The sequence below is a fragment of the Monodelphis domestica genome, chromosome 1, assembly GCF_027887165.1.
Source record: "Monodelphis domestica isolate mMonDom1 chromosome 1, mMonDom1.pri, whole genome shotgun sequence".
Lineage (NCBI taxonomy): Eukaryota > Metazoa > Chordata > Mammalia > Didelphimorphia > Didelphidae > Monodelphis > Monodelphis domestica.
In genome coordinates, this window is record NC_077227.1 from 554,286,395 (window position 1) to 554,430,573 (window position 144,179).

At 34.3% G+C, this 144,179-nt stretch overlaps 3 protein-coding genes across 8 annotated transcripts; 2 read left to right on the top strand and 1 right to left on the bottom strand.

Annotated features, from left to right (window-relative positions):
* Positions 1-16,836: 16,836 nt before the first annotated feature.
* On the top strand, positions 16,837-33,832 carry ALKAL2 (ALK and LTK ligand 2). 2 transcript variants are annotated; one of them, XM_007476206.3, is made up of 6 exons: positions 16,837-17,309; positions 19,279-19,623; positions 21,682-21,735; positions 21,827-21,907; positions 28,047-28,112; positions 33,187-33,832. In XM_007476206.3, the coding sequence occupies exons 2-5, from the start codon at positions 19,365-19,367 to the stop codon at positions 28,109-28,111; spliced, it is 459 nt and encodes a 152-aa protein (XP_007476268.1). In that variant the 5' UTR covers positions 16,837-17,309; positions 19,279-19,364; the 3' UTR covers position 28,112; positions 33,187-33,832. The 2 variants fall into 2 exon arrangements, with proteins under 2 accessions (XP_007476268.1, XP_056669363.1); XM_056813385.1 differs by lacking the exon at positions 16,837-17,309 and having other exon boundaries at positions 18,921-19,623.
* A 10,201-nt stretch (positions 33,833-44,033) lies between these two features.
* Positions 44,034-69,270, bottom strand: ACP1 (acid phosphatase 1). 2 transcript variants are annotated; one of them, XM_007476207.3, is made up of 6 exons: positions 69,068-69,270; positions 57,037-57,110; positions 56,645-56,758; positions 51,377-51,438; positions 45,460-45,565; positions 44,034-45,294 (listed from the first exon to the last, which is right to left on the bottom strand). In XM_007476207.3, exons 1-6 carry the CDS (start codon positions 69,108-69,110, stop codon positions 45,217-45,219), a joined length of 477 nt encoding a protein of 158 aa, XP_007476269.1. In that variant the 5' UTR covers positions 69,111-69,270; the 3' UTR covers positions 44,034-45,216. The 2 variants fall into 2 exon arrangements, with proteins under 2 accessions (XP_007476269.1, XP_003339753.2); XM_003339705.4 differs by lacking the exon at positions 56,645-56,758 and adding an exon at positions 56,812-56,925 and having other exon boundaries at positions 69,068-69,207.
* Positions 69,271-71,103: 1,833 nt separating this feature from the next.
* SH3YL1 (SH3 and SYLF domain containing 1) lies at positions 71,104-118,768 on the top strand. 4 transcript variants are annotated; one of them, XM_007476209.3, is made up of 10 exons: positions 71,104-71,195; positions 88,356-88,466; positions 90,126-90,239; positions 94,006-94,070; positions 107,917-108,029; positions 108,750-108,878; positions 112,619-112,781; positions 113,342-113,420; positions 113,584-113,640; positions 118,521-118,768. In XM_007476209.3, exons 1-10 carry the CDS (start codon positions 71,177-71,179, stop codon positions 118,709-118,711), a joined length of 1,041 nt encoding a protein of 346 aa, XP_007476271.1. In that variant the 5' UTR covers positions 71,104-71,176; the 3' UTR covers positions 118,712-118,768. The 4 variants fall into 4 exon arrangements, with proteins under 4 accessions (XP_007476271.1, XP_007476272.1, XP_007476270.2 ...); XM_007476210.2 differs by lacking the exon at positions 71,104-71,195 and adding an exon at positions 71,561-71,688; XM_007476208.3 differs by lacking the exon at positions 71,104-71,195 and adding an exon at positions 83,501-83,696.
* Positions 118,769-144,179: the final 25,411 nt, after the last annotated feature.

Below are 144,179 nucleotides of genomic sequence, written 5' to 3' on the forward strand. Positions count from 1 at the left end.
CCCATGTTATAGAGTTCCAAGAAATAGACCTCATTCCTTGGCCTTGTTTTGCTCTTCTCTGTTTTATATGAAAAGAGTGATCTCCAGCCATTGGAGTTTTAAAAACCCAGGAGTCAGACACAGAAATATGGGTGTCAAGAGTTCAAGTCAGATGTTACAATGAGTATTAAATATATTCATACCCCTATAGCTAAACATCAATAACCTAAAGAGCAAGAAAAAAGTCTTAAGGAAGCCCACAGGTAACCAAGTACAGGGGAAGTTGAGACAAGGCTTCTTTTAGTTGTCATGTCCACATTTTGACATGAAATAAGGGGAACAGGTATTATTATGTTATATAGAAATTGTGATGAGTTTTAAGCCTATCACCTCAGGGATGATGTAAAGAAGAGTTGTGTTGGAGGGGACAGAATTTTTATATATCAGTTCTGGCTATACTTTAGAAGTATACTTTGTACAAACTACACAATGTTAATGGTTAAAGTTGAAACTGGGCTGCTAATACTGACTCCCTAATAATATGAAGAAATGCAAACAGTGGAAGCTCAAGTAAATGTCAAAAAGAGATACCTCCAACCCTACAGAGGAAACACATCCAGTGGAGGCTGAAAATAATGGCAAAAAAAAAGACATCAACCCCTCAGTATACCCTAAAATCCTGAGGGAGTTAGATAAAACAGTCTAATTTTGAGAGTGGACCTGAACATATCTTCTACTCTTCTATGTTTTTAATTCCATGTTTATCTGGTATTATTTGAGCATTTTTTACATTTTAAATAGTCAAATGTATATTTTATGTTTTATAATTTCCTTGATCTCTTCCTTTAAAATACTTTCTTCTACAGTAAGTCTTTCCTGATCATCCAACTACTAGTGTTCTGACTCTTTAAAATGCTATTTAACTGTCATATACTTAATTATAAAATTCCTATTTATGCTATAAATAATTATACTTATACATGTATTTGTTGTCCCCTCCCCCCTTAGAATGTAAGCTCATTATAAGTTGTAAAAATTAAATTATATATCTAATAAAATATTATATTTTATGAGGTTTATTAAGTATTATTAGAAATTAAGGAATAAAGAAGATACAAAATAAAAACCATGTGCCTATGACTGATTAGTCCATTTAAAATCCCCACACTTAGCTTACCACTATACTTGCTACATCATTTGCAAAGGAAGAGAGCATGGGAGGCATTACTGCCAGTTAAATATCAATAACATGATCTAGCCAACATGGAAACTCAGGAGAGATTATAGGGAATTTTGGGAAATACCAAGGACTTCTGGGGAATGAAGTCTACAGTTCAAAATCTCCATTTATACACAGTAGATGTTGTTCCTGTTGACTGACTTCATAAAGTCAAAATTTTATTTTTGACTCCTTTATATTTTTGTCATAGCTGTGAAAAATATCTCCTCCATTTTGCTACTATTTTTAATGGTCTGACAATATATATATATATATATATATATATATTCAGATTAAATATGCATTTGAAGTTTATTGTAATTTATAAAGTATAATATATTAGTTTAAACCTAAGGACTGCCAGATTACTTTCTATTTTTCACAATATTATTGACTAAAAAGAATACTGCTCTTTCCTTTTGGGGAATATCAGAGCATTTGTCTTCCCATATTCTAACCTATCATCATAACAGCTTTCAGAATGATTTTAAATACATTTTATATAATATATAATATAAAATGATATTTATAAGTAGAGGACAGGAATCATTCCAAATTTAGAGATTAGCAAACTAAATACACATAGATTGTTCTAGTGGATAATAACAGCAAAAGCTATAGAATATATATATATATAGAATATATATATATCTTCTAAAATTATTCTCAATAGCACTTTCTCCAAATATGAATACATAAAAACAAATAATTAATGTTATTTATGCTCATGTCACTATTTTAACCTAAATAGAAAAAAGAAAGATTTGCTGGATAATGGTTATGATTTCTAATTAATTTTAGTTATTTAAGTAGTCTGACTACTGCTTCCTCAAATGAGTATTCAATTCTTGTTGATAGAATTTTAAAAGGAGGTGGAAATTATCCCAGGAAGTATGAGTAGATTAGTGAAAAATCAAAAAACTATATCATAGGGAATTTATCAAAAGAACTAGGGATGTTTATTCTGGAGAAGACTTATGAGAGTATAATACTTGGTAAAGAATTATAATACTTATAATAGATTGTGAGCATTTTAAGAGCTGTCAAAGGGAACATGGATTGGACTTGTTCTGTTTGGCTTCAGAGGGCAAAAGAAGAAAGAGTGGGTGGAAGCTGCAAAGAAGATAGTGCTAATTGAAGGCTGACATAAGGGAAATTCCCAATAATTAGAGATATCCAAAATTGGAATGGGCTACCTTAGATGGTAGTACAGTCCTCATCACTATAATTCTTTAAGCAATGGCTAAAAGATCATATTTCCTAAACATTGTAGAAAACATTAGATTCATTGACTTTTGTGGTGACATCAGAAGTACATCCTTGTTTTAAGCAAGTTATATCTAAAAATGGGGGGAAACTAAAAATGATCATAAATTTTCTAAAATAATAGCTTTTTAAAAGGATTTTAGATATCATTTCTTTATTAGGTAAGTTTCTATCCCAGCCAGTGCATTATAAAATAGAATATCCTTTTTTCAAAGCACATTTATATTACAAAGTGAATTAAACATGTCATCTTTATTCTCTCTCTCTCTAAATATATATATATATATATATATACATATATATTCACAGTGCTAACTGTATAGGGGAAATTAAGTTGATCATCCATATGGTTTGAAATGCTTGTCTTCTCTAGAAGATCTAACTTAAAGACTGACTCAGTTTCTCTTTAAAATATTTATCTGAAAACTTCTAGGAGTAGAGCCAAGATAGTGACATAGAGGAGCACTCAGCTAAGTTCTCCCAACATTCCTTTCCCATAAAATTAAATAATATCTCAGAAAAAAAATCTGGATTTGCAGAGACAAAAAAAGGTAATCATAAGATATCCTTCCAGCCTAATACAGGAGGTCCAAAAGAGGGATATGTGATATAGTGAGGAAGCTGACCTGAATTCAGTCTATGAATAAAACTCCAGTGGTAAAATTAGATGGGGGTAACAGACCTAGGAGCTCACAAGCCAGATATGGTAAGGAGCCCTGGCAAATAGTAAGAAAGAGATTATGGGATACCCCCTGTGCTAGCACTGGACATAGGCCTAAGTGATATTTGGCAACCCCATTGCCTATATCAGTGATGGCAAATCCATGGTACAGGTGCCAAAATGGCACAAAAAACACAATGGGCACATGACCATCCTTTCCGCCTCCATCCCCCAGAGTTCATTACCAGAAAGGCAGAGGGGTTTGGATGGAGCTGCTCCCTTCACCCTTTTCAGTGTGGCTGATGACATCTTTTCACATCACCTACCCCTATCCCCAGCAACCCAATGGAAACACACAGGGGATAAGGTGGGGAGTTCACAGGTGGCAGAGCTGGAGGGGAGTAGAATGCTTAGGCCACTCCCCTACTCCTTCCTACACTCACTGAGAACATTCCTCATTTTAGCCACCCCTCTACCTAGCAGTCCAACGGGAATTCTCTCTCTCTCTTTCTCCCCTGTGTGGGATAATAGGGGGCAGGGCATAGCATATAGGTGGGGGGGTGGGGGAGTGGGCAAGCAATTGGTCTGGGGGTTGGGCCCAGCACCTCATCTCTAAAAAGTTCACCATCATGGACCTATATTCACATCTAGATCATGATTCAAGGGCAGAGAGGATCATTTTCAGTTAAGATGGAGTGGAAATCATGAAGTACAGTGATGCTTCTGGCATCAATAGATCAGGGACCCTAAAGAACACTATAATTTTCAATTCCAAGGAAAGAGAAACCCTGAGAAATAGTATCAATTGTAATCCCAAGAGATCAAGGGCCATTCCTGGGTAAGGACACCAAGAGATTAATGATCACATCTCTGCCAAAGCACATTACCTTGCAAGCATCAAAAACTTCCAAATCCCCAGAACTAGTTCTAAAAATAGCACTTGAAAAAATGTCTGAAGCCTGAGACAGAGGCCCTGCCTTCCTATTTGAGGAAGAGAGTCCAACATTAACATAAAGTTCCAAATCAAGAAAAAAGACAGGAAAAATGAGTAAATAATAACAAAATAACCAAATTATAAAAATCTACTTTGGTGACAGGAAAGATCAAGTCACACACTCAGAAGACAATGAAGTTAATGCACTACAAAGACAGCCTCCAAGAAAAAAAATTAGACAAAATCCCAAAAGAATTTCCAGTGGAGCTAAAAATAATATTCAAAATCAAATAAGAGTAGAAGAAGGAAAATTAGGTAAAGAAATGGAAGCAAAGAAACAAAATCATGAAAACACAATTAATAATTTTGTAAAAGAGGCACAAAAATACAGAATAACAAAATACCTTAAAAAACAAAATTGGAGTAATAGAAAAAGAGATGCAAGCATTCATTGATGAAAATAATTGCTTAAAAGGCAGGACTGGATAAATGGGAATAAAAGATATAGAAGTTTACTGAAAAAAAAATGATTCTTTAAAAATCAGAATTGGGCAAAACTAACAAATTCATGAGATGCCAAGAAACCAAAAAAAAAAAAGCTAAAAGAACAAAAAGTTTAGAAGAAAATGTAAAATAATTAGTTGCTTTACCCAAAGGTCACAATCAAAGAAAGAACCTAGACATATACTTCAAGAAATAATCAAGAAAAACTGTCCTTTTATATCTTAGACACAGAGGGCAAAATAGAAATTAAAAGAATCCTTTGATCACTAAGTGAAAGATATACTAAAATAAACACTCCTAAGAATATTATAATCAAATTCTAGAGCTCCCAAACCAAGGAAAAAGTACTTCAATCAGCAAAATAAGAAACCATTCAAATACCATAGAACTACTGTTAGCATTACACAAGATTTAGCAACTACCACATAAATGGAGTGGAGGGATTGGAATATGATACTCAGGAAGGCAAAAGAGAAAGGATTGTCATATCAATAACAAAACAAACAGAAACCATATGATTATCTCAATAGATGCAGAAAAAGATTTTTTAAAAACCCTTATCTTCCATCTTAAAATCAATACTGGATATTAGTTCCCATGTAGAAGAGTAGTAAGGGCTGGGGGATTGGAGTTATGTGGCTTTCCCAGGGACATTCAGCTAGGAAGTATTTGAGACTAGATTTGAATCCAGAACCTCCCATATCCAGAAAAAGCTTTTAACAAAATGAAACACATTCCTATTAAAAAACAGTGGATAACAATGGAATCAATGAAACATTCCAAAAAATGATGAATAGCATCTATTTAAAACTATCAGCAAATATCTGTAATGGTGATGATAGAAGCCTTCCCACTAAGATGAGAAGTGAAGCAAGAATGCCCATTATGACTACTACAGTTCAATATTGTACTAGAAATGTTAGCTATCGCAATAAAGGAAAAAGAAATGGAAGAATTTGAATAGGCAATGAGGGAATAAAGCTATCACTCTCTACAGATGATATGATACTAGACATAAAGACTCCTAGATAATGAACCAAAAAGCTAAAGTAAACAATTAACAACTTTAGGAAATTTGCCGGATATAAAATAAATTCAAATAAGTCATCAACATTTCATTATACTACCACCAATAAAGTCCATAGCAAGAAATAAAAAGAGAAATACCATTCAAATAATTGTAGACAAAATAAAATACCTGGGAATCCACCGGCCAAGACAAAGTCAGGAAATATATGAACACAACTACAAAACACTTTTCACACAAATAAAGTTGGGTCTAAACAACTAGAACAAAAGAGTAATTGTTCATGAGTATACAGAGTCAATATAATGAAAATGACAACTCTAACAGAATTAATGTACCTGTTTGTGCCAACCAATGAAACTACCCAAAAATTGTTTCATAGACCTAGAAAAAACAATAACAAAATTTATCTGGAGGAATAAAAGGTTAAGAATATCAAGGAAACTGAAGAAAAAATATGAGGAAATTTGTGTTAACTCTATCAGATCTCAAATTATATTATAAAACAGGAACCATTAAAACAATCTGCTACTGGCTGAGAAATAGAGTAGTATACCAATGGAATAGATTAGGTACTCAATATGCAGTAGTATATCACTATAGTAAGCTAGTGTTTACAAATGATAAGAACTCATTATTCAACAAAAACTGCTAAGAACATTAGAAATTATATGGCAAAAATTAGGCATAGACCAATATCTCACAACATATACTAAGATAAAGTCAAAATGAATTTATGATTTAGAAGTAAAGGGTAATATTATAAACATATTAGAGAAACACAGAATGGTGTACCTGTCAAACCTACAGATAAGGAAAGAATTTATGACCAAGTAAGTCACAGAGAATAGTATGAGGTTTAAAATAGATAACTTTGAGTAAATTAAATCAAACGTTTTGCACGAAACCAGTCAAACCAAGATTAGAAAGGAAAGAATTAATTGGGAAATTTTTTTTATCACTTTTTAAATTTTATTTCCTTCATGAATTTTTTTCTTATCTGATCAATAGGTGTCTTCTTTCACAACATGACAAATATATGTCAAAAGTTAATATTAAGCTAAATCCTATTTTGGCCCTCAAAATGACCTTTTGATTTGAAAGCGGAAAAAAAAATCTTAGGGCTGTAACTCTGGACTATATAGAACTAAAGTCATAGAGTCTTCCCTCTTTTTGTCTATCATGCTAGGAGACATGATATGTGTACTTTGTGGCCATTCTAAGTGCCACATGGTTTCTCTTGGCATCCAGAAGATCCACTTGTTGCCTAGATTGAGGTCTCGGTTCGCCAATCAGAGAAGCTTAGGAAAGGGACATCAGGAAGAGCATATATTGGTGGAAGGGACTGGAAGTTGCACTCTTCACCTTGAAACCATAGACTTAGGAAGATTATGATCTGGTTTGGGGCTGGTTCTGCCCTATCTTGGCTCATGTCTCTTTTTTTGTTTCTCTGATCTGTTGTTTAATAAATAATTATAAAAGTTAGACATGTTCTCTAAGCAAATTTCATTTTAACACATGGAAATATATATTACATGATAGCACATATATAACCTTTATCATATTACTTAGCATCCAAGGGGAGAGGGAGAAAAGGGAGAGGAGAGAGCATGGACCCCCAAATGTCAAAAAACAATTATTAAAAATTATATCAGGGGCAGCTGGGTGGCTCAGTGAATTGAGAGCCAGGCCCAGAGACAGGAGTTCCTGGTTTCAATTCTGGCCTCAGACACTTCCTACCTGTGTGACCCTGGGCAAGTCAGTTAACACCCTTACCACTCTTCTGTCTTGGAACCAATATTGATTGCAAGACAGAAGGTAAGGTTTTTTTTTTTAATTGTATAAACATAATCTGGAAAACAATATGTAATGAAAAAAAATTAATAAGATGGCATTTCAACCGTGAATATCCTACCAAAAAATGTGTATAATTCCTTTAAATGAAAAAATAGATGAATGAAACAGAGGATTATTGAGCATTTTTAATGAAAAGATTAGAATCGAATGGAAAATGGGACTTTCAAATATACTCAAGAGAGTATATAAAAGTAATTATGAAATCTAAATTATATGGGATTCAATAAAGTTAAACTGATTACCTTTCTATATTGGAAGTTGATTAATGTATCTTCCAAGAACTTTATAATTATTTGGTCACTTGGAAGAATTCTACATAGAGGGTATGAGAGAGGGTATGAGGTTGTGGTGTTGTAAAATAATTGATAGGTGAGAAAGAAGAAAAAGGTAGAAAGGAAAGGCAGAATAAAGAAAATTATCTCACATAAAAGGGGCACTCAAGAAAGAATTTTTACAGTGGAAGGGAAATTAGTGGGGGTGAAAGTGGAACAAATTCTAGGATGCTTAAATTGAGAAAATAAAGATCAGGAGAGCAATCATGATCTTAGACAAAGCAAAAGCAAAAACAGACTTATCTAAATAAAATGTATAACCCTATATTAGAAAAAGAAATTGAGCAAGCCATTAATGTGATCCCTAAGAAAAAATGTCCAAGATCAGATGAATTCACAAGAGAATTCTATCAAACATTTGAGGGACAATTAATCACAGTATTATATAAATTATTTGAAAAAAATAAATAAACTGGCTTAGCTTTCCCATAAGCAACATTTCTCTATTTAGATCTCTCTTTGTGTGAAAAGTGTTTTGCAACTGTTTTTTAATATAATCCCTGGGTTTGTGTTGGGTGGTAGAGTCCCAAGTATTTTATACTGTCTGCACATAATCAGGAGACTTTGGGAATATTTCATGAGGCCAATCAATCTGTCATTATTCACGTAGGGTGTACATCTGCCCCTACAAATCACCTTTTAAAAAGTTTCCAAGAATACTCTTGTGCTATAAGAAATTATAAGAAGGATGGCTTAAGAAAAACCTGGGAAGACCTATATGAATTGATTCAATAAAATGTGAGCAAAACCAGTAGACCACTGCAAAAAGTTACACTAATGTAAAGATGATCAAAACTGAAGTATGATTTTTTCACTTTATTTTTCTTGATATTTTATTTTGCAACATAGTAATATGAAAATATGTTTTCCATGATATCATATGTATAATTGATATCATATTGCCTTCCTTTTCAGTGTGAAGAGAAGGGACAAAAGCAAAGGAGAGAATTTGGAACTCAAAACGTTTTAAATGTTAAAAATAAATAAGTAATGATTAAAAAATAAATTTCCAGTGTCTTTTCTCCAGGAAACTATGAAGTATATTCCAGGAACAAAAGAAAGATTATAGAAAAGAACAAAGTATAAAACTTCAAGTTCAGGTGATAGCTAATAGTTCAGTTTCACTGAAAGAGAACATCAAATAAAACTAAAAAGAGAGTGGAGTTAAAGCAAAAAACAGATCATGGAAGACCTTAAATGACAGATTGAGGAGTTTGTATTTTATGTGAGAGGAAACAGGTAGACAATTAAGAATTCTAAAATGGAAAGTGATAAGAGTTAGACCTACTCCTTAAGAAAATTGTTAAATTGTTCTCAAGTCAAAAAAGAAACAATGGTAGAACTCAGAAAGGATTTTCAAAATCAAATAAGAGAGGTAGAAGAAAAATTGGAAAAGAAAAGAAATGAAAATGAGACAGGAAATTATGAAAAAAAGAGTCAACAGCTTGGCAAAAAATATTGAAGAAATTAAAATCTAAAAATAGAATAGCCAGATTAGTAAAATATGTACAAAAATGCAAAGAAGAAAATAACTTCCTAAAAAATACAGAGTTGGTCTAATGGGAAAAGATTGACAAAAATGCACTGAAGAAAAAAAAATTGGAAAAACAGAATTGACCCTTTGAAAAAAAGAGATAAAAATGTATTAAGGAAAAGAACATTTCGCAAAGTAGAACTGGCCAAGTGGAAAAGGAATTACAAAAGCTTTCTCAAGAAAATCATGCTTTTAAAAATTAGAATTGGGCAAGTAGGAGATAATGACTCCATGAGACATCAAGAAAGAAAGTTTAAAAAATGAAAAAATATATATAAGAAAATGTGAAATATATCATGGGAAACCAACTGACCTGGAAAATAAATTCAGAAGATATAATAGAAGAATTTTTGGACTACCTGAAAGCCATGATAATAAAAAAGAGCTTAGACATCATCTTTCAAGAAATCTTCAAAGAAAACTGCCCTGATATTCTAGAATCAGAGGACTAAAAAAATTGAAAGAATTCACTGATTACCTTATGAAAGAGATCCTGAAAGGATAACTCCTGGGGATATTATAGGCAAATTCCAGAACTAAGAAATTAAGGGGGAAATATTGCAAGTGTTACATTTAAAATAGTTGGAGACATAAACTGTAGTGATTAAAATGGTTGATGTTGTAAACTGTAGTGAGTAAAATAGTGGAAGATATAAATTATGATAGATATAAGAGTGGGTGAGTAAATTTGACCACAGAAAATATGTTTCACTACAGTGTCTTGGTTTTTAAATCAAATATAAGGTGGTCGCCAGGGAATATATTCCCAATCATGAATATGCCCAAGTCAACTGGGTGTTATAGAGAATTTAATTAATAATACAATGAGTAATCAAAGAAAGAGAGAGAGAAAAAAAGTATAAGTATGAAGGGCCTTAAGCCAACATGGCCTAGACCTGAGTCTTAAGAGAGAGAAATCAGTCAGTCAGTCTTTTATCACTCACCACAAGGTCTGCCTAAACAAGGATTCTAGTGACACCAGGCCAGCTCCATCTCAGCTGACTTCACCAGAGAGAGTTCCAGCCAGAGTCCTCCTCAAAGAGAGATCCAGCCAGACTGTTTGAAAGGGCCTCTCTCCAGAGCCTCTAGAGGGATAGAGTCCCCTCAGAGGAGCTCCAGCGAGACCTCCTTAGAGATTGTCCTCCAAGAGCTTCCCTTCTCCAGAGCCTCTCTCAAGAGATTCTTCCCAAGTGATCCTCATCAGAGATTTTCCTTAAAAGGATTCTCCAAAAGGATTTTCCTCAAGTGATCTTCCTCAAAAGGACTGTCATAAGAGATTTCTGCTTTTTCTTATATAGGGGGTTTTCTCCTATGTCACCTCCCCTAAGTCCTTACATCTACCAATCATAGTAGACGTTTTCCAAAGGACAACCCATTCTAGAAACACTGCTGGGTCAACTAATCCCTTTAGGAGAAAACCTCTGAGTAAGTCTGAACCAGAGAAAACACAGCTGAGTCGACTAATCCCCTCAAGAGTCTCCTCTGAATAAGTTTTCACCTCTTTGCTCCTGGCAAGTTTACAAGTTGCCCGACCTTTATAGGTACCTAGCATCCCATTGTATCAATTCTAAAAACAGGCATGGCTCAAAGAACTCCTTGCCTCATTATAAGTATGGGTCCAAGTACTTTCATTGTTTAGCAAGGAGTTTTCTCCCCTAAAGCAGTCTTAAGTACGGGTGGAGTAGAGGTCCTCCCATTTCTGATCCTGGCGAGTTCTCACAGTCAAAATGGGGAATGTTCCCAGTAGGGAATTGTTCCAATTGAGAATTCCCCGATGGGGAAATTTTTAACATTCACAAGTCTGAGAAATTTCAAGATTTATACAAGCAGTCAAAAAGAAACAATTCAAATATTGTAGAGCCACAGTAAAGATAACATAAGACTTAACAGCATCTATATTAAAGGAATGGAGGTCCTGGAATATGATATTCCAGAGAGTAAAGGAGCTAGGACTTCAACCAACTCAGCAAAACTGAGCATTTTTTCAGGGGGAAAATGGGTATTCTATGAAATTTATTAAATGAATACTATTTTCCCATTATCTTCCATTATGAACTTGGGCACAGGTTGCCCTATTTCTGGTTGTTTATTGCAGGATTCTGACACAGGAAATGGATTCATTGAGGCCATTTGCCACAGGGCATCTAAATGCTTTGATCTTCATTCTGATTCCAACAGTTCTTTCTCTGGAAGTGGATAGCATTCCTTGAAATAAATCCTTCAGAATTGTCCTGTATCATTTGTATTGCTGAAAGTAGCTGTCTTTCACATCATTCCAAAATGTTGCTGTTATTGGGAACAATGTTCTCCTGGTTCTGCTCATTTCACTCTGCATCAGTTCACATAGGTCTTCCCATCTCTTTCTGAAATCATTCTGTTCGTCATTCCTTACATCACAATAGTATTCCATTACCATCATATATCACAATTTGTTCAGCCAATTGATGGACATTCTCTAATTGATGGACATTCCCTTAATTTCCAATTCTTTTCCACCACAAAAAAAAGCTGATATATTTTTGTACACGTAGGTCTTCCCCCTGCCTTTTTCTTTTTTTATCTCTTTGGGTTATAGACCTAGTAGAGGTATTACTGGATGAAAGGGTATGTTTATAATCCTTGGAACATAGTTCCAAATTGCCCTCCAGAATCATTGGACCAGTTCACAACCCCACCAACAATGCATTACTGTTCCAATTTTGCCTCATCCTATCCAGTATTTATCACTTTCCTTTACTGTCATATTGGCCAATCTAATAGGTGTGAGGGGGTACCTCATAGTTGTTTTAAATTGCATTTCTCTAATCAAGACTGATTTAGAATCTTTTTTTCCTCTTATTATTGATATTTTGATTCCTTCTTCTAAAAACCAACTGTCCATATTCTTTGATCATTTGTCAACTGGGGAATGGCTCATATCCTTACCAATATGACTAAGTACATATTTGAGAAGAGACCTTTATTAGAGAAATGTGTTATAAACAATTTCCCCTAATTTGTTGTTTCCCTTCTAATCTTGGTTGTGTTGATTTTGTTTGTACAAAGATTTTAATCTAATATAGTCAAAAATATTTATTTTATATCTTGTAATGTTCTCTGTCTTTGGTCATAAGTTCTTTCCTTCTTCATAGATCTTCCAGATAAACTATTCTATAGTCCCCAAATTTACTTATGGTATCACCTTTTATGTCAAAATCATATACCCATTTTGACCTTATCTTGGTATAAGTTGTAAGATATTGGTCTATACCTAGTTTCTACCAGTTTTCCATTTTTTCCCCAGAAGTTTTTGTCAAATGGTGAGATCTAATCCCAAAAGCCAGAATCAACAAGTAAACTAAAAAAAAAAAATCCTCCATCCTCATTCCTCCGTCCCCCAGAAGGCAGGCTTATACATAGGATGTCCATATATTAGCACATAATATATATTTCCCTGTTCATCATGTTGTGAAATAGCATTGTTTACAATAGAGAAAAATTCATGGAGAAAAAAAAGTAAAGAATGCCCTGCTTCAATCAGCATTCAGGCTCTAGTTGCTCCTTCTAAAGTGATGAATATTCCTTTTTGTCAAGAGTCCCTTAAAGTTGTCCTGGATCCTTGTCTTGTTGAGAGTAGTCAAGTCATTGACAGTTGAACATCATATATTACTGTATACGACATTCTCCTGGTTCTGCTCACTTCATTTTACATCACTTCATAGAAGTCTTTCCAAGTTTTTTTGGTGATCATATTATTTGTCACTTCTTATGGCACAATAGTAATCCATTATAGTCGTGTACTACAACTTGTTCATCCATTCTCTGCTTGATGGTTGGGTATGCCTTCACTTTCCAGTTCATTGCCAAAAGAAAAAGAGCTGGTATTAATATTTTAGAATGCATAGTTTCTTTTCATTTTTCCTTAGTCATCTTAGGAAATGAACCTAATAGAAGTATTGCTGGGTCAAAAGATATACACAGTTTTATTACTCTTTGACTGTAATTCTAGATTGTTCTTCAGAATGGTTCGATCAGTTCCCAACTCCACAAACCATGAATTAGTGTCCCCATTTTTCCACATTCCCTCCAACATTTGTCATTTTGCCCTTTTTTTTTTCATTTTAGCTGTTAGGTATGAGCTAATAACTCAAGAGATCTTTTGATTTGCATTTCTTTAGCCAATAATGCATTAGTGCATTTTTACATGGTTTTATCTTTGATTTTTTTATCTAAAAACTCTCTTCATATCTTTTGACCATTTATCAGTTGGGGAATGGCTAAAATTCTTATATATTTGATTTCTCAATAAGTGCTTTAAAATACTGTCATTGATATATTTATTTTCTTTCATTTGTTCTCTTCCATGTAGGGTCTCCCTCCTCACTTGTTTATCCTGTACTGTCCATGTTTTCCCAAAAATCATCCTTAGAGAATCTACTCAATGAGCTGGAGAGCTTTCTCTAATTCAGAGAATTTTATAGATACCATGAAACTAATTTATTGACAAAATTAAAATACTCATATTTCGGTTGCATTTTAAAGATTACAGGGCACTTTCCTCACAACAGTCCTATAAGGTAGGTGGTAGATAGGAGGTAGAGATAAGGGGGTAGTAGATAGTATTATTCAAAGTTAGGGGAAAATAACTAGGAAGAAGTTCTGAGAATGGCCAACCAAAGAATCATAGAAACATCGATTTAAAACTGGATGGGATAATTAACTTCTTCATCTAATCCACTTTACAGATGAAGAAACTGAGAACCAGGAAGTTAAAAAAATTGTTGAAAGCCAAACAGTCTTTGAGTGTTTCAAAACCAGGATTTGAACCTACTCAATCTGCCTTGCCATGCTCTGTAGAAGATAAAGTGGTTAAGATGACTGACAAGAGCTCCTTGGCTAATGTTAGTTTTGGGGGTAGAAGTGTGTATGTTGTAGAGAGAAGGCTGGCTACTGATATGTTGTTTTTAAGAGACTGACTATTTGGTTTGGTAAAGCACTCTGGCTTGAAAATCAAAGGGCTACTGTAAATTAATATGCTGTTTGAGTCAGCTCTATAAGTAGCTTGCTTCTCAAAAGCAAGATCCTATCTAGATTCCCATTTGTAGCTCAAATGTTTACTTCTCAAAAGAAGCCGCACACATTTACTGTAGACATGAAAGTTCAGGTACACATTGACTGAGGACAAGACTGAAGGCATGAGTTTAAAGAGAAGAAATGAAATTCAGCTTCTGAACACTGACTATCACTATAAATCCGAAGCACAGGGCAGTTAAAGACTGAATGAAGCAAGATGGTTGTTGCCACTAGGGGTCGCTGTCATCCCTACCTGATGGATGGGAAGGGCTTAGTGCTTTCCACTTTTGACTGATTTTTAACATTTTTATGTATTACAGAGGAAGGAAGGAAGGAAGGAAGGAAGGAAGGAAGGAAGGAAGGAAGGAAGGAAGGAAGGAAGGAAGGAAGGAAGGAAGGAAGGAAGGAAGGAAGGAAGGAAGGAAGGAAGGAAGGAAGGAAGGAAGGAAGGAAGGAAGGAAGGAAGGAAGGAAGGAAGGAAGGAAGGAAGGAATCAAGGGGGAGTTGGGTGTGTGTGTGTGTGTGTGTTTAGTCTAAATCTTATTTACTGATGTGCATTTTTGCTTTTGTCTAACTTTTTTTCAAGGTTTAATGTTTCATTCATATGGGCTAGAAATTATTTTCAGTGTTGAATCTCGCTATTTGCTTTTAATGGGAGTGGATTGTACACACATACAAACCAAATACTGGAAAGCCAAAGAGAAGATACAGTTTCAATATTTTATTCCCTACACAAGCATGCACACACACACGTACATCTTCAACGTTGTTGACTTTTGTGACAGCCTTAGTTCCTGGTGAAGGCTTTTAATTCTTGCCAGTTCCCTCCCATTCTGGTACTGTACTTACAACACCTATCCCAATTAGATTCTCTGACTTGGAAGATGTCCAGCCCTTTCCCAGAAAGCTCCAATAAAATGGGAAACTGCTCAATTGATTGAGATTTCACTTTAGAAGGGGAAAAAAAGAGGCAAATGCCAGATTCCCAAAAAATGTATCTAACCTAAATAATCACTAGATTTATTTCCATTTCAATACATTCAGAAAGCACTTCACCAGTGTCCCCCAAGGAGTTTCTTTTGGAAGTATTTTTAAGGCTTTATCAAGAGCCCAGAGATAGGGAAGAGAATTGGAACTGGGAGTCAATTCAAAAAATACAGCAAAGGAACTGAAACTAAAAAGGACAGGGCAGAGTAGGACAATGAAGAAATTATAAGGACTAGGAAGACCCTAGAGAGTATCGAATATAAGCAGGGTGCTTTTGATTCTATTAATAAATTTTCATTTGGAAGAGCCCTTAGAGATGATTAAACCCAGGCTTCTTGTTTTATAAGCAGGGCAGCTGAGGCTTAAGGAGGAAAAATGACTAGCTCAGGGTCACACAATTGAGATTCAGGTCTCCTATCACATAGTCCAGTGCCTGGAACCCAATAGGAATTTAATAAATGCTTGTTGAATAATCTTTCAATTATTCCACATTCATAGTTATATTATTCTATGAACTGGACTCTGCTGAAGAATCTCCTATATTACCCCCTTCCATAAAATGGGTGGATTCAGTCCATGATGTTAAAAAAAAAAGTGAATGGGGATTGACTGGGGAATAATAATTCACTTTTATATAATGATTTAATATTTACACAGTGCTTTCAAAGTGCTTTCGTGATACCAATCTTGTGTAATAGATAGTACAATCATTTCTATTTTACAGACCCAGAAATTGAGGCAAAGAAAGAGATAAGGGACTGCACCTTCTGACTCAAAACCACTGCACTCTACTGGAAGAACTATTTTGCAGTCACTCTGTAGATAAACCTTTCCAGCAATGGGTAGGGAATATATATTTGAATGAATGTTCCTAACGTTCCATTGTTATATTTATCCTCACCTCTTATATCTTCACTCAGGATGTTCTATACCCCACCACCCCTTTCCCTGCAAGATTCAATTTCAACCCTAACCTAGTTGCTTAATCTACTCACATCCTCTGTTGGCTCCTGTCAGGTAAAGTTAAAACCTGAAAAGCTGAAAAGCTGAAATGACTCCTGAAAAACTGAACACTTCAAACTAGGAGTTTGGTCACTAACTAAGGCTGCTTTTGGTCTTCAATAGAGCAAGTCCCCTGAGTCCCACCTCACTCTCCCAAATAGAGAGATTTAAATCGACTTATTAAACGTGAAAGCAATCGATGAGCTCTTTATTTAATAGCCTCAAGATCTACATTTAGACATAAACAGATCCAGGTTCCTGGTAAACACTCCTCTCATCCTTTTACGAAGTGACAGGAAAGCAGTATTATAGTCATAGGAATGGAGAGGGGGAGAGAGGGAGAGAGGGAGAAAAGGGGAGAGACGGGGGGGGGGGGGGGAGAGAGAGAGAGAGAGAGAGAGAGAGAGAGAGAGAGAGAGAGAGAGAGAGAGAGAGAGAGAGAGAGAGAGAGAGAGAGAGAGAGAGAGAGAGAGAGAGAGATGGAAGGGGGGAGTTGTAGATCTGACGGAAGATACACACAAAGGGGGATGAATATTTCAGAGGCTTCTTAACGCGTTTCTAATTAAAGACTTAGGCTTTTTAACCCACTTGGGACTTGCGCCTTACGTCTGCAGGAGGAAGAATAAGAAGTGGCTGAGACCCTGCCAAAAGGATCTAAGGGGAAAAACTTCAGGCAACAACACTCCCAAGGTTGCCAAGTGGACTTTTATTGTTTTCCACCCACTTCCAAGTCGATAATATCAGCCTGAACGCAGCCACCTCATGCACATCCTATAGCCTATATAAGCAGAAGCAGCACCAAAGCTGGAATGGAGTAGTTTGAGAATCCGGCGCGTTCACTGGGGGGCACTGGGAAAGTTTGACTGCCGGTACTTGGGCTGCTTCTGTCCTGCCTCGCTAGGAAAGAATACAGTGGCCCGGCTTTCTCCAGCGACTCTCCAGAAAGAAGACGCAGGTAACAACACCAGGTTCCAGCTAGAACTCCCCTCTGCTTTGAGGAGGGTTCTAATACCCAAGAAACCAAATGCTTTGCAGGGGCGCCGGCTATCATTGGCAAAGCGTCTTTTTCAGGCTCTCCCTTCCCCTCCCCCTCTCCACACCCCCTCTGCCACCCTGGGGTGTGGATTATAGCATAGGAAATAGGAAAGAATCTAGGGGATCCAAAGGGGTGCACGATCGCAACTCTTGGGGCTAGGAATATGGATGCTTGAAGGGATTGCCCAAAGCAAGACGTTTTTTTGGGGGGTGGCTAGAGTATAAGACTCTCTTTACCACCCCACCCCCCCTTCTCCGCCGCTTCTCCCACCCTCAGGTTCTACAATCCGCCTTCCCTTTTATCTGTGCCTGGCTTTTTTTTCCCCCTTCAGCATCAGCTGGTAGCTCCTGAACTGCACACAAGAATATCTAGGCAGTGTGGAGGCATCAGCCGAGTGAGGCGGAGTTATGCTGTCACAGCCCGGAATGGGTGCTTGGGTCGGGCACAGATTCATTTTTGTTTCACCCGGCGTCCCGGTTTTTCAAGCGAGGTCCGTGTCTTTGCCCCTCAATCCCAACTCATATTTAACTGACCAAGTACTGGGTATCCTGGAGCCCTGAAGACGGTTTAGTCAGTTGCGCCTAGGGCGCAGTTTCAACCTCAGGAGCGCGACCTAACTCCATGAGAAGGGTGTTGCTTTGGGGGCTGTTCCCCACCCTACCCCCGACTTCAGGTACTGAGCAGAAGGCTATTTTGTTCAAACCTCCCTGGATTGGTCTGTTTGGGTTTAAGGAGTAGAGAGGGATGTCGATATTAATTAGTGCTCAGAATGGAAAGTTGTACAAGATTATTTATAGAACTCCATATAAACCATCCATATACACCTGGAGAGAAGGGGATTGATATGAGACAGAGGAGCACTGGTGTTCGAATTCTGATTGTGGCTCTTAGTTGTGTGACCATTAGCAAATCATGTCACCTGGCCAAGCCTTAGTTGTTTCATCTGTAAGATGGGCGCAATAATAGTCATTCCCAGTTCACAATGTTGTCTAACAAGGAGCTTTGTGAATCTTAGTGAGAGAGTCTTGACAGGAATGTGGAATCAAGTTGCTACTAGTCTCATTCCCTCGCTTTACAGGGGAAGAAGAGGAAACAGATCGGGGATCTAAAGTAATAAAGCGTTCCTGAGTTTAAAAGTGGCTACCCAGTTCTAGTTGGCTATAAGGAGGAAAAAGTGATTTCCAACAAACTTTACAGAGGTGGAAAGAGGGAGAGACAAATAGAGACAGGATTTCCAGGAGAAACTAAAAATTGATTGTATTTTTAACACTGATTTCTTGGGGTCTGGTCTATACTAATGCCAAGCCTGAGCCCACGGTAACCGCAACGTCTGATCACTCCCTCAGCTCTGCCTCCCAGAAAAGGCTTACCAGGCTGGGAGTCCCGTACAGAAGGCACAGGAGGCCGCCCACGAACCAGCACTGCGTGTGCGTGTGTGTTTATGTGCGTTCGTTCGCCTGCTAGACTTTTAAGGATGCCCTTCTCTTCCCCTTCCGACGCCTAAAGAGAATGTGACTCCTTCCAAGCTGAGCGCTCTTGATGCCGGAAACCTCTTATCATATCAGAGCATGGCTCCCTTCCTGGAAAAATGGGTTTGGGTTCTGGAAATGTGCAGCTCTGGGTCAGTCGAGCCCCAAATCCACGCTGAAACTCCTCCGAAAGGAGTGATAGTTTACCATCCCACTCCCTCCCGCAAGGTGAACAGATTTTATCTGCGCCCTAAGAGAGGAGTGGAAAGGGGAGTGAATAAACAAACTGGGTCAGTCGGGCCATCCCCCCAAGCTCCTTACACACAGATCTCTTCGTAGTTTTCCTTTGCCTTCACCCTTTTTTATCCCCTCACCCCTGCCTCATGACTTTCTCCCCTCCGTTTCCCCCTTTCTTTCAGTGAATTGGAAGTCTTGAGAAAGTGGAAGATTTCTCTCCCGATTCACTGCTCACTTAAGGAACCTCCCCATCTTGGCGCGGATTGAAATGAGTGGACTGAGGTGTCCTGTTGTTCTGGGGCTGTCGCTCTTACTATTGACAGTGGGACCTTGCCAAGGGAGGACTGAGCCCCGAGAACTCAAGGACAGGCAGACTCTCTTAAACTTAATCATGGAAATTATCCAGGAACTTAAAAAGTACCATTCGGGAGAGGACAACAGATTGCAATTTTTCAGCAAACATGACTATACTTTGGGCAGGAGAGAAGTCACTGACTACGGAGTTTATCCTGATGAACAAAGAGTTGGTAAGTCAGTGTCTCCATTTATAGTTTCTATGTATGTATGTATATATATATATATATATATATATATATATATATATCCAACAAGTTTTCTTCTTGAAAGAAAAAATAGAACTTTGCAGAGAATATAGCAGGATGATAAGCTCTATTAAATTTCCCGTTTAATAAACTTGTCAACTTTTTAAAAATTTCTAAGTAGTAAATAGAGATTACACCCACACACACTCCATTGTACCCCAACCCCATGCCCTGCCAATAATCTCTATTTAGTTAGAAGCCTTGCTGTTGAATTGGAAAGTTCAGCCTTTGAGTTTTTTTTTTTTTAAGAAATCTTTTTCTGTTTATTTGATCAGACAGAAACAGCATTCCTTGGAGATAGCAACTTTAAAAATGAGATTAGTAGGAAATAGTTACAGGTAGTGATAATTTATTCACTTCCAAGACATGCAAGTTATCAGTACTATTAATTTCTGGATTGAATTGTTGCTTATCCTTTACTTATAATGGAAATCTTTCTAGAAAAGCAGCTGCCACTGAGAAGAAAATATAGTTCTGTTTGTGGCATTCTCCAGAGGGCCCATCCCATGGGGGAACCTCTGAGGAAAGCATGTAAGCTTTTAATGTTCTTCATGACACAATTAGGTCAAATATGATAAGGTCAATTTTAGATTGACTAAAGTTAGGAGTAAATGAAGACTGACACCAGAGAGATTTCTAAACCTCAAAAGCCAATAGGATTCTGATGGAAATGTTGTCTCCTTGAATGAGATGAGGCAGGAAGTGAACAGCATTTGTGGCAGAAGAAATAAAGTGTAACAAATCACATGCCATCATCACTAAGTCACCAGTCTAGAGTCAGTAAATGAAAATGATTCAAGGTGACTAAATAAATAGGGCACAAACAAAGCCTGGGAATAAGGCTGGATATCAATGAAATAGTTTCTCTTTTACCATCTGCTGAAGACCAAGTATAGGCAAATTCGATGGATACAGGAGCAGGAAGGAGAAATGCAATTGGCAGTTTTATTTCCTGGGAAGTTTATCTTCTGAACAAAATTACACTTTCCATTTGTTCATTTCAGCCATCCACATTTGAGTCTTTTTATACTAAGCAGTGTGTTCACAGATTATAAGAATGGCAACTAAGTGATTTAAGCATATAAAATACTGAATCTAGACTCAGGATGATTTGAGTTCCAATCTAGCCTCAGATACTTCCTATGTGACCCTAGGAAATTATTTAACTTGTCTGCCTCAGTTTCCTCATCTGTAATATGGAGATAATAGTATATAACTCCTAAAATTACATGGATGAAACAAAAATATTAAGTGCTTTGCAAACCTTGAAGCACTTTTATTACTATTATTATTAGCATTTTTCTCAAGTTTTGTGTCCTAATTATCATAAATATTATTATTGTTATTACTGTAGAGTCATAGATTTAGAGTTGAAAGGGCCACTAAGCACCATCTTTTCACTTTGCAGATGAGGAAAGTAAGGCATACAAAGGTTAACTGACTTTTGGTCACCAGCTAACAAGTGTCTGAGGCAGGATTTGAATCTAAGTCATTCTGACTATAAGTTCAGTGGTCCCTCCCTCTGTTTCCTTGTGTAGGACATTTCATGGAAGGCACATATTTTAGTTACTAGGTTTTAGTTAGAGAGACAAGTGCCCACCTCAGGATTTTCAGCAGTATGGATTTAAGTTATAAAAATGTAGAACTGGTCAATTTGATTTAAAAGAGATCAAACAAAGGCAACAAACTTTTTTCCCTATTCTGTGGTTTCATGACATCTATCTTTATAGTAGTGCTTTAGGCCACACAAACACATGGGTGATTATCACTGCTTGAAAAGAAATCTGGGAATCTGATTGGTCTTCCTGTTGTTTAACATCTTGCATACATTAAGGGAGGCTGAAGTATTTCTCATCACTTACATACACATTAGCAAGGCTGATGAAGATGTGTAAGTTTGCCCATGTTTAGGAAATCTTAGCAATCCAAACCTGAAATGCTACTCTGAGATAATATGCTAATGCCTTTCATCTTTCCAAACAGAAATTGTTCCTCGAGATTTGAGAATGAAAGACAAGTTTTTAAAACATCTAACAGGTGAGCTTCAATTCAATTTCTTCTACCCCTTGACTGGTACCCTTATGTCTTGATGAGCTGTTATAGATGATTGTCTTTTTCTCTGTTCCAGGTCCTCTGTATTTTAGTCCCAAATGCAGTAAACATTTTCATAGGCTTTACCACAACACCAGAGACTGCACCATTCCAGCATGTAAGTGCCAATGTCTTATGCTTTTAAATAAAGAATATGCTATAGAATGACTATTTCTAGGAAATGGAGTGGGCCTTGGTAGAATTGGATATCATGTTAGGAACTGATTTGCTTAAAAATGGATCATACTGATAAAGGTAATTAAGTATTAGAGCAAGTAGTGGTTTACAGAGGAATCATTGACATTTGGAAGAACTTATGAGCAGCACTTGGGAATGGGATGAATCTTTGATTCATTCTCCATTTGTTTATGAATCCTGGCCTGTTGCCTATATTTGTATCTGCTTGAATACGAAAACCAAACAAACGTGAAGAATGAATTACTGAAGCAGCTGCTGCCAAGTGCTGGACTCTAGGGTGTAAATACCAGAGTAACTGAACTGAGCCATTCCATTTGAACCGCAGTGACCACCCCCACTGCCTTGTCCAGGGCCTTCTCCTGAGGTTAGTCATACCCCTGCCTCCTAGTACCTTCATGGTTTGGGGAATTCTTGGTTTCTTGCCTGCCGTCAGCCTGAGGTCACTCTCCTCACTGATCCAACTCTGAACTGCATCTCTATCCCTACTGGCTCCTCTTTACCTCACACTCGCTGCTATTCACACGTCCTTTTGGGTTTCCCAGGCAAATCACTTCACTCTTCCTGAACCCAAATGTCTTCTGGTTATTAGTATGCATAGTCAGTGCTAAATGAAACCTGCTGAAAAGTGTAGAACAGTAGAAAAACATTGGTTCTGTAGCCAAGGGACTGAGTTTAAATCCTACCTAGGCCTGCTTTAACTGCCTGTGTAATACTACCCTGGCCAAGTTCCTAAAGCTTTCCCATCACCGCATATATAAAATGGAAGGTCGGAAAAAGGAATAGATTAGAGGATGTCTGAGGACTCTTTCGGGTCTAAATCTAGGCCTGTGATCCTAGGAGGGAGATAGGCTTATTTTAAGGTAGAGAGAAACTAAACACAAAGATACCCCCACAGATACAGACACAAGAGCAGGAACACTTTTCAAACCATTTTCAGAGATGATCCAAAAGTGACTATCTCAGACAGTCTGGTCAGCTGAGCTAATGTCTGCCCTGGAAGTAACCTTAGCAACATTTCTGCCAAAGCAACCAGCTCACAGAAAACGAAAGCATTTATTTTGTATGGCATACATAGTCCTTATTCAGGATGCATATCCAAATGGCCAAAATAAGCTATACTGTAGCAATACTTCCTTTATCCAGTTAATATTTTTTTTCTTCACACTGGCACCTTCTGTCACTACCTCCTGTTATTAGTAGTAAAATAATAATAATAATAATAATAATAATAAAGGCAGCGAGGTGAAACAGTAGATAGAATGTTGGGCCTGGAAATATGAAGATCTGAGTTCAAATCTAGCCTTATAACTTACTAGATGTATCATCCAATGATGTCTCTTAACCCTAAATGCTTCAGTTTCCTCATCTGTAAAATGAGCCGGAAAAATAACAAATCACTAGTGTTCCCCCCCCAAAAAAACAAATACAGTCACAAAGACAAATGAAAATGACTGAACCACACTAATAATAACAATAGCTAACACTTATATAGTGCTTCCTACACGCCAGGGACTACGTCAAGAGTTTTATCTTATTTGACCCTCACAACAACCCTAGGAAGTAGTACTATTATTTCCCCCATTTTATGTATGAACAAATGGGGCAAAGAGATCAAATGATGAGATTTGAACTTGTATTTTCCCGACTCAAGGCCTTGGGTTTTATTTACTGTACCAACTATTTCTAAAGTAGTAATAAAAAGTCATGGATAAATAACTAGTTTTGGAGTAAAGAAAACCTAAGCTCAAGACCTGTCTCTTGACCAACACATACTAGCTATGTGAACTTAGGGAAATCATTTCACCTTCAGTGCTCCCAGGCAACTCTATAAGACTATATATATGTTAAGAGAAAAAGTGCTAACATGCATTATTAGGGAGTCACACAAAGAATTCCCTACCCCAATGAAATCAATTGTAGAACACAAACAAGAAAACACGTTGAAAGTGTCCTGACACCAGTGGTTCAGTGTTCCAGGTACGCTAGAGATTAAGGAAATCATCAACCACTTTATTTCACAAAGAAGGAAACTGGGACCCAGAGAATTAACTGATTTTTGCCCAAGGGGCAAAGCTAGGACCAGAACCTGGTCTACCTATTTCCAATTCAATACTGTTTCCCCAACCATACTGCTTTCCATTTGACTAGCAATCCAATTATCAGGATAGAAAAACCTTTGGCAAAAGTTAGAGTATGGTAGTGATTAGACCAAAATAAGAATTTAGCCTATGTGAAATACAGTGCTAGCTAATCTGTATGAGGTACATTTCTATTAACTTAGGGTCATGTCTCCTCTTCTGTACTTCTAAGAACCATCTTAGTGGTAGACTGATCTTGAGGATTCAAGACTTTTTTTTTTTTAAAGAGCAAAGGAGAATGCAAATTCTACTGCATGTGCTTGCACCAGAATTTATAGCCCAGAATTTTCAGGCAATTATTTAGCTGAGTCATGTCACCACCACCCATCTACAGTGATTATTCATCATATAACAAAATCTCCCATTATATATGCAGCGATTGGGCTCCATTAAACCTTTATTGAGTAATCAAGGTCCTGTTGATGTGAATTTCTTGAAATGACTAGGCTCCTCAAAGAACTGATATGTAGGCATCAGTTCATAGCTGGCTGGCACACAGCCTTATTACCAACCCACCTACCCAATACACAGGAGAAAGTGAAAAGGTAAGGAAAGATTAGCTTCCTCCAATTTCATTGTAAATCTCAGACCCTCTGCTCTTACACACACACACACACACACACACACACACACACACACACGGGCCACAAAAATCTTTGTGATAAGCTTTAGCCTACATACCTTCTTTATATAGCTTTTACCAGTCATTCTCCCACAATGAGTATTTTATTAGGTCTTCATAACAATTAGTAATAATAACACATTTCTAGTGTTCTAAAGATTACAGAATAATTTCTTACAACCCAATGTGGTAGATAATAAACATTTTATTATTCTCACTACAAATGAGGAAACTGAGCTTTAGAGAAAAGTGACTTACCTGGGTTACACAATAAGTGATAAGGCCAGGAATAGAAACTAGGTTTCTTGCTGGGCTGAATGGCTAGAAGAGCAGCTAAGTTCCATTATTAATTAATCAATCAATCAACACACATTTATTAAACACCTACTAGATTATTGGGCATTCTGCTAAGGTGATGGAGAAATAAATCAAAAGTGAGATAGTTCCAGTCTTGAGGGAGCTTATATTCTAAGAGTTGCATGTTCACAGATAAATACAGGATTTATGTGTGTGCACACATATACGTGTGTGTACATATATGTATGAGTATATATATGCACGTATGTGTGTGTGTGTGTGTGTAAGTTCTACAGCAGAAATTGTGCAACCATAAAAGAATTAGTTAAAAGAAAACGTAATTTATTCTTCCCTCAGCCATATCATTTTACAAGTCTAAAACCATGAGAGGCAGGGAGGTAAAGGGTCATTTCCAAAACCTCACAGAAAGCTAGTAGTCAAGCTAAGACAAAAATCTGGGTCTATTGGTTACCAGTTTAGTGTTCTCTCCACTACCATTCTTCCTGATACCTGCTGCTCCCATAAAGAAAAGCTGGCAGCATAGTTCTTCTCAGAAGCAAGCTTGGCAGGACCAAAAGTTCTATCAAAACTCCCAAATATACAAAAGATTAGGCTGCTAGGAGTGTCATTCAAAGAAACGCCAAGTATCTCATCCAACGGGCCAATGTGAAAGGCAGAATAGCGCTGTTCCAACATCACTGTAGCACAGGGCATTTCTGAAGACAGTTCAAAGGAAAAAATGTAAATCCAAAGACAGTCAGCAGGTATTTATGGGGAATATGTGAGGACTGTAAGGTAGTAGGAAGTTTAAATATGAATCCAGGTTTTGACACTTATTAGCTATGTGCTTCTGGACTTACTTAAGCTTTCAACTGGTTTACAATTTGTAACATTTTGTAACTAACTTAAAACATTTAACAAACATTAAGTGTACAAAATGGGAGTAATCATACCTGCACAACCAACAACAACAAAAAAAGACTATTATAAGGAAAGTACCCTGGAAACCTTTAAAGAATCAGAAAAATATGAATTACATATCTAGTATAAAGTTTTTAAATTTCATCTAGTAAGCTAAGAACTTTATATATAAAGTCCAAAGCATGCAAGGATTTAAAAGACATTGAAAACACTGTTCATAATAATTTATCATATACAATACTGAAAAATAGCTAAATTGTTTCAAATAAAATTATTTAACCATAGGTCAACTCAAAGAATGTTGCATAACATCCATATCACCTGGCTTATGAAACTAGATGCTTTCTCAAACATGTGTTAATAGAACCAGAGTATCAGAACTGAAAGAGATTTTGTAATCTGGTCCAACTATCTCATCTTGTGGATGAGGGAAATTGAACCCAGAGATGATAATGAAGGCCACCAGGGAATTAGTGACAGAGTTGGGTTTTAAGCTCAATTGTCCGACTCCATCCATATCCAGTATTCTTTCTGTTGTAACATGTTATCTCTCACAAAGTGATCATCTATACTATGCTCTTTTCATGGTACTGTTTCTACACTACTAAATATTTCCCCATCTTTAATTAAATGTGGTATTATAATTTAGGTATGCTTGCTTACTCATTCAAATTATGAATTAATTTGAAAAAGACTTTGTGGACTTTGTCCCGTTTAGAAACAATATTGCCCTTCTCTTGGAGAATTCTCAAACATATAGATTAGTAATTATCATAATATTTATTAGCATTTAAAGATTTACAAAGTGCTTTACGTGTATCTTCTCATTTAATATTTATGGCAACCCTGAAGTAGGTGCTGTTATTATCCCCAAAGGACACATGAAGAAACAGAGGTCACATATCTAGTAACATAGCTTAGTGTCTGAGGAAGGATTCAAAGTAAGGTCTTCCTGACTCCAAATCTGGGTCATTATCTTCTAAACCACATGGCCTCTCTAAGGCTAATTAATAATCATGTCACTATTTCTTTGAACAGTTTTCAGATTTCAAAAGGAATTTCCAAATTCCAAATTGATTACAGATGTTCCTTGTTTCTTCAGTCAGTTTAATCACCTGTTATATATTGGCCACTTTCATTTAAACTTTTATCCCACAAGATTCTGTATGTTGGTATCCAAAGAGGAACTCATCAGCACCCATGGGCACTATGACTAGAAGTAATAACTCCTCTCCAGGAGTTCCAGTTCCAGGTTCCTTTCTCCTGACAATCCCACATACTACTACTAGAATCTCCCTTCTTATATATCTGGTCCACAGCAATCTTAAAATTTTCAATGGCTCCTTCTTGGTACCCAAGGAAAATTCACATTCTTCCACTGAGCATTCAAGATTTCCTGCCACTTGGTTCTATTCTATCTTTTCAGCCTTCCCGCTCATCAATCCCCTCTATGCACTCTCTACTTTCATTGAATTGAATAAATCTGCTTCCCAACACACAATGTTTCTAGCTGTCTTTCCTCATGCTGGTCTTGTGTCTTGAATCCTTTGTTCAACTTCTATCCATCCCTTAAAACCCAGTTCAGTTTCCTTCCCAAAGTTTAACCTAGTCTTGTTGGTAACATCCCTCTATTATCCACCACATCCTTAAGTTTTATCCCTCTCTAATGCATATATAATTACTCATTCAGTGCTCTATTACATGTTTGCTGCTGAAATAGTGCACTGGTTTTAAAATTTCTTATAGATAGGAATATGGAGTTCTTATTCCTAAGATGCAAAACTAGGACTAAAGGAACCAGTGACCAATGAAAAGCAAAAGGGGGGGGAGCAGTTTGGTGGTAAATTTTTTCCCCTTCAAACTATGTCATTTCTTTACTTCTGTCAGGTAAGGCAGAAGCCCCTCAGGTAATATCAATTATTAAATAGACAACTTAGCATACATGACTGAAGATGATAGTGCATTCTTGCTCCCAGGGAAACTGTATTTTAAAAGATGGATACTGAAGAAAAAAGAAAAAAATTCCTGACTTGGAGTTTTACTATGCTAATAGACACATTTGTGAATTATTTTCACTGCAGACTACAAAAGATGTGCAAGGCTTCTTACTCGGTTGGCTGTGAGTCCAGTCTGCATGGAAGGATAAAGTAAGTGCTCAGATAGGAGACCAACACTGGACAGCATACCAAAGCTGGGAATCCTATCTTTGGGACATGAAAAATTCATGGGAGCGAGAAAACGATTGTTCTCGTAGCTAAGATTGGCTCCCTTTCAATAAGGTTGATGGAAGTATCTCAGGCTTTCTAAATATTGGCCATAAACACAAGGTACCCCCTATTGATCCACATTATAGACCCCCCAGCCAGCTGCTATGAATTATTCATAGGACAATTCATTTGGCACAGAAGATGTTAATATGAAACAAAGCACATTAGCTAGTTAATTTCAGCAGTTGACTCAGTATATAATTGAGGGTATTGCTGATTACACATTTGTGTTTGTATATTCAAAACTGGGTGCCCATTCACTTAAATGAGCTCTTACTCATTTATCTGTATACATGAATGAGCATATGAATAACTGCACCCATGCAAGTTTGATAAAAGGAACTGGCAAGTGAATTCCACCATTATCCTCTTTCAATGCACCTATCATATTTTTAATTTACGAAGAGTCATGACTATGCTTTTCCGTTTCTGATTGGGCAAATAGTTTTCCCTTGGAAATGGAATTGTGATGTTTCTATTTAGTTTTAGCCATATAGCTTGAGAACATGATTTTAAAATTTAAACTGATCCCACTGTCTCTCTTTAAAAACCCTTGCTTTCAATCTTAGAATACTGTGTATTGGTTCCAAAGCAGAAGAGCCATAAAGGCTAGGCAATGGGGGTTAAGGACTTGCCCTGGGTTGCACAACTAGTGTCTGAGGCCATATTTGACCCCAGGACCTCCCATCTCTTAGACTGGCTCCCAATCCACTGAGCCACCTAGCTACTTCCCCACCACTCAGAATCAGCATAGGCGATGACCCATCAATTTTTCCTATTTTTAATCCCTCCCATCTTCACAAAATGCACTGGACATTTATCTTTGAACTAGCTTAGTATATTTTTAAATTTATCTTAAAATCTTTGAAAATTAGTACAAGTAAAGAATATTAAAGATGTAAGAGTCAGTTAGTCAAAGGAACATGGAGGTTAAATTATTTGCCCAAGAGGAAGAAAATAAATCAGTGACACACCCAGGGCCTAAATCCTACTTAAGTGTTACTTTCATAGATTTACATGGTAGAGCTAAGGAAATCCTGATATTGAGGAGACTGTCACATTGAGGCTTCCTGACTCTTACCAGGGTTCTTTCCACTAGACCACTAGATTAGCTTTCCTAAATGAAGACTGAAGCAAATCATTTAAACCTCATTCAAGAGTCTGACATTCAACTTCAAAAACATTAAGATCAATGCATTTGTACTTAGAAGAACTGTCTACAGTACTTTTCAAAATCAGGGGAGGCAAGAAAATAGCAATTACTTGGCAATTTATAGGTATAGATCTTTCTATAGGCTTTCCCTTCCTTTACTCAAGAGCCTATATACATGTGAAGCCTTACACCAGGCAAAGGGGAGATTCAAGATGAAATAAGATAAGGTTTCTTGTCCTTAGGCATCTTACAACTATAATAGCAATAGTAGGCATTTATGCAGAACATTTTAAGATTTGCATGGTCTTTATGATCACTTGATCTGATAGTAAAAATAACAATCATTAAAATTTGTAGATGGAGAAACAATCTCTCAGAATGTGAGAAGACTGATTTGAATGCAAATTATCTTGTGGCCCAGAGCTTTTTAAATACCATTTTAGTTTTCAAATGTCAGGATATGAAAACAAATCAAATATGTTATTATGTAAAAAGCATAGAGAGTATGAAATAGTAGCTATAGAATTAGTCTAAGAGATAGGAATGTCCAGGTTCAAGTATTGCCTCTGACATATACTGGCTGTGACACCCTGGATAAATCATTTAATTTAACCTCTTGATGTCCCAAGCAACTCAATAAGAGCCCAAACACTGCAGGACAGGTGCTGCTCTAAACTGGTAGAGAAAGTTCTTTATCTAGAGTTTCTATTGATAATGAAATCACAGGTCTAATCCAAACTCATGAAAGGAATACAAAAGGCTTTCAAATTAAGCATCCCTTCTAGTTAGTTAGGGGTATTACCGAAATGATTAATTGGTCTAGATCCTGAAGTATAGGCCATCTTAAGACAAATTTCTACATGTTATGATATAGTTAAATAATGTGCTTTTGGAGATGGATAAAGAAACCTCAATGGTAAAAAGTAACCTTCACTTACGATTCACTCCTATAATCACTGAGGTGGATATTTCCCTCCTTTAACTAATACTTAAGAGGTATTGAAGAAGGTATACCTCTATTATCTATACACTTTCCATGTAGGTGGACATTTAAAATTAACCAGAATAAATATCACCTCTGAAGGGCTAGGAAGGTAGTCAAGTTTTGATTCTAATTTTGCTTTTGCCACCACACCTTGCTGTGATCACATATTAGTCCCAATATTTTTGCTACATAATAAAAGGAGTTAATAGTGAATTTCTTACAAAGGAGTGTTGCATGGTATAGAAAAACTGGTTGAAAACTGAGAGAAAAATATTTCATTAGGTGGCTTATAAGGTGGCACAAATAATGGCATTTGTGACTATTATCATCACTTTTTTTTCAGCTTAGTCTTCCATAACAAGTATCTAAATAAACTCAAAGCTTCTATAAGAAGTTGAGGTTGGGTCTAGGGCCAATTTCTGTCTCAGAAAAATCAGACCTTTCACCTGGAAAGGACGTATGAGATCATATATAATCTCTCAGATTCTAGTTCTATTTACATACAAGAAAACTAACACTCTAAGAAATTATATGACTTTTTAAAAAATTATATGACTTGACTCTAAGGTTAGAGAGCTAGGAAGAGGCAAAGGCAGGGTAATGTTCAGTAAATGTGTTGAACCTAATTAATATTTCCATTGATTCTACTTCAGTCTTTCTGATGTTTATGCCTCTTTGCTCCTCTGCAATTTTAACTTCCACATATCCCTTGCTTGCATCAAAAGTTAAAAACTACTGATGCTGGTCAAGACATAAATCTAAAGAGCTCTTGTTTTTTCCACTTCACCAAAGAAACCCTTTGATTTCTGGGTTTTACTATTCACAACAAATCAAGATGTTCAAATTTACATAAAACATGACATAAAAACCCAAAAGATGTTCCCTGTAAAAGGACATGTACACCCATGGTGAATGATTTCAACTGCATGATCCATTCCTGTTTGGGATATTGTTTTTGTAGTAGTCAGAAAAGAACTTATCCATCTATCCATCCAATATGTTCATTCAGTTTAGACTGATCAATGTGGCCCCATGAACTTAGGTTTATTTAATGAATACGGAACAATACTATCTAATGAAGCAACCAACCAAGTGTGATGAATGTTTAAAAAATTGTTGTTAAACTCTAATCCTTAGGACAAACTTCTAGATTAGAATTTAATTGATTACATATACATAAGTATATACACATGTATATATTATATATATTTTTTTAATTTTTAGACTTTTGATGTTAAAAATTTTGCCAAGGAACACTGAATATTATTAAAAAAGAAAACTATAATGATCAAATTATTGTTCAAATTTAAAATTCATAAAACTCAAGTACAGACAGATCTTGCTCATTTTAACTGGAAGAGGTTTAATGCAATGAATGAAGTTTGAATTACAAAGCATTTGGGGAAAGAGTTCCTTTTATTTACATATAACAATTTCAACTTGTTATTCTTGGATAATTCACTATTTCTAAGGTAATTATTTATGCAATTAGAGGGCTCCTTGTAGTTCCAGAAAACCTTTTTTATCTTGAAATATTCCTTCCACTCACCTTACATTATATATAGCTGAAAAAGAATTGGTTTTGAATGAGAAGCGTTAGGTGGAAATTTTGGTTCTGATATTTACTACCTACATAACAAACTTCATTTCAACTACTACGGGTCTCAGTTTGTTCATTTGTAAATTTAGGAGATTGAACCAGATGATTTTTAAGGTCTAACTCAAAAACTTTGTTATCTGGTTTTAATTACTAGGTTATTTGTCAAATTGGTCATTCATAGATAAATACATAGCATAAGTAGAAAGAGTGCTAGATTTGTAGATTTGGAGTCAGAGGACCTATTCTCAAATTCTGGCTGTTACTCAGAACAGTTGTGACCTTAAGAACAGACTTGAGATCTTAAGTTTCTTTCTCATAGTTTCAAAATTATACATTCACACACATCATTAAGGGAACCTTATTAATGAGTTATTATAGTAAAACAAATACACAGATCAGAAATGTCAAACACAAAGCTTTAATACTCCAGAGTGCTCCTAAACCACAAAAAATATAACTAGGAAATATTTAACTAGATAAATAAAAATAGAACATAGAAAATGTTAATACATGGTTTTCTAAGACATTGTGGCCCATAAGGATCATTCTGTAGTTTAGTGGGTCACATTTCTATTTACCTTTGACTCCATTGATCTAGATTCAAGATACAGTACATGGCATAGTGTCTGGGATATAATGGGTACATAAATGTTGATTGATTGATCACAGATTTAGAGTTGGAAGGATCCTTAGTGATCATTTGATCCAACTCTTTCACTTTTTAGATGAGCAAACTACAGTCCAAAGAAGTTAGCTAACTTATTTACCAGATACAGAGTGAGTAGCAGAGTCTGAATGTAAATCTCCATGCTCTCTGACTCCCAAATTCAGTGTTATATTGCAATATTTTGCTTATCCAAAGATGTTGCTATTTCTCTGACTTTAGTTAAGTATTCAATTATTTTTATTTAAAATGATGAAACAGTATTTTCCTAAAATCTATTTTCCACCAACTTAACTGAGAAAGTATAAGAAAAAATGGTGATAGTAGCACCCAAACGTATTTTTCAAAATTTAAGTGATAAAATATAGTTACTGCCACGATATGAATTATGTCAAAAATTGCTAGCAAATCTTAAAAGGAATATATTGAGAGATAATAAAATATACACATCTATAGATGTATAAGTACACATATATGCACAGAGGCAAATATGGTTTTAATAAACAGAGTAGAAATCCAGTAAAATATATGGGTTTGTTTTTTTTCCCACAGGGGACAGAGCCATAAAGAAGCAAAATGCCAAGAAACACGAGAAGTGCCTTGGAACCTAACAGGGAAATCAAACTTCATACCTTTACAAACATATTCCATTGTGAACAAGAGATTTATTTTTGCAGACTGACAGATTCTTCCATAATTCCTTCAAATCGTGTTTTGTATGTTGTCAATACTATTATACCTGCAAGTTCTACTTAAACTTTTCTTTTAAAAGAATAATGTTAACACTCCACTTTATACTTATAGTCCTCCTAAAAACAGAATATAGGGTTCAGCAAGAAAAATATCGTTTTCTTTACTGATTTGGAAATTTCAAGAAGCATACTTTTGAACTATAAGAATATACAAAAGAATCTGTTATAATACAATACAGTGAGATTTCATGATAATTTGCCATCACTTTTCTAATTCTCTTGGAGCCTAATTTAAAACTGCATGAAAAAATACAAAATAAAACAAGAAAAAAACAAACAAAAAACATCTTTTGGAGACAAGTGGAGTGTGAATTTCTGTGTGGGGAGGAAATTTCACCTAAGCTAATTTTTTTTTTTTGTATAATACCTGTATAAACATTCCAGCTAATGTGCAATATGTAAATACTGTAAATAAACATAAGTAATAAATGAAATGTTTGGTATAGTATATTGTTCTCGTTATTAGTTCTTTTCTTTTCACTCCTACCTAACGTTCCATATTGTCAAAATGAGAATTTTAATAGCAAATAATTTTAATGATAATTATAACAAACAATAAGGAAAAATCAGGAAAAAGGGAAAGAAATTATATAGGTTTCTTTGAACTAGTCACAAGGAACAAAATTATCAAATGTTTTCCCTATAAACAAATTATTATATACTGGTAGCACAGTTTCACAATAAGGTAAAATAAATCATTTTACAAAGGATATGGATGAGATTAATACAATAGCAAATATTCCAAGTGCTACAGCATTTACCACTCTTTACGAATGATTTTGTGATTCTGGAAAGAGAATTAGAAACAACTTTCAGGGCCATCTATTTTAATATAGTTCTTTCTAAATCCTTCCCAGAAATGAGCATGCATACTACTCCTAATGATTTTTGCAAATTTCTAGTTATGCTATGTAAACATGAAAAAACCTATCAGGCTTTTTAGTCAGTTAGCCATAAGATTCTAGAAGATCCTACATGAAAGAAAGCTCAGCAACTCAGAATCACAGAATTTTAAAAATGAATGAAAGCTCTCGTTTTTAAGCCCAATCTTCTTACTTACAGTTGAGAAAACTGAGACTCAGAAAGCAGAAGTAACAACTAAGTAGTGGGACCCAAATCCAGTTTTCCTGGCTCTTAGAGCACTACTAGAGTTTGAAGCTGTAAACTCAAAACAAGTAGATTAAGAAAGTAAAAGAATAGCTAGTAAGCACGTATACAGTTCATTAAGGTTTATAAGCAACTGACAAATATTACCTCATTTTATCCTTATAACAAACCTGGAAAGGAAATGCTATTTTTATTCTTATTGAACTGATTAGGAAACTCTAAAGAGACCCATCAAGTGATTCTGTCCATAATCCTACTGTTACTGTTTGAAGTTGGATTTGAACTCAGGTCTTCTGTACTCTTAAGTCCAGTACTCTAATCACTACGCCATCTAACTGAATCTAAACAAAATAGTTACTAGTGAACATAAATGAATCACTGGGATCAAACAAAAAAGGGGGGAGGGGGGTAAGATTGTTTAACCTAAGTTTAATTTTAAGCAACCATCTCTCTGTAATAACATCTGGCAGGGGATGACTATGTACTCTAGATTCATGGCCATAACAAAAATTCACATTTGGCATATTAACCCCAGTGACTTTAACAACTTAACCAAAACAAAAAGATATGAAAAGAACGAGGCCTTAGAGTATTTATATCAATGATGTTGGAGCCACATTTTTGATCTACAACTTAGTACTACCCATGTGGTAACTGCACTAAAGACAACTGTCCAGACGAAAATCTAGATCTCACCAAATACAGAATAAAGCCATGATAATGGAAACAAAGAGATCTCAAGGATAAACTTTCAAAACTGTCCAAAGTGGGGGAAATATCCAAAGAAAAGGTCACTAATAATATTTTTAAAGGAAATAAAGAAAATATAATTATCAAGCTACATGTTTGTTTTATTACCTCTTTAAATAGTCTAATTACACATCAGGGGTCTCCTGGTTGAAAATGAAGAGATAAGAAGTTGACCCAAGATGATGAAGCAGCAACTCAGCTAAACTCTCCCCAAATTTCTTTAAAATAATAATTGAAATCACATCCCCAAGGGGCAAAACCAACAGATCAGAGTAAGACATTTTTCCAATCCAATAAATTATGAGGATTACATGAAAGATCTGCAATGCTGGGATGGGGGGCCAACCCAGAGTGCAGCACATATGGCATGCTATAAAAGCTGCAGCATCAGGTTCTGAAGCTCTCAGCCCAGGAACCCTAAGGGGGATCTTATCATCTAGGCAGAAAAAGATTATAAGAAAACTTCTGTTAATACTAGGTACAGGACCCTGCACTATCAAAACACAGTTCTGGGTAATAAATCCAAGGTGAAGAGGACCACTATCACTTGCAGTTGTAGGAAACCTAGTCATAGTTTCAGGGTCAAGAGGAGCACCAGTACTTCAATTGAAAGAGAAAAGGTACCTAAGTAGAGGCAAGAGCACAGGCCAGAAGACCAATGACCACACATCAACTTGGATCATAACACCTTTAAGGCACTGAAACTTATAGAACCCTAAAATTAGCTCTGAAAATAGTAATACACACACAAACACACACAAAATGAAGCTTGAAACGGTACCCCCTCCAGCCAGTAGTAGATGCAACTTTAACATAAAATTGAGAAATAGGCTGGAAAAATGAGCAAACAACAAAATAGTATGACCATAAGACAATCAGGGAAAATCAAGCTACAAACTCAGAAGAAAATACTGATGATAAATAACTATTAACAAAGTCTCAAAGAAAAAATGTGAATGAGACATAAAACCAAAAAAGAATTCCTGGAAGAACACAAAAAAGGACTTTAAAAATCAAATAAGAGAGGTAGAGAAAACAATGGGAAACATATATGATGCAAGAAAATTATGTAAAGAGAGAAATATCTTGGTAAAAGATGTACTAAGAAAACCTGAAGAAAATAAAACCTTAAAAAAACAGAACTGGTCAAATTGTTTAAAAAAAGGTATGAAAGCCCACAGAAAATAATTCCTTAAAACTCAGAACTGAGCAAGTAGAAATTAATAATTCAGAAGACATCAAGAAAGAATTAAAATAATGAAAAAAATTTAAAAATATGAAATGAATTATAGGAAAAATAAATGACCTAGAAAATAGATGGACAGATAATTTTAAAATTATTAAACTACCTGAAAGTCATGATCAAAAGAAATTAGATATAAAATTTCAAGAAATTATGGTGAAAAACTGCCCTGATATACCAGACTCTGAGGGTAAAATAATAAGAATCAACCAAACACCTGCTAAAGGAGATTCCAAAATGAAAACTCCCCAGAAAATTATAGTCAAATTCCAAAGCTCCTAGGTGGAGAAAATACTGAGAACAGGCAGGAACTATTCAAATATAGTGGAGCCACAATAAAGAACAAACAAGTTTTAGTAGTTTCCATGATTATGTACTAGAAGAAGGCTTGGAATATGATATATTCCAGAAAGCAAAGGAGCTAGGATTATAATCAAGAATAACCTATTAAAGGTTTTGAACAATGAATCATGTAACTAAGAATTAAAATCAGGTTTGTAACTCAATGAGTTATAAAAGTGAGATTATGGTCACTTTATAAAATATTAGCCCTTAAGTCAAAATAGCTGTTAGTAGCTTTTCACAATTTAATAATAGAAATATAGTAAAAGAAATGTAGGAAGGAAGTAGAAAGTATTGCCTAGCTAGATACCATATAATTTCTGTCCAAAGAAGTCAGGCTCACCACCCAAGAAGGGCTCCCTCAAGTCCTGATCTCCATGTGGAGTAGTGGTAGTAGCCAGGAGTCCTGGTGATGTCTTCAGCAAGGATTCCACCAACATAAGCCTCTTCCTTTGGCTCCAATCATTCACCCAGCAAACCTCCAGTGCAAAATCCTGCAGAATTCTCCTTACCCAGGAGAATCTCCTCCTTAAAGAGCCAAGGAATGAATGAATGACTCTTCCTGATCTCACCTTTTTCATGTAACTTCCTATCTCTCTCCTGCTTCACAAGAGCCAATCACTGCTTCCAAGTTGTCTAGCACTGCCCAAAGGGCAGTGTCTGTGGGATCTACCTCCCATCTCCTGAGGGTGTCAACTCTTATCAAAAAGATTCATAAGTTTCTGACTGCGTTTCTGAGGGTGTAAACTCTTATCAAAAGAATTCACAAGTTCCTGACTGATTGAGTTAAAAGGGTCCAGCACTCCAAAGTACTTGATTAAGTTGAGATAAAAAAATTCCCTTTCACATAACCATGGCAAAATATTTGAAATTAATTAATAATCAATAAATGTTAAAATAATAATATAACTCTAAATAATAAATATATAAAATAAAAATAATTTTAAAAAGAATAACATATTAAGCAAAACAGTATAATTCTTCAGGGGAAAAAATAAGGCATTTAATGAAACAGAAGAGAGATCCAAAGACCAGACTCAAAAATTGACTTTGCAAATACAAGACTCAAGAGAAGACATGAAAAGGTAATCATGAAAGAGAAATCATATATACATAGAAAGAAAGTACAAGTTTAAATTGGCTATACTGGGATGGGTTAAAAAAAAAATAAGGAATGAGAAAGAGGGCTTCATTGGGAGAAAGTGGAAGGCAGAGAGAAAATGGGGGAAATTATCTCACATAGAAGAGCTATGCAAGGAAATGATTTTCCAATTGACAGAAAAGTGGAAAGAAGGTGGTAAGCAAGGTTACATCTCACTCTTACCAGAACTGTTTTAATAGTGGAACATATGCTTCAGTTTTGTATAAATCTTACTCAACAGAGGAGAGAGGAGATAAGAGAGCAGAGATCCCTGACAGAAGGGAGGATGGATTAAGAGAAGCAGTAGTCAGAAGCAAAAGACTTGGGGAGGGACAGGGTAAAGAGAATAAATGAGAAAAAATAGGATGGAGGGAAATACATAATAATCATAACTGTAAATATGAATAGAATGAACTCACATATAAAAAGGAAGAGAATAGCAAAAGGGATTAGAAATGAAAATCAAACAGTAATTTATAAGAAACACCTGAAAGAGAAACACACAGAGAGTAAAAAGTATGGGCTAGAACAGAATCTGTTATGCCTCAGCTGAGATAAGGGGGGAAAAAATGGGAGGAAGGGAATAGAGGGAGTAATCATGAGCTCAGACAAATAAAAAGCAAAAATAGACCTAATTAAAAAGAGATTGGCAGAGAACTGAGCTGTGGCAAAGAAGTTAAGAGGAACACCTGATTTCAAATTCAGCCTCAGACACTTCAGGCTTTATGACCCTAGGGTCACTTAAGCTCTGATTGTCTAACAAAAGGATCCATTAGAGAAGGAAGTATCCTTGCAAACCCCGCCCCCCTCCCCCCATGGATAGTTATTTAATAAAGGCACCACAGAAAAATCAAATAATATCAATATTAAACAAATAGCATAGAATCCAAATTCTTAAAGAAAAAATTAAATGAGTTACAAGAAATATAGTAAAAGTATACTAATGGGAGAATCTCAATTTTCCTCTCTCAGAACTAAATAAATCTAACCATAAAATAAATAAGAAAGAAGTTAATGAAGAAGAGTAGAATTTAAGAAAAGTCAGATATGATAGGTCTCTGGGGAATATAAAGAAATATATCTGATTCTCTCTATAGATAGCATCTTCACAAAAAACTGACCTGTATTAAGAGCATAAACCCCTCACAAATAAATTAGGAAAATCAGAAAAATTAAATGCATCTTTTTTTCAGACCATAATACAATAGAAATTACATTTAAATAAAGACCTATTAGAAAAGATTAAAAATCAATTGGAAATTAAATATTTTAGTCCAAAAAAGTGATTGTATCAAAGGACAAATTACAGAATCTATCAATAATTTTATTAAAGAATGACAACATATCAAAATTCATAGGATGTAGTCAAAGTAGAACTTAAGAAAAATTTTATATCACTATACATTTATATTAATGAAATAGAGAAAGAGTAGACCAATGAATGGGACATATAACTAAAAAAATTATAAAGAAATACAGCAAAAAACAAATACCAAATTGGAAATCAAATGAGCTAGTCAAAAAAATGAAAGTTTAACATTCAACAAATAAACAGGAGCCAATTTGGGGGGTGCGGGGAGGGGGGGAGGACCACAGTAGCTAATAAAATAGGCAAAGCATTGGTTAATTTGAATTTTTTTTAAAAAAGAAAATCTTATTACTAAAAGGTAAATATATTACCAATGAAGATGAAATTAAAGCATTATGAAATATTTTATAAAATTATATAACAATAAATCTGACAACCTAAGTGAACTAGACGAATATTTACAAAAACATAAATTGCCCAGATTAACAGATGAGGAAAGAGAATACTTAAGTGATCCTACCTCAGAAAAAGAAATTGAATAAATTATCAATTCATCAATGAGTTCCCTAAGAATACCCCCCCTGAACAAATAAGATTCACAAATGAATTATCCCAAACATTTAAAAAATAATTAATTCCATTACTATATAAGATATTTGGAAAAACATGAAAGATTCCTACCAAATTCCACTTATGACTCAAATATGGTGATAATATCTAAATCAGAAAGAACAAAAATAGAGGAAGAAAATTACAGAACAATTCCTCTTAATGAATATTGATGCAAAAATTTTAGACAAATCACTAGAAAAATTACAACAATGTATCATAAAATCATATATTATGCCTGGATTAGATTTATATCAGGAATGCAGGGCTGATTTGACCTCTTAGCAAACAGACCATATCAATGACAAAAACCAATAAAAATCCTATAATCTTAATAGATGCATAAAAAGCTTTTGACAAAATATAACACTTATTTCTAATAAAAACACTACAAAGCATAGAAATAAACTGTTTTCCTTAAAAAGATAAGTAGGATTTACTTACAGCAAAAGCAAGCATTATCTATAATGCACATAATAAACTTAAAGCTTTTTCCAATAAGTTCAAGAGAGAAGAAAGGATGTACATTATCACCACTATTATTTAATACTGTACTAGAAATGCAAGATGCAGCAAGAAGAAAAAGAAACTGAAGAATAGTCCATGAGGAAACAATATCATCACTCTTTGCAAGAGAAATGATTTACATTGAGAATCAATGAAATAACTAAAAATTTGAACAAAGTTGCAGGATATAAAATAAATCCAAAAAACCATCAGCATTTCTAGATATTAACAAAGCTCAGAAGCAAGGGAAAAAAATAGAAATTAACCGTATAAAATAATAAATACTTGAGTCTACAAAGCCAGATACTGTGAGAATACAATTTACACTTTTCACACAAATGAACTGAACAATTAGAGAAATTACCTTATTCAGAGTCATACCAATCAAACTACCAAATAATTATTTCATACAGATAGGTCAAGAATATTATGGGAAGGGGGCAGCTGGATAGCTCAGTGGATTGAGAGCCAGGCCTAGAGATGGAAGGTCCTAGGTTCAAATGTGGTCTCAAGACACTTCCTAGTTGTGTGCCTCTCTGGGCAAGTCACATCTCCCATTGCCTAGCCCTTACAACTTTTCTGCCTTAGAACCAATACACAGAACCGATTCTAAGGCAGAAGGTAAGGGTTTAAAAAAAGAATATGGGAATCAATTTTTAAAAATGTTAAGAGAGGTCCCAGGAATACCAGATCTCAAATTATTATTACAAAGTAATAATCATCAAAATAATCTGGTATTGGCTAAAAAAGTGTGGAGGACCAATGAAATACATGAGTCAAGTAAATGAATATATTAATTTATGGTTTCATAAACCCAAATATCCAAGCTTTTAAAACAAGAACTCATTTACAAAAATTGGTGGGAAAACTAGAAAGCAGTTTGGTAGATACTAGGTGTAGACCACCATAAGACACTATATATCAACATATGATAAAAATAGATACATGATTTAGACATAAATGTTAAAATAACCAAATTAGAACATGGAAACTTTTACTTGTCACAACTATGGATAAGGGGAGAATGTATGTTAAAAAATGAGAAATGGGTTCATGTTCATAGGAAATAAAATGGATAACTGTTTTCATTAAATTAAAAAGGTTTTGCACAAATAAAACCAATGCTGCCAAGATTAAAAGGAAAGCAGGAAATTGAGAAAAAAAAATTGTGCCATTATTCTCTAATGAAGGCCTCAGTTATGAATTGAATCAAATATATAAGAATGAGTCATTCCTCAATGGTTACATGATCAAAGGATATGAAAAGGCAGTTTTTAGAAGAAAAAAATCAAAGCTATAGTCATATGAAAAAATGCTCTAAAATTACTGATTAGAAAAATGCAAATTAAAAAACTCTGAGGTACCACCTCATACCGATCAGATTGAGAAATATGACAGAAAAGGCAAATGATAAATGTTAGAAAGGAATGTGGGAAAACTGGGATACTAAAATACTGAACTGCAAACTGATCTAATCATTCTGGAAAGCAATTTGGAACTACACCCAAAAAAGCTATAAAATTGCATATATTTTTATCCCTGCGATATCACTTTAAGCTCTGTATCCCAAAGATATTAAAAAAAAAAAGTAAAATCACTTCTGTGTACAAATATTTATAGCAGTTCTTTTTGAAATGGCAAAGAATTGGAAATGAAGAAGAATTTCATCAACTGGGGAAATCACTGTACAAGCTGCGGTGTATGATTGTGTAATACTATCTTCCTATAAAAAATGATGAGCAGGATGATTTTAGAAAAGCCTAGAAAACTTATATGAATTGATGAAAAATGAAGTAAAAAGAACCAGGAGAACATTGTACACAGTAACAGCAATATTATACATGATCATCTTTGAATTAGGTATTTTAATCAATACAATAATTCAAAACAATTCTGAAGGATTTCTGATGAAAAATTAATTCATCTTAAAGTAAATTGGAGTCAGTGCAGATTAAAGCATAATTTTTTCCATTACTCTATTTCCCCTTTGCAACATGGCTAATATTGCATGTTTTACATGATTTCACATTTATAATTGCTATCATATTTCTTACTGTCTAAATGGATGCAGAAGGGGCAGAGGGGAAGATAAATTTGGAACTCAAAAATTTTTTAAATATGTTAAAAATGTTTTTTTTGGAAAAGAAAAGAAAATTTCACACTTTTTTGTCACATTGATTGTCAATTTGTTTCCTTCTTTTTGTCTTTAAAAATACTATTTATTATATTCGAAGATTCTTTGAAAGGGTGTAAGGGTAGGATACTGGGTTTGTAAACTATGGTGATTTAATAAAACAGGGCAGCAGTAAAAATTTACTTAATGGTATTCATAAATAATTCTAGAACACGATTTTGGTCACAAACAGGGAGATGTGGAGAATTTTGTTAGGTACAAAACAGTAAGTTGACTCATTTGAGCAAAAGACAGCTTTAAATGATCTCTTCTAACAGCATGATTCTCATGAATATAAGAATACAGTTGCCATGATATAATGACCAGTGGTAAGTACTCAATTGGTATTTAGTAGAGGGATAAAGGAGGGAGAAATGAGCTTGACAATAATGTCTGCCACTGTTAAGCAGGAGGTCCAGAAGAAGTTCCTATGGTTGATGTTCTCTAGATGCCTCTTTATAAATAACACTATGATAATTATCTGGATCTCTGGAACTCTTAATAGGGACTCATCAAGGAGATTCACAAGAAGACAAAGAACATATATTACTAGGGTATTATATGCAGTTAGATTGACACCTAACTGAATTATTTCTTAAAGTAATTAGTGCTTAGATAGCTACAGAAGGTAGATAATGTCTTAGAATTTAAGAGGCAGGGCAGTTGGGTAGTTACAGTGAATTGAAGAGCCAGGCCTAGAGATGGAAGGTACTAGTTTCGAATCTGGTCTCAGACACTTCAAGCTGTGTGACCCTGGGCAAATCACTTAAGCCCCTTTGCCTATTCCACCACTCTTCTACCTTGGAACCAATACATAGTATGAGTCTAATAATGCAGAAAGTAAGGGTTTAAAAAAAAAAGAATTTAAGAGAATCAGAAGAGCAAGTTAGATTACATGTGGAAATTGTGCATTGCTTCCAACAATCCCAAATCCATTTTTTTTCTTAAGCATCATTCTATAAATGATGATTCATTATCATGAATCCTGGAAGACTATAAACTTAGAATAAAGGCTGCAGATTGATGAAAGAATAATCTAAAGAAAAATATTAGATATTAGATTTACAGGGAAAGGATCAGATGTAATCCTGAAGAAAGCCAAACAACGAAGGAGGCAAACAGTTCCCTCAGCCCCTCTCCTACCTAACTGTGCAAGGCATGAGCAGCACTTGTTTGTTTCATCATTTCTTTCCTTGTCTAGTTCTTTTCCTATCCTCACTAGACAGTTTCAGAAAATTACTTTGCTTTATGTGACCTAAAAATTGCTATAAATTGCTCCTCTAAGGGCAAGAAACTTCTATAAAGCCTTCTTAAATTATGTGAATGTAATTTGCTCATTTATACTTTTTTTTATTTTCTAATTTCAGGTCACTACATACATATCCATCCAAAAGGAGAAATTTCTTAAAATTATAATTGCTTTTTCATTTCTTCCACAACACAAAAAATAGGAACCAGACCATATCTCAAAATATTTTCATGTGTTTATTTTAAAAATAATTAAATTTTGTGAAGTCTCCAAATGAATTAAAAAGAACAATTCCCTTCAAAGTGACTTATACATACACATAAATTTGTTAAAACATTGAAAGAAAATCTACTAGCACACTCCAAATTTCTTTGGGTACGGTATTTTCACCACATGTTATGGCATAATTATTGCTCCTTTGACCCCAAATGTTCAGTGTATTTCATTATCCATGTATGTGTATATTTGAATTTTAGGTGATGTTGAAAACAAAATAATTTATCTCAAATTGACAAATAAAACAGTGCAAATGATATAGATAAGATATGGCAAAGTATTATTCTTCATGTTATAAAATTTAAATTTGAAGGAGACAATGACAGTCAAAGTACAATAAACTGACTTTTCTTTGAAACAAAGTTCTGATGTGTAGCATGTCCAAAAAGCTTTAATGACTTAAAATTGTACTAACACTTTTGGAGCACTATATATAAAGGTCAAGAGATTAATCAGGTCCTAAAGACTAATTACATACTCTCCCATTATTTTTTCACCTTAGAGTATATATTTGTGTATAATTCACATTACAAACTCCTAAGGCAGAGGTTGCATTTATTTTAAAGGACAGTCCAAATTTTAAAAGATAATACAAGATGAACAAAAATATTTGTTTTTCATTAAGTTATACTCATCAAAGACTGTTAAAGTACTAACTTACACTTTTCTTTAAACTTTCACAATGACCTCAGGTATTTTCTACTGTCTAGGACATAAAGGTAAATGTTTTAATTTACCTGTTAAAGATCCCAATTAGACATAAATCAAGCTGATAGTCAAATCTACTAAATATTCTTAATAAATAACTGCATTATAGAAGTTTCTTAGTTTTGATATGCAAGTTTTAGTTTGTTCTACTATCCAATTCATTTTTTTAATTTGAGAAACAAATTGGGAGGTCTGACTAGTTTGAAAATTAAATTGATATAATCAATTTTTGCTTCAAATATAATGAGTAATTTTAATTCTTTCAAAATTAGAATATATGAACATTAAATAAATTGAAGAAACAATGGCTCCAACCGTGGTACATTATTACTCTTTAATAACACATCAACTGATATACATACATCATTTTTAAGTCGATGTCAATCATTGTTGTCCTTCAGCAATAAATATGAGTCTTAATGAGCTTTTTCCAAAAATGCTTTGCAGCACCTCATACATTGTTCATACACAGTCTCAAAGTCAGAGTCATTTCCCTAAAAACATAAAAGAAAAAGGATAACTGTTTAAAGTACAAAGTTGTCGCTTAACAGGGTAAAATAAAAATAAAATAAAATAAAATAAAAAATTTTAAAGCATGATTGTTTCCCTAAAACCCAGAAAAAGAAAAATTAAAGTTAGGAAGTACAAATGGTACTTACATAATAAGGATCTTCAATAATAAGTTGTTTTTGTGGATCATAGCTTCCAAGAAGTTCAATTTTAGCTTTGCTGTTTTTAACTTGATTAACCTTCCTATTCAAATCTCTGTAAAATTAAAACATAAACTTGAATTTTTAAACCTATAGTTTCAAGTTAAATGTGCCTAAATGCTAGAGCTGTGTTCACATCAAAATTCAAAGTAGTTTTTAAAGCAAACACTTAAAACTGTAAAAATCTCTAAAAGAAATATACCAGCTGCTGTATAACCTGTGATGCTTTATTATATTCTTACTATTAGTCTATGTAAAAAAGAGATTCTACATAAAACAAAAAAAAAATCTGACCTTTAAGAACAAAACTTGGCAATGATATTCAATAAAGATGGAAAGGCACAAACTATTCTCCCTTTCCTTTGTATCAAACATGATGAAACAATGAGAAAGCACATTTCAGAGAGAAGCAATTTCAAAAGATGTTAAAAGGTCCACTGATTTGGCTTCTTGCTTCAAAATTCTATTAACTAAAGCATCCAATATAAGTGTTTATCATCCTATTTTTTAAAATATTTTTTAAAAACAATCCCCATTTATAATTCTTCTCCACTTTTTTATCTATCCTGCTTAGGCAATCCTCCCTAATCTGTCTCATATTATGCATCTCTGTGTCTCTGAATCTCTCTACTATGACATTTTTCCATTTGTCTAGGACTTGTCTAATTAGGATACTTTTATCCCAGAGTATAACCTATTAAAAACTGGGCTAATCATTTCAGCCAACTAAATATCCATTCACCCCCCCCCCATATCCTGTTTTTCTATGCAATAATCTACAGTTCTAGTCTCAGCTTTGTTTTACTCTTTTCTTTTCTTTGTTTGGAATACAATATGTGATAAAAGTCATGATAATTCTTTTCCATGACTCTTGAACCTATCTATACCTTCTTTTCCATTACTCAGGAGGTCCCATTTCAATAATGTTCTAGCCTAGCTAAAGAAATTGCAGCAACCATCTCTTGATTTTTGCATCAACTACAAACTCTCCAGCTTAATTATACATTCCCTCAAACTATTCTTTAACACATGTTACAATGTGTATTTAAGGAGGAAATTTGGACCTATTTCAGCATACTCAGGCACCATTACTTCAATTCTTTTACTGTATTTAAAAAATTTTTAATAATGTAAATAAGTTAAAACTTATTATCTGGAAAACTCAGTTTTAACTTGTTCAGTTTCTTTTTGGAAAGCAAATTAGTAACTCCTTGAATGAACTGTATCACAAAAGTTAAGTTTTTTCTAAATAAGTTGAAACTATAGTTGATAATAAAGTCTAGTTTATAATATTTTTCTTTTTAATAATATTGAGTAGTTTAAATATAGCAGGAAAAGGCATCACTATACTGAATATAGCAAATTGCCTTTTAAAAAAATTGTCCACTAAATATTTTCCTTGCTGAAGAATTCTGAGAATTGAATATGGAGTTTGAGGCCCACAGATAAAATGCCAGTTTAATAATCTACTAGCTGTGTAATGTTATCAGTTTCTGAAGGTCTTGGTTTCTTCATTTCTGAAATAAAAGGATTTGACTGCATGACTTCTACTATCTCTTCCATTTCATGACCTTTTAGAAATGTTTCACTTTTCTCTAATTCTCCTTTCTAGCTTAACATACACTTACTCATCTTTTTTTATTATAAGTATGACCATCTACTTTTAGTTATTTTCTTCTAGAATGTTTTTCATTCATCCCAATTAGATACTACTTATTTACTTAAACATATATATGCCCTATGTAGTAGGATGAGAAGCAATTCAGTATATTTAGTTCTCATTTTAATCATTTTCCTTTCCAGTGAAATAATGAAATCTTTCCCCTTTCAAACTGTAAAATATTTGCCATTTATTTAAAATCACTTCACTTTCCTGAAGATCTTAATAACCTCAAAGATATTTTTGAGAACACCGATGTGTTCCACATATTGAAACAAAAAGACAAAATAGTCATGTTCATTTTAAAGCAACTATGAAAAAGAGAAAAAACAATTTCTACCTGTAGTGATTAACTAGAGGCAGAGTAAGTGACACTTTCAGTTTTACAATATGATCTTAAAAGAAAATAAAATTTAAAAGTAAAAGAGATAAACCTTTTGGTTTGCCCTGTTGCTTTTCGATATCTATGACTGAGTGATTACATGTAACAAACTTCCCCCTACAAAAAACACTTGAAATCATATCGGTAAGTTTTTTCTTACCTATCACATAGAAGAGTTTTGGGACCAAGTCTCAATGCAAAAGAAGTATGTACATTTAGAGATTGATAGCTAATAGCTAATATTACATACTACTTATTATGCATTAAGTTACTGTACACGCTTTACAAATATCATCATTTGATCAATATGATCACCACTACCCTAGGAGACAAGTGTTACTATTATTCTCCTTTTATATATGAAGAAACTGAGACAGAGGTCAAGTGATTTGCCCAAGGTCACACAACCAGTGTCTGAAGCCAGATCTGAACTCAGATGTTCTTGACTCATAGTACTTAGTTCTGACACAGACACAAAACTATTTTAAAAAATTAATATATCTAATATAAAATTGTTATCAGAAACATTTAGTTTTACATAGAAAAATTTTACATTGTCATACTGTAACTGATACCTTTAAAGATTTGTATAAAATAGCCAAGAATAAACTTGGTATTTTATAATAATAAGGGCAATATTTACAGTAAATTCACAAATACACTCAACATTTTAGAATGTGTGCACATAATTCTCTGTACTGAATTCATTGGTGTTGGAACTCTTGATGTAGTAGATAATCTCCAAAAGTTGCTATGACTAGGAAATTCATTAACCCACAGTAAATCTGATGATAAGCTTTTCTAAACTTAGTGATACTTAGAATGAGAGATAGTCACCATGGCCATTCCTTTTTTTTTTTTTAATTAAATCCTTACCTTCTGTCTTAGAATTGATATGAAGTATCAGTTCTAAGCCACTTGCTCAGGCTCACAGCTAGGATGTGTCTAAGGCTAAATTTGAACCCAGAAACCCCATTTCTAGGTCTAGCTCACTATCTACTGAGCCACCTAGCTGTACCTACCAAGTCATTCTTAAAGCTTTTCCAACTTAATAGGATCTTAGTAGGATCTTCCATAGCTTTGTGTTTGATTCCATAGTTTATGAGAACAGTTATCTCCACATTAAAGTGAAAAATAATATTATGAATTCTATGGAAGCTCTATTTGCATATACAAATGCATCCATCCTTAAAAAACTTTCCTTTGATCCAACCATCCCTGCTAACATATATAATCCAACATCTGTCCTCTCCTTCTTGGCTAATCTTTCTGAGAAAGTCATTTAGACCAGGTGCCTCCACTTTATGAGTTTTTATTTGCTTCTATATCTGCTATACTCTGGATTCTTACCTCATCATTCAATTGAAGTGGTTTTCTCTTAAGTTATCAAAGGCATGTTCTCATAGTCCTCATCATTCTTGACTTTCCTAAATCATTTGACATTGCTAATCACCCACTCCTCTGGATCCTCTAGATTCTTGTGATAAGTTTTCTCTTGGTCCAAGAGATGCATATTCAGGCCAATTATACTCACACCACATTCAATCTGTTGTCAAATCTTGCCATTTTTACCTTTACAACATCTTACAAACACAGCCCCTTTCTCTCCAATTACTTGGCCCCATCTTACTGTAGGCCCTAGACAGTTCTTGCTTAGTTAATAAAAAGTCTCCTAACGGGTGGCCCTTTCTCAAGTACCTATTTATTCCAAACCATTTTGTACCTGGCTGTTAAAGTGACTATCTCACCACCACCTTCTTATAGTCAATAAACTCCTATGATCACCTACTTCCCACCAGTGACAAAAATACTTTAGTATTTAATCCTTTCACAACCTGATCTCATCTGACCCTTCCACTGTTCTTATACTTCAGTACCCCTCCATGAACTTCATGATCAAGCTACAGAGTCTTATTTGCTACTTCTCACATGTCACTCTCTAAATTCCAACTCCCTATTTACCCTGGCTGACCCCATGACTGAAATCTTCTCTCAACTCATCTAATTCTGAGTGTCCTTGGCTTTCTTCAAAACTCAGTTCAAATCTCATTTCCATGTGGCCTTTCTTATTATTACCCATAGTTAATGCCTTCCCATATCAGATTAACTAACCTATACTTCGTGTATATAACTTGCATGTATCTTTTTCTTTTTGTTTGCTTCCTTGATTAGAATGTGTATGGGAACTGTTTTTGTCTTTCTTGCATATCCAGCTCTTTGCATACTGCCAGGGATATAATAAAGGCTTAATAAATGTCTACTGATTAAATGACATGAAGAAACTTCTGAAATATAATTATTCATGACTCAAATATTCTTTTAAATTTCTTAATTTTACTGTGCTTGTGTCCATACCTTCTCCACAGGTAAATACCAAATACCTTCAACTGGGAAAAGCACAAATGTTTTATACCCAAAGCAGAGCTTGTCTTGCTTGTTAATGAATTATTTACCGGATTCTAAGATAATTCAATTGAACTAAAAGTCAGTTCTATGTGTAGTGGGCTAGAATCATGGGGAAGAATAACACAAATGTATATAAAAATTATTGACAATATCATTGTTCTCAAAGAGTTTATAATGCCTAAAAGGAAAAGATGTGCACAGATAAAAAAAAACTAAAATAAAAAGCTGAGTAAGATTAGTTGCCAAAATGACTAATAACCCACAAGAATTCAGAAAAATATGATATTAGCATGTATTGGAGTAGTTAAGGTTTTATAAAGAAGATAAAACTTAAGACATCAAAAGAAGGCTAAAACATTGGAATGTAAGTGAAAATGTATCAGCATTAGAAAATTACAGAATAGTAGATGTAATTATATATTTAAAAGTTCTTTTATTTCATTAATGTAAATATTCTCCTTATGAGAAAATGCTGAGTTCTGTTAAAATGATTCACTACCTGGTAGCCAATGGTGATGAGCCACATCTAACTTAGCTAGGTTGACCCTAAGACCAGAATCTTGAGTCTTAACTATCCAACCTAGAATAACCAATAAATTGAATAAGATGTAATTTAAGGTTAATAGAAATGAAAAAATTTGGAGATGATAGTTCAAAAATATAATGGTTAAAACTTAAGAAAAAAAGAATATTTTCATTTCTGCTATAAATATTAAACTGTACGGCTACGATGTTTTAACTACAAAATGTTCATAAACAGCATCAATGTTATAAAAATTCAATTTAATATTTCAAGAGAGATTTCAACAGTTCTGCTCCCTCTACCTTAAATGTTAAAAAATAAAAGATCTAATTTTTATAAAAGCAATTGTTGGCGTGGTGATATAATCAGTGTAGTGGTAAAGATTTTAAGATTGTCTCAATGTTCATTCTTTAACACAAAACCCTAAAGTAAACGCAGCTGTCAAATTTCTTTTTATCAATTAAGACAAACTTAAATCATGTTACAAAATGGGTAAGGGGGGAGGGAGGGAAATTACAATGCCCATGACTCATTATATCAACATTATGCAACCTCAATACATAGAGAATAAATCTTATTATATAAAGCAGTGTAACACAACCTGCCTTTCTTCAAATTAAATCAGACTAATTGAACTTTTCCTTATCTTAAGCATGCATCTTCTTGTAAATATGCCTATCTGCCAATTGTGAGTTACTCTGAGGTTGTTAAAATTTGAAAATAATACTCTGTACTCTGAAAATAATACTCTGTACTCTGATTCCCTTGTAACACCCCATCTTACAGAAAACAAAGATCTTAAGTCACTCCTGACAGTGTACCATCTGACCTATTTACTAGTGTTAAACATAGATAGAACAACTTTTTAAATATTATTGTTACAAAACATAATTACCTCAGATTGCTGTCATCCATACAGAGTATATAATCAAAGGTGAGGAAATCATCTTTGGTAATCTAGAATTGAATAAAAAGTCAAAAACACAACATTTAACAACAACATTTATCTGGTGGTCTTGCTCCTCAGTACACAAATTGTCATCTACATGAATTACTCATTAACATAGTCATTTATAACTCTTTCAGAAACCAGAGCACAATCAATGAAAGGGACCCAAAAGAATTTGTGAAATATATCATTTTTTTCCTTGAGCATTATGAAGTCTGCTATTTATTGTGGAGTTCTAAAGTGGTATTACAAGTATTAAAACATTATATTTCCGAAATGAAGGCTATTATTTTTTTTTTAATTTTAGCTTCTTAGTAATTAATTCAATTCAGCCAATCAGTGGACATTCCAGGAATACAAAAAAATGAAATAATTTCTGACTTCAAGATATTTATATTCTGCTGGGGTAGAAAAAATATTTACACAGATAAATAAATGCAAATATATACAAAGGAACACTGCTATGGTAATCAAGAAAGAGTTGGTTTAAAAAGTGGCACCTGAGCTATGTTAATATAAGGCAAAGATCAAGAGGGAGTAGATTCCAGACATGAGTGGCCTACCTGTGCAAAACTCAGAGATGAGAGAAAGATTGTTGTAAATAATGAATAGTAGACAAGTTAAACTGAACAAGTGTTTGATGGGCAGTAATAAGAAATAAGACTCATAATGTATTGGAAGCTATTATTCAAAGATTTTACATTTTATCTTCCACTTAGGAACATGTGAAGAGTAGAGTAGTCAATTACAGATTTTTGAGTAGAGGAGCCTATTATACATTGCATGATGGTAGGACTGTTTTACTTTCATCTTAGAATTCCTGGGTATATATTTGGGGAAACTAGCCCATGAGACTAGTAAGCTTCAAATAAGGCTGAAAAAAGCACTCTACATTTCATTAGAGTTCCACTCTAGCTAAGATCAGAAAAGTTAAGTACTAGCCCAGGATCAAAGTTTACTTGTTTCTATGGAATTTTTAAATAGTACCTATCAAATATGATGACAAATTAAATACTCAAAAACTTTCTTAAAAACATCAGGAAAGAATGGAATGAGAAAATCAACAAAGGACAACCTGAAAGAAAGGATGCAAGGATTTATTAAAAAAAAAGGGGGAATGGGGGGAGAAATAAGTGGAAACACAGAGCTAAAATGGCAGGCAAAGTCTTGTTAATTAGACCAAAACCCAAAAAGAATTCCTGGAATATTTAAAGAAAGAGATAAGTATAGAGGAAAATTTGGAGAAAGAAATGAGATGAAAGAAAATTATAAAAAAGAGAATTAATAAGTTGATAAAAAGAGTTTATCTTTCTCTCTCTCATACACACACTATATTGAAGAAAATTATAACGCTATAAAAATCAGAAATCGCCTAGTGGTAAAAGCAGAGAAATTCACTGAAGAAAACTGGCCTAATAGTAAAAGAGACACAATAATTCACTGAAGAAAACAGAATTGATCAAATGGAAGAGCTAGAAAAGATCACTGAAGAAAATAATTTCTTAAAAATTAGAACAGGGCAAGTAGAAGCTAAGAAAGCCAAGAGACATTAAGAAAAAAAATTACAGCAAAAGCCAAAAGAATGAAAAAATGTTAATTATTTCATAGGAAAAGCAACTGACCTAGAAAATAAATCAAGAAAAGACAATTTAAGAATTATTGGATTACCTGAAAGTTATAAGATTAAAAAAGCACCTAAACATCATATTTCAAGAAATTATCATGCAAAACTGACCTGATAGCCTAGAATCAAAAAATAAAACAGAAATTGAGAGAATCAACTGGTCAACTCCTTAAAGAGATCCCAAATAGAAAACTCACAGGAATATTACAACCAAATTCTAGAGCTCCTAAATCAAGGAAAAAATATTACAAGTAACCAGAAAGAACTAAAATACTATAGATTCATGTTCAAAATCACACAAGATTTAACAACTTTAACATTAAAGGAGTAGAGGGCTTGAAGTATAATTAAAAGAGACAATCAGGGAAACTACATTTTGCTAAAAGTTTCCATAGACGACAAAGCAGTATCAAAAAAATTTACATCAAGCTTCTCTGCTGAAGGTCTATTTCACAAGTTATTCCCCAAATGACAAATGGCCAAAGGATATGAACAAGCAATGTTAAGATGAAGAAGTCAAAGACATCAATAATCACAAAAAAGTTCTAAATCACCACTGATTAGAGAAATGCAAAATGCAAAACAAGTTTGAGGTACCACCTCATATCTGTCAGATTGGCCACTATGGCAGTCAAGAAAAAGTGGTAAATATTGGAGAGGATGTGGCAAAATTGGGACACTAATGCATTATTGGTAGAGTTGTGAACTGATTCAACCATTCTGGAGGGCAATCCAAAAGGCTATAAACTGTGCATACCCTTTGATCCAGTAATGTCACTATTAGGACTATATGCCAGAGATAATAAAAAAAAGGAAAGGACCTACTTGTACAAAAATATTTGTAGCAACTCTTTTTGTTGTGGCAAAGAGGTAGAAATTGAGGGGATGTCCATCAACTGGGGAATGGCTAGACAAATTGTAGTATATATTGGTAATAGAATACTATTGTGCTTTAAGAAATGATAAGCAAGGTGACTTCAGAAAGAGCTGCAAAGATCTGCAGAAATTAATACAGAGTGAAATAAGAACAGGGAGAACACTATACATATTAACAGCAATACTGGATGATGATTATCTGTGAAAACTTAGCTACTCTCAGCAATGCAATGATCTGGGTCAATCCTGAAAGACTTATGATGGGGAACACTATCCACCTCCTGTTGGAGTTGTCTTTCACATCAATGTTTAGTTTGGATTTTTGATTATGTATGACTTTGCTCTACAACAATGACCTATATGTAAGTGTTTTGCATGACAATAAAAATGGGGAAAACATTAAAATGTAAATACAAAAAAGGCCTATCTTTCAAATATACAGCCAACTGGGTCAAATTTAAGATCTATTCTACAATTGAAAAATAGTCAAAGGACATTAACAGGCAGTTTTCTGAAAAACAAATGAAAGGTATCTATAGTTATATGAAAAAATGGTCTAAATCACTATTGGAGTAATACAAACTAGAACATCTATGAGGTACCACCTCAGACACATCAAAAATGACAAACACTGGAGGAATGAGGTAAAATAATTACACTGATAAATTATTGTGGAGTTGTGAACTGGTCCAAACACTCTGGAGAACAATTTGGAAACACTTAAAAGGCTATAAAACCTATGTACCCTTTGACCCAGCAATACTACTACGAGGTCTATATCCCAAAGAGATCAAAAGACTTGTATGTCTTTAACACTTTAAGAGTTGATAAAGAATTGGAAAGACATAATGAGGATGGTTTCTGGAAGAAACATGGCAATACTTAGGTGAACTGATTGATACAAACTAAAGTGAGCAAAATCAGGAGACTATTATGCACAGCAACACTGTAATGATTTCAACTGTGAAAAACTTGGCTTCTTTGATCAATATAATGATCCAAGGCAATTTCAAAGAACTCATGATGGAAAAAATGTCACTTACCTAGAGGAAGAGAACGAATGAATTCTGAGGACAAAATGAAATATCTAATTTGTTTTCTTTAAATATTTGATCTCATGTCTAATGCAACTTTAAGAAAGTCTTTACAGATATTTACTCTATACAATAATTAATATATATACCAGTGATGGCAAACCTTTTAGAGATTACATGCTTCAGACCATGTGCCACACCCTCCCCTGCCCATGCTGGTACGCTGGGCCTCAGGGGGAAGGAGAAAGTGCTCTCATTGAGCTGGTAGACAGAGGAAGGTGAAGTAAAGGTCTTCAGCATGGGTGGAGAGAGGGAGGGGAGGAAGTGCTCCTTCTGAACTGCTGGGCAGAGAGGCAGATAATGTGAAAAAATGTCCTCAGGCTCTCAGGCTTGGTGGAGAGGAGGAAGGGAGCAGCTAGAGTCTTTCTGACTTTTTAGCAATGAACTGTGTGCCCTCTTTGGCATGTGTGAAATAGGTTCACCATCATGGATAGACTAAACTAACAAAGGCAGAAGACCTACTACTATTCAATGCAAAAAAAATTATGAAATTCATGACTCCCATCTGTAAAACTTTATTTTATTTAAAAAGGCAGATAATACTCATTTTAAAGGCATAAGACAAAACAATATGCCAAAATGAGTTAAGAAAATATAATTGTTGGCAATTATTATTTATGAATAATAAGAACTTTCCCATCTTTTGTAAGATTTAATAACCATTTTTTAATGTGAATTGCTTTTATGGATGCTCTCTCTTAAGAAATCAGAAAACATGAAATCAAAAAATATGCTACAGAACATGGAGTGCTGGCAGAAAGATGTCAAGAAGCACTCTTCCATAGGGCAAACTCCCCACAACTAAAGTGGCATTAGCTATACAATGGCAGAGAATTCTGTACTTGTTTTTAGCTATTCAGGCAAATTTGTATCTCTAATCTTTGTAGTTTTTCTTTTTTCTTTGATGAATCAAATGGGCATTACTACCTAAACATTTTGATTCTCTTCTTCCCTTTCAGTAGTGAAGATAATTTCATAATTGTCCACTATAATGTTCATTAGTCTGACACATAATAGGCACCTAATAAATGTAGATGATTGATTTCTCATACTCTATTTTGCTAAGAGGGAATATAAGGATATTCAAAATAAAACTATGTTCAATAAAGTTTTTTTCTACTAAACATGCTGAGTAGGATTTAAAATTTCTACAAAATGTCACCTTCATTACCTGACATCATCATTTTTAAGGTTCAGTTTGTATCAAACAAGCAGCTCGAAGGCTGAAACAAAAGGCTACTTTTAATTGATTCTTTGTATAATGAAACTATATACACAATGAAAATTTAGAGACTCATATATTGGTATGTATAAGTGTGATCCTGGTTTCTATTTAAGAATTTTCCACAATTAGTGCTGAACTTATGAGTAAGTGATAAGAGACTTCTAAAACACAAACAATACATAATTTATGGTTTACCTAATATTTATGCACTTTATATAGTAAATATTATTGAAAACAAATAACCAGATCATATAATTGTCACAAAAGCTATATTTACTCTATGGTTTTATTTAAAGTTAAATGGACTTCAAATAATGTATGACTTTGAATGAACATTATGCAACATCTGCAAATAGATAGCAAGCCACACTGAAAAGTAACAAGATCTTTTCTACCTGTCTTGCTTTATGAGATGTATTAATGTCATGATTTCTTAGGCAGTTTTTAGCTCTTGCATCTGGGGAACGCCCCACATTCCAGTCAGAGACAGCAGCACTGTCAGTAATCCACTGTAACACAAAACATATGCATAGGCATTTTGAATGAAGTTAAGGTACAGTACCTGCCTGGCAATATGATTCATGGTAATGCCATGTTTCTTCATGCAATTCTGCCCTCGATAATCAGGAGGGTTTCCTATTTCATATGTAGATGTTGCTGCACTGTCTATGCTCCACTACAGGAGAGAAAAAAAAATTAAAACAAAAAAAATTTCATATTTTCCTCCCCACAAAGATATATGGGATGACAAATGAAAGATACTCAAAGGTACTATTAGCAAACTTACCTTATCTGAAATATTTTGATCAGCTACAAGTTTTCTAAAAACTGCTTCTGCTATAGGTGAGCGACAAATATTACCTTTAAAAACAAAAAGACAGGATGAAAATGATTTAGAGGTATGTTAAATCTAAGCAGCCCTTAGTAGTATAATTCCTTACAAGGAATTCCTAGAAACCAGGTTATAAAAATGAGCAAGAGTTTTTGTGGGGTTTAAACAAATCAAGCATGTAATGCATTTTGCAAAGCTTAAAATACTCTATATGAATGTCTATTGTTATCTTTCCATTCCAAAAGTTATACCTGGAGATTATCTAACAATTTGTCATCATAAATTATATCACATCAACTAAGTTACAATGATGAATCAATCAGTTTCATAGAATTTTAAAGCTAGCAAAAGCCTTTAGATATCATCTAGTAACAAATATCCAACTTTTTGGTTTCCTGATACTTTTGTGCTTTTAAAAATTCCTGAGGAAAAAGATCATATGGCTACTTAGTGCCTGAGCCAGAATTAGAATCCAGCTCTCAACTCCTAATGATTATTTCGCTCTACCACATAAATCCATTACTACTGTCAAATACCATAATAATCCTGGAAAATCCTACATTTACATGTTATTGGCTTAGTTTTTTGGTTAAAATTCTACCCACACTGGAAAAACTATCACTTAAGTGAATCCATTAGCACTGAAGCCACACGTTAAAGAATAAGAGTTAGGATTTCTAAGTTCTTTGCCCATCCCCTCACCCCAGAAACATGTATAGTTACCCCACTGTGTTCTTTTCAGGTTACAAGTGTCTGTATAATCTACACCTCTCTAGTTTGGTTCTCCCTTCTTTTGATGATTAAATCAAATGGAATTTTATTTTGTTTTGCAAATGCCAGCTCTTCTTCAGGAGTAATTCTCAGACTAATTCCCAGGCTATACTTCAAAATTCTCCACTTATCTTCTATTAGTTTTTCAAATTGTAGAGCATTGATTGCCCCCTAAGAAAAAAAAAAGGGTACACAGCCCATTGTAGGGAGTAGTGCAAATAAATTTTCAAAATTATTTGATGTTTTGCTAAAAATCTCACAAACATAGAGATGTTTTAAAATAAAGTTCAAATAAGCAAGATTAATACACAAGTCCAACTGGGATGAATGCAAAACAGTTTAAGACAGTATCTATGAGATCAATTTTTAAATTATGCATGCCAGTAAAATCAGTAACAAACTGATCATTTTGACTTGCTGCATTTAAACATGAGTAAATTCAAAATTAGACAATCTTTGGAAATTAAAAGTTCCAGGATCACAGACTTTTGTTAGAAGACTACAGAAATCATTTAGTCTAATCTCATTATTTTATAGATGAAGAAACAGAGATTCAGGAGAGGTTAAGTGATTGTCTAGTAATCAGAGGCAGAGAAAAGATTCCAATAAAAGCCTCTCTGATTATAAATCCAGCACTCTTTCCCCCCCAACACCAATCTACCTCTTATATCTATTATATTCCTTAATGTCAATTTATTGTTATGCATAGTAAATAACTTGGTTAAAAAAGAAATAACTGGTACTTTAAAAAAAATTAAGAATTGTCATAATCATCTGAAAATGTCATGGACTAAATTTAAAATGATAATCAATGAAACTACCAATCATTTTAATAACATGAACTGTCAAATGTTTAGTGCTCTAGGTTTTTAAAAAGGAAAAATTATATTCTTTTGCCATGGATAAATACATGAGTTTGAAAGGGAAAAAAACCACTTAAAAGATAAAATGTAATAAAGTGTAAACAAAGACAACCCAGTTTAAGTAGTGAAAATACAGAAACAAATAAAGTACATATACACAAAATGTAATCCATTATATTTATAACTAGTATTCTTAAATGCCATTACTGAGAGGAAATGCTACTGATTTCTTTGCATAAATGCTTTAGGTGTAGACAGAATGAAATCTAATCAACTGAAATCTTAACTGGTTACCTGCAAAATATTTGGCAACACAGGAGAATTTGAAAAAAAAAAAATTGGTTTTTGCAAAAGCAAACTTTTTTCAAAATCAGTTCTGTGATACCAAAAAGTCTGCTCTGTGTCAAACTGTAAATTATAAAATGTAATGATAAAAAATCTATACATTTGTGCCACCTGAAGTCACTGATAATGAAATAAAGGGTGTTTTTTTCAAATCATGCAGCTCTGCATGGTTCCATATGTAGATAATACAGTAGCAATGAGAACTGTCCATGTCTTTACGATTTTTGTTATCTATTAGCTGAGAAAATACAATCTTACAATTTTGCAGAGGAAGGAGACTAAGTTACAGGTATAGTTAAAGAGCATTACTGGATTTTACAGACACACACAGAGTATTAAAATTAATGCTTGGGAAGATTGGGTCCTTTCCAAAACTAATGATGATAGTGTCACATAAAGAGAAAAATTCTTAAAAACTAATGCTTTTTACTTTTAATTAAAAAAAAAAACAACCTTTGTTATTACATATCCTAACATTCCTTTACAACACTTAAGTAATCTGAATCACACCCTGGGATTTAATCTTACAGGTAGGTTTTTTTGTTTTGTTTTGTTTTGCTTTTTAGTCTATTTTCACTTTTTCCTCTGGTGGGATAGAAAGCATTGGTGAGGTTCCAGTGTAGAGGCTCCTTCTGAAGGCTTTCCCCCCAAGCTTTCATCATTTGGCTTATAAAAGCAAACTTACACAGACAACCCCATCCCAATGAAACACAGACATAAAAATACATAAGCCCCAATTAGAACCAAACAAAACACCCTCCCTTCTTTCTCTGAATGTCTGTTTCTGTCTGTCTGTCACACACACACAGACACTCACACTCACACACTCTCACTCACACACACACACACACACACACACACACACACACACACACACACACACACACACACACACACACACACACACACTTCTCTGCTTCTCTCACTAGCCTAAAAGGGACCTGATGGAGGGAGATAGGACCAGTCTGATCTCTCACAATCACCCTTATTCATTCATTCATTCATTCCATCATGTGTCACAGACTACCAAACCTGGAGAATGGATGGAAACTCATGATGCCTCCTTTCCCTCAGGAACCCAGAGCCCCTGACTGCCCCCACCCTCCCAGTATCCAAGGTCCCAGACTGAGGGGCTCACACTGTACAATGGGGATTGGGACCCTACCCTAACCCTCTCCCTTCCCAGGGGCAGTTCTTGAGTCTCCCCGGGGTTGTATCCTTGCTGCCCCCTCTCCCCCCAGGCCTTTCGCTCTACTACTAGGTCCTGGCAGAAATTAGCTCACTATTCTGGTCTAGCAAGATATGGCCATGGCCCAGGATTGGGATGCACTTTACATAAAGTGTTCTATCATCTGGAACTCAAAATTAATGCTTTTTTTATAAAAGTGAAAATATATACATATATATATATATATATATATATGTATGTATGTATGTATGTATGTATATGTGGAAAAACTCATAAGAATAAGAGATATTCTCTAACTGGAAAATTGTCAAAGACTAGTTCCAAGATAAAAATATTAAAATTTTAAAAATTCAAAATCACTAGAGAAATACAAATGAAAGCAATTTTAAGTTTCATCACATATTCAAGAGACTGACAAAGATGACAAGAATATAAGGGGAAGACAAAGGAGGACAGGAAGAAGTGATGAATTTAGGGGGAAAATTATAAATTCACTTTTGGATAAACTGAGTTTAAGATGTGTGCTTGGACAGCCAGTTCAAAATATCTGAAACATAACTAGAGATTGGATACTAGAGGTCAGCAGAGGTGTAAGGACTGATTAAGTATATTTTGTAACATGAGCAGAGAGATGATAATTAAATCCATAGAAACTTAAAAGATCACCAAGTGAAATAGCTGAGAGGAAGAAGAGAAGGTCCAGGACATTCATGTTTAGTGGGAGTGACCTGAATGAGTAAAAAAACCTACAAGGAAAAACATCCTGACAGAAGGAGAACCAGAATGGGGTGGTGTCCTAAAAACCCACAGAGAACATGGTAGAGAATAAGAAGGTAAACAACAGAGGTTGAGAAGAATGAGGGTTAGGAAAAGCCTTTTGGATTTGCAATTAGAAAATCATTGCTAACCTGGGAAAGTAATTTAGGTGGAATAAGAGACCAGAATTCAAATTATAATAGATTAAGAAGTGAGAGGAGATAAAGTAGAGGAAAGGAAAATGACAAATTTAGAAACTAAGAGAAAACAGGCATGTGGATAGTGACATTGTGAATTGGTACAGCCATGTTGGTGGAACTGTGAATTGGCACAGCCTTTTTGGAAAGTAATCTGGAATTTTATCCAAAAAATTATTCAACTGTGAATACCATTTGACTTAATGATACTACTAATAGGCTATTACCCAAAAAGTATTTGAAGAAAAAAAAGCTTTCATTTATATGAACATATTTTACTTGATCTTTCTTTCTCTGTTGGTAAAGACCAGGGAACTAAGGACATACCTTTCATTTGAGAAATGGTTGAATAAATTAAGGCACATGAATGTAATGGAATACTATTGTGCTATAATTGAGCATTTCAGAGATAATCTGAGAAAATGTGAATGAACTGGTTCTGAGTGAATATAGTAGAACGAAAACTTATACTTTAAGGACAAATGTAAAAACTAACAATTTTCAAAGACTTAAGAGCTGTGATCAATGTAATGATCCACCACAATTCAAGAAGCCTAATGAATATTACAAGAGAGAAATGAAGGACCAAATAGGGAGAATATAGCATGACTTTAAGCAAGGTCAATATGAGAATTTGTTTTTCTTAACTGCCTGTTATGGGGACATTATTTTTCCTTTTTCCTACAAGTAGAAGTCAGGGTAGGACAAGAAGATGAAGGAGGAAAATGTTGTTCAGTCATGCCCAACTCTGGTTCTATTTGGGGTTTTCTTGGCAAAGACTCTGGAATGGTTTATCACTTTCTTCTCCAATTAATTTTATAGTTGAGGAAACTGAGGCAAACAGGGTTAAGTGACTTGCCCAGGTTCACCCAGCTAGTCAGTATTTCAGGTCCAATCCAATTTTAATTCTAGAAGATGAGTCTTCCTTATTTCAGGTCTGGCACGCTATCCACTGTACCAGCCAGCAGCTTGATTAAAAAAAAAAAAAGATGTAATTAAAAAGAGGAATAAGTCAATTTTGTACTTTATTAAGTCTCCAGAGAACTGTCTAGAAAATAATGATAAAAATGCCAACCTTATTGACTTGCTTAAAGTGTCAGAAGAGCTGAGAAATGAAGAATTAACAGAAATGCATGATTCTCTCTACAAGCTGAGGTTACAGCTCCTTCGGAAGGCCCCGCCAATATTGAACTTTTTTTTCTAATCAAAAAAATATTAATTAATTTATTTAGAATATCTTTCCATGGTTACATGATTCACATTTTTCCCATCCTTCCCTCTTCCCTCCCAGAGCTAACAAGCAATTCCATTAGGTTTAAAACCTATTTCCATATTATTCATATCTGCAAAAGAGTGGCCTTTTAAAGCTAAAATCCCAGTCACATCCCCTTTGAACCATGTGATTGATCCTATGTTTTTCTTTTGCATCTCTACTCCTACAGTTCTTTCTCTGGATGTGGACAACATTCCTTCTCATAAGTTCCTCTGGATTGTCTTGGGTCATTGCATTGCTGCTAGTAGAAAAGTCTATTACATTGGATTGTGCCACAGTGTATCAGTGTCTGTATACAATGTTCTCCTGGTTCTGCTCCTTTCACTCTTCATCAATTCCTGGAGATCTTTCCAGTTCACAAAGAAATCCTCCAGTTCATCATTCCTTCAGCACAATAGTATTCCATCACCATCAGATACCACAATTTATTGTCATTCCCCAACTGATGGACACTCCTCATTTTCTAATTTTTAACCACCACAAAGAGTGCATAGACACCATGTTTTTATAAAACAGAAATATTTCAAAGTGTCTTATGCTGTTCCTTGTCATCTTTAATAGAAACAATGATTTTGCACAAAACTGGTATTCAATAAGTGACTAATTAATTTAACTAATAATGACTGAGCCATAAGTTATTCCATTATTCTACAATATCTGATGCTCACAAGCACTTGAAGTACACAAGAGGAGAGTTTAGGAACTTCCATCAGATTCCATTAAAAAAACACGTATTAAGTGCCTATGGACTGTGTTGGAGGAAATATAATATTCAGACACAAGACCAAGTTTTTAACCTCATGGAGCTTACATGTCTAATGCAGTTATCTCCAAACTTTTTTTGGTCATGAGGCCCTATACACAATACTAACAATCACATTATTTTAAAAACACATGCCCATTATCAACCAAATTGCCTACTATGAGTCAAGAAATGATTTTTCTGTGTAATAAACCCATTTTTAATGTTAAAACCTACTCATCATCAATCTATCAAACAATCTATCTTACCTACCCCAGGGGAGTATTAGAAAAGTGCTTTGTACTCATAAAAATGATATACCTGGTAAATAAATTTATGGATTGGTGATCTCATTAGTGTGGTCACTTCTTTTTTAACTGAGATAACAGCTTATCTATGCCTTCTATCTGTGCAATTCTTGTCTCTCTTTATCCATAAATTCACAAAATTTTACCCAACAAACTAAATACTTTCTAGATCCTTTTTTATTTCATGATTATTAGGGAAAGTTACATTTTAAATTCCTTGTTCCCTTTGTACATAGTAAAGATTTGGGGCTGCAAAAGACCTTCAAAATCATCTGGTCAACCCCCCTTTCATTTATAGACCAGTAAACTGAAGCCCATAGGTCAAGTGATTTAACCAAGGTCACACAGCTGATAAGTATGGGATTAAATATATAAATAAATAAGGATTAATTACTAGGTCCTTTGATTCCACACTGTAGGTCTTCCCACTATTTTATGTTTCTATTAAGAGTTCTCTGATTCCTCAGTAGTCATAATCTTTGCTGCTCTAATTTTGCATATTATCTGCAAAATTGCATATTATAATAAACTGTATATGTCCCACCCCAATTCCTTTGAGCAAACTATTCATAACGGGATGCTCTCTCAACTTAGTGCTGCTTCTTAGAATGTCGAGCTCCTTTACAAGCTCAAGTCAAGTTGTCACCTCCTTTATAAGACCCTTTCAGATTCCTCCAGGTGTTAGTATTCTCTTCTCTATATTGTTTTATTTTCTACTTATTTTCATGTGAAGAGCAGGGATTCTTCAGTTTTGTCGCAACTTCTCAGGATATTTTTAAATGCATAAAATATAATGCATGCACTAACAAAAAACAATTTTAACTAAAATACAGTTACAATAGAGATTCCAGGTTAAGAACTCCTGCCCTATAACCTAGTACAAAGTCTGACATATGGCATATATTTTAAAATTAGTTGAATTGAAATGCATCATTGCTTTGCTAGTCTGCACAAAGCAGTTACTACAGTAAAGGTCTGTTAATTGGATGATTACAAGTAGAAGAAAGAACCACTTCACTGGATTATTTATTCTTGATGGAAAATCGGGTCATAGAGGAGACTAGCTCTTGCATAATGTGGAAGCAAAACTGGTATATTATAGAAACCATAGAGGTAGAAGACCTATGGGGAGCTATTAAAGTTTTCTCCTGGAAGTTGACTGACTTACTGATTTTTTTCCCTATTAAACATTTCCTTTAAAAAAATTGCAAAGAATCTCCACACTGTCTGAAATTCAATTAAAAAAAAATAAAAGCAAATATTTAGTTTTCTCTAAAGAAAGTATTGGCATCTCTATTTCTGACATAGTATATTCTATTACTATGAACGAGTCAAGGGTTTCATAAACTAACTTATGTGTACTTGATGAAGATGAAAAATTTTTCAGTTAATTAGCTGATAACTCTTCTGTCTTACAAGTTTATTCATAATCTCTTCTCAAAAAAGAGAAATGATTTTATAGGAATGGAATAGGTTTATGTAAATGTTTAAAAGAAAAAAATTTGTAAAGAATTCTTAATTTGGTAGTCCATGAAGAAAATTGTGTGTATATTATATATGTATGTGTATACACATATATGTATATATGTGTACTATGCATCGTCTGAGAAGGAGCTTATTGGCTTCACTGCCTGCAAAAAGGGTCAATAAAGCAAAAAACCTCTGTACTAAAGAACCTTCAACTACAGCAGTGCAGCTTCTATTCAAAATATTAGGAGGCAGCAAGGTGGCTTATTGGATAATCAGGCTTGGAGATGGAAAGTCATAGGTTCTAATCTGTCCTCAAAATGTCCTAGCTGTGTAACCCTGGGCAAGTCACTTAACCCCCATTGCCTAGTCCTTATTGCTCTTCTGCCTGAGGACCAATCCACAGCCCCGATTCTTAAGGATTAAAAAAAAAAAGTAATTATTCTATGTAAAAGATCAAGGCTCTGCTTTTCATCTGAAATTGAGTTTTTTAAAATTCACATTAATTAAAAATACAGTATATAATACTTTAGCTTTCACTAGGCTAACATCACTAAAGACTTCCTAAATAGGAGGACAGTATAGACAGCACATGTCAGTGACTTAGTTCAAGACAGGGTTCTATTACAAAGGGTCTGTGACTTTGACCAAATTAATTAACTTCTCTGAACCTCCAGTCTCCTCAAAACTGCCCTAAACCCTCTTCTCTTTTCCCATTACAATACCTCATGTGATACCATTGGCTCCTATGAGCATAATTACTATCGTTAAGCAAATAATTCTCAAATCTATATATCCAGTCTGAGTCTCTCTACTGAGCTGCTATCCCAAATTATGAACTGCATTTGGTACATCTCAAAACTGTGAATTTTCAGAGGCTTTATAAACTCCACATGTCCAAAGCAGAACTCATTAACTTTTCTCCCAAAATCCTTCTTTCTTCCAAACTTGCCTATTACTATCCAAGGCAACGCTATTCTTACAATCATCCACATTCACACATCTATGACTTCTCTCTATTCAAACCACATAGCCAGATTTTTTCTTTGTTTCCTTTCTTGACTACCATTTCTTGGTATATATTCTTGTTATATATCCTGGACTTTTTACTCTCATTCACTATTACATATCTAGTCCATTTGCTAGTCTCCTTTCTATCTTGTCAACATCTCTTCTTCTCTGCTCTTACAATCATCACTCCCACCCCACCACCCCCAGTTCTCAGCTATCATGGCCTCTTGCAAGGACAATTTTTAATACCTTTCACATTGGTTTCCCTACCTCAAGTATCTTCCTATTTCAAACCATACTCCTATGAGCTGTCAGATTTTCCTTAAAGTAACATAATTAAAATTATTTTGAGACTGATTTAGAGTAATAGCAGTTTACTGATTAGGCTACCATTGTAACCAAAATAGTTCATAGGGCCCCTTAAATGACCAAAGACCCCCCCAAAACTCTTTAATATAGACAGATCAATAATAAACTCTATGGTATCAGTTTATTATTCAGGCCCTCCCTTGAACATCCCTCAACATTTCTAACTGTTAAAATAGTCAATAGAGAGAATCCATCAAATTCTCAGCCTTCCTTACACAAGTCACACAGGTAGGAAGAGAGTCATTGGTTGGATTAGTTGGATTCTGTTAAAATGGAAACATTCCTGAGGATTTCAAAGAAAAAAGGAAATGTAAAATGTGTAGACTGGATAGTGTCTATGATTCAAAACTCAGGCATATCAATTCTATACTGACTGAGGCCTTTCTGATCCAGGGCCTTGATGTAGGAATTAATATAGTAGATGAAAAATAAATTCTCAGTCAGGTCAATTTCTTCATCCTCCTGCACACATACACTCATTAACATCAGTGGCTCCTTATTACCAATAGGATTCAATATATCTTCTTTTGGGCATTTAAGGTGCTTCACAACACCTTATTAGTCTTTTGACACTTTACTCTCTCCCATGTATTCTGACTTGGCCACAAAACTCCCATATCTCCAGCTCTGTACCTTTGCATTGGCTGTCCTCCATTAATGGAATGCTTTCTCCTTACCTCTGCTTCTTAATTTCTCCAAATTCAACTCCTGAGAATACTTTCTGAAGGAGACCTTTACTGATCCTCTCAGCTCCTAGTGCCTTCCTATCTTTGATTACCTTCATCTATCCACTGCCTGTGTCATTCTCTCTCATGTCTATTATGCGTTTAATATTAACTGGTTACCTGGTTATTCACATGCTGTCTCATCCACTAGAATATGAACTTCTTTGAGGGCAGGAACTGTTGTTTTGTTTTGTTTTTATCTTTAGCACTTACTAGCAGTGAAAGTGTTTAATAAATATCTGATGAATGTTTATTAACTGACAATAAGAAGTAGTACAATGTGGTGTAAATAAATTCAAGTCCTGGTTTTGTTATTAATGTGTGAACTTGATCAAATTGATTAACTTCTTTGAAGTTTTAGTCTACCTTAAAAATGGGTTTATTCTTATTTGTACAACTTTTTCCACAAGTATAAAGGGAATATAACACTTTATAAAGCATTATAATTATCTTTAGATACTCTTATGTACTCTAAAATGCTCTGAAATGGCAATACTCTCAACATTTTTCTAAAATGGTTCAATGTGTAAATTCACCTCTGTTCTTCAAGATAAGACACTGGGAAGACCAAAACCAGGGTCAGTTTATATCCCAGATCAAAGATATCTCTGTAGTTTAGAAAGTAAGAGCTGCCTTTTTTTTTTGATTGGCATTTATCTTACACAAACAGAAGAACATGTAATATTCTTTCCAGACTAAAGTACTTGCTGGAACCAAAAAAGTAATACACTCAAGTGAAGTGAATGATTTAATCAGTAGTCTTAATCTTTAAAATAACAACAATTTGATAACATCTTATCTACTACCCTCTGGCTCTATTTTCTTCAGGAGATGCTTTAAAGAATTCTTTGGATTTTTTTTAAAGACCCCACAACACAGTGGCATAAGAAACATGGGTTATTATTTAACAATAACCACAAAATGAGGCAAGGCAAAAAGAGAGAAAATAAAATATCTTGCCACTGTAATAGCAAAGCTGTCTCTTTTCCTATGGAGAAAGAGGAAAAAATAATGGACTTGAAATTACGCTGACCAGGTTGTAATTCTACTTTAGGTATAGACTCTGGCCTTGGACACCTCAACAAAAATTGCAAAGAAAAATTAATAATCTTTATCTTCAAGAAGCTTACATGGGAAAGAAAGATACATTAAGTACTAAAATAAATAAATACAAAGCATAAGAGTGCAATTCAAGAAAGCATACCAACTACTAAAATCAGGCCAGACATGTAAAAGCTTTCCTTTAAAGGAAGGTGCCGATTCTAAAATGGTGATGAAGATCACCTGTGAAAATACTTGTGAAGGTATCTTTTGGAATGTCGCTTACTGGAAAAATGTAGGTTAATTTACTTAAGTGAGAGAGGGGGCATAGAGAGGGAGAAATAGGGGAGAAAAAGGAGGGAGAGGAGGGGGGGGAATGGAAAATAATATGAAAACAGAACGGGTACACTGGGCAATGGAAGGCTTTGGATGCTGTGCTGAGAATTAATTTTCACCCAGGAGCAATAGAGAAATTGAAGATTTCTCAGCCTGGTCAGATCTGCGTTGGGCGAGTCATTGAATTTCTCTGCGCCTGTATCTTCATCTGTAAAGGGAGATGAGACCCTGTACTGCTTGCTTATAGGTCATTTTGAGGATCTACATCGGATAATGGAAATTAAATCGTCAGCCTTCAAAGCACTATATAGCCATACTTAATATGACCAAAATAAGCCTCAACAGCTAGAAAGAGAAAGGAATAAGGATCAAAGAGAAGGACAGTAGTAGGGGTATATAGGTAGGAGATGAGGGACCATGCCGCCACGGGCAGAAGACGGAGTGGGAGGATGGCGAGGATTGCTCATTCTCTAGACCTGTCTCCGACCTCAAGGTTCCAGGATATGGAGACTCTAGAGACACCTTCCTTCTCATCCAGAGGAACCCAAATATGAAACGGGGAAAGGGAGGTTGGATAGTCAGCACTTTCTTACCCAGGCAGACGAACAGCACAGACCTGGTCCCCTCTGCGGCCATTTTTCTTTCTTACTGCAGAACTTCCCGACTTCCGGTTCACTAAACGGAACCGGCTTCAAGAATACGGAGCATGCGCAGTGCCTAGGAAGGAGGGACGATGTTTCAGGCTCCTCCCAGATGGAGATGCCGAGGTTGCCCATTGGTCCGAGTTTTCCCTCCGGACCCGGGGAGGAAGCGTGAGAGATAGGGAGGATCAACCCAGTCCCTTGCTGCACTGGGTATATCTCGTGTCTTCTGTGAACGAATCGCGGCACATCTCGTGACTTCTGTGAACGAATCGCTGCACTTACCGTTCTCTGCCTAATGCAGATCTTATTCAGACGCCGAAGTTGGCTCTTCCTTTGGACCTCCTGGGGAGATGTCTAGGGAAGTTCTTTGCGTAGCGGTTGTTTGCCTAGAGGAGAATGGAGCAGTTCACGCTGGAGGAGAAGCACATGCAGGGCACTGTTCCTTAATTTTAACTGCCGCTCTGGGCAAGCCAGTCAGATATCATCACTCGACTGAATCTGCACTTTCTAAATCACAATGCTTTTATTGCCAAATTAATTGCCTCTCAGCCTTGAGCACCTATCTGTGCCAAGCTAATACAGGCTATACTATGCTGCACAAAGAGGATACAAAAGGGAGCTAAAAACAGTCCTTGTCCAAAAGGAGTTTACAATCCAGCGGGGGAAACAACATGCAAATACTTACAAACAGGGCATATACTGGATGAATTGGAAATAATTAGAAGACTGCACTAGAATTAAAAGAAGTTAGAAAGACTTTCTGAAGAAGATGGGATTTTAATTGGGGGGGGGGGTTGAAGGAATCACAGGGAGGCAGAGATAAGGAGGGAAAGCATCCTCAGAATTAGAGACTGCCAGAAAAAGGGTCTGAAGCCAGAAAGATATAATGTAGAGTTGGAATGAAACTTAGATGATATCCAGTCCAATCCTCATATGTTACAGATGAAGAAACTGAGGCCAAAAGACACTGAAGTGACTGGCCTAAGGACACCTATCATATATGCCTGGAGAGGAAATTAAACCCATGTTCTCTGACTTCTCCCTTCAGCACACTTTCCATTGTATTATTTAATATAAAGCATTTAATGCTTACAATGTGGTGGTGTTTTCAAGACAACATCCTACAAATGCCTTGGTGTCTAATGCAGTGCTTTTCATGCTATAGACAATAAATATTTCTTAAAATTTGTTGAACTGAATTGAACAAGCAGGTGAAGTAAATAGTTCGAATATTTTTGTTTCCATTTAGCATACAAGGATGCAGACCCAGAGAAGGAGTGATCCCCAAGGTTACATAAGTAGCAAGTCAAAATAATTCAAGACTAGATTTGTCTATCAGGCATCTCTATATGTATTCATTCGTTCAATAAATGTATCAAGAATTTGCACTCTAAGTAGAAGGCTTTTTTCACACTCAACCCTCCTTTCTCTGAGAAAAAAAAAATTGCCTTTTCCCAAGTTACTAGTGGCTATTATTTAATAACAGCTTAAAATTATATAGTGCTTCACAGTTTAAGTGTGAATCATTTACATACATTGTCTTTGAGATATGTAATAGATAATTCTCAATTTCTCTCTTCCACAGTTATTAGGCAAAAATGAAGAAAGAAAACATTGCTTAAGTGTGCTAGGTGTTATGGTGGAGACAGATTAGAAAAGTATAACATCAGTAAATTATTAAAAGGTAGATTTTTTAAAAGGTGTTCCCATTTCGGGGAATTAGGGAAGTCTACCTAGAGAAGATAACTTTTTAATTCATACTTAAAAGGATCTACAGGAGAAATGTACATAGAAAATATTCCAAGCATTCCAACTGAGAACTTGATAGAAAAAATATTCTATTGATCAGATCCCAGATGTACCTTAAGATTGCTGTAGGTGGCTCCTGCATATAACTGCTTAATTTTCAATTGATTCTTGGTTTGGGACATTAATGCATTGGCCCTTGTCCTTTCCCTTCCGTTTTCCATTGCTCCTCCCTCTGGTTGCCCGTCCTATCTAGGTCCTTTCCCTTATCTTTTCCCCATTTCTGGAAAGAGGTTCTGAAGCCACAGAGAAATGGAATCTCTAAGTGTAGGTAGGTATACGAGCCGGGACAGGTCATAGTTGGAGGATTTTTTTTTCATTTTGTTTTTAAAGACGGTTTTGAAATTGGCTGTACCCCACTCCTATTTCTCTCTTTACCTTTGCCAAACGGCCGCAGATCCCTGTAGTGAAGAGGTAGATCGACTTTACAAAAGGAATCAGCTGTGTCTATGAGAGAGAGAGGGAGAGAGATCATAGCATCCTAGATTTAAAGCTAGAAAGGAGAATTGTGTGTCAAATCGAGGGGAGTCCGCGACTAGTTTAACAAATGGTTCCTTCATGCATGGATATTTCCTGGCCAGGAAGCTTAGACCCAGGTCAGGTGTGTCCCAGTGCCTTAACCTGCTCCAGGTATGCAAATCTCCGGAGACTTCCCTTATTTGGGGAGGCGGAGCTGAACTGAGTTGCTGCTAGAGTAGAGAGAAGTTCTTCCTCTTCCTTTCTCCAGGTTTTTGGGCTGTGAAAAGGGTTCTAAGGAGCCGCCAGTGAGTACAGGTCATTGGGCAAGGTTTGGTGCGCATATTAGAATTGATTCGGAGTACTGGGGATGGTGATAGGGGGTGAGATTGGAGAACTAGCTCACTTTGAATTATTTTATGTTGATGATTACGATATTGTTTCTCAACCTTTAGAAATCGTTTCCAAATTGTGTAAACTTTGTGCAGGTGAAATGTTTCCCAAATCATGCAGAATTCAAGGATCCCTGGGAGACCAAATACTTTTTTTTTGGGGGGGGGGGGGAGTGGTATAGATGATGTTTTGGACACATGCTTTATTTACAGTGTTTATATGAGTTTACTTGTAATGTCGTCATGAAATGTTAACTAATAACTTCACAAATATTCTTTAGTTACATTTCCTTCTTATATTATCATTTTTGCCTGTGCATACCTTAAAAGCTTCACAGAACTTTGGAATTTTAAAGCTTGAAGAGGTTTAAGAAGTTATTTGTTCCTTCCAATAGATTGTATACTTTTTGAGAGCAGGGTTATATGAAATTTAGTCTTCTATCCACAGGAGTTCAGAGGGATGAAATCATAGAATCAGAATCACAGAATGTTAGCTGGAAATGCTCTAGTCCAGTCTAGTTGCTGGTCTGTCCTTCATTGAAATGCCTAGGAGGGTGACTAACTACTAAAATGTTTTTAAATTACTGATTTTTTAATGTTTACCCAAGTCCTCTGACTTAAATTTAGGGCATTCTTTTGACTTCCTAATATAGCATTTTCCCCCTAACCTGTACCAAACTACCTCTCAATGACTTTCCCAGTTCACTTTGTTTTATTGTAAACTGTAATAACTTGAGCGTTGATTGAGTTGGCATTAACTACAGGGCAAAAATTGAGGAAAATATTAATGAACCTCAGTTTCCTTTTTCTGGAAAATGAGGGGCTCAGACTGAAGTCTTTTCTAGACCTGACATGCTTTAAGTCTGTCTTTGAGTCTTGATGATAGCTATAAAGTACATGATTTTGGCCTTATGTATATCATGATTTAACTAAATATAGTAGCTATCTTTTGATATGCTACAATTAATGGTTCTTATGATAGGGAGATATAACTTCCCTTATCAGGATGAACTGAAAATGCTTATTCTAGTAGGGTTTATTCTATTGGCATAATTGCTCTTTTCTACTTTTGTTGAAGCAACAGGATAAAGATTTTCTTTTGTTTGTTTTATTTTTTTCTTTTATTTGCCTTGTGACATACTCATTCAACATTCTAGCTTTTTGCATTTGAGTTCTTAAATAAAAACTTGCATTAATAATGACTTACTCAAAATTTGTGCTTATGTAGTTCAAGGAAATCACAGGTTACTGGTTTAAAGTGGTATTTAAGTCCCTGGTCTGTCCTTCATTGAAATGCCTGAGAGGGTGACTAACTACTAAAGTGTTTTCAAATTACTGTGCTGGAGGTTAAAACAACCAAAGCGAGTTATTGCTTCTATCCTGTTTGTCATGTTTAAATTTATTAAGTAGGAAGGGCAGCTTGTTGAAAATGAGTTCATGCTATATTTAAGGAACATTTCTGTAACAGCAACATGCACAGTGTCCCTATTGCTGGATGCATTTTTAAACCAAAAACCAAACAAATATTTCCCTACCATGGTCTGGACTATTGATTTTATTTAAGGCAGTTTTCACACAAATGATTCCACTAAATTAAAAAAAAAGGATTTGGTTTCTCAATAGGGGAGCTAAAAAAGGGTTAATAAAAGGAACTCAGAGTCTGATTGGTTGGTATAGTTGGAAGCAAACAACATATTTGCATTTCAAAGACCTGGTTTGTAATTTTTACCTCTTTTACTAAGCTGACTGTGATATTGGACCAGCCCCTTTGGATCTTGGTTTCATAGTCTTCCAAAAGTCTTTTGGCCTAAATTAATTCTAAGGATCCCTTCCAACTCTGAAACTCTGTAGTTCTAATTTTTTTTTTTTTTATTCCATAGACTATACTTTGTCAACAGTTGTTGCTCACTTTGCCCATATCCATGGCTAGGTGTCTGTAGACTACCTAGTCTTTAGTTATATACGTTTTTTAATTAAATTTTGTTTTATTTTCAGATTTGCCCTCTCTACCTCTCAACTACCTTCCCCCTTAAGAAAACAAGGAAAGCAAAATAACTGTTACAAACTTTTAGTATGCATCTTTTAGATGATAAAACATGAACCACTATCATGGAAACCATTCCTGCAACTCAACATCAGAGAATATTGAATTCTCAATTATATAAATATTGAGTGTTTGGCACTATTACTTTCTTAGGGGAATACTCGGGTCTCCCACAGACTCATAACCCCAGAAAGGTATCTATATTCCAATATCTTCTACTCCTAACTAGAACATTCTAGATAGATGAGAACATATTTTTTAAAGTACATTATGTATCGTTTTCCCCAAGAAGGCAATTATATATTTGATTGCTTATCTGAATAGTTTACAGTCCACAACTGTTAGAAAATTCCTCTTTTTAAATGCTACTGGATTTTAAATCCAGTTTTCTTGTTTGATCCTCAATAGAGATGGAGAATAGCTAGTCACAGCATTTTCTGGATAAACCGGGTGGCAGGATGACATACTAGAAAATACTAGACTGGAAGTTAGGTATCCTGGATTTGTTTCCTGCCTCTGCTCCTTAAGCTAATTACTTGTTCTTTCTGATTCAGTTTATTTGGTAAATGGGGATGATGATGATAATAATAATAGCAACTATCATTTATATAATATCTACTATGTGTCAGACACTATGCTAAGTGCTTTATAAATATTATTTTTGATCCTCACAACAATCCTGGAAAGTAGGTGTCATTATCCTCATTTTACAATTGAAGAAAATGAAGCAAAGAGAGACGAAGTTACTTCCGGAAGGACATGTAGTTACTGAGTATCTTAAGCAAGATCTGCCTGGTTCTACTTTTCCTGTCTTAAAGATCAAATGAAAATAATGCCCCCCATACCGTCATCTCCCAGGTTTCTTTTCCTGTTGTTCCAATGAGTAATTGTAGCAGAAAATATTTTTCTAATTCTTGGTTTCTAATTAGTCATCATGTATTTTCCTCTGAGCTCTGTCCAAATTGCCTTGCTCCTTCTGAGTTGTGGAATCCAACCAATTTCTACCTTGAAGGTTCATAAGACATTTCTTTTTTATATCTTTGTGTTTCTTTTTTAAACAATGTTGCTAGATCTGTCAGTGAAGTGAAATAGAAATAATAGGGAATTGGAATCAGGAGATATGGGTTTGAATCTTGACATTGCTACTTACTATCTGTACGACTTTGGATAAATTACTTTCACATCTCAGTTTCAGTTTCCTCATGTGTAAAATGGTAGGAATTGATTTGATATCTAAAACCTCTTCAGATCAGTCAGATGACTGATCATTTGTATCCATTTTGTGTATCACTGTTTATGCTTACATTGTTTTCATTTATATTTACAAGTAACTAATTATTTCCTATAATGAATTTGTGCAGTTTGTTCTTGCTTCCAAGCCTGCTTCTCTGATCTTGTTCCAACATAGCTTTATTTGATTCATTTCTAACCGCTTCTCCAGTGTATCATTTCTATCTTCTGGTAAACCCTCATTTTTAATAATGGTATTTAGAGCTAAAAAGATGCCTCAGAGATAATCTTACTCAACTCTTCTCTTTTTATAAAGGGAAAAACTATAATCCAAAAAGGGGAAATAGGTAACTTGCCTATAGTCTTAGGATATTAGAGTGAGAAAATTGTGATTAAACTCTGACTTTAAATCCAGGTCTCTTTCTACTATGTTGTGATGATTCTTTACTAAGCAGGATTAATCTTGGGGAAATGCTGATTGTTGAATTAATTTCTGCCATAAATGTAGGATTTAAATTAATATCTAACATGATATTAGACCTTCAGTCATTGACCAACTGCGCCATTCCATTTTCTACCTAGTGGACATAGTCATGTGGTTTGGATTGGACTATTTAAAAATAGGATGGAAATGAGCTGGGTGCAAAAAAAGCACTCAGTAAAAAGTAAACCTGGTTTTGCATTCTAGTTCTGCCACTTCGTACTAGTATAACTTTGATCAAGTCACTTAATTTCTTAATTTTTATGAGTCTCAGATCCTCTTCTATAAAATGAAGTGGTTGCATTAGATAACTGAAAATTCTCTTCTTATGAATATCTTTGTGAAAGGTGTTTTATAGTTCTGTGCCTTCCTAAATGGTATACTGAATATAATAGGGTTTTTATGATTCAGAGTCATTATTACTAATATAAAATATTGTACTTTGTCATAAGATCTTAAGGGATTTTAAAATGAGGTAGTAGTCTCTCGGTAACCGAGGATGACGATTGTCTTTGTGCGCTTTCATCTATGATGTAGATGAGTGTGCACAAAGACACTTGTGCGTGAAGGAGATTTAAGTGGAAAAGTCGATGCACAGAGACAGTCCAACTCTCTCAGAGTTGGAAGCCTGGGTCCAATGGCACGAAAAGTCGTTACACCTGGAGACTTCCTCAGCTGCGTTGGGTGGCCGTGTTATCCTTTGTGCTCCAACACACCCTAAGCACTCCACAGTGCTTTGCTGCGTCGCCCTCTCAGCCGTTGAACCTTCTTATTGGTTTCTTCTGTCTGTTCCACCAAAGCAGTCTTTACATGCTGGGTGAGCAAAGCCGTAGTTCACCAGGGGTCGATGACCCAATGGCTACCCTCACAAGGTTTAGCTGGCCTGTTGAAGCCGTTGCCCGGGGTGTGGCCACTGCCACATGCTAGCAGCTACTGGGAGCCACAAGTGAGAGCTGGGTGTCAGGTGGGGGTCAGAGGCTGGAGAGCTGCCCTAGGAGGGCATGACAAACCCTCTATACCAGAGATACTACCCCTCCCTGAGCACTCCATACACCCCAAAATGAGGTACACAGCAACTATTTCCCCCATATACTATAGAATTCTGCTATACATGCTGTTTTCTTTGTGTACAATACTGTTGTTATACCTTAACAAGGTATAGGGTCACAAATCTGTATTAAATTTATTTTGTCTTTTTTATTAAAAAAAACAGCTAGATTTCTTTTTGGTTTAAAAAACAAAGAATAACAATAACCAAAAATAACTCTCCAGAGTGAAAATAATACTGGGTTTGCAGTAAAAAATTATAGGGTCAAATATTGGTTCCAACAATATATGAATTTGTACAATCACATCTCTCTGGGTTTTGTTTTTCTTCTGTGTAAAATGATGAGATTGGATTAGATAGTCTTTACCCTCTCTTCTAGATCTAAGATTCTGTGCTTCTCATCAAAGTCCTGCCTACTCATCTACTTCTATTTCTAATCTCTGCTCTCTTTTCCTGATCTCTACTTACATATTCTCCATTTCCTTATCTTCCTTCATTTCTAGATTTGAACTGTTTTGGGTGTTTCGGGTTGCCAAAAAAATTAATCCCTAGTTAACTAAAATATTGCTGTATTATTCTTTCTAATTGCTTCTTTGAAGTTCCTGCTTTTAAACTAGATGATAATAGGATCAGAGCTGAAAGGGTCCTTAGAGAAGACTGTCTCATCTAACTCCCTCATTTTACAGATGATGGTTAAGACCCAGAGAGATTGTGACCATGTCTATTGCCAAATACCTAGTAGGCATGGAAGGCAGAGTTCCAACCTAAATATTTCTCCATTTGGGATTCAAGTTTATTCCTGCTATAAAACTCTTTCTCTAATGAAGGACTAACTGTGCCTCTTCACCAAAACTAATTGTGCTAAAGCTACTTATGAACGAATATACCTAGTTACTTCTCATGAAGTAGAATGAAAAAGTATAGCTAGATTGAGATACTTTAATATAATGATTAACACAAAATTTAAAATATATATATGAATGTATAGAACTTCATTTGTTCACTTGATATAATTAGGTGGCACATTGCATAGAGTACTGGACCTGGGATCAAGAAGATCTAAGTTCATATTTGACCTCAGATACTTAGTAATTGTGTGACTGTGGGCAAATCACTTGTCTCTGCCTAAATTTCCTCAACTGTAAAATGGAGAAGGAGATGGCAAACTGCTGTACTATCTTTGCCATGAAAAAAAGCAAATGGAGTCATAAAAAGTTAAGAGATGAATGAAACAAATGAACAGAAAAGAACCGCAGTAGCACTCAACTATAATTTCTGCTCATGGGTGGACTGAGGCTGAAAAAGAAATTTAGTTCTTAGGATTCTATCATCAGATAAGTTTTGAAGGACTCTTTAAGTCTTCAACAAGTGTATTTCCCAATGTTGTTCAAACATCTCACATCAATTAATTTTTTACTAAAGAGTATTTACTGAGAAGGCATAATATGCAGAAAATACAAAGCTATTGCCCCAAATCAAGGGGTGCATTCTTCCCTTATGCATATAAAATCATGGGGTTTGAACTTAGATGCGAGATGCGTATCTAAAGAATGCACAAGACATAAGAGTATCTCATGATTCCTAGCCCTAAAAATAATTTTTGTTTTTTTTTTTTTTTCCTTAGTAGAGACTGCCAAGTTCACTCATAAGCCACCAGGGAAGACCAAGTGGGCAAATAAAATTTGTATGCATGCCCAATTCTACCTCAGCTTCTTCTATCTTATAAATTCTTCCAACTCCTCAATCAAAGAGAAGATTTTTTGTCTCATCACAGTACCAGCCCCTCCATCTCTCATGATGAGAAAAAGGTGAACAAAGACACCAATATGTTGATTAAAAACAGAATATTACATATGTTCTGTATAACTGACCAGGAAGGGCAATTCTGAGCATGTCCTAGGTTTGGACCCTTATTAGTCAGTTTCTCCATTGTAAATATAGTACAGAAATGTTCTAGCATCTGTTAATTGTAAATAGGGTCTTCATGAAGTAACTCCTGGTTCATGAGTCTGAAGACTTCTATTCAAATCCTTTTGCTACTTATTATCTGTGAATTTTGAGCATATCATTTAGCCTCTCTGTGCCTTCTTCTCCTCAATTATAAAATCAAGGGCTTGTGTTTGATATCCTCTGAGATCCTCTCAACCCTAAGTCTACGGTCCCTTGCATGATAAATAGAATAAAGGAATATGAAATTTGTCAGAAACATTTTTTGTCAAGTAAAATGTCCCTTTCCTCAAGTCTCTCAGCATATTTTATCACTTGAATTACCTTTGTACTTTCCATAACATTCTGAAATTTCTTTTAATTTTTTCCCAATGACTTTTCAATACATGATATAAATAAATATGAAACTCAGTCATACTATGCAGCTGCTCTTGCTCAAGTACAAACTACGTAAACATGCAATGTGTTTTTTTTATTTCTAAGATTAATTCTTCTCTGAGCTATTTCCATTTAGCATCTCTTGAAATCTATATTTTCGTGCTCCTGTGCTAAACTCAAAAAAGAAAGAAAAACAGCTTTTCCAAGCACTGACTACATCATTTAGTTGTTACTCAGCTCTAGCAGCTCAAAGAATTGCTCAGATGAATGTGAAAGGATGGCTTCTGACAGAATGTGCTCTGGTCGGGGGAAGACTTTGCAAAAACAATTGGATGATTTCAGTTCCTATTGGATCTCAGAGTGAATCCCACATGCTGCATTTACAGCAGTTAGCATGAATAAATTAAGAGCAAAAAAATACATTTCCTCTTCTCCTTAGCACAAGATAATTGTTCTAAATTCAGCTATTTCACCAAAGAATCAAATGGTGTGCTACAAGAATATGTTTCCTAATGCCGAAAGTGATTCTTTTTTTTTTCTCCTTATCCCTACTACCTCATGAAAAAACAAAACTCAAGTGAATGAAAAATCACAGTAGCCTGGGATACCTGTTTTTATGTTTATCATAAGAGCCAACACAAATACTCAAATGTTTAGATATGCATGTTCCTTCCAGTGACGCATCTTGTGGTGCATCCATACTCATTCATCAAGAGACACATGGCTATGACCTTCCATTAGTTGTATCCACCCCACTTTCTCAGGGCCAATTCTGTTTTCTCTTAGTATTATAAGCAAAAAGCATGTGGACTTCAGCTACATCAGTTATCCCTCACCTTTAGCACATGACACTCTAAACATCTTTTTAAATTCTACATGTCTTTTGTAACATTCTTAGCCTGAACCTTTCTTTGTAGTCTCTTATTCATTATAGTGAACATCATTTTCTTCTTAATTGTCCATTGGATTTCACTCATTTTTAATTCTGTAGACACTCTATAGTGAGGTAGTATTCCCTGACTTATGTGGCATAAAACATCTGGCCACTTATCTATGATTACATACTGTATCATTCAGAGTGTTGATGGGGAAAGTATCAACCTCATAGAGTTGCTTTACAAAAGAAAAGACTATATGTGACTTTTGTTTATTAAATGACTAATTTAAATTCCATTGAGTTGTCTTTCTGGGCAGAATGAGTAGAATACCAATGTCTAAACTTTAAAAGGCTAAAATGAAGATTTTATTTAATCATGATATTTTCTATCTTGTATAGTGCTTCTTTTATAGTTTCCCAAGTTCTTGCTCATCCATAGTTTCATTGGAGTTTCATAACAAGTTTGGAAAGCAGATATCACTCCCATTTTTAGATGGAAGAAATGGTGGCTCAGAAGATCTATCAGTCAAGAAGTATTTATTAAATATCTATTATATATGACAGACACTGTGCTGAGGATATAAGTACGAAGGATAAGAAAATTCCTACTCACATTGAGCTTATATTCTAATGAAGGAAATAACAATTACTAATAAAATAATTACAGCATAAATATAAAGTTATTAAATACAAATGTATACACAATAGACAATGTAGTTTTGGAGAGAGCACTACATCGTTCACTCTAGTTCTTACAATTAGCTGGATCTTTGATGAGAAACTTGGCCTCCAGAGTTCCAATCCATTATGGTCTCTCTCTTACACCCTGAGGACCTTTCCTACTATTCTCTATATATGTTCTAATGTTACATTACAAGCTAAAAATTATCCAAAATAAAAAGACCAAGGACCCTTATAAGAGTCTGATAAGCTTTTTCTCAATGTTTTTAATGACAAAAATAGGTAAGATTATAAAGGGAACCATTTATTTTTGAAATAGTTATCAAAATATTAAAAATAAAAATATTAAAAATTCACAGACCTCAAATTAAGAAACTGTTTCTAAAGAGAAAATAGTTTAGTTTATTCTTACCATTCCCATATGAAGTGGTTATGTGGTTATGAACCATGAACTAGGGAAATTCAGATGGAGGTGAAGGTGGGGGGAAGTATTCTGTTGCTCTTTGCTTCTGTCTCAGATAGTTTGCAGAAAGGATAGACACAGTACTCGGTGCTCTCACTACAGAATGAGCTATATATAATGCCCTCAGTTGAACATGCCATTGAAATTTATTTTATTAATTATGTCATAAGTTCTGGAGTTGGGACTCAAATAATTTCATTGCATTCACTGATTTAGCATTGAGGTTTTCCAAGTAAATGTTTCTGTCGTTGATAGTGTCTTTCTTAGGAATACTTTACAAGATCAAGTTTCTCAGCTTGAGGTTTGGCAATTGTCCTCCCCATTAAAAAAAGAAACCAAATATTTACAGAGAATTTGCTTGATCTTTGACATCAAGATTCTTAAAGCATTTCTGTGTTCAGATGCTGTTTGTATCCTCAAATGTGTAGAGTTTCATAAGAATCTTCCATATTTTTATTTATCCCATATTTTATAGCAAAACTGATATTGACTTCTCTATATCCACTAAATATATAACCTTAGGTATAGAGTAAAATAAATATGACAGAAGCTTAATTAGCAAGTGGAGATGAATATTAGGCCCACATTAAAGGTTCTCTGAGTTTAGAAAAATGTACTATATATTACTATAAATAGGCAAGATGATTTAACCAGCAGTGTAACTCAATTGAGTTTTGAGCATTAGATTTTAAAAAACTACTGCAAGATGTGACAAAAGCACTTATGATAGGACTAATCTAATTATGTCAAAGAATTGTCTGATGGACCAAAAACACTGTAATTAGAGGACAGCAATTTAATAGATTATCAGGATTTGATAGATGTAAAGCTGGAAATGACCTCATGTTATCTAAGACAGTCTTTCTAAGTCAAGCACATGAATGCACTTAGCCTTTAGCACTAAGCTTTATGATCTACAAATATCTAATTCTGGATCAGAATTTCCAAATGGAAACTTTTTCCCCCACCCCTGTTTATGAAAGAGGCTATGACCTTTGCTATAGCAGGATGTTTGTAGTGGGGGGCTCTCAACTGTGGAATTTGCTTCCTTTTCTTAGTCCAACACATTCTTACTTAAATAGCTTTGCAAAGCAGATAACCTCCATCTTTTGTCCAACTGACTAATATAGCACCCCATACAATTTTAAATGACATTTGGACATTTTAATAGAAATCCAGACCTACATGTTTTCTGAAAACCTTTGAGCTCTTAGATAGAAGCACATAAAAAATAAAATAAAAAAGAAAGAATTGTACTTTGTATCCAATTTTGTTATTAAGTTTTATTATTATGTCACTGTCATTTCCAGATACACCCCTCCTCCAAAGAACCTTGCTTTTTAACAACAACAACAAATAAAAGCAACAGTGACTAGATCTGGTAAAATATGTTATCCCTAAAGTACTGTCCCCCTCCTTTTTTTTCTCATTTCCACAGGCAGTTTTACAAAATTGGAAATGTAACTATAAAACCCCTTCCAGAACTACTTTTCGAACTACCCTCAGCTCTAGAGACTGACTTTTGTTCCCTTCAAATTTCTTGGGATAATCCTGAAAGACTTGATGTTTTTTCTAGTACTATAACTCCTGATTCTTGACTAGTGTACTGACTATAAGTTGATAACAGTCAGCCAGACGTACTTAATTAGTGTGTGGAAGTGTCTATTTAGTGGGAAAGTATATAGTGTCAACATGGAATCTAGAAATCCCAAACTTATAGTCTAGTAAGATCTGATGAAGCCCAAGTTTTAGGAGTAGCTTGTAAGTTGGAGACCCCAAAGTTTGTTCTTGTTCCCTCTTCCCATGAGAACCAACCCCAAGGGAATCTCAGGCTAGCAGTTTCAGACTGAATAATGGACCCTAAGGTAAATGACAATCCCAGTCAGGTGGGGCCAAACCCAAGTCAAGTGACTCTTTAGCATAGTAGACAGCACATCAGTCTCCTAAGCTGAAGGTCCTGAGTTTCATAGGGGAGAGAAGGGTGTGATACAGTGGGAGAGGCTTCTGGAGACAAGAAGAATCACTTGGCTTGGGCTTTTTTTCATTGAGAGGTGGAATAAGATGAGAGAAAATAAATGTCATTTAATTTTTTTTATTAGTCTTAAAAGAGGAAAGTTTTAGTCTTTACACTAAGAAACAGATGCAAAAAGTGCATTTCTTATACTTTTTTTTTATTTAAAAAGGCCATGATTTGATTACATATAACTTTGTTTAAAAGGAAAAAAACTAAATACCTTGTGAATTCAGTCTAACTATGAAAATATAGGTCATGTCAATTCTTTCAGTCATTATGCAAGTTTTAGATTATTGATATATGTGTACATCAGTAGATTTACTATGAAATTTAAGTCTTGTAGTCTTACAAATTTAGCATTTAGTCCATTTTCCTGTTAAGAATCTCCCTTTGCTGAATGTTATTGGCTCACATAAATTTTGTACTTTCTCATCTCCCCAGCAGTCAGTGGTAGAAAAGAAACTTGATCCCTAATTTCAACATTCAGAATGAATTGATTGTATATCAGAAATTCTCTTCTAATTGCTTTTTGTTAAACCTTTTAGGTGGGCACTAGAAGAATATGAAATAAAGAATTATGTATCATAAAGCAAAATGAAAACAGAATAAGAAACTCAAAACCAAAGGAACAAATCTCTCCTTCCCTCCCCACAAAATGACAAGATCGAAGTGCCCTAAATTTTCAGCTAGAAAAGACTTTAGATATCACCTTATGAAGTCCAGTCTTCTCAATTTTATACATGAAGAAACTGATACTCAGAGTAAGTTCCTCAAAGTCATATAGCTTCTGAGCAGTAAAGATAATATTTGAACCAAGGTCCTCTGACTTCAAACACACCTTTCCTTCCCTATTTCTTTTTTTAATCAGACTAAAAATAAAAGGCTGTAAGTATCATTAGCTTCTATTTTTTTCTTTAGACTGTCAAAGATGAAATTATATGAATTAATGCTTTTTAAAGGAAATAATTGAAGATTCTGTGTATCAATATCCATCATTGGCAATAAATCTTGGATTATTTCAGAAAATTTCTTCCCCAGCTTCTTCATTCTAAAAAAGGCTGTGTTGTCCTCAAAAGATTTTAAGGTATTTTAAAGGTATTCAAGGATTTGACATCATTAAGGCTTCCTAGTCTACTTGACCATTCTCCTTATCCTTGTTCTCCCACTTTACTTGTCTAGCTCATCTTGTTCCAAGGGAGAAATCACTCCATCCTTTGCAAGCTTTATATAATAGATTTGACATTGGAAGGAAGTAAATGTAAATGGTTATGTGCAACCCTTCCTCCTGCTAATAGCAATATTCTTTAGGATACAGAGAACAGTGTAATACTTTGTACAACAAAACAAAAAATTACTTCAGATCTTGAATGTTGTTATGATGACTCAAATATATACCTCATGGATGCATACATAGCATGATAAAGTGGAAAGAACCCTGGTTTCAAAACCTACCTGCTTCTGCCATTTGCTAGATGTACAAACATGGTCAAGGCACTTCCTCTATTCAGCTAAAAATAAGTATGTTTGCATTAAGTATTTCCAAAGAAAATTTTCAAGATCATGGATCTATAAGAGGATAATTTACAGTTGTAATCAGCCTAGTTGTCATGTAGTGTAACCTGATGATTACACAAATGCCTCATCTATGTTACCTGAGGCCTTGTGAAGATAAGTTTTGACCAAAGGCCACATAAGTAGTAATATTGGAGGGAGCATTTGATCCAAGGTCTTATGATGGCAGAATCAGCTTTATTTCCACCATACCACATTGCCTAGATAACAAAAGTAAAATTCATTGCAATAATTAAATATGTTTAGGTTTATATTTATAATAGTCATAATTTTAAAATGCTGCCATTGTCAAAAGCATGTGTGTCTCTATATACATATACTTACATCTAGATAGATATCTATTTTTGAGTTGTTTCAGTCATGAACAACTCTTTGTAACCCTATTTGAGGTTTTCTTGGCCGATATATGAGAGTGTTTTGCCATTTTCATCTCTAGTTCATTTTACAGATAAGGAAAGTGACTCAAACAGGATTAATGACTAGCCCAAGGTCATATCTGAGATGAATCTTCCTGACTTCAGGCTTAGCATTCTGTCCACTGTGCCACCTAGCTGCTAGAAAGATATCTTGTGTATGTGAATGTGTGTATGTGTGTGTGTCTATTCCTGAATTTTAATAATAGGAGATTGCAAATTTCTATCCAACTATGATCATATTCAGATATGATTTTTTTTTCAATTAGCACTCTTTTGTCTTTGAATCAATTACATAATTTGACTTAGATGAAAAGATTTTTTTTTTATTGCCATCAGATGCCTTCAATTTGTAGGGGTATTGCACCCTGGCACATTTCCCACATTAATTTTAAATATGATTTTGTGTGCAGGGTCCATCAGAGTCCTAAGTATCTTTGTTGGGGGTCATTTTTAACTGCTTTGGGTTCAAATGAAATGCTATATTTAAAAGCACTTCAAAATGTATAGATAATTATTCCACTTTGAGATTTAATATTGTTTTATTTCTTTGTATAGTGGGAAATATACTTGACAGAAAGTTGAGAGCTGGGTTTAAGATCCAGCTCTGCTTTTAATTAGCAGTGTGACTTAGAGCCATTTAATATTTCTGAGATTTGGTTGAATGTTTGGAGCATTAAATTTAGTTTTATAGATATCTATAGAATATGTCCATTAGTACATATAAATTGTGTAGATACTGTGAACATACGATAAATTGGACCCAAAATTGAACAAGAAAAGAGCAAGCTAGATTGGCCTTGGAAAATTACTGCAGTGCTCTTAGGGAATCCAAACTTCCCCCAGAAGCAAACACCTATCTTTTCAAAGTCAATATTTCTCTGGTGATATTATATGATATGATATGTATGGCTACAAGTCTTGGAATACCATAGTTTCCTAAGAATTAGTTGAGATTCACCCAAAGGGTATTGGAGTAGAATAATGATGAGCAAAAGTAGTCTGCATTATATTACCAGTTAGAGAGTATCCAGAAGCAGTATAAAGAGTTATGTAACATAATAAACATATAATATAATAAAAAAATAAAATATTAAAAGTAAAGCACAGTACTTTGCTTATAATGAATGTTTAATAAATAATTGTTTAACCAGAAAATAAAATGAATCAGCCATCAAGCAACAAGTAATCCATGCAAAACTCAGATATGTATAATATCAATTTAATAGCAAGACTTCCACTGATGAATTTCTGTAAGTTTGTATTTCTTCATTTGAAAACAAACCATCCATATCCTTTAACTTCTTGTCTATTGGAAATGTAGCATTTCTTTATGTAACTCATTATCAGACATTGATCAGAGAAATTCGCTGTGAAAATATTCTCAGTTTTTTACCTCCTAAATCTTAACTGCATTCATTTTCCCTGGGCAAAACTTTTCCATTTCATTTAAAGTTTTAAAACTTCTCCCTCTCACTATAGTAAAGTGACTCTTTTCTATTTTTTTAAAAGATATGACCATTTATATTTAGGCTATATATTAATTTGGAGTTCGTTATAGTATATGGTATAGCTTGCTGTTCAGATCCTAATTTCTGCCAGATTGATATATAGCTTTCTTACTAATAAGTCATGTCCTCTGGTATGTTAAATGGTACTATGTTTTATCATTTCTTGATTTTGTTTATATAATATGTCCTGTTGAATAAAATTTCTTAAGCCAGTATCAAATGAGGATAATTGCTTTATAGTATAATTTGAGATCTGAGGCTGTAAGATCTCCCTAATTTATCCTTTCCCCAATTATTTCCCTTGAGATTTTTGACTTATTTCTTCTTCCAGATAATTTTTAAAAAATTCTGTGAAGCAAATCTTTGGAAGTTTGCTGTTTCACCAAATCTATAAATTAGTTTAGGAAGTGTAATCATTTGTATTATATGTGCCTGGGCTAACCATAAACAATTACTATTTCTCCAATAACTTAAATATTTTGGTAAACAATCTTCTGTTTAATGATGACTTTCCAAGTTTGGTAATGAAATATCCATTTGACTTCTTGTTAGAGAGATAAAAGACTCTTGGTACAGAATGAAATCTTTTTTGTGGTCAGTATGTTGATTTATTTTGCTTGACTATACATATTTGTTGTGAGGAAGGACTTCCATTTAGATGAGGCTGATATATTAGTTGACAGATAAGAAAAAATAACATTTTAACACAAAAAAAATTTTTTAATGTTCAGAAGGGAACATAATTAGACCAATTTTATTTCTTTGACTTTTTTCAATTAGTAAAAATAATGAATTCCCAAAGTGTTTTCATATATTCAAATTAGCACTGTTTCAGGTTATAATTATGCAAACTACTGCAATTGTTTTCAGCCCTGGAGAAATATATGGTATATGTTTGAAGATTGTGACTACTTCAGACTATTCATTATTCACAATATTAAGGATTTGGCTATATCTTTTTCAATGTTATATACATACATATCTTTTTTTAAAATGGTGCATAAGTTATTTGAAGTTCTATCATTCTTCTGTTTTTTATTGCATATTGAAATGTTTGTTTCTGTTATGACTAACACAAATATAACACAATTAAAAATAACATAGGAGAACAATATAAAAAATTGAACAAGATAAAGAGTTATCAGGTAGGTTTTTTGTTATTTTTTGTTGTTTTTTTAAACCCATACCTTCCATCTTGGAAACAATATTGTGTATTGATTCAAAGGCAGAAGAGTGGTAAGGGCTAGGCAATGGGGGTTAAGTGATTTGCCCAGGGTCACACAGGGAAGTGTCTGAGACCAGATTTGAACATAGGACTTCCCATCTCTAGGCCTGGTTCTCAATCCACTGAACTACCCAGCTGCCCCCTGTCAGGTAGGTTTTGATCTTAACCATCTCAAAAAATACTCATATTGTTGAAATCACAGGCCCAGGGAAATAGAGTAAAATGTGAGGAAGAAAATCTCTTTAGTCCCTTTTAGGTTCACCACACTATTTGATAATCATTCAGTTTCTATGCCTGCTATGTTAGTTATGTAATTTAAGACTATATGTACATGTCAGTCAGTTTTGCCTGAAGTTATTAAATATATCATTAGTTTTAAAACCCTATAAGCAAATCATGAATTGTTTCTGTTTAATAATTAATTTTATAATAATAATTCAATACTTTGATACATCAGTGAATAAGTCTGGAGTTCATACTCAAAGTTTCTTACTATTTTTGTCTTAGTGGCATCAGCTTATCAAAGTTAAAACTGGGAGATTAAATAGTGAATGAATAGAGAAACTTTTATATATTTGCCGACCCTTTTGGATGATACAAAATCTTGTTTTGTATAAGAGGAAACTGTAAGATTTTATTGTCTTATACTGATTTTATTCATTGCCTTTTATGAATTAAATATTTATTTTTAACTTTCAGTGAATAACCCTATACCATCCAACTTGAAATCAGAAGCAAAAAAAGCTGCTAAAATATTGAGAGAATTCACAGAGATAACTTCTAGAAATGGACCTGATAAGATCATTCCTGGTTAGTAAATAAAGGCTTACTAGGAGTTTTTAGCTTTTCTTGTTTACAATAGATTTCCCTCTTCAAGATTCCTTTTAGCTTTGTAAATAAAAATTTATTTGCATCTACTTTTGTTAGGCTAATAAAGTATATAGATGAGACAGACAATTTTATAATTTTTACTGAAGAAGTCTCCATTAGTTTTGGAGTTAATGTACATAGTCTCTGGTGATTTGGAAATACTGGTCACTAACTTTTGAAGTACTCCAGAAGAAATCATGGGTTTCTCTGCTCCTCTCCTCTCCCCACCCATTCTCTTCTTCTTTCCTTCCTTCATTCCTTCCTTCCTCCTTTCCTTCCTTCTTTCTTTCCTTTCTTTCTTCTTGCTCTTCTTCTTTCCCTCCTTTCCCTCCTCCTTCCTTCCCTCCCTCCTTCTTTCTTTCCCTCCCACCTTCCTTTCTTCCCTCCTTCTTCCCCTTCCAACTTCCTTCCTTTCCTCCTTCTTTCACTCCCACCTTCCTTCATTCCTTCCTTCCCTTCTTCCTTTACATGGAGGTCCTTTATAACACTGTTGTTTGGTAGCAAAGGTAACATTTATGTTATAGGATATCCATGTAACTCATATCCCAGATCCCATGTACCCAAACACCTGGGGGATTTGATTTGACCTGAATTATATAGAAAATTCATAGAATAGCAATATATTCTGAGCTTTTTTTTAAAAAAGAAATTAGTGCTTTAACTCACCCTTAAGCTGTAGAACATATATGTTATACTACATGGATCTACCTGACTAATACATTAAGAAAAGACAGATATGAACCAACTGTTAAAATTAAATTTCCATTCATTCAAGAAGCATTTATTAATTACTTACTTCATGAGAACATTATGCTAGGTGTCAAAGCATACAGTGTTTAACTAAGACAGTGCTATTTAAGGGACTGACCACCTATTTGTAAATGCTATGAGAAAGCTTACTTAAAGGAATCAATGTCTAGCATCTTTCATAACCCTTTAAAAAGAAAACAAGATCTGTCTATAAACCTTTTACTAAGTTTTCATAAAGTTGAAAAACTTTTTAAAGTAAAAATCCCCAAATCTATTTATATAATATATCCAAATGTTTGTAGTTTGACTATGCTTAAAGAGTCTCTAAATCTCAAACTGAGCCCAGATTTGCCCTTTGTTCAATCTTTCTGAGCAAGCTTCCCTGTTCCCTGAGTCCCATGGGGAAAATTCCACTAATCCTATGTGAAGCATTTTTTTAAATAGTTAGAATTTTCTGTTTGTAGCTAATTTCTGAATTAATTGAATCCTTGAAATGTTTGTTCTATTGTTGATAGACTGAAGCAATCAAACCCCACTCTGATCTAAAATATCTAACTCTGTATGGTAATTGCAGGATTCTAAACATTTATAATGTTAAATTTAGCTACATAAAAATAACCAGAGAAAAAGAGGTAGGAGTACAGAATCTTCATGGCCATCTGTTTTTATGAATTTGAGCTTTGATTCATGACTTATACATTTCATTAAGATTCTTAATTAGGACCCCCAAAATAGTCATTTAAATGTCTCAATATGTATATGTCAGGGTTGACCAATCTCATTTATAATATTTTATTTTGTGTGCTTGTTTATCAAGGAATATATATTGATAATGATTAATGTTTGCAGCCCATGTAATTGCCAAGGCTAAAGGACTTGCCATCCTATCAGTGATAAAAGCTGGATTTCTGGTCACTGCTCGAGGAGGCAGTGGGATTGTATTGGCTCGCCTTCCAGATGGAAGTAAGTTGATATTTGCCTACTTAGAGAATTACAGCATGCTCTTCCTTTTTTTTTGTTTTTTTGTTTCCATCTTGGGCAGATTTCACAGGGGAATGACAGGTTTCCTTATATAACTTCCAATTGTATTCTTTAATGCAGTTCAGTTTTGTGTGTGAATAAACCAACATGAAAAGACTGATGTTTCCTGTCTCTTAAAGTCCTGAAGCAGAGATCCACTGAATAGATCTTCAAATTTCACATAAATTCTATAATTTTTCCAAATGCGAAAAAAGTAAATACAATTTAATCTTTGAATTTCTTATGCCAAATGTGCATTCTTATTCTTCATTATCACAGTAAAACTAATAATTCTTGCCTGGAAGGAGAGTCCAAAATAAGGAACCATCTGTAGACTTTTCTACCACTTCTATTGAATGCAACAATTTGATATTTTGTTTTCTTTCCTCTAAGGCTGAACAGTGTTGTTGCTTAAGTGAAAATTTACGATTGTATTTTTAAGTGGAAAAGCCTTAAGGTTGTATTTTGAATAAATCTCTAGAAGCAAAAATGCTATGGGTATACTGTACCTAATAAACATTTTCTTCCCTTTGCATTTCCTCTCCCATATGTCTTTTTTTTCCCCTTGAAGTTTATGGTTGATGGAAGAGTAATGCACTTTTACAGATATGATTACAAGATGAAAAGTCAGTTGAACATAATGGTACAGATTGGGAAAGATCGTGGGTTGAGGGCTATAAAAGACTGGCAGGTTTATCATTTTATAAATGATCATAGTGATGACCAGTGACTTGTTTGAGGTCATGTAGATAGTGATAGTCAAAATTTGATATGAACTGAAGTTCTTTTAGCTACCCTCTTCTGCCTTCCATACTTCCCAAAGCCTTCAACATTTGGTAATTGGTCTTGAAACATTCTTTTGGTGAAGAGGAAAGAAGGAAAGAGAGTAAGCTATTAAAATAATCTTTACTATTCTCTAAAAGGAATAATGCTTGGGTTAAGGAATAAGACTTGGGATAGAGATGAGAAAAGGGAACTCTTGTCACACACTTGGAGACTTCTTGTACCTACTTCTTGGCTCTTTCTGTTATCACCCAACTGGGATCTGACTAATCATTAGATATTGAAGTAAGAAATTACAGGGATGTGAAGTTGAATCTTGCCTTTGAACACTGGCTTAAATGCTATTTTTTTTTTGTTACTAATACTCTTTCAATGAAGGGAGGGATTTTTTTTTTAATCTTTTTGGCAGGGGAAAACTTTTTTTTTGAACCCTTACCTTCACTCTTAGAATCAATACTATGCATTGGTTCTAAGGCAAAAGAAGTCTAAGGGCTAGACAATGGGGGTTAAGTGACTCGCCCAGGGTCACACAGCCAGGAAGTGTCTGAAGTTATATTTGAACCCAGGATTTACCATCTCTGGGCTTGGCTCTCAATCCACTGAGCCACCCAACTGCCCATAGGGGAAAATTTTTACTGCACCTCTTTTTAGCATTTGACACAAAGAATTGCCTGACAGGTAAGGAATAGCCTAGTTTGTTTTTGTTTTTGTTTATGATGTTCAAAAATGTATGTCTTTATGTATTTTGTGTATATCACCTCTCTCAGTAGATGGGTAACATACTTCATTACATAGTTTGTTACTGCATTAATCAGAGTTCTTAAGTTTTTCAAAGTTTTTCTATACATTATTGGTGTCCATATATCAATTGTCCTGATGTGGGGTGCAGAGGTGTACCCCTGGGGTTCAGGAAGGATACCTTTTGCAAGAATGCAAGACTCCAAACTTAACTTAAAAGTAAAAAGAGATTTATTAGTAATATTGAATTTTTGGCAAGCAAGACACCAAGAGTTGCTTCTTGGAATGCCTCAGTTCTGGGGGTTTTATATTCAGTGAGGACTTGACTCTGGGGCAAGGGGTTGGGGAGGAGTTTTCCCTGGAGGCATGGGTGTGGTTCTCATGATTTGGATCTATGGGACTATCAAAGGAGGATAATCCTCTCAGGGTCAGATGCTTTGGCATTTCCCTGATAATAGTTTGCCTGAGTTTCTGGGGGTACAATGCCATGACATTACTGGTTCTTCCCACTTTACTTTCTATCAGTTCATAACACCTGGAATTCTCTGAAATTATCTCTTTCATAATATTTTAGTAAAATGATATTTACATTCATATGTGACAATTTCTTCTGACATTCCCTAAGAGTCAACCTGAGATATCCTCTTAGATTCTTTTTCTCTCTCTTTTAATCCCCCTTTTGGTATCAGCAAGTTTGTTTTCCTTGTGGCTGTTTCCTCTGCAATATTATCCTTCTTTAACTGTCCCATCTCTACTTGTTTCTTGTTGAATTTTGTGTATTTTCTTAAACTCTTACCTTCTTTTTTAGAATCAATTCTAAGATAGAAGAGTAGCTAGGGATAGGCAATTAGAGTTAAGTGACTTTTCTAGAGTTACACAGCAAAGAAATACCTGAAGTGAGATGTGAACCCAGGACCTCCCATCTCTGGTCCTGGCTCTCTATCCACTATCTAGTAACCCCACTTTTATGTATTTCTACACAAAACCATTTGTATTCAATCTCCCTTTTCCCCCCTGCTTCAGATAAGAATAAGATTGATCTCTTTCCCATTTCTCCCACCTTCCCCTATGTGTACTCTTCCTCAAATTAAACTTTCTTTTTTCTGCTCTAATCTATTGGAGAGGAAGAAGAAGAGGAGGCACTTACAGCAATCCCCATTCATGCTTTGTAACCAGAGTATATTTACACTGGATAAAAAAAAAAAGCCAACATAAACCCATTAAGGGCAGGGACAACTTGCCTGCCTCTGACTTATACTGCTACAGAAAAACACATGCATTTCTCTCCCAGATTCTCTTCAGCAGATATCTTAACAATGAAACACATTGAAATAGAGATTTCAATGAGATAAAACTCAGAGCATTTGTCTGAAAAATCTGTGAGTTATCCTTTCCCAAGGCCTTCTGCCCCACTCTGGCTGACCCTCAATTGTCAGGCTGGTTGTAGTTGAAAGGTTAAAGAGCAGTAAGAACTCTGGAGTTTCTCTGAGAATCCCAGGAGGGACCTGTCTCCTGGCTTTGAAAACCTAAAACCCATTCCTTCATCCCACTCTAAGCAGCAGCCCAGCTGTCCCTTAGAGTCACAAGGGGGTTGTTTGAAAATAGGCCAAAATGAGTTACAATTGGGTCATGAGGATTATGGCTGGATAGTTTCATTTGTGTTTTGATAGTACCTCTGCAAGACTGGGGCAGGTCCCTGCACAGGACCAATTGCTAATACAAAAGGAAAAAAAAAGAAAGAAAAGAAAAAAGTATGATAACAGCAGACATTTTTTTTTTCTTTATTACAAAATATAACCAAAAAATTGTCAGTTCTGAAAGTTTATGAGCATTGCCTTACTCTCTAGGGCATAACATAGAGTACCAAGGTAAAAAGAGAGTTGAAAGAACTTAAGAATAGTTAACCATTTCAGAAAGTATTTTCTTTACTAATATATATATACATATATATAAACTCTACTATCTGACCTTCTCATGTAAGCTTTCAGGCCAAGTGACTGGTAAATACAGTATTCTCATCCTCACTATTTTCAAATGTTAAATCTGTATTTTCTTCTCATGTTTGTATTTCTTCCTAAGTTCTGCAAATAAATTAATGCAAAATGGATATTGCTAAAAATCATGGTAATTGGGTAGTATTGGGCTAGAAATATAGTGTTTAATTTTTTCCCTCTCTTTCCTTTTTAAGAGTGGTCTGCACCTTCTGCAATTGGAATAGCTGGACTTGGTGGTGGATTTGAAATTGGGATTGAGGTTTGTGTATACATTCTTTATTTTATTTTTGATTCTTTATTTTATTTTTATTTTTATATCTTCAAAAACTACCAGAAATTTAACTGCACAGTATTAGAAACCTCTTATTATTTTATATTTTTAAAAAATGTATTTATTTCTCTGTGTGACAAGGCAACATTTATAAGTCTAAGAAATTTTAAGGTTTACATCTGTTACATTTAAATATGCAGTTAACTCCCTCCCTCCCTTCCCCCCCCCCATTAGAGAAGACATCATTTAACAAAAAGACATATGTAATATATGTCAATGACACACTTATTTCTATTTATCAATTCTTTCTCTGGAGGTGGACATATAAGTCATTCTTCAAAAAATATTTCTGTTGCTGCATGTAATGTTCTCTTTCTTCTGCTCACTTCACTCTTTATAATTTCATGGTAGTCTTTCCCTGTTTTTACAAAATTAGCTTGTTCATTAACATTTCTTATAGTGTTGTAGTATTCCATCACAATCATATGCCTCAACTTGTTTAGTCATTCTCCAATTGATTGGCATCCCTTCACTTTCCAGTTCTTTGCCACAAAAAGAGTTGCTATAAAAATGTTTTAGAACATGTAGTTTCCTTTCTATTTTCCTTGATCATCTTAGGAAATAAACCTAATGGTGGTATTGCTAGGTCAAAAGGTACTTACAATTTTATAACTGAGCTTAATTCCAGATAGTAATCCAAAATGGTTGAATCAATTCATAATTCCACCAATAGTATATTAGTATCCCCATTTGCCCATATATCATTTTAGCCAATTTAGTAGGTGTGAGGTTATATCTCAGAGTTGTTTTGATTTACATTTCTTTAATCAATGATGGTTTAGAGCATTTTTAACATAGTTACATCTAGGTTTTATTTCTTCATTCAAAACTCTCTGTTCATATCTTTTGACCATTTATCAATTGGAGAATGGCTCATATATATTTGACTTAAGTTGTTTCTCTACACATTTTAGATATGAGATCTCTATCTGAGAAACTTTAAATTTTCTTTCCCTAATGCTGCTTTCCTTTTATTCTTGGCTGTATTAGTTTTATATGTACAACCCTTTTTACTTTAATTTTTTTTTTTGCTCCTGATATCTTCAAAGATTTTCTGAAATGCTTAGGTTGTTAGAGTATCACTTCTATTGTCTTTATTATGCCTTTCTCATTTTTTCCCTCCTTAAGCTTCCTTAAATGAGACACTTGTTTTTGTTGCTGTTTGTTTGTTTTTCTTAGGATATACAAAAAATGGCAAAATTTTCTCTACTTTTTCTCATAGCTTTACAACAGATTCTTCAAGTGGGGAATAGTGGGAAGAGCATTAGATCTGGAATGGGAGAATCTGGCACGAGCTTTATAATATTTGTGTAAGAATGGAACTTATCCTCTAACATTCTGTTTCCTTATTTAATAAATGAGGGGGATAGGAGTTGAACTATATGGTCTCTAAGGTCACCTTGCAATCTAAATTCTAATTTGCTTCTAAATGATCATTAGTAATCTATATTTGTTTTAATTTCTTTGTAGTTTGATGGGTTGAGTACTGTCCTTACAGAGTTTTTCCTTTCTTTGTGAAATCACAGGCAACATAGTCTATCTGTTTCTTTATGGCTGAAATAGGGGAAATAGTATTTGTGCTTCATACTTCAAAAGAATATTATGAAGAAAGTACTTTGTAGTCTGTGAAGTGCTCTAAAAATGTAAACTGTTATATTTTAAAATTTTTTCTGTGGCCTTTTGTGCCTCTGCTTCATGGACAGGAGAATGTGGATGGTTTGCTATAAGACATCACTCCTTTTCACTTGTTGTTTCAATTTGGCAGGGTTTATAACCATGGTAAAAAGTACTATTATCTAGAATAGAATCTCAAAATATCAGTAACAGTCCTTTGTATGTGGAATTTATAATTCCTGATGCATAGGTAGATCCAGATTAATGCCCAGTTTTGATAAATGAAGGTTGACCTCAAAGTGTTTCCATTTCTTAGCTATGCCTCTGATGGGATTATTTGACTGAACATCTGGCTTGGGAATTATTTTCTCTAAAATATGCTTGTTCACCAAGATCAATTACATCAGAATCTATACATAGTTTATCTTATGCATGATATTAATCCGTCGGCTGTTCCCTTTTTGCTATCTAACTGATTGGTCAGCCTAGTTTCCTAATACTTACTGTTTTCAAATAACAAATCAGCATTTTCTTCTCAAGTTTCAGCCATTTTTTTCCTAAGCTATCCATCCATTTATGAGACTTCTGTTACCATCTTTTTTTTATTCCCCTCAGCCTTATTAAAGGAAGCAATTCCTTTAACTCTTCCATCTTTCTTAATTGGACTCCTTTTACTCACTGTTGATGTAGACATCAGAAGCCAAAGAAGCACTCTAAAGACATTGCCTTCTCTTGTCTCAAAATAACTTTAAATAAACTAAAGTCGGTTGAAAATATTGCCCTCTTGTGGTCAGTTTTCTTTTCAGCAGTTAATCCCTTAGTTTTTGTTGTTAGATTTTATATTGTTCCTGTTAGGCTGCTGACCAACCTTTCCGTACCATCATGTAGCAGGACACTATATCATAATTTCACTTCCCTAATGAAAAATTTTCATGGCTCCCTATTTCTTATAGGATTAAGGTCTTCCACAATCTGATTCCAACCTCCCTTTCCAGCCTTATTTCACATTATTCCCCTTTACTTACTATATATTACAGACAAATTAGGCTATTTTCCCCAATTTCAGCATGCTGTCTCGCATTTCCTCCTTTCATTCATAATAAGCCATTCCATTCCCATTCCTGAAATGTTCTTCCCCCTCTAACCCAATCAATGTATGGATAAAAATTTGAGCCTTTTAAAAATTTCTAGTGTTTTGATCCTACAATTAGTCGATCAACAAGCATGTATTAAGTGCCTACTCTGGGCCAGGAAGTGTACTAGTGATTAATTATGTAATACATGTGATCAAATGTAGTTTATCTTTGTCATATTTTTAGCACATTTTAATAGTAACTTCATAAAATTTATCTTTACTTAGATTAGGGATTAACCCTAAAAGAATTTTATTCAACCAGATGACTTAAAGAAAACATTGTCATCATTACAAAGCATTTTATGGGCTTTAGGTAGATCCCAGGCTAAGCACCATGAACACTAAATATTTTATTTTTAAACTTATAGTTCATGAGATTAAGATCTTTTAGGTCAGGTATCATTTTTTATGGTTATGTTTACCTTGGCACCTGGCACCAAGACTTGAATAGAATAGGTGCTCAGTAAATATTTTTTAATTGAGCCAATATACAACTTTGCTAGTTTAGTATTATAATTAATTGATAATACCATTCAAAACTTACTGTTCATTGCAGATGCAAGTCTAATTATAATTTTGTGAAATTAAATGATATGGCAACTTTTCAAACTGTGGGGAAGGGAACGTTTAGTATTTTAACAAGAATGTGATATTTCATGAGCTTTAAATTGCAACCCGGATATGGTAAAAGGGTCCCAAAGGGCTTGAAGGACGGGTTATACTGAAAGAATAATCTTCTAACGAACTTCCTCTCTCCTCCGGAGTCCTGGTGCTACTTTAGGTCATGGAAAGAGAACATTCACAAAAGGAATATTAAAAAGGCCACTCATAGAGAGCTAAGTGTGATGTCTCTCATAGATGAGCACGTTGTACTGGACTGGACTCCTGATCAATCTCATTAGCAGTGTCCTTGAATGATGCTATTTTGGGGGTGGGAGAGAAGAGGAGTGTTGGATACCAAAAATAATGTGTCCTATGCCATTCTTGATTAGCGGACTTTAAAATATATAATTAGAGAAAGTCAAAGCTAGAATGCACTTTAGACATCATCAAACCCAACCCACTTGTTTTCTAGATGAAGAAGCAGGCTCAAAGTTGAAGTTACTTGTCCAGGGTTAGATACAACTATTTCCTAACAGAGCAGAGATAAAAAGTTAGATAAAATAAATACCAGGTCAGTCCTTTTTTTCTCAATAACCTAATATCATCTCTCAAAAGTTGTAAGGATTCCTATCAGCATATGAAACTTGTTATGTTTGATATCCAGGTGATTCCAAATTTATGTTCGATTTTAAAATTTAAACCAGGTTGAAGTTGTGTTGGAGTCTTCTGAGGTTTAGGGTCATTATTTGAAATAGAATCATGCCTCCTTAACTTTAGACAAACCTTCAGAATTAACGCTTTTCTCCAAGGATTCTGGGCATGGCCAGAGTAGGCCTCCTTAGTCTGGTTCAGATGCAAATCTTAGAAAAGAAAATAGAACTAAACTAAACTAAACTAAACCAGTTTCCAGGGCTCCTCACAAATACACTTCTCTCATTCTAGTCTGGTGAATGTGACACTATATACAACTGGAACTGCTTAAAGAATCTGAAATGCTAAAATATAGAGTCAGAACATTCAGAGCATTGGAGATAGATTAAGCAAACGGTTGGGATATGACATGCTGAGTTAAAGGGACACTACAAACACCATTTGGCTGATAGAGTATATATAAGAGGATTTAGTATGTGATTTTACTCAGAAGGTAGATTTGAACAAGATTATAGATTAATTAGTCTTTTTTTTCCTTCAAAACCTAACCTGCCATCTTAAAATCAATAATAAATATTGGTACCAAAGTGGAAGCATGGTAAGGGCTAGGCAATTAGGATTAAATGACTTGCTCAGGGCCACACAACTAGGAAGTGTCTGAGGCCATATTTGAACCCAAGACCTCCCTGTTCTAGGCCTAAAGCCACCTAGCTGCCCCAGTCTTATTTTCCAGGTTAAATAATTTATGTATTATCCTAAAGATGATAGAGAGCCACTGAAGGATTTTGAGCAGATTAATAACAGTCAAATATTTGTTTTAGGAATTTTTTTGTCAAGGTGTATAGAAAGATGAATGGAAGCAGGTAGGCAAATCTGAAGGTTATTTATGATAATCCAGATGAATGGTGATACAAACTCAATTGGGTATACCAGTTTGGGAAGAAGATTACCATGTGTATAAAGCAAAGGGGATGGATGCAAGAGATATTAGAGAGATAGAATTAATGGGATTTAGAAACTGATTTATATATGAAAGAAGATGAGGAAAGAGCAGATAATAACTTTCAAATTAGAGTGCTTGAGAGAATGGTAGTGCCCTCAACATATATAGGAAGTTTGTAGGAGGTGTTTTCTAGGTAGACATTCTTTGAAAGATGGTGTGTTCAGTTTTAGAAATAATTGAATTTCAGTTTCTCATGAAATATTCAGGTAAAGGACATGAGGTGGATGATGATCCTGCCAAAAACGGAAAAAGAGACTTGAAAGGATTATTTAGGGCAGAATGAGAACCAGGAAAGAGTGATTTTTTTTAGAAGCCAAGAGAAGAGAGTATTTCTAAGAAGAGAAAATGATCAATAGTGCCAAAGCTTGTAGAAAGGAAGCAAGGTTTATGAGATCTAAAAACATGTTCTTTTTAAAAGTTAGAAGATTATTGGTAACTACTGAAAGTAGTTTCAGAAAAATGGTGGTGTTGGAAGCCAAATTGAATTTGTTGATAAGAAAGCCAAGTCAATGAATATAGATGACTCTTTATAGGACTTTGGTAATGGAGGGAAGTGATAGAAGTTAATAACTGAATATGATGAGATCAAATTAAGGGTTCTGGTTTTGTATTGTGATTTTTTTAAGGTTGGGCTATCTTTGATATGCTTACTGATGCTTACTGAAGGCTATTCTGATTCTCAATTTGTGTGGCTCTAGGTTAAAGAGAAGAGCATTTTTACAGATAAAAAGGAGAGTCAATAAGTTGGGTGAGAAAGAAGAGAAAAAGAGAGGAGAGGAGAGACAGAATCAATGTAGAAGAGACAGAAAAGAAAATCTGAATGATCAAAAGGGATCAACTTCCAGAGAATACAGGAGGTGGTAAGATTAGGGACATAGAGAAGTTATCCTTAGCAAAAAGGCTACTTTTCTTCTATGAGACTGGAGCAAAGGAGCAAAAGATGTAGATTTTTCACCTGTGGAGTGGGGAAGGTAGAACTAACAAAGATAACCAATATTTTTTCAGGAAAATAGTATATGAAATCCTCTGCTAAAAAAAAGACCGTAGTTAAAGGAGTAGCATTGAGGAGCTTCAGGAAAGTAGAGAAAATTTGCAGTAGCTGTTGTGAGGGATATGACAGAGAATAAAGTAGGAAATAATAATAAAATTGTTGTCATGAAGCATTGAGGACTAAGTTGAGTTACATAAAATAAATTTGGAATGGTTCCACTTGGCATAATTATATGACTTTCTCTAGCAATATTCAACATATTGTGAGGAGTAGGGAAGGCAAATAGTGGAGGTGGCCTAGATTTGGAAATATAAAGATTATCTGTAGGGAGAACAAGAAAACAATATAATTGAAAAGTAGTGAACAATTCCTTCTTAAACTAGTTAACCACAGAGTTAAGACTGTAAAAGCAGGAAAATAAGGCCAGAACAGGAATGATAGCCTGGAAGAACAGAAAGAATGCATTATTGTTCATTTGTTTTGAAAAGGACCAAATGATATCACAGAGGTGATGCCTTGACTTGAGAGTAATTTGGATTTAAGTAAGACAAAGTTATATAAAGTTGTCAGCCTTACTTTCTCTTCCAGAATCATCAAAGTCTAGTGGCAAGATAAAAGTCAGAATGACCAGTGATGGCCAGGATACAACGGATGACCTTGGAATTTAGATATCTGACCAATCTCATAGTGCCTGCTTCAGCTGTCTTGATGGCAATGGTAACAAATTGTTCTCATCCATCCATCCATCCATCCATCCATCCATCCATCACATACTTGGGGTTGGCATCTCCCTAATATGTTGACAGATTTGAGGCCTAACAGTTACCATCAACCTGGTTTAGCCTATCTACCAAGACAGTTTTACCAGCCTGTGGCCATTATACATGCTACAGTTTCTCAGAGCTGGTCTAATTTTAGTACTATCCTAAAGAATTCCTTTTTCTGAGTCTTGTCAGTCGACATCTCAACACCTCTGTATATCTTTATCTTGGTAATGAGTCACCTCCATTCTAATTTGTCTACCTCTTGAGGTGGCTTGGTGTTTAAGGTACTAGAGTGCTAAAATGGATATTTGTTTAAAAAATAAACTTAAAAATCCAAGTAAATCTAAAATAAACACAAATATAAGATATTAAAAATTATAGAAGAAATAGATAACTGGAAAGTTAAAAAACTACAAAAAGATAAATAAAACTATAGCCTTTATGTGAAGCCTAAAAATATATAAACAGTCAGTTAAAAATAAAAAGGCAAAAATCAAATAAAGGTGCAATAAAAACAAAGTCAGATGAAATAAAAATAGCCATCAGAATGTACTGGGTGCAATAGTGCACCTGATATATTATCAAAAATGAGAAAATGAAAGAAATAGAGCAACAGTTTTAAAAATATCAAATGCTCAAAGTAACAGAAAACCAAATTGTGATCCAATCTCAGAAAAGGGAAAAAAAAAACTATCCGAAAGGGAACTACCAAAGGAAAGGAGGGATGCTTCTGCTTCTGGCGGATACACAACTTAATTTTATCATATTTTTAGCAAACATTATATACTGATTCACAAATTATCTTCAAAATATTGAGAAGGAAATTGTCCTACCACATTCCATTGATGGATTAATGTAATCCTGATACCTAAAACACAGAAGATAAAACTGAGAACCAGAGGCCACTGTCATTAATGCATATTGATTCAAAAGTCTCAAATAAAATCTTGTTAAAGACTACAGTAAGGAAATTATTTATCATGACCAAGTTGGGGGTGTACTAGAGATGTATGGGTGGCTCAACATTAGGAAAACAATCAGTATAACTATTAAAAATAAAAATCTACAGAACAAGGCAATCCAATGTATGCAGAAAAATCCTTTAATGAAATACACCACTTGTTTACATTAAAAGACCTTACAAAGTACAGGCACAAAGCAACCTTTTTCAATATTATAAAATTTTACTATCTAAAACTAAAAGTGAACATCATGTTGAATGGAGAAGTAATACATTTTTTCTCCCAGTTAATATATAGGAGTCAAGCAAATATGCATATGCTCTTCATTATTTAATCTAATACTAGCAATAGATTAAAGAGTAAAAAATTAAAAGCATACATTTAAATAAATAGATAAAATTGTCCCCATTTACTGATAATATGACTATGTACCTAGAATATCATAAGGAACCAATATATACTAATTGAAACAATACTTGCAACAAATTTGTAGGCTACAAAATAAACCTTCAAAAATAAACAGCATTTTTATGTAATAACAACAAAATCCAAGAGGCAGCAATGTAAAGGGCAATCCTATTCCAAATAACCACAAAATGCACAAAACATCTCTGATTAGTTGATCTGTTGAAGCAGACAAAGAACTTCTGTGATTTGTTACAAATTTTCCTTGTAAAAATAAAAAAAACAATTGAAGAATATTCAATATTTGTGGCTGGGTCACTTACAGTTTTAAAGCTATCTCAATCAAATTATCAAAGGGCTAATTTATAGCAATGCAATAAAATTCAAATAGAAACGAGGACAACTCAAAAACTTTGCCCATGTACTGACTTATAAAACTACATATTGAATTTCTACATATTTTGTAAAATAGTTTCCAATTACTTTTTAATATGTTTCAGCAGCACTGTTTTCAGCAACCCAAAAGTATATTTCACACTTATGCTTTATAGAACTCAATAAAATAACAAAATTCATTTGGAAGAATAAAAAAACTAAAATATCAAGGGAAATAAAAGGACGTAGAAAGAAAGGTTTACCATTGTTTAGTCATATCAGTCATGTCCAATTCTTTATCATCCTATTTGGGGAATTCTTTTATTTTTAATTTTAAAATTTAAAAATATTTTCCATGTTTACATATTTCATTTTCTTTCCTCCTCTTCCCCCTCCTGGATCCAATAAGCATTTCCCCTGGATTATACAAATGTTATTGCTTATACCTATTTCCACTTTATTCATTTTTGCAATAAAGCAATCTTTTAAAACCAAAACCCCAAATCATATATTCATATAAACAGATAAGTCATATGTTTTTCTTCTGTGTTTCTATTCCCTCAGTTTTTCCTCTGAATGTAGATAGCATTCTTTCTCATAAATCCCTTGGGATTGTCTTGTATTAGCAAAGTCCATTATATTGTATTGTTCCACAATGTTTCACTTTCTGTGTATAATGTTCTCTTGGTTCTGCTCATTTCACTCTACATCAGTTCTTGGGGGGTCTTTCCAGTTCTTATGGAAATCAAGCAGTTTATCATTCCTTTCAGCCCAATAGTATTCCATCACCATCAGATACCACAATTTGTTCAGCCATTCCCCAATCGAGGGACACCCCTTCATTTTCCAATTTTTTGACACAACAAAAAGCACAGCTATAAATATTTCTGTACAAATCTCTTTAAGGTATCTATATTATCTATATTAGGGCATCTATATTATAGTATCTATATTAGGGTATCATATATTATCTCTTTAGGGTAAAAACCTAGTAGTGGTATTGCTGGATCAAAGGGTATGCACGCTTTTAAAACCCTTTGGGAATCATTCCAAATTGCCTTCTGGAATGGTTGGATCAGTTCATAACTCCACCAGCAATGCATTAGTATCCCAATTTTGCCATAACCCTTCCAACATTTATTATTTTCCTTTACTGTCATAATGGCCAATGTGCTAGGTGTGTGGTGGTACCTCAGCATTGTTTTGATTTGCATTTCTCTAATTATGAGAGATTTAGAGCACTGTTTCATGTGTTTATTGATAGTTTTGATTTCTTTATCTGAAAACTGTCTACTCATGTCACTTGACCATTTGTCAATTGGGGAACAGCTTGATTTTTCTTTTTGTATAATTGACTTAGTTCCTTATAAATTTGAGAAATTAGACCTTTGTCAGAAGTTTTTGTTATAATTTCCCCCCAATTTGATGTTTTGCTTCTAATTCTGTTTGTACTGGTTTTGTTTGTACAAAACCTTTTCAATGTAATATAATAAAAATTATTCATTTTACATTTTATAATGTTCTCTCTCTCTTGCTTGATCTTACATTCTTTCCTTTCCCATAGATTTGACTGGTGTTCTATTCTATGTTCACCTAATTTGCTTATAATTTCCCTCTATCTTTAAGTCATTTAATTTTGAATTTATCTTGTTTTAGGGTTTGAGATGTTGATCTAAACCTAATTTCTCCCATACTGTTTTCCAATTTTCCTAGCAGTTTTTTTTTCAAATAGTGGATTATTGCCCCCAAAACTGGTATCTTTGCATTTATTGAACACTATCTTGCTGAGGTCATTTACCCCAAGTCTATTCCACTGATCTTCTCTTCATTCAATCTCTTAGCCAGTACTATATTGTTTTGATTATCAGTGCTTTATAGTACTAAAATCTGGTGCTATTAGACCTCCATCCTTCACATTATTTTAATTATTTCCCTTGATAGTCTTGATCTTTTGTTCTTCCAGATGAACTTTGTAAAAAATTTTTTCTAATTCTATAACAAAGTTTTTTTGGTAGTTTGATAGCTATGGTACTGAATAAATAAATTAGTTTAGGTAGGATTGTCATTTTTATTGTATTAACTTGTCCTTTCCCAATTGTCTAGACCTGGTTTTATTTGTATGAAAAGTATTTTATTGTTGTGTTCATACAATTTCTGAATTTGTCTTAGCAAACATTCCCAAATATTTTATAATACCTATAGTGATTTTAAATGGAGTTTCTTTTTCTAATTCTTGTTGCTGATTTTTTTTCAGAAATATATATTGAAATGCTGATTTATGTGGGTTTATTTTGTATCTCCTTAATGAACCTAGATGCAAAAATCTTAAATAAAATACTAATAAAGAGACAACAACAAGTCATCACAAGGATTATCCACTATGACCAGGTGGGATTTATACCACGAATGCAAGGCTAGCCACATAATTGACTGTATCAGTAGCCAAACTAACAGAAATCACATGATTATTGTGACATGGAAATCACTTTAAAAGACTGATATATATTAATTTAAGGTCGCCAAGGAATTCAGCTATGTAATTCTTAAATGAAAACTCAAGTCAGCAGTCAACCTTTTATGGAGTTTTTAATTACAAACAGGAGGAAGAAAGGTATTAGAGAAAGAGAGAGAGAGAGAGAGAGAGAGAGAGAGAGAGAGAGAGAGAGAGAGAGAGAGAGAGAGAGAGAGAGAGAGAGAGAGAGAGAGAGAGAGAGAGAGAGAGAGAGAGAGAGAAAGAGAGAGAGAGGGAGAGAGAGAAGGGGAGAGAAGGGAATAGGGCTTAAATACCCCCTCTGCTTAGGCTGGGCCAAAGGCCCAAGCCCTTAGATAGCTGAGGCAAAGAAAAGAGATCAGTCCCTATCACTCACATGACCAAAATGGAGAAACATTATCTCAATAGGTGAAGAAAAAAGCCTTTGACAAAATGCAACAACCATTCCTATTTAAAACATTAGAAAATATAGGAATAGATGGGCCTTTACTCAAAATAAGCTTTAAAACTTCACTAATATTTTTGGGATGCCTACTATAAAACTAAAATCCATTTCTTAATAGATAATTGGTCATGACATAAGCAAATGTTTTTTAAAAGAAGAATGGCCAATTTTTGACAGTCACATGAAAGAATGGCCCAATCTGTATAAATGTTATGTGTCTTTTTTCATCACATGACAAACACAGAAATATATATATTACATGACAGTGCATATATAGCCTATATTGTATTACCTGCCATCTTAGAGAGGAAGAAGAGGCAACAGATCACAAAATTTCAGAAAAATTTTATTAAAAATAGTAAAAGAAATGGTTTCTCCATTAAATACATGCTCCAATTACTGACAAAGAGTAACAAATCAAAACAACCCTAGAAATTGGCAGAAACAGGATAGTAATGCAACTATTTTAAAGAAAAAATTGGAACTGTGAAAACAGAGAGATAAAAATTTCTCCATCTTTTGATTCTGGATTCAAAAAAGTTCCCAGAAATACCAAAATATTTATATCAGAATTTTGTTGTGATAGCAAAGAACTTGAAATAAAATAGAGGTTCTCTGGCCAGGGAATGCTTGATTATGATATTTGAATGTAATGGAATATGCAAGATTGTAATATATTAATGTAATGGAATATAGCCATGCTTTAAGAAATGAACATGGAAAATTCTAAATGAACTGATTCAGAGCCAATGAAAAAATATATTATTCCAATAATACAAAAGGAAAAAAATAACCACATACATAAATTAGAATTATAAATTGTAACATTATCAAGAATAAACAGTTTGAAAGAACAGATAGACTACATCCCAATCCATTTCCATAGATCCATATGTGTGACATATTGTATATGTTTTTATAATTTTTAAATGTATTGATCAATTATACTAATTTTCCCTCTTTTTTCTTTTTTTGTCTTAAAAATGTCCATTTTTTTTTGTCTAATGGCTTTCTTAGAAAGGGGAGGGAATAAACTAGGGAAAATTATGGTGATTAAAAATATCAATAAACACTTATAGTCCGTCTTTGTAGAAAATACAAATAATTTGTTCTTTGGAAACATCTCATATTAATGAATAGCATTCTAGAAAAAAAAATCCTCAGATTTAGTTTACCACCTCTATCTATTTTTTTCTATTTATCTGCCTATCTATTTCTATCTATTAAATTTCGTTGATGTTTTGTTTTAAATTATAAACATTTACATATTACTTCCATTTAGTGAGAGATTTTTTTAACAAAATAATACAGTTAAGTAAACCTAATAATGCAGCAGACCTATAGCTATTGTACCTAGAGCAAATAATTTACTTAATTTTTCATTTCCTTAGTTTTCCTCTTACATGTGCCTCTTGCATGTCTTTCATAGTTGTGAGAATAAACTGAGATTGAGAAAGTTAAAAGGGCTACACCAATATAAGATATATATTTTTTCAAATTATAATATCCATCTATTTGTCTTACTGTAAATGAGACATCTTTTCTTCTCTTCCTACCCTATTTTATGGTTTATTCCCATTTCTTTACTTTCTTCCTTTTCCCTTCTTCCTCAAGTTTTCTATTAGGGGAGTATGTTTACCTTTATGTTAATTTTATTCTATTTTCATGAGATTTAAGCTTAAATATATGGGATCTATGGATTAGCATATAAAAATGGTTGAACCATTCACAACAATCATTTAGCAAGTATTTTCCATATAGCACTATGTTAGGCAGTGGGAGAGATATGAGAATTGGATTAGACATAGTCCTCTTATGGTACCTGCATTCTAAAATTAGGATAAAATAGACCACATTATTATTTTACTATATTGTACACTACTATAACATTGTACTGTACTATACTATACTGTACCATACCATACTACACTATGTTGTGCTGCACTATGCTACACTACACTATACTGGACTGGACTGGACTGGACTGGACTAGACTATCCATATTAGATGATAAGAGCACTAAAGATTTGTAAATCAAAGGGCTAGGTGAAGTACAAAGGAGGAGAATGTTGCTGATGAGTAAGGGAGAGAAAAGTAGAAAGAAGATCCAGAGAAAGATTTATGGAATTGGTAGCATTTGATTTGATAATTCTTTCCTTACTCTATTCCTCTAACTTTTAAATTTATTAACTATGCACTAATTCCTTTCCTTTAGCCAAGAGATAAAATTCCTGATGCAGTTTATTATGCATTAGAGATATTTATGTGATAATTTTTAAAATGTTGTACTTTCATATGTATTTTTCAAATAAAATTTTTAATTTTTTATTCCTAGGTGTCCGATTTAGTAATAATATTGAATTATGACAGAGCTGTAGAAGCTTTTGCAAAAGGTGGTAACCTTACACTTGGTGGGAATTTTACTGTGGCTGTTGGGCCTTTGGGAAGGTGAGTATGTTTAAAACATTCTCCTATCTTGATGGTATAAGCCTATTTAATACATTATTGTATGTTTCAGAAAGAAAATGCATTTAAATTAAACTGTGGTTAAAGTTTTTTGGTTAGAAATTTTCATGAGACTTAAAGTAGATTTTCTTTTCCTTAATTACAAAGTGTGATCTTTAGAAATTGAACTGTATAGACTGGAGTGGGGAGGAAAATGAAGAGGTTGTATGATATGGAGTGGATAAATTCAGTGATTTTGAAAACATCCTAAATTCAGTTTGTTTGAGGAAGGCATATAATATTAGTGAAGCTACACAAAAGGCTTCAAAGTTTCAAATCTCATGAGATATAAATTAGACTGCATTTGAAATATGGTTTATTGGAGAAATATTAAAAAGGCAGTTTCAAAATAGACCTCATACATATTTTTCTTGATATTATCTAAAATTATGTCTCAGTTGGTTTAATTGGATTGTGTTCCTACCAGTAAAACCCATTAATCCTTTGTGTCTTTAGTCCTTTTTCTTGTAAGGCTCCTAGACATATTATTCTAAAGAAATAACCTTTAGTTGAATTGTCACAAAATAAGATACATAAAACAAACAGAAATTATCTCAGACTACAAAATTAAATTATTCTGACAAAAATGTAGTGATATTCAAATTCTAATGATAATGGGCCAAAGCTGTAGTCAGATCTATCCTACAAAATCTGCTTTTTTAGGAATTTAGAAGGAAATGTTGCAATCCGAAGCTCAGCTGCTGTCTACACATATTGCAAGTCACGGGGTTTGTTTGCTGGAGTATCGTTAGAAGGAAGTTGCTTAATTGAGAGGAAAGAAACAAATCGAAAGTAAGTTCAAGTCAAACTATTTTGAATTAATTTGAAAAACAAATATTGTGAAACTGATGGAAAGAATACAAGAAGTCTAGCAAGCACAGGCAAATATTTTTCTACTGTTTATCTGTAGTATACCATTGTGGATGAAACAAAATACCTCTCATTTTTAGGGATCATAGCAATGAATTTTGAATCAGAGGAGATGAGTAAAAATCTTGTCCTATTTACTCTGACCACAATCAGTCAATCATTTATGAAGACCCTACTCTATCCTAGACTCTGATATGTGCTGGGGATACAAAGACAGTACCAAATATCCCTGCCTTCAGAAGCTTACACAGTAACTGGTAAGACTCCACATAAATATATAGGCATACACACTGGTACATGCAAACGCACATAACACAGTTTCAGGGTAACATTGGAGAGGGAGGCATGAACAGTTTGGGGAACCAGAAAAGGCTATCATTTTGTGGCAGGGCTAGTGTGATAAAGGATGGAAAGGTTTGCAATTCCATCCTTTATCACAATTCCATCCTTTATCACAGTAGAGAATAGGTAAGGTTTGGTAACGGACATTGCACATCCTTTACCAATGCATTGACGCACAGTCATATTTACTAACACTTTCCTTATGGTCTCTCAGTGACCCACATCAGTGCATAATATACTCCTGAAGCTACCAGTCCCGCCCCAGGAGCCTAAGCCTGTAGTTCCCCTCTCCTGGCACCCACCTCCTCTGTCACCTCCAAACACCTGAGACATAGAGCAGATTATAAAGGATGGGCTACTCCCTCAAATGGCACAACAGTACCTGTAGTCAGATGGTTTTCTATGCCATCCCATTTACCTCTCTTCAGCAAAGGAATTTGCCCTGAGCTTTACAATTCCTAGTCTTGACTCAGACCTTCAAATTTCAGTTTCCTCATCTATAAAATGATGGAATCAGAATAGATGGTCTCTAATGCCCTTTTAGGCTCTTAAATTCTATGGTCTTGATGAAAAATGTTCCTTCTCCAAGGAATTTACAGGGAGATTTATGTAGGTGAGATAGGGCTAATACATGGAATAATAATTAGAACAGACAAACTAGAGCATGGTAATTTAAAAGAAGAGTTACAAAATGTTAACAGAAGAAGGAGAAAAGGGGACAGCTGGATGGCTCAATGGAATGAGACCCAGGTCAAGAAATGGGAGGTCCTAGGTTCAAATGTGACCTCAGACATTTCCTAGCTGTGTGACCCTGGGCAAGTCACTTAAGCCCCATTGCCTAGCCCTTACCCCTCTACTGTTCTAGAATCAATATTGATTCTAAGACAGAAGGTAAGGGTTTAAAAACAAGGTAGAAAAGTTTGCTTTTAGTGGATAATATCTTAATAAGAGTTTCCTATATAAGGAAAAATTCCCTTCTGCCAGTACCCTGTATCATCACCTTAAATATATTTTTATTTTTATATATTTTCCCTTCTCATACATATATATACACCATCATATATATGTGTCTGTCTGTGTCTGTCTGTCTCTATATATGTGTGTGTGTGTGTATGTGTGTGTATATATATATATATATATATATATATATATGTTTGTATGTATAGCTTGGTGGCACATCAAATAGAGGGCCAAGGAAGACCTGAGTTCAAATCCACCCTCAGACACTTATTAACTATGTGACCCTAGACAAGTCATTTAACCTCTATTAGCCTCATCTATTTCCTCATCTATAAAATGGGAATAATAATAACATACCTTGCAGAGTTGTCGGAGGTGAAATGAAATAATAATTGTAAAGCTCATAACAGTATGTGGCACATAGTAAGCACTATATGAACTTTGAGGTATATTATTATGTATACCTACAGACACATAAAATATATAGCCACATAACATAAATATATATATGTTTAGAGACAACTTGGTGTAGGGGATAGAAAGCTGGCCTTAGAGCTAGTAAAGTTCAAGTTCAACCCTCTCTCTTGATATTAACTAGTTTGTGACTCAGGAAAAGTCGCTTTAGCATTTCTCTAAGACTATAATTTGCAAAGTGTTTCTGACTTGTATTGTTAGATTGTATTCTCATTGAGGGGATCCTTATACCAATGAAATCATAGATCTAGTCTCTCTGTCTCTGTCTGTCTGTCTGTCTGTCTCTCTCTCTCTCTCTCTCACACACACACACACACACAGAGAACAAAGATAAATTAGGAATGAGGGGCGGAGGAAATTACCAATTTTTCCCTAAAAATAAATATGTTGTCCTCAAACTAAAGAAAGATAATATTAATTCATCATGGTGCAATAGATAGAGAACTGTCCTCAGAATCAGGAAGACCTGGTTGCAAATCTCACTTCTGATACCAGCTGTCTCTATGACTGGGCAAATCGTTTAATCTGTGAGTGCTTTAGGCTACTCTCTTAAGAGTGTAAGTTACAGATATTTTTTTGTAGAGCTTCTGTAGAAAGAGTTTCCTCCTCTGGAAATTCCCTATATCTATGAAATCAAAGACCTAGGCTATACTATGTTCAGTCATTTCAGTCATGCCTGATTCTTCATTACCCCCTTTGAAGTTTTCTTGGCAGAGACTCTGGAGTGTTTTCCAATTTCCTTCTCCTGCTCATTTTGTAGGTGAGGAAATTCAGGCAACCTGGGTTAAGTGACTTGCCCCAGGTCACAGAGGTAGTAAGTATCTGAGGTCAAATTTGAACTCAGAAAGATGAACCTTCCTGACTCCAGGTCTGTTATTCTGTCTCCTGCATCACCATCCTTAAACCAATGAATTTAAAAATAATTTTATGTAAAATATCAGCTAATAAAATATAGTAATATAATAAAACTTATTATCATATGTTGGAACTATTTTTACTGGGAGTAGACTGTTGGTTTTGCTCTAGACAATTACTTATGCTTTGTCATAGTAGGTCCTCAGATTTTAAAAAATATAATTATATTTATAGAAATAGGAAAAATCTTTGATAGAATACATTATATAGTTATAGTCTTTTAAAGCACTAAAAATAGTAATAGAAGGACCTCCTTAACATGAACCAAAGGTCCATGTTTTATATAACGGAGAAATACTGGACATTTTCTGATTGAGAAAAAGGGTAAAGGAAATCTATCCTCACTATTATCTAACATAGCTCTAAAAATATAAAACTATACCAATAAGGCAAGAAGAGAGACAAAGAAGAACAAAATGCCTTTACCTTAATTCAGTGGATAATCTTGAAAATTTTTGATTACTTAAAATGTCATGGTCTTACATAAAAGAATTTAATTCTTCCCATCAATTTATTTTCTTTATATTCTGAGAAAATGTTTTTTTTATACCAAACTTGTAATATATAAGGGAAGTGTTCAACTTCTCAATTAAATCAGCAAATATTCATTGAGCACCTTTTATTTCTCAGACATAATTGAAGGTTGTTGGGATACAAATTTGTATGAAAGAGTCCTTTAACCTTAATTGATTTAAAATTTCTTATGAATATAAGACATAAATAGGAAGGACTTATTTGTTTATTTTATGTATTATTTTATTTTATGCATTTTATTTGTTTAAAATATGTAAAAGTAGAAAATGGAAAAATATCTGATGAAATCATTTGGTTTCTAAAAATTAATAAATTTTCAATTCAGACATTTTCCTAAAAGAAATTGTGGATCCCAGTGCAAAAGAAAGATGTTTTAACCATTGCTATAATCCTAAGAGTTTCCAGGAAATTTTATATTCCCTGATCTTCTTTGTTAGGTTTTACTGTCAGGATGTTCGTGCCAGTGACATTTTATTTGGAGACATGCCACAGCCGGCTCAAGCAGAAGATCTGTATGAAATTCTTGACTCCTTTACTGAAAAATATGAAAAAGAAGAGCAAAGAATTAATGAACGAAAAACAGCAAGGGAACAGAGGAAGGCTTGTATAAAATTTGCTTTTTCCTACTGCTTTAATTCACCTCAGTTGAAAGTTTCTATTTGCTGGAGATTTTCCATCTCTTGGCATAGGATTCTTAACAGCCAAATAAATTTCCCTTAGTTATTCAATTTACATAAATTCATTGTTAAAATGTCATACAATCATGGCATTTCCTCTAAAAAAATAAAAGATATAAGGATAAGCATAGAATGTGCTTTCCTTTAACAAGACAAAATTGGGAAACATCTCAATCTTTGCATTATTTAAAAATTTTCATATTAAAAAAAGAAAGATCTATAAGCAGACATTAATCTAGTTTGCCTGAAATTTTAAATTTCCATGGAAGAATTATGCTGGGTAAAAAGCTTGCTTTTAGAATTAGAATTAGGAAAGCATAGCTTTCTCCTGCCTCTAAACCTCCAGAGCCATTAGCTAACTAGGGACAGTGCTTTAGATTACTTGTCATCTTCCGGGCAGTCTGCATAAGTTTAATGAAAAGGTTTAATATGCTTACATGACAAATTTAAATTTTGTAATAGTGAACTTTTCCCCCCTCTCAGCCTAAAGACTCACCTCTCAGACCATCTTCCAGGCCAAAACAACCACCTGCACCTCTCCAGCCAAACTCAGACACAGAAGGTAAATTAGTTTGTTTTTAACTCAAAGATAATTTTATTAAAGAAAACTTCCAAGAAATCAAGATACTATAATTAGTTCTGAGGATTGTGCTAGAGAATTTCTGAAGAAAAAAAAGTAGTGTGAATATAAGCTAACCTCTTTTGTACATTTGTTTTCTCTACAGGTAGCAGAAACTCAGGCAAGCTTTATCCCAAACTTCCCAGTTATCAGGACTCTGTTGGTAAATGAACAATTTCCCATTTAAAATGATGACAATGTAGCTAGTCAAGGAGTTGGGTAGCACAGTAGATGGGGTTGGACTTGGAGTCAGGAGGACCAGAATTTAAACCAGGTCTCCATCACTTACTAGTTGTGTTGCCCTTGGCAAATCATTTAAGCTCTGTTTACCTCGGTTTCCTCATTTGTAAGATAAGGATAATAATAGGACTGTCCTTCCAGGGTTGTTGTGAGGATTAAATTGTGTAATTATTGTAAAGCATTTAGCACAGTTTCTGGCACATAGTAAGCAATTTATAAATGTTAGCTATCATTGTTATTATTACCAGTTACATATAAGAGTGAATTCAAGGCACTTTCTGCATATTTTCTATAGCTTGAAATATATTTAGCTTGTTTTGCACAATACTTGTAAAACATAAATGCTTGTGTTATTCTGCTAACTTTTAATTATTTGGAGAATTGTTTGGAAACTTAAAGATAGAGAGGATATAAGCATGGGTGTGTATGCATGTGTATGCATATACGCTATTGTATAAGCAGCACCTGAGCCATAATACTAGAGAACAGTGAGATTAGGTTTTATTTATTCCGAAGGAGCTCAGGGGATATTTGCAGGATCAAAAAGCATCTCCTGAATAGTCATCTTTAAAACTTGGTTTCTAGAGACTTCCAAACCAGAAAGCAATGGGACAGATATGCTCACAAAACATTTTGATTCCAAATTAAAATATGTTCTGGCAAACAGAGGGAATTAAATAAACTTGTTCCAGCTACATCGAGAGCCATTGCATCCAATCTGTCCATCAACAAGCATTTCTTAATCCCTTGCTATGTTCCAGGCACTCTGTTAAGTCCTGCCCTGCACAAGGGTGGCCATTATTATCCTGCTTATACTCTGCACTGGTTCAAACCCAGCTTGAGTACTCTATTCAGTTGCAGCCACCATATTTTAGAAGAGACATTTGAGAGGTCGAGGAAGTCAGAGATAATAACCAGATCTGTGAATAACCAAGGAATAATGACATGTGAGAATGAGATAAAGGAACTGCAGAGATAGCACTTAGAGAATAGAAGATTTAGGGAATCATATTTGTTTTTAAGCATTTAAAGGGCTGTCAACATGGCAGAGGGATTAATACTTGTTTTGTTGGGTCCCAAAGGCCAGGATTATGATCAACTGTTGAAAATGGAAAAGAGGCATATTTCAACTTGGTTATCTTAGGAAGAAAAATTTACTAATAATTATAGGTATAATATCCAGATGTAGAGGAGGTTACCTTTCATTCTTTCTCTCCTGGTCAGTTTTGCAAAGGCTAAATTGACAAGTTTTTAGACATTCTGTAGTGGAAATTCTCTTTCAGATACGGGCTGATCTAGATCAGATGTATCAAACACCATGTGGCCCACAATGCAACACTACCCAATGTGCTCTGAACTAGTTTAAAATATTATGAAAAATGTATAAAATAAATTAAAATGCAATAAAACATATATAATGTTAATAGTTTTCTAAGTCAATATTTGGCCCATAGTGACTTCCATTTGAGTTTGAAACCACTACTCTAAATGGCTACTGAACTCTTGCAACTCTGAAACTCTGTGATTCTGTAAAATATTTGCTATAAATTATTTGGTATTTTAAGTTTTGGTTTTTTTAAAGCACCATTGATACTTATTCCATTCTGGAAGTACAAACATGCACACACACAAATACTATTTTGTATCTTTTACATTCAGAAGCAAAGTCCACATTGGGTCCTATTACATAAAGTTGTTTTGTTGTGATTCCTCCATAGCAAGTCAATTCACCCAACCTGTCCTGACTTTAGGAATTTTACTGAGAAAATAATGTATTTTGTTTTGTATTCAGTACAATTATAAATGTACATTCATTTTCTTTCTCTTATCTACTTCTGGTGCATTTATTGTTTCTAGTCTTCTGTGGTCTAAAAATTTGGATATTAAAGGCAGTTAGAATTATATGTTAATTTAGTAAAATTCTGAATAATAAACTAAGTAATTTCTAAAGAGTAATGTTTAGTATTCAATCAACCAGGACTGGCTATTTCAAAGTCTTTTTTGTTTGTTTGTTTGCATCATATTTCATATTAATGACCTATAGGTAGCTCTAGATGAGGAGTTTTTAACCTCTTTTATATCATGAACTCATTTGACAGTCTGGTAAGGCCTATGAACTTTTCAGAATAATATGTCTAAGTACATAAAATACATAGGATTCAAATCTTGGCCCTGACACCGTACTTATGTGATCTTGGGCAAGTCTCCAGGTAGGTCTTACTTTGCTTATTTGTAAAATGAGGAAGTTGAACTAGATTGCCTTAAGTGGGTATCATACTATATGTTTATTTCTAAGTGTTATATTGTGACAATTTTGATTTCAATTAGCATATTTGTGTGGAAAGGTTTCTGCCTAGAGGTTTATTTATTTATTTTTAAAAGTTTAAAGCACAGTGAGTCAGAATATTTAGCGAGGCTAGAAATACTCCACTGTTCTCACTATATTGATTGATGAAGTTTTTGAATATTTCATTTAACATATGACTCCATAGACAAGATATGTGAACATTTACACATGGGCTAAATTAAACAGAATCAAAAAAGAAAATTCCCTTCTAAGAGTCAATAAAAGTGAAACATACCTTGGGACCCAGGCTCACTTATCTACACTGCTGAGAAGCCTTGCTAGTCAGAATATGCTGATTGGAATCTGACTGTGTCTCATTAGGACTAGCCCTAACTTGAGCAAAGAAAAATAAGCTGTATTTTAATTAACCTTGGATATAATGATAAGATTGGCAAATTGTCCAAAAGATCACTCAAATCTATTATAAGTAAAGAAGGAATAAATGAAATGCGACATATTGCTCAGGAGATGGCTAGATTAAAGAAACCAGTGACATCCCCAGAACTTTATCTTCATATATATTCAGTCTGATATCTTAGTAACTTAATGAAACATTAAAAGTAGTAGTTAGTTGGCTGCCACATACTAGACATTGCTCCTGGGCTAATGATATATCTTGATGAGAGAATAGATTTCCTCAGGGATAGGGATATATTTTTTTTGTTTATTTTTAAAAGATTCTTCTTTGAATGATACATTTCTCTTTGGAAATATATCTACCCTTGGCAATAGAGACTAATTCTGAGTGGTTTTTTTTAAGTGAAAAATAGACAAAAAGGCAAATACTGTTTGCAGGAAATCGATAGCTATTGAGAGAGTTGGATTTTTGAGGCATAGGGAAATTTTAAGAAAGATTGATATAGATTCTGAATGCACAGTATCTCTGTTAATGCAAGATAACAATGTCATCTTATAATACTTGGAAGATGGCTATATCTATAACTTAAAGTCATTTATCCTATCTACTTGCTTCCTATCACTCATATAATATTTTTTTCTTAAATGTCAAGACTGTACTTAACAAATGAATAGGCAACTATCTATTTGAATATTAATCTTATCAGAAAGCAGGACATTTTAAACAAAGGGATTTGTCAGTTCTAATTCAGCTCTTTTGAGATTCCCATCATCCTTCCTTTCTCCAAGTTAATATAGACTTCATTCCTTGAGTCATTCCTCAAAGGGTTTCTTACACTTTCCATCACCCTTTCCAAATATTCAAAATAGTGCCTCACATGCCTAGTTGAAAATAAACATAGTACCTGCTACAACTATAGATAAGGGACAAATTTATGACCAAACATTGAATGAATACATTACAAAATATAAAACAGATAATTTTATACTAAATTATTTTTTTTGCACAAACAAAACCAATGCAACCAAAATTAGAAGGTAAACAGCAAACTGGGGAAAAATTATAGCAAATATCTCTAACAAAAGCCTCATACAGAGAATTGACTCAAATTTGTAAGAATACAAGTCAATCCCCAGATGATAAATGGTCAAAGGATATGAACAGTCAGTTTTCAGATAAGGAATTTAAAACTATCTTTAATTATATGGGGAAAATGCTCCAAAACACTATTAATTTGAGAAATGAAAATTAAAACAACTTGATGTACCACCTCACACCTATTAGACTGTCTAGTATGACAAAAAATGAAAACAATAAATGTTGGAGGGGATATGGAAAATTGAGCCTCTAATACACTGTTGGTGGAACTGTGAACTGATAAAATCATTCTGGAGAGCTATTTGAAACCATAACTGAAGGGCCACAAAACTGTGCATATTCTTTGACCCATCTCTACCACTACTAGTTCTATATCCCAAAGAGATAAAAGATAGGAGAAAAGGACCAATTTGTAAAAATAAATGAATGAATGAATGAATGAATGAATGAATATTTATAGCAGCTCTTTTGGGGGTGGCAAAGAGTTGTAAATTGAAGGGATGTCCATCAGTTGGGGAGTGACTGAGCAAATTGTGGTATATATGATCCTAATGGAATACTATTGTTCCATAAAAAATGATAATAATGTGATAAAAGAATCCTGGAAAGACTTGTATGAAGTGATGCAGTGACATGAGCAGAACCAGGAGAACACTATACAATGTAACAGCAATAATGTAGGATGATCAACTGTTAACTATTATTAGTTATGAAAGGATTTAGGACAACTTCAAGGAAATCATGATAAAAAAAGGCTCTCAATCATCATGTCAGGAACTGGTGAAGTCTAAATGCAGATTGAAGCATACTGTTTTTTCACTCCATTTCCTTCATGAGCTTTTTTCTAATATGTTATATGTTTTTAAACATAATACATATTCATAAATTCAAAACAGAAAATCCTAAACTATAATTACAAAATGGTTATTTTATCTATCCCAGCCTTTTCCTCCCTTCACAAAAAATCAAAAATATCAACTATTTTTTCTCCTCATTTTAGGCAGTTCGAGTCATCCAGTAGAAGTGACAGCACTGTATTCTTTTGAAGGGCAGCAACCAGGAGATTTGAAATTCCAAGCTGGAGACCGGATCACAGTTATTTCCAAAACAAATTCACATTTTGATTGGTGGGAGGGAAGACTTCGTGGTCAAACTGGCATTTTTCCAGCCAATTATGTTTCAGTGGATTAAGTTTCATTCATTTCTCTTTTCTTTAGCAAAATAAATAAAAACCTGTCACTATCCTCATAGGAAGGCTAACCATCTGAATTATTTTTTAAATTGGGAAAACTGCAAATATGGGCTTTTGAATTTTAAGTCAAATATATGGAATGATTCAAAATTAACATTAAAGATTTATCTTCCCAAATATTTATACTGATATTAAAAAAACTTTTTATTAATATCTTCTCTTTCTTTTAATATCATAGTTATTGCAAATATCCCTCTGCTTCTCAGAGAGACATTTCATAAAACAAAAACTATAGGAAAGAAAAAAATCAACACAACTGATTATTTTAATGCAATAAGACTTTCTGAAAATATGTGTAATACTTGTGGGCTTCCCATCTCCAAACAGTTTGGCTTTGGGTTGTCTTCTTTTATTTCTTCAATCTAGTCCTGCTTGATCCTTTTAATTTTTTATACATTTACATTTGATATTTTGGTATATAGTTGTTCTTTTCATTTATATTATAGTGACTGTGTATATTCTTTTCTTGGCTCTGCTTACTTAAATTGTACCAGTTCATATTTCCATGCTTCTCTGTATTTATTAGTATATCATTTCTTAGAGAACAATAATATTCCATTACATTTATATGCCATACTATGATTAGTTATTCCTTAATTGATGGGCATCTACTTTGTTTCTAATTCATTTCTATCACGAACAGCAAGGCTAAAATATTTGGATGTATATAGACACTCTTTTCTTATTAATGACTTCCTGCATACCTGGTATAAATTTCAGCTGCTCTTTGTGAATGATTGTTGTGATATATTGTTGTAGTCTCCTTGATCGTATTTTATTTTAAATGTTTACATCTATATCCATTAATGACATTGGTTTATATTTTTCTTTCTCTGTTTTTGCCTTTCCTGGTTTAGGTATCAACACCATATTTGTGACATAAAAATAAATGGTAGGATTCCTTCTTTGCCTATTTTCCCAAATAGTTTATATGGTATGGGGATTAATTGTTCTTTTAACATCTAATAGAATTTACTTGTGAATCCATCTAGGCCTGGTGACTTTTTCTTGTGGAGTTCATTGATAACTTGTTTGAATTCTTTTTCTAAGATGGGATTATTTAAATATTCTATTTCCTCTTTTGTTAATCAAAGCAAATTTATTTTTTATAAATATTCTTCCATTTTACTTAGGTTGTCAGATTTATTGGCATATAATTAAGTAAAATAGCTCCTAATGATTCCTTTAATTTCTTTTTATTGGTAGTGAATTCGATCTTTTCATTTTTGAACCTGGTAATTTGATTTTCTCCTTTCCTTTTCTTAAAACAAAATAACCAATGTTCTATCAATTTTATTTATTTATTCGCAAAACCAATTCCTAGTCTTATTTATCAGTAAAATGGTTCTTTTAATTTCAATTTTAATAATTTCTCCTTTGATTTTTAGGATTTTTAATTTAGTTTTTAATTAATGGATTTTTCACCTGGCCTTTTTCTAATTTTTCTTAGTTGCATGTCCAATTCATTGATTTACTTTTTCTCTTATTTTTTTGATGTTATCTCCTCATTGTTATTCTCATTGATGATATTATTGATTGTTTCTACAAATTGTTTTTTGACCTAACCCTTTTTTAGAATTAGATTTCTTAGTTCCCAATTAATTTTTTATTTTTTTTCCATGGGCCCCCCTTTTTTTTATTACAATTGTTATTGCATTTGGATTTGAAAGAGATTAATCTAATATTTCTACTTTTTCCCATATGGTTGTGAAGTTTTTATGCCCTAATACATGGTAGTTTTTGTGTAGGAGTCATGTACTGCTAAAAAAGTGTATTCCTTTCTATTCCCATTCAGTTTTCTCCAGAGATCTATTAGTTTTAACTTTTCTAAAATTTCACTCACTTTCTTCACTTCTTTCTTATTTTTTAGTTCAATTTATCTAGATCTGAGAGTGGAAAGATAAGGTCTTCCACTAGTATAGTTTTACTGCCTAGTTCCTCTTGAAGCTCATTTAATTTCTCCTTTAAAAATTTGGAGGCTATGCCATTTGACACGTATGTTTAGTATTGATATTACTTCATTGTCTGGCACCTTTTATTACAATGTAATTTCCTTCCTTATCACCTTTAATTAGATCTATTTTTTGCTTTTGCTTTGTCTGAGATCATGATTGCTACTCTTGCTTTTTTTACTTCAAATAATACACAATACATTCTACTTCAGCCCCTTGCCTTTACTTTATATGTGTTTTCCTGCCTCAAATGTGTTTTTTTTTTTACCAACATATTGTAGGATTCTGGTTTTTAATCCACTCTACTATCCACTTCCATTTCATGAGTGAGTTTATCCTATTCCTATTCATAGTTATCATTACCAACTGTGTATTCCCCTCTTATCTTTTTTCCACTTTTGATCTTCTCCTCTATCTTTTCATTCTGTCCCTCCTCCACCAGTGTTTTACTTTTAATCACTACCCCATATTTTCTCATTTCTTCTATTCCCCCTCCCTTTTTTTATTCCCCTCCTACTTCTCTTTAGGGTAAAGTAGAAATCTGCATCCAAATGAGTATGGTTGTTATTTCCTCTCTGAGTTAATTATGATGAGAGTAAGATTTAAGTATTTCCTGTCAGTATAATAGTTTTTTCTGCATTTCTTTAGATTAGATAATTTACCCCTTTCCAACTCTGTGTTCCTTTTTCTCTCAGTGCAATCCTCTTTTTCACCCCTTAATTTTTTTTGCATACCATGTTATCTTATTCCCACACCCTCTATACATGTATACTTCTAATTGCTCTGATAATTTAACAGTTGGAAATATCATCTAAGAATATCAACAACTTGACCTTATTGACTCTCATAAATTGTCTTTCTTATTTATCTTTTAATATTTTCTTGAGTCTTATATTTGAAAATCAAACTTTCTATTTAAATCTAGTTTTTTTTTTTCATTTGGAATGCTTGAAAGTATTCCATTTTATTAACTAACCATTTATTCCCTTAGAAGAATATAGTCAGTTTTACTGAGTAGTTAATTCTGGTTTATAAACCTAGTTCTTTTTGCCTTCCACAATATTATATTCCAACCCTTTAATGTGGAAACTGCTAATTCCTGTAATCCTCATTATAGCTCCATGGTATTTGTATCGTTTCTTTCTGGCTGCTTATAGTATTTTCTCCTTTGCCCAGGAGCTTTTGAATTTAGCTATAATAATCCTGGGAGTTGTCATTTGGGGATTTATTTCAGGAAATGATCTCTGAATTCTTTCAATTTCTATTTTACCCTCTTATTTAAGAACATTAGGGCAATAATTTTTGCAAAAAAAAATTTTTTTTTGTTAATGTGATGTCTAGGCTTTTTTTTTTAAATCATGACTTTCAGTTAGTCCATTAATTCTTCACTTGTCTCTCCTGGAGACAAGGTTTTTTCCCCCAAGGAGAAATTCCATGTTTTCTTCTATTTTTTATTCTTTTGATTTTGTATTATTTTAAAGTCCTTTTTGAGCTCTTCCAAGACCCAGAGATAAATTCATATTTTTCTTTAAGTTTTGCAGGTAGCTCCTTTGCTCTCACTGTCCCCTTCTAAATCTGTGCCTTGCTTTTCTTTCTCCATAATAATGTTCTTTGGTTAGGTGGTGGCCTTTTTATTTGTTTTTTTTTTTTTTAGTGTTTGTCTACTTTCCCAGCCTTTTGTTTGAGTTTTATTTTTTATCTTAAAGGTGGGCTCTGTTCTCAGAATAAGAGGTGGTGGGGTGGTGGGAAATGACACTCCTTTAAACTTTAGTTTTTCCTTGCTGATACCCTTAGCTTTATTTCTGGTTTTCTGCAAGTTTCAGTTCTTCCAAGGTGGTATGATGGCTTGGGGGCTACGAGCTCTGAAAGTCACCTCCTGTTGAAGATTCATTTTGCTTTATTATTTCTTGCTCTCTCATGAGATCATTAGCTTCTACTTGTCCAACCCTAGTCATTGAAGACTGATTTTTCAGCTAGGATCTTTTTATTTTCCTTTTCAGTTTGGTCCATCCTACTTTTTATAGCTTCTAGTAGGTCAATTCTGGTCTCCAAATTGCTTATTTGTCCATTTGACTTCTGTGCTTCTTTTTCCATTTGGGCAATTTTGTCTTTAAGCTGTTATTTTCTTTTTGTATTACTTTCATTTCTTTTTCCCAATTTTCTTTCCATTTTTCTTCTATCTTTCTTAGTTGGTTCTTGAACTCCTTTTTGAGATTCTCAAGAGCTTGTGACCAATTCCCATTTTGAGGGTGTAGTTTTCATGTGTTTGTTTCTCACTCTCTTCTCTTGCTTCTGTATTTTGCTCTTTTTCTCCATAGAAATTTTTACAGGGTCAAGAGCTTTTTTTTTTGGTAGGATTTGGATTCCTGCATGTTGATGGTCATTGCTATCTTGATTTCTGTCTTATAGGGCTATGCCTTGGGATTATCTTCCCTTCGCTGTCAGAGGCCTGAGTGAGGGCACATAGATCTGTGGTATTTTTTGTGTAGCATGCTTCAGAGCATTTTGCCCTGAGGCTATCTTCCTCAGCTGCTGTTATTGATGTGCTGGAGTTTATGCTGCTCCCACTGCCTGTTGCTACTGCTGCTGTCTCACCTCTTGCTGCAGCTGCCTCTGCTACCGCTCTGAACCTCACCTCCTATGCCTAGTATTTTCAAAGGTAGGTCTGTAGTATGGCAGGCTACACTGCATTTTTTCCTAAGGTTATCTTCCTTATCTGTTGCTGCTTCTGCTTCTGCTGTATAGGAGCAAACTCCCTGCAATTTCCCGAGTCTCACTGCCCAGGTCTGGCACAGCACTCAGGAGTAAGATTGTGGTGCATTAAGGAAGGCCCCAAGAATCTGGAGATTTCCCTAGCCCTAGTTGTTGCTGTGCTGTGAGTAGGGGGAGGGGTAGTCCTTTGTGCAGATTTACCCCCTCATAATGTGAGAATCCTCTCTCACTATCTGTCTTTTAGGTTGCATCCAGTAGAAGAGCCCCCTTATTTGTCCTGTTTTGACCTCTGTCCTTTTGAGATGCTTTGTAATGATCCATTTGGAAGAAATTTCTGAGCAATTCCAAGTTTCCTCCTGCTAAAGATTCAATCTCCCCCAGGTGCAAGCCAAAGGTTTGCAGAACTCAGTGCACTCTTGAGTTACCTTGTGCTGGGTCTTGAGACCTAGCTTCAGGCTTGGGCATGGGCCTTGGGTCTTACTCTCATCTTGGACAATCCAGGCACACAGTGGACTGCCTTACCCTGGTGCTTGAGACCTCACTCTGGGACTTGGGCAAGGCCTCTGTGTTTCATTTTGGCCTTACACACAATCAGGAGCATCATGGACTGCTTGCACTGGGGTTTAGGTTCTCACTGCAGGTTTGGGCAAAGGTTCTGGGTCTCCCTTTTGGCTGGCACCAGTTAGGTGCCCTGGCAGCTGCCTTGCAATGTGGCTGGGGGCCTCAGTTTGGGCTTGGGCAGGGGCTCAGAGCCTCACTCTAAGCTTGTACCAGCCAGGCACACTGCCCTGTGCTAGGGATTAGGGCCTCACTGCAGGCTTGTGTTGGGACTTAGAACTTTAAGGAGTATATGTGGGACTGTAATTCTGTTAGCTTTTGCAGGCTCTCAGGGTCTCAAAGTTGTCTTGTGCCCAGGTTCAGAACCTAGAACAATCAATATGGGAAGGGGGGGCTTGTGCTGGTCCTCCAATTAAACAAATGCAGAAAGGCAGAAATATTAAAAGAATCATTATAAATATATTAGAAAGTGAAATTGGAAAAAAGATTTAAATAGAAACTAAACAATACCAAACTAAGAAATAAATGAAACAAAAAAAATTGAAAAATTAATTGTATAAACCAAAAAAAAAAATGAAAAAGCATACCAAGTTTTGTTGGATTAATCTAAAGGAGTCCTTAGAGGATACTTTGCATCTCCAAATACTTATATTCTGAATGAAAAAAAGAAAGCAAGAAAAGCCTAATGAAATATGCATACTATTTGCAAAAGAAAAGAAAAAACAGCAATGCTTAAAGGAGCACAAAAATAGTGAATCTACATTTCTGTTCTGGTTCTACACCATTATTACCAATTTGATCTTAATCAAGTCAGTTCCTTTGGGGCTTCACTTTCCTCATCTGCAAAATGTAGGGGTTTGATTAAATGAACTGTAAGTTTCCTTTTAACTAAATTTAAATTATGTCAATTATCCTATTGAGCTGATAAAGATGCCAAACACTGATTTTTAGAAAGATCGATTAAAATAACCGATAATCAACATTTTTTTTTATTTTTTTAATATTTTTTTCATGTTTACATGATTCTTTCCCTCCCTCCTCGCAGAGCCCACAAGCATTTCCACTAGGTTATATGGACGTTATCACTTGATAACTTCTTCCATATTATTCATTTTTGCAACAGAGCAATCTTTTAAAACCAAAACCCCAAACCATATACCCATATAAACAAGTGACTTCATATGTTTTCCATTGGCATTTCTACTCCCACAGTTCTTTCTCTTGATGTGGACAATATTCTTTCTCAGAAGTCCTTCAGGATTGTCTTGGATCATTGTATTGCTTCTAGTAGTGAAGTCCATTGCATTCAATAGTTCCACAGTGTTTCATTTTCTGTGTACAATGTTCTCTTGGTTCTGCTCATTTCATTCTGTATCAGTTCATAGAGATTCTTCCAGTTCATTAGAAATCCTCCAGATCATCATTCCTTACAGCACAAGAATATTCCATCACCATCATATACCACAATTTGTTTCTGCCATTTCTTAATTGAGGCACAATCCCTCATTTTCTATTTTTTTCCACCACAAAAAGTACAGGTATGAATATTTTTCAAACATATTTTTAAAATAAGAAAACCAGGTTATCAATGAAAAAATTACAATATAGCTATTTATTCTATAGCATCAATTTAACAAAATACATTATCAAGAAAAGAATCTAGAAAGCCAAAAATGGATTTTTAAAAGTTAATAAATGAGTATAGATAGATATTGACATATATCTATATCAGTTAATTAAAGAATAATTAAATGTTTTATAAACCATGAAAAGTCTTTCTCTGGGACAAAAATATCCAGATTTAAAACAGAAGAGGCCAAGCAGAAAAGTATATCAACAAATATCAATAATGAATACTGATGCAAAATATTAAATATTAGCAAAGAAATAACAGCAAAATATTCAAAACATTTTACTACAACTACATTGACTTTATCCTAGGAATGTGAGGCCAGCAAATATTAGAGAAATTATAAATAAATAATTTTAATGATTAAAATAAATATACCATATCAATAGAGAAAAATTCCATCAATTAAAAATAATAGCCTTACATTGAAAGCATTGAAAAATAGTAATGGAAAATGTTTTTTTTTTCTCCATAAGATAATCAAAACCACCTAAAACAACATAAAATTTATACTGAAGGGACAGAAGTTTTCCCAGTGAGAGCAAAGCTAAGTTCAGGATGCCCTTTGCTTTACTATTATTTTTGTAAAATACTAACAATTATATCTATAACAATCAAATTAAAACAAAATTTAAAAACATTTGCAAATATGACAAAATTCTATTCATATTCAGATAATGTGCTAATTTATTTCTGAGAACTCTAGATAAGCAACATAAAATTAAGATAATTGTATCTTCAATAAAGTTGCATAATATAAAATAAATACATATAGGTTACTAATAACATTCAGGAGAAAAACAAAGAGGCAAATTTGAAGGGAAATATGTTAAAAATATTACTCATTTGATAAGCATTTACTTTATATATCTATTATGTGCCAGTAATACAGAGAAAGGCAAAATGCATTGCCTGCCCCTGAATTCATAATCTATCCATATATCTTTGAATTAGCCTAAGAAGTCATTCATAAAACTTATAAATTAACAAAAAATTTTGCAAATAAAAATATTCCCTAAATAATTGGGAAAATATTCAGTGTTCATGTCAGGTCTGTATCTATATAGAAAAATATATTTCCCAAATTATAGATATATCATTAACCCAACCCATTTATCAAAGGAATACTTTTTATATTTAACCAAAATAAGAATAAAATTCATTTATAGAAATTAAACATCTGAGGGGTTACAATGAATAGAAATACTAAGCAGGCAGACTTTGTGCTCTCAGATTTCAGACTATACCACATACTTGTCATTGTTTAGACTAGTTTTGGATTTAGAAACAAATTTGCATAGCAATGCATTTTTTTTAGAAACTCAAGAACATAAACTCCTAGGGAAAAAAGACTATTTGACACAAACTACTGGGAAAATTGTAAAAAAATCTTGCAAAAGAAAAAAATTGACCATCATCTTCCATTAAATATCACAAGTCCCAAATGAATAATGACCTAAATATAAAAATTCACACAATGAATAACAAGAGAGTAAAAGATTGTCTTCACAATTAAGGGTAAAGAAAGATTTTTTAAAAACCAGACATCAGACAGAAGGATTATGAAGTACAAAAGATACTAGACAATTTTTAGCATAAATTTAAAAAACTTATTGTACAAATAAGCATAGGAAGAAAATGTTCTTATTTTAACACATTCAAATAAACCTTATATTTATGTTTCTGATGGAAGTTTGACAACCAATTATAATTATAAATTATAATTAAAATTATCTCAATACTTATTTGGGTAAGAAATATCAGGGTATTTTTAAATAAACTTATTTAATAGTAAGGCAAGCATCATAACCAATAAAGTGATATATAGATTTATTGCCTCTTGAATGACCACCAACAACCTGGAAGCTGGGTCAGGCAACTTAATAGATTTTTTTCAACTCTTACACTGAACATCCCAAGATATTTCTAATTGGTGGCTAGCTAATTAAGAGGTAGTTTATCAGTCCATCCACACAAGTGGGCAGGTCTCCTATGCAAGGAAAGAATCCTTTTCCTCTTCATTTATTTACTAAGTTCTGTTAAAAGGAAAGACATTCTTTGGGATTCCTAAGGGCAAAGAAAATGCAAAAATCAATATACTGGATAGAATCTCACTCAGAACCCAGACACAGAAATACATAGTGATTCTCCCTAATATACAGGAATTGATTTTGGGCCTTTCTACTCTAGAGCACTGCTTGATATGAAAATCAATATGGTATAGGGAAAATAATGATGCAAAGCTGATGCAAGTTTCATGGAAAGTATCACCCAATATGCAGATAGTAAAGGATATTTTAAAAATCAAAATAAGTAATATAAATTATGACTAATCAACTGAGAAAATGTTCAGAATCATCTTTGACAAAAATTTATTCTGAAGTATTGCCTTATTTCCACAAGTGTGGCAAAGAACCAAAAAAATCTTAAAATGCATTATTGGAGTCACTGGAATTATAGTCTAATTTGCTGCTAGTAGAGCTATGAATTGGTTATCCTGTATATTAGGGAGAATCACTATGTATTTCTGTGTCTGGGTTCTGAGTGAGATTCTATCCAGTATATTGATTTTTGCATTTTCTTTGCCCTTAGGAATCCCAAAGAATGTCTTTCCTTTTAACAGAACTTAGTAAATAAATGAAGAGGAAAAGGATTCTTTCCTTGAATAGGAGACCTGCCCACTTGTGTGGATGGACTGATAAACTACCTCTTAATTAGCTAGCCACCAATTAGAAATATCTTGGGATGTTCAGTGTAAGAGTTGAAAAAAATCTATTAAGTTAAGAAAGATTAAAATGTTCATATTATTTTATAGAAATAGCTGCTAGTACTGATACTAAATATCAATTAGAGTATTGAAAGCAAGAGAAGAAAATAGATCCATCTGTAAAAATATTAACATCTGGAAAGAAAATATGTTGTCAATGATTAAGTATTGGTTAAAATGTATGGCACATTAATAGGGTTGAAGTTGTTTAAAGTTTTTTAGAAGGTCAGCATTTTAGTGGATTTCAAAATCAATATGATAAATAGTGACGCAGAAAACAAAATATCTTAGTCTGCATTTATAGGATTAGGCCTTATATCTATATGCTAGTCACAGATTGTCTCACCTATCAACCTTCAGAAGGTTGCAGGGATAATGGTTGAAACCTTTGTTGGTGGCTTTATCATGGAAGCAAGGACTATAATATACTCAATCTCCATGAGGACTCTTTAGAATAGAGGACCTCAGTTCTCTGAGGCATGCAGTTGCAGTTATTATTCCAGTGCCATTCCTCATTCCTACTCTAGAAAGATCTCTGCCAGCACATCTCTATCATAATTAAGGGGCAACAATGATATAACACATAGGTGTTAAATTTAGGCTTAAAGTTACTCTCATATATTTTGCAGCAGGCTCCTTTCCCTCCAGATTCAAACTTTCCTTTTCATAACAATAATTATAATTCATCTTTTGTTTGCCTGTCTTCTAGTCCACTCCAGTTCCCAGACAGTGATTCATAAGTCCTTTGACAGCTGCTACATTATATATCAAAGAAGGCTAGAAGAATAGCTCTCTCAGCTTCCCTTTAGACACCAATTGTATCATCAGACTTCATGTCCATGAGCTAGAGGTTTTTCTTTGTCTGAGTCTCACTCACCCAGAGGCTTTCAGCTAACTCCGTGATCACCCTCACATAAGAATGGTGTCCAGAACAGAGGAAGGAAATAGTCCTCCTGAATTCTATTTCTCAGCCATCCCAAACTGAACCTGCACCAGCAATGCTACTTGACCATATGATGGATAGAGTCCTGGACTTAAAATCAGGAAGAATTGAGTTCAAATCACACTTCAGATATTAACTAGATGTGTGATCCTCGGCCAGTCACTTAACATCTCTTGTTTTCACTTCCTCAGATATTTTTAATTCATTAACAAAGTTTTAACTTGACGGTGTCCATGGTCCCTGTCTGTATCAATCTCTGGTGGTCATCTTACTCCACCTCACCAGTTGGAGTTAGGCAAAAGTAAATTTCTTTAAGGTTCTCAGAAAGCAAATATCTTTAGCCTTCTGTTCTGCCTCTCTCTGAGTGATCTCTACAAGGTCTGCAAGGAGTGTGGATAGCAAAATTTTGCCCATTCAATATTAGGTCCAAGAGTCCATTTAACTGTCAAACCCGTACCTCCTCTGTGAACTTCGTGACCAGCCATATGACTTGAGCATAATGGAGTCAACTCCCCACATAAATGGACAGGCGTGTCTGGTTACTATACACAGTATTTTAATCTTGGCATAAAAGTCAATAAGACAAAGAAAACTATATGTAAATGAGACATCTATTTGTTAGTCACACACTTATAATCTCAACCAAAACAGCCTCTGATAATATATAGCAATTATTGAAAAGGTCATTTTTGATGAGTACTTCATGGTCATTCCACCTATGAGCAGCAAAGAAATATAGGTCATACAATACAGTACTCATTCAGTATTTGACTCTAGTCTCTGTTAAGTCCATTCGTTAGATGAAGATTCAATAAATCAGCACCTGGAATTCATGGCACAGAGCATGAACTCAGGATCTGGTACTTTTCTCTACAGTCTCCTAATGCTGGAAAAAAAGACCTGAAACTCTTTCCACAGTATGAACTATGTAGAGTTATGAAAAAAATGATATAATCCCCACTCATAAAAGAGATTACAAACAACTGTCATCCAAGTTAGATCATAAGTGCATAAGAGAGGTTAGAATAACATTAGAGGTCTTGGAAGTGAGGAATCATTTCTATTGGATGGATCAGGAAAAAGATTCATAGAGAAGGAGTCACCAAAATGGGGCTTTGAAGGAAGGGAAAGACATCAACAAGTAGAAGAATGTGAAAAAATAAATAAAAATGGGGCATGGGGGTCCAAGGCCAGACTGAGAAACACCTAGTAGTTCAGTTTGGCCTGAATATAAAATACCAGAAATTGGGTGGTGGTAAAAAGAATGGAATGGATAAGACATATCTGAGGATTTTTTTATGGTGATAGATTTGACAATTCATTAGATATCATTTAAAGGTGGATTTGAATGGGAAGCAGCCAAAAGTCATTTGGTGCCAAATTTGCTGAATAAGGCATGTGTCATCACAATCTGTAAGGTAGGTCAATAAATCTGTGCTGTAAGAAGGCAGCAGCCATTGCCAATAACCATGAGAATGTAAACAGCTGCTCTCCACCACTGGAATCAGTGTATAAAAGTACAGCTAGACTAAGCTTCTGTTCTCTTGTTTGTTCTTCAACTGACTCTCATATAGCCATATTGATTGGAGGAAAAATAAACAAGTCTTCTGAGTGGCAGGACCCTGTAGTCTTGGGAAGTCTGGTCACTTGAGTGGCTTTCCTCATGAGATTATGATTTCAATTCAATTTAGCTCAATTCAATTCATAAAGTATTTATCAAACATCTAATAAACTCTGGGGATGGAAAGATAAAAGTGATATAGCTCCTGTACTCAAGGAGTTTATTAGGAAATGTTATGTTCTCAGTAGGATGAAGAAAGATGAAGATGTGCTTCTTGTTTAGGTACACATGAAATGAGATGACTTTTAAGATTCTACAGTTCTGTGAATCACAAGTGGCCTTTGTATTGGGCTTTAGTGCTGGACCTCAAAGGTACAGTGTACTGAAGGTCTAGGCAAGATTGCCACCAAGATTTCCAAATCAGAAAAAAGTCAATGAGAATTTATTAAGTGCTTGCTACACATCACTCTAAGTGCTAAATAGTGGGTGAATAAAAAGAAAGGCAAAAATACAGCCCCTATCCTCTAGGAGTTCACATTCCAACTGGAGAAACATGATGTGAACAAGTATGTATACACGATATATACAAAGTAAATGAATATAATCTTAGAGAGAAGGACACTGCCTTTGGGCAGAGGGGGATGATGCCTAGGAAAGCTTTCTTGCAGAAGATGGAATTGTCCCTGCCTTAAAAGTAGCTGGTAGCTGGTATTGAGGGATGTATTAAAGGCATAGGGGACTTAGAGTGAGAAGGCATGGAACTTTGTTGTTCATTCTTTGTTTCAGAACATTACAGGTGATGTCTTGACTTACTGATGGATTGCTTTTAAGTGAGGCAGAGTGTATGTATAAATGGAGATTTTGAACCTTTGACTTCATTCCCCAGAAGTCCTTAGTATTTCCCAAAATTCCCTATAATCTCTCCTGCGTCGCCATGTTGACAAGATCACATTATTGGTACTTAACTGGCTGTAACTCCTCCCACACTCTCTTTGGCACAATGTAGCAATCATGGTGGTGTGGTAAGGTGGGGATTTTAAAAAAGGCTAACCAGCCATGGGAACATTGTTTTTATTTTGTGTATTCTTTATTCCTTGATTTCTAATGATCATTTAATAAACCTCCAAAAATATATTATTTTTACTGTTAAAATATAATTTAAAATTTTACAATTGCAGTCATCAGCCTCACTCTCTTCTAGAATTAGTCATGTTAGAAAGATAACAAGGAGGTAAGTTTTACTGGATCATAAAGTATCTGAAGGGCAGAAAAAATTGAAAATATCAGAAAGGTAGGGAGTAGGTTATGAAGAACTTTATTGACAAATACAATTTTGTCTTTGATTCCAGAAGTAATAGGAAACCACCATAGCTTCATAAATATGGGGGTGAATTGCTTAGGTCTCTGTCTCAAGAAAAATCACTTTAGTTGACTTATGCCAAAAGTCTGGTAATTAGGTTTCAGCAACCCCAAGAGCATGTGATCAAAAGAGATATTACTTTAGTTTCATTGTTCAAAGACGTATCTAGGAAGAATTTAGGCTCCCCCAACTCTTTTATGATTCCTAAGCTGGCTTGAAAATTAATTCCCAAGTAAGAATTCCAAAGTGTTTTGAGCCATGTCACCATTTTTGGAAGAAATTCATAAACCTTCAAGGTTACTTACTGGAAGGACAATATGCATCTGGATATATAAGTTCTGTTCATTACATAGAGGGAAAAGTTACATTTCCATTATATTTGAAGTTTGCATTTCTTCTGAATTAATTGGTGAGGTGTTTACAATATTGTTGTAGAACTCAAAAGGATACAGTTACAGCATCTTTACATAAAAATCTTACCCAAACCAGGAACACACAAGGGAAAGGCAAATGGTTCTCCAGCACAGGTTACTAATGAATCCCATGTGCTTAAATAGAGAAGATCTGACACCATTTTATTATTCAAGGGTGACATATTTGAAAACTCACACTCTCTAGGAGTTTGAAGGCAGAATAGGCAGCAGTCTTGTCCAGCTGTGAGCAATTATCTAGGGCTAGTTAAGCTTTCAAAAACTAACACTGCTTAATTAAAATTGCAAAAAAAGAGAGAGAGACATTTTGTTGTTGTGAGGATCTGTTGTTGAAATGAACTCTAGGCCCTGAACTACAAATCTTGCTAAATGAGCTTTACTGAGGAGCCTTTTATATTCAAATGCACACATGGCTTGGTGACTAGAGAGCTAGCCTTGGAGTCAGGAAGGAATGACACATACTGAAAGAGTCTTGTAATATCTGAGTGTTCCAGGCAAGTTTCTAAAATTATGAGTAGTGGAAAACATACAGACCTACATCAGTAGAGAGAATTCCCTTACCTGACAGCTCTCCTTAATGCATAATCCCCTCTCAGGACCGATGTAATAATAGTACTTACCTTAAAGATTGTTATAGTTATTAAATGGGACAGGATATAAAAATATTTTCAAATCTTAAAGTGCTATATAAATTATATAAATGCTAGTTTAGGATTAAGGAAGATCTGAATTCAAGTACAACCTTAGAACTTACTGATTGTGTAATCTTAGTCACTTAATATTTGCCTCAGTTTTCTCATCTGTAAAATGTGGCAATTAATGACAACTATCACCCAAGGTAGTTGTGAAAATAAAATGCAATAATATTTTCAGAACATTTTGCCAAACTTAAAGATTTTTATAGATGTATTATTAGAATGTGTTTCTATATTTCCATTACTATTGTTATTAATTTTTATAAACCATTTTTTGTTATAAAAACCTTTCAAAAATTCATTCTGAGGATGGAGTAAAGATGGCGGCTTAGAGGCAAAAAATTTAGACATCTGAAAACCCTTACTTAACGATTACAAACTAAATGCCCGGCAGGGGACTGAAAAGCAAACTCAACAACAAGACAGAGCCAAGGAAACCTCCTGCTAGACTCAATTTAAAAGGTATGCCCCCCAAAGCCTGAATTCAAGAATACTCCAGTTTTAGAGGAAGGAAGAAGGAAGGTCCTGAGATCCCTCCCCCACCTAAAGCTCTAAGCATTCCACAGTAGCTGGAACCTCTGGGTGGACAAAGACACTGGGCTGGAGGGAGTACCTTGTGGGCAAAGCTGTGCCAGGCTTAGAGCGTACGATACAGGCAGTGGGGAAGCAGATAGAAAAGAAACACAGAGTGCAGAGCAGGCAGCAGTTGCAAAAGCAGAGACACTCCATATTGCCCCACCATCCCTGAGGTTTTGGCCTCAGGGCATATCCAGCAACCCAGCTGGACTTAATCCCATCAAAGCCTTCAGAGGGTAGGGAAGCTCAAGCTACAACACCCCTTGCCCACAGACTACACTGAGAGATTTACTGACAAAATTCCAAGGATTAAGGTAGAAAGAAAAACCCAAAACCACAAAAAAATGAGAGGAGCAAGAGCTCAGGAAACTGTAAGGAGTGAAGAAGGGGAAAATATGAGCAAACAACAGAAAAAGAAAAAAGAAATTACAATAAACAACTTCTATACAGACAGTGAACAAAGAGAAAACAGAATAGAGAAGGATGAGGGAACACCAAGAGAAAAAAACAGAAAACCCAGCAAATTGGATACAGACTCTTGAAGAACTCAAAATACAATTCAAAACACAAATAAGAGAGACAGAAGACAACTGGGAAAAGAATTAAAAAACTAAGACAAGTCATCAGAAAATAGGCACTTCAACTAAAATAAGAAAATAGTGTCTTGAAAGCCAAAATCAACCAACTTGAAAATGAGGCAAAGGAGATGAAAGATGAGGCAAGGGGGGTGAAAGATGACCTCCAAAGAAAATCAGACCAGAAGGAGAAAGATGACCAAAAATCCAGGGATAAAATCTAATCCAGAATACAACAACTAGAATCAAGTGACTTCACAAGGCAGTAGGACACTATAAAACAAAATCAAAAGAATGAAAAAAGATTGAGGAAAATATGAAGCACCTCATTCACAAAAGAGAAGATTTAGAAAATTGTTCCAGAAAAGACAACTTAAGAATCATTGGTCTACCATAAGACCATGACAAAAGAAAAATCCTGGACATCATACTGCAGGAAATTCTCCAAGAAAACTGCCCTGATATTCTAGAACAAGGGGGAAAAGTGGAGATTGAAAGAATCCACAGATCACCTCCTGTACTTAATCCCCCAATTACAATACCCAGGAATTGTATAGCCAAATTCAAGAACTATCAGACCAAGGAAGAAATATAACAAGCTGCTAAGAAGAAGTCATTCAGATACCATGGAACCACAGTAAGGATAATACAGGATCTGGCTGCATCTACACTGACGGACCGAAAGGCATGGAATATGATATTCCAGAAAGCAAAGGAACTAGATCTACAACTAAGAATCAACTTCCCAGAAAAACTGACTATATTCTTACAGGGGAAAGTATGACCATTTAACAAAATAAATGAATTCCAAGCATTTGTAAAGAAAAGACCAGACCTGAACAGAAAATTTGATGCCCAAGCACAGAACTTAAGAGAATCATCAAAAGGTAATTAAAAAGAGGGAAAAAAGAAAAACAAAACCAAAAAAACAACAAACTTTTGTTTAAGAGACCCAATAAATTAAAATTATATATATCCCAATAAGAAAAGAGGTCATTGGTAACTCTTAAAAATTATTATCACCTAGGCAACTAGAAGAATTACACTTAGAGAGTACAGTGATAAACTATATAGGATGAAATGCCAAGACATAAATATGTATATAGATATATGTATGCATAAATACATATATAGTATATGTACATATATATACATACATATATATATATACACAACTAGAGCTAAAAAACAGGTTAATACTAAAAGATGGGAAAAGAAACAAAAGGGGGTAAATTTATATGTCACAAAGAATCTCAGAGCAGGAGGGGGGAGAACATCAATACACCAAAAGGGTAAAGAGGTTGGAGATAGGAAATACTCAACTCTTAATGTGCATTGAAATTGACTCAAAGAGGGAAGAACAATCCAATCCATTGGGGCAGAGAATTGATTTGTGCCATATAGGAAAGTAGAAGGGTAACAAAGGGACTGATGGGGAGGGAAGCAGTACAAAGGAGGGAGAGTGTGGGGGTAGATTAAAAAGATTAAAGAAAATAAGGGGAAAATAAGAAGAGAGTGCGGTAGAAGGGGAAGTAAAATAAGGGTGGGAATTAGGGGGACTGATTCAACATAAAACATTGGTGTAGAAGGAAATAGTGAAAGAAGAAAAGGTATGTCTAGGAGTAGAAATCAAAATGCTGGGAAATACACAGCTGGTGATCATAATTCTGAATGTGAATGGAATAAAGTCACCCATAAAACGCAAGCAAATAGCAAAGTGGATTAGATTCCAAAAACTTACCATATGCTGTCTACAAGAAACACACATGAGGAAGGTAGACATACATTGGGTAAAAATAAGAGGATGGAGCCAAATCTATTGGACATCAACTGATAAAAAGAAGGCAGGAGTTGCAATCATGATATCTGACAAAGCCAAAGTAAAAATAGATCTAGTTAGAAGAGATAGGGAAGGTAACTACATCCTGATAAAGGCAGTATAGACAATGAGGAAATATCAGTACTCAACACCTATGCACCAAATAGCATTGCATCCAAATTTCTAAAGAAGAAACTAGTAGAGCTCAAGGATGAAATAGATAGAAAAACTATACTATACTTTAGATAGAAACTATACTATACTATAGATAGAAAAACTACTAGTGGGAGACCTGAACCTTCCTCTATCAAAACTATGTAAATCAAACCAAAAAATAAATATGAAAGAGGTAAGAGAGGTGAATGAAATCTTCGAAAATTTAGAGTTAGTGGGTATGTGGAGAAAAATAAATAGGGACAAAAAGGAATACACTTTCTTTTCAGCAACACAGGGTACATTCACAAAGATTGACCACATATTAGGTCATAAAAACATTGCAAACAAGTGCAAACGATCAGAAATAATCAATGCAAACTTCTCATATTGCAATGCAATGAAAATAATAATTAATAAGCATTCATGAAGAGGCAAATCAAAAATCAATTGGAAATTAAACAATACGATTCTCCAAAATTAGTTAAAGAACAAATCATAGAAACAATTAATAAATTCACTGAAGAAAATAACAATGATGAGACATCCTTTCAAAATCTATGGGATGCAGCCAAAGTAGTACTCAGGGGGAAATTCATATCCTTGAGTTCATATATTAACAAATTTTAGAGAGAATAGAGGTCAATGAATTGGGCATGTAAATTAAAAAACCTGAAAGTGAACAAATTAAAAATCCTCAGATGAAAACTAAATTTGATATCCTAAAAACCAAAGGAGAAATTAATAAAATTGAAAGTCAAAGAAGTATTGATTTAATCAATAAGACTAGAGGCTTGTACTTTGGGAACAGAAACAAATAAAATAGGCAAAGTACTGGTCAATCTAATTTTAAAAAGGAAAGAAAAAAACCAAATTGATAGTATTCAAGATGAAAAGGGCAACCTCAGCCCTAATGAAGAGGAAATTAAGGCAATCATTAAAAATTATTATGTCCCATTACATGGCAATTAAATAAATATGTCAATCTAGATGATATGGGTGAATATCTACAAAAATATAAATTACCTAGACTAAAAGAGGAAGAAATAGACTACCTAAACGACCCCATATCAGAAAAAGAAATTGAACAAGCCATCAAAGAACTCCCTAAGAAAAACTCCCCAGGACCAGATGGATTCACAAATGAATTCTATCAAACATTCCAAGAACAACTAATCCCAATATTATACAAACTATTTGACAGAATAAGCAAAGAAGGAGGCCCACCAAATTCCTTTTCTGACACAAATATGGTACTGATCCCAAAGCCAGGCAGGTCAAAAACAGAGAAAGAAAACTATAGACCAATCTCCTTAAGGAATATAGATGCAAAACATCTTAAATAGGATACTAGCAAAAAGACTCCAGCAAATGATCATGAGAGTTATTCATTATGATCAGGTAGGATTCATACCAGGAATGCAAGGATGGTTCAATATTAGGAAAACCATACACATAATTGATTATATTAGCAAGCAAACCAACAAAAATCACATGATTGTCTCAATAGATGCAGAAAAAAGCCTTTGACAAAATAAACACTCATTCCTATTGAAAACACTAGAAAGCATAGGAATAGAAGGTCCTTTCCTAAAAATAATAAACAGTATATACCTAAAACCATCAGCAAGCATCATTTGCAATGGGAACAAACTAGAAGCTTTCCCAATAAGATCAGGAGTGAAACAAGGATGCCCATTATCACCTCTATTATTTAACATTGTACTAGAAACACTAGCTGTAGCAATTAGAGAAGAAAAAGAAATTGAAGATATTAAAATAGGCAATGAGGAAACCAAGCTATCACTCTGCAGATGATATGATGGTCTACTTAAAGAACCCCAGAGAATCAACCAAAAAGCTAGTCAAAATAATCAACAACTTTAGCAAATTTGTAGGATACAAAATAAACCCACATAAGTCATCACCATTTCTATATATCTCCAATACATCACAGCAGCAAGAATTAGAAAAAGAAATTCCATTTAAAATCACCCAAGGCATTATAAAATACTTAGGAATCTATTTGCTGAGACAAACACAAGAACTATATGAACACAACTACAAAACACTCTCCACACAATTAAAACAAGATCTAAACAATTGAAAAAACATCGACCGCTCATGGGTAGGATGAACTAACATAATAAAAATGACAATTGTACCAAAACTAATTCACTTATTTAGTGTCATTCCCATTGAACTACCAAAAAACTTTTTTTATTGAATTAGAAAAAACCATAACAAAGTTCATTTTGAAGAACAAAAGATCAAGGATATCCAGGGAAATCATGGGGAAAATATGTGAAGGAAGGAGGCCTTGCAGTCCCAGATCTCAAACTATACTATAAAGCAGTGGTCATCAAAACAATTTGGTACTGGCTAAGAGACAGAAAGGAGGATTAGTGAAACAGACTTGGGGTAAGTGACCTCAGTAAGACAGTCTATAATAAGCCCAAAGATCCCAGCTGTTGGGACCAAAACCCACTATTTGATAAAAACTACTGGGAAAATTGGAAGACAGTATGGGAGAGATTGGGTTTGGATCAACATCTCATGCCCTACACCAAGATAAACTCAGAATGGATGAATGACTTGAACATAAAGAAGAAAACTATAAGTAAATTAGATGACCACAGAATAGTATACTTATCAGATCTTTGGGAAAGGAAAAGCTTTAAAACCAAGCAAGAGCTAGAAAAAATCACAAAATATAAAATCAATAATTTTGATTACATCAAATTAAAAATTTTTGTACAAACAAAACCAAAGAAACCAAAATTAGAAGGGGAGCAACAAATTGGGAAACAATCTTCATGACAAAAACCTCTGACATAGGACTAAGTACTCAAATTTGTAAATAGCTAAACCAATTGTACAAAAAAATCAAGCCATTCTCCAATTGATAAATGGGCAAGGGACATGAATAGGCAATTTTCAGTCAAAGAAATCAAAACTATTAATAAGTACATGAAAAAGTGTTCTAAATCTCTTATAATCAGAGATGCAGATCAAAATAACTCTGAGGTATCACCTCACACCTAGTAGATTGGGTAACATGACAGCAATGAAAAGTAATGAATGCTGGAGGGGTTGTGGCAAAGTCAGGACATTAATGCATTGCTGGTGGAGTTGTGAATTGATCCAACCATTCTGGAGGGCAATTCAGAACTATGCCCAAAGGGCGCTAAAAGACTGTTTACCCTTTGATCCAACCATAGCACTGCTGGGTTTGTACCCCAAAGAGATAATAAGGAAAAAGAATATTCAAAAAATTGGAAAATGAGGGGATGCCCTTCAATTGGGGAATGGCTGAACAAATTGTGGTATATGTTGTTGATGGAATACTATTGTGCTCAAAGGAATAATAAACTGGAGGAATTCCATGGGAATTGGAACAACCTCCAGTAATTGATGCAGAGTGAAAGGAGCAGAACCAGGAGACCATTGTACACAGAGACTGATACACTGTGGTACAATTGAATGTAATGGACTTCTCCATTACTGGCAATGCAATGACCCTGAACAACTTGGAGGAATCTACAAGAAAAACCACTATCCACATTCAGAGGGAAAACTGTGGGAGCAGAAACACAGAAGAAAAACAACTGTTTGAATACATGGGTTGAGGGGAATGGCTAGGGATGTAGACTCTAAATGAACACCCGAATGCAAACACCAACAACATGGAAATAGGTTCTGATCAAGGACACAAGTAATACCCAATGAAATTGTGTGTTGGCTGTGGGAAGGGTGGGGGAAGGTAAGAGAGGGAAATAATGTGATTCTTATAACCAAGGAATAATGTTCTAAATTGACTAAATAAATTAATTCAAAAAAATTAACTCTGATGAACTTTTGATATGTAGGTGACCTTCAAGGTCATGGCAATAGAGAATAAGCTTTTGTGTTTTCAACGAAGCTGAAGTTAGCAACAGAACCTTTAATTATGAGGCTACTATCTGAGATTCTAGTTAACTAATTTGACTGAGGCTCATTCCCAGCAATTAGTCAACCAACAGACATTTATTAACCATCTCTGTCCCACCAATTTTGCTAGGTGCTGTAGTTATAAATACAAAAATGATAAAGTCCCTGCCTTAAAAGATATTAGAGGGTTGGTCATCAAATGCTGATTTTTTTTCCTTTTTTTGGTGGCCAGGCCTTCATCAATTAAGACTGTAAATGCTCCATGCTTCTTGGGAATATCTAACCATGAATTGTAGACCCACACCATTCCAGTTCTGGAAAACTTTTTAGCATGTTAAAGAAAAAGGAATTGCCATTTCATTTATTTTCTTTCTTCTGACTTATTGAAAATTATCAAAGCCAGATAGCAATGGAAGAGCCTACCCTACCTGAGATGTGACAACTGGGAAATCTGATTGGCAATTTATTAAGAAAGTAACTCAGACACAACTTTTTATCATATGACTCAATGAATTCCAGTCATATGACAGACAAACATTTTTTTAAACAAACTAATAAAACACAGAAGAAACAAAATATTTTAATTGCATGAAGATTATTCATAAACTATTATAAAACTTTTTATACAAATAATGTGAGATTCAAATAATTGGAGAAATATTCATCATTCATAGGTGGGCAGAGCCAATATAATTAAGTGACAATCCTACCTAAATAATCTACCTATTCAATACCATCCCAATTAAATCGCCAAAAAACATTTTATTGAACTAGAAAAAAAATAATTGGAAAAACAAAAGGTTCAGTGGATCAAAAGAATTAATGGGAAAAAAATGAAAGAAGGAGGTTTAGCAGCAATAGATTTTATAAAGCAGCCATGATTGAAACTATCTGCTACTGGATAAGAAATAGAAAAGTGATCAGTGGAACAGAACATACAACAAATAAATGTAAAAGATTATAGTAACTCTGTGTTTGACAAAATTCCTTAAGTTTAGCCTGGGATGTTAGAGGGAAAATAACAAAAAGAAAGACCAGACAAAGGAGAACAGAGACTGGGAAAGGCAAGAGTGATATGGATGAGAATAAGAGAGTAAGGATGAGGTAGCAGGGTAAAGAAAGCTCTGCCTGGGTAGATATAAATTCTGAATAACAAAAATTAGACAAATGAGAAGTAGAAGTTTGCTACCTAGGTGACAGAGATGTGAGTTAATGGTATGACAGAGGAGAATATTTCATAGCAAGGAAATTATTTATTCTGGACACTTTCATTAATTCTTTGAAGTTCTAATTCTTTGAATTCTTTCAAATTCTTTGAAAAAATTAATTCATTAATTCTTTGAAGTTCTAAAGGCATCTCAATTTCAGTATGTCTAAAATAGAACTCATTATCTTTCCCCTAGATCTATCCCTCTTCTAAATGTGCTATCACTATCACGTGATTTCTTCATGTTCAAAATGCTCTGGTCAAAAATGACCTAAAATATGAGGCCTTTCCTGAATATCTCTCCCATTTATTTACATATATTTGTAATCTATTTATCTGTTATTTCCTCTCCCACTACCTGTGAATGCAAGCTCATTGAGGATTGGAATTTTCTTTCTCTTTTTTGTTATTGTATTTCTAATATCTAAAACAGTTTCTGGGATATAGTGGGTACTTAATAAATGCTTGGTGAATAGAATTGGATTGGACTACACTCACTAGGGACAGTTACTTCACTCTTCTTACTCTCTTCATCACAGTCCATGTGAAAAACTGATTCTGGAACCAAGATGGTCAAAGGCAATGAAAGATAGTAAGGCCATGTGTTAAGAAAACTTCTAGTCCCTGTGAGGGGGCAGGAGTGGCAGCAACTGTGCATCCTCTCCTTTGGTTATTATAGATAGTACCCACACACCTCTAGGTCACGTAGTAACAAGGGCTGAGTAGATCATGATTTTGCAGATGGAGAAGACAGACAGTGATATCCTACATCCTACTGAAAAATTTCAAGTAAGTCCCTTTAGGCTCTTCATCTCCCTTCTCATTTTTCTAAATTAGACCTATATTTATCTAACCATTAGCATATGAGAAAGTAAATAGCTATGTATTGATCAGTTTTAGGTTTTCTGTTTTGTTCAATTACTTGTTTTTTGCAATGATGTTGTTTTCTGTCCTTTTTCATTACAAAGAGACACTATGACACTTACATAATGAGATTCAATTGGAAAATATGATGTTTATGACAAACCAGTGCTTTCCAAATGAACTTTTGTCACACAAGCCCCTTGTGAGTCTAGGACTTCATGTAGGAGCTTAGATTTCAGGTCAATTGAGTTAATACCTCTGTTGTGTTTACAGGGCAAATAGTTCTAGGTCAGGAATTAGGAAAATAGGGAATTGAAAATTTATATTGAAAAGTAACCCCAAAGCATTTTATTTGTGGTAGATTATGCCTCTGAGTAAATATTTTTTAAAATGATTGATATCTTTTATTTTACATCACCTACATATCCAAATGTACCCTGTTCCCTCTTCCCCCGGCTACATAACTTTCCATTAAAATAAAGAATACAAAAGAAGAAAAAGCACAATTTATCAAAACTAACTAATATTTAGAATTCTGGCACTATATTCAGTATTCCTTACTCATGATCTGCAAAGTTTTGCAACAAGGAAGACAGTACCTTCTATATCTCTCCTTTAGGGCCAAGTTTGGTTATTACAATTGTGAAAGACTGAATAAATACTTAGTTGTTTGCATGAATGATGATAGTCATCATTTATATTTATGTGGCACTTTTAAAGTTTGAAAAATGCTTTCTATATATTATTTCATTTGCTCCTCACAACAAACCTGTGATTGAAGCAATTATTATTATTATTATTATCTGTACTTTACAACTTTACATATAGACAAGGAAACTGAAAGAGATTGAGAAAGATTATGCTTAGGGCCACCCAGCTATTCAGCATCTGAGGCAAGCTTTTTCAGATCTTTCTGACTACAAAACAAGCACTCTATCCATGGTTACATAGCGGTCTGTCTCTAATGGAAGAAGTGACCCCAAAAAGTGTGAATCATTTGTATTTACTTTGTGAACATAATAAAGATCAAGGAACTTAGATGGCAAAATAGTGTTACTATATACTGAATTACCTGCATGTTACAGTGTTGGACTCAGGAAGACATGAATTCAAATTCTGTCTCAGAAATATACTAGCTATGTGAATCTAGACAAGTTACTTAACCTCTCTTCAACTCAGTTTCTTCACCTATAAAATGAGTGGATTCATTTATTTATTTATTTATTTATTTATTTATTCATTCATTTATTTATTTATTTATTTTACTTCTGAGAATGCTTCCAGCCTCGAATCTATGATACTATGAGGTCTATGAGCCTTCTTGGATTAGGTATCTGTGATCTAGATCATTCACAATATGTGCTGACAATGATGCTATTGCCCCCTAGTATTATCCTAGTTATTCCAGCAACTGTTGCCTCCAGATTTAGCAAAATATCTGATAAAAAGTCTCCTGACATCTTAAGGTAAAGTTCTGACCATGGCTCTCTCTTTCACAAAAATGAATGGTTTCTCCCTATTGTGCCTACAATAAAATACAAACTCTTCACTTGGCATTTAAAACCCTCCACTGTCTACTCCAACCTAATTCTCAGTCTTTTTTTACTTTACATCCTTGTCTGCCCTATATAAGACAACTTATTCTTCCCTGTCCTTAACATTCCATCTTCCATC

Coding starts and splice junctions, on each gene's coding strand:
- ALKAL2 (XM_007476206.3), top strand. CDS start 19,365: ATGAGTGGACTGAGGTGTCCTGTTGTTCTGGGGCTGTCGCTCTTACTA. Junction 19,624..21,681: donor TCCTGATGAACAAAGAGTTG/GTAAGTCAGTGT, acceptor CTTTCCAAACAG/AAATTGTTCCTCGAGATTTG. Junction 21,736..21,826: donor GTTTTTAAAACATCTAACAG/GTGAGCTTCAAT, acceptor TCTCTGTTCCAG/GTCCTCTGTATTTTAGTCCC.
- ACP1 (XM_007476207.3), bottom strand. CDS start 69,110: ATGGCCGCAGAGGGGACCAGGTCTGTGCTGTTCGTCTGCCTGG. Junction 57,111..69,067: donor TGTGCTGTTCGTCTGCCTGG/GTAAGAAAGTGC, acceptor TTGTTTTTAAAG/GTAATATTTGTCGCTCACCT. Junction 45,295..45,459: donor TTATTGAAGATCCTTATTAT/GTAAGTACCATT, acceptor TTATGTTTTTAG/GGAAATGACTCTGACTTTGA.
- SH3YL1 (XM_007476208.3), top strand. CDS start 83,591: ATGACAAGATCGAAGTGCCCTAAATTTTCAGCTAGAAAAGACTTTAGA. Junction 83,697..88,355: donor TGAAGAAACTGATACTCAGA/GTAAGTTCCTCA, acceptor TTTAACTTTCAG/TGAATAACCCTATACCATCC. Junction 88,467..90,125: donor ACCTGATAAGATCATTCCTG/GTTAGTAAATAA, acceptor TAATGTTTGCAG/CCCATGTAATTGCCAAGGCT.